The 144,179-nt window shown below is 35.4% G+C and overlaps 2 protein-coding genes, 1 non-coding gene and 1 pseudogene across 7 annotated transcripts; 2 read left to right on the plus strand and 2 right to left on the minus strand.

Moving 5' to 3' along the window:
- The first annotated feature begins 721 nt into the window (after nucleotides 1–721).
- UFL1 (UFM1 specific ligase 1) lies at nucleotides 722–33,732 on the plus strand. Of its 2 annotated transcripts, none has more exons than XM_050789619.1 (19): nucleotides 722–869; nucleotides 2,062–2,207; nucleotides 3,298–3,326; nucleotides 4,224–4,321; nucleotides 5,238–5,352; nucleotides 7,434–7,564; nucleotides 12,860–12,918; nucleotides 14,820–14,966; nucleotides 15,937–16,112; nucleotides 17,193–17,372; nucleotides 19,087–19,207; nucleotides 21,389–21,511; nucleotides 26,643–26,760; nucleotides 27,895–28,061; nucleotides 28,152–28,282; nucleotides 29,902–29,982; nucleotides 30,305–30,390; nucleotides 30,955–31,135; nucleotides 31,748–33,732. In XM_050789619.1, the coding sequence occupies exons 1-19, from the start codon at nucleotides 793–795 to the stop codon at nucleotides 31,961–31,963; spliced, it is 2,382 nt and encodes a 793-aa protein (XP_050645576.1). In that variant the 5' UTR covers nucleotides 722–792; the 3' UTR covers nucleotides 31,964–33,732. The 2 variants fall into 2 exon arrangements, with proteins under 2 accessions (XP_050645576.1, XP_050645577.1); XM_050789620.1 differs by lacking the exon at nucleotides 722–869 and adding an exon at nucleotides 1,432–1,658.
- Nucleotides 33,733–40,318: 6,586 nt separating this feature from the next.
- On the plus strand, nucleotides 40,319–95,527 carry FHL5 (four and a half LIM domains 5). 4 transcript variants are annotated; one of them, XM_050789622.1, is made up of 7 exons: nucleotides 40,319–40,514; nucleotides 40,891–41,121; nucleotides 79,774–79,944; nucleotides 80,962–81,136; nucleotides 82,110–82,279; nucleotides 86,775–86,961; nucleotides 91,733–95,527. In XM_050789622.1, exons 3-7 carry the CDS (start codon nucleotides 79,786–79,788, stop codon nucleotides 91,894–91,896), a joined length of 855 nt encoding a protein of 284 aa, XP_050645579.1. In that variant the 5' UTR covers nucleotides 40,319–40,514; nucleotides 40,891–41,121; nucleotides 79,774–79,785; the 3' UTR covers nucleotides 91,897–95,527. The 4 variants fall into 4 exon arrangements, with proteins under 4 accessions (XP_050645579.1, XP_050645581.1, XP_050645582.1 ...); XM_050789624.1 differs by having other exon boundaries at nucleotides 40,339–40,514; nucleotides 40,963–41,121; XM_050789625.1 differs by having other exon boundaries at nucleotides 40,339–40,514; nucleotides 41,100–41,121.
- Nucleotides 95,528–119,660: 24,133 nt separating this feature from the next.
- On the minus strand, nucleotides 119,661–120,497 carry LOC126953897 (40S ribosomal protein S7-like; annotated as a pseudogene).
- A 307-nt stretch (nucleotides 120,498–120,804) lies between these two features.
- LOC126954143 (U4 spliceosomal RNA) lies at nucleotides 120,805–120,943 on the minus strand. Its single transcript, XR_007725567.1, has one exon. It is a non-coding gene; the product is annotated as a U4 spliceosomal RNA (small nuclear RNA).
- Nucleotides 120,944–144,179: the final 23,236 nt, after the last annotated feature.

Here is a 144,179-nt window from a genome sequence, read left to right on the forward strand (position 1 = left end):
ATATAAAAGAGAAAGGTACACCTGAGTAAATATCTACTCAACAAGGAAGCAGGATACATGTTCTCTTTGCTTCCCCTGTTTCCTTGATAGCCATGCGCGCTTATGTTTATATTCCTCATTGTTTGATGAAGCTAATCATCAAAATAAGAACTAGGAAAGACTCTAGAACTCCACAGGAAAGCAATTATACAGCCTTTATGACATGCGAATTTATTCACTCTGCAAAAAAAAAAAAAGTAATTACTTTCTGTAGTGTCTCCCATGTATCTCCCAAAAGGCACACGTCTGGGTGCATGTAAAAATTAACACGAAAGCCTATACAAAAAGGAATTCTTAAGAGTTAACAGCTAGAGAAGAGAGGTGCCAGTCTTTGCCCAGGCTTATCCCTCCGCACCCTCCCCCAAAACAAATGGCGGACAGAAGAAAAAAAACATAGTAGTTACTACAACTATTACTCTACGGAAATATTAGGGGTAGTGAAAACAAACTTCTGACACTGAACTTTACTGAGCCCTGCATCCTGCCCACGACCCCCTCAGCCACCCACCGAGCTGCGCACCACCCACCTAACCGCGGCGGCCCCACCAGCCGGGAAGAATCCCCAGCGCCGCGACAGCACCAAGGCACTTCGGCGCGCCTCCGCACCTCGGGCGGCGCAAACGTTTGGTGTGTCTGCGTCTGGGGCGGAGCCTCTTGTCCCTCTGCGCGGCCCGTTCCGCCTTTCTTTTCCTCCCACCGCCTGTCGGCTGACGTGTCTGCAGTTCCTCCGCGTCTACTGCGAGTCAGGCCGTGATGGCGGACGCCTGGGAAGAGATTAGGCGGTTGGCGGCCGACTTCCAGCGGGCGCAGTTCGCCGAGGCCACGCAGAGGTGCCTGACCCTCCCTCTCTTTTGTGGAGCCCAAATTAGGCCGTGGGCTGACACGCCTGTATCTGGGACTTTAGACCCGCGGCCCTGCATCCCGGATCTTCTCACTGCTTGTCACCATTCCCTCCTCCTCCCTCCGCCCCGAGCCTGGATCGCAGTTCTAAGTCCAACGCTCGGCGGGCAAGTCCGCAGCCTAGGACGCCCTGGAGCCCCCCAGCCTCAGCGAGACGCTGGCGCGCCCCGCCCCACCATGGACGGGGCAGGTGATTTCGAGCTGCCTTTATTGAGAGTTCCTCTGACCCTCCCTCACCCACCAGCCATCAAATCACTGTGACATCTTGGCTGTTACACACTTCCTGATCTAGAATGAGCTCCAAAGAAGAGGCTAATTCCTCCCCTCCCCGCCCCGCCCCCCGACCCCAGTACAGTAGTTGGCAAATAGTATGTTGACCCTTAAAACTTTTTGCCTTTTTATCTCTCGTAACAGACCTAGGGCTAGACCCATGACCCCATCTGTCATTCAGGTCACTGACATTTTCTACCAGCCCACTAACCTTTGGAGGATGTGTCCAGAGCAGCCTAACTCTGCTTTTTTAAAATAACGCTAATAGAAGCCTTTCTATTCTTTGACCACTTCCTACCTGCGATGTTTTATTTTGAGCCGGAAGACAGCAATCGCCTTATGCTGTATTTTCTACCACTGATAGCAAACTCGTAACTGCATGGGTAACTTACCAGTAGCAGTTATGATTTCATTAGGCCACATCCCCTGCCTGCTTGTAGACCATGTGTGTAAGTGAGGCAATTATGCACTTAATTTAAAAGAAAATTCTGATTAAACTGGAAATTAAAGTAGGGCATTCTTTTTGTTTGTTTTTTCTTTTTTCTTTTTTCCTACCTCAGCAAATGTCTTCAATTTTCTATTCAGATTTGAAGATTGGAAGCAGGCCTGTAAGAGACAACAGACTTGAAATTTGTGATAGGAGGATGTGTACCAATTAAATAAATGATTTAAGCATATGTAAACCTACTTACTCTGAAAGTTTTTTTTTTAACATTGAATCAGTTAGTGAAAAACATAGATTTTGTGATGTAGAAATTAGTGACTACACAAACTTTTTAAAAGCCTGTGTTAGTTTTGAGCACCAGTGTATCAAGTGGACTTTTGAAACTTAACTGTTTTTCTTTCCCTCAGGTTGTCCGAGCGAAACTGCATTGAGATTGTTAATAAGTTGATTGCTCAGAAACAGCTAGAAGTAGTTCATACACTCGATGGAAAGGAATATATTACTCCAGCCCAAATTAGTAAGGAAATGAGAGATGAGCTACATCTCCGAGGTGGTAGGTAATTCTTTAGTGGTTTTTTTTTCTTGAATTTTTGGAAGGGGCAAAACAAAAACCTGTAAACATGTCATTGCATACTAAATTATAGATTATAAGATATCCTTTTCAATTGTTGATAATCAGGCTTAATATTTTGGGGGTTCATGTAAACATGGTCATATAATTTAAATGAACTCAAATGTTATCACTTAACAAAATAGTTTATCATTTTGAGTTATGTGTACTATATGTGAATTGTTTCTTTTTACAATTCCTTAATTTATTGCATGACTCAGGGAAGGGTATTCAGCTGCCTGTTATTAGGTGGTAATTGTGAAGGGGGACAGTATCTTACAGGATTATAGGTTTTTGAAAATCAAGGCTGTATTTCTTTTTAAGGCTTACTTATACTTACAAATTAGATAACTCAATCCAGTGTGGTACTACACCAATCATATTGTATGAAATACTATTAAAAGCACACACAAAGTTAGTTTCCTTTGTCTTCTTAAAATTTGAACAGAGTACCAGGCATATTTGAATACTATTTGATTAAAATAGAATTAACTATGAAAGCATCTCTTCATATTATCAGAGGGTAACATTGGTCTTTGTTTTTTGTTTTTTTTTTTTTTTATCAATTTTCTTTCACAGTCCCTTTAAAATATGAGTTATAATTTGAAATTCTTAACAGATATTCTTATGCTGATATGTAGAAACCTAACGTTTAGTATCAAATAATTGAAAAACGTTCATCTTAATTTAGCTGTCAATATCTCTTTGATCACAGTAGATAAATTCTGAGTTGTGAAGAGAAATGAATATATCCATAGATATAGCCAATTTGTGTGCCAGTTGGTGCTCATAATTGGCCTGATGTTATTTTAAAAAAAAAAAAAATTTTGGAAAGTAAATTATTGCTTGTGGCTTCAGCCATGAAGACTTACTCAGCCATCAGCTAATGGTGTGTGTTTGAAGACATTAATTATTCTGGCTTTCTGTTCTATGCAGAAGGACTTTGACAAAAACTTAAATGTTAGAATTTATAGCTTTGGGTTGGTGTGTACTCATATGTCATTTAAAATAAATGGATGTCTTTTCTTCAAAGGTCGAGTAAACATTGTTGATCTACAACAGGTAAGTTTTAAATTTATAAAATTTTTGCTTTAATTTCTCAATTTTTTGATACTGTGAATTTGTTCAAGTATTCACTAATGCTGGTATCATATTTTGTATAGTGTTTGTAAAGAAATAGTTATGTAAGTCTCACTGATACACTGAATTGATTTAATAAGTTCTGATACATTGAAATGATTTAATAAATTTTGATTTATTGAAATTATTTAATAAGTTGGCCTTATTAAAGAGTTGGCCAACTCTTCCCCAGTTGGCTTTCTTATTATTAATTTTTTACCAAATGAAGTCATAGTTATCATCTTATGTAAGTTTATGTAATTTTGGGAGAAAAATCACCAGTTTCAGGTTTATATGTTTTTAGTATATGAAACTAATAGAGAAATATTTTTAAAAGCAGAAGCTACTTTCAAAAAATACAAATATATATGTCATTACCAAGGTACACTATAAACAAGAAGCCAGAAAATTTTCTGTAAAATGCTGTCTGTTATATAAATATGTAATTTACTGCTTTATATAAACTTACTAGCAAGTGACAGTGTAATTCTTTAGAACTAAAAATAAATAAGCAATGCACCTCTAATTTTTTATTTGGCCAATGCTTTTTGTATTATTTCAGATTGATTCAAAATTTAAGAATAAGCAATTTCTTTCTTTTTCTTTCTTTTTTTTTTTTTTTTTTTTTTGAGATGGGGGTCTCCCTGTGTTGCCCAGGCTGGTCTCAAACTCTTGAACTGAAGGGATCCTCCCGCCTCATCCTCCCAAAGTGCTGGGATCTAGGCATGAGTCACCATGCCTGGCCAGCAATTTCTTTAAAAATATAGTTCTAAGTGTATATTGTCAAACTTAAGAAACAATGCAAACTTATCACTAATAGAATTTGTGTTTATTTTCCAGGTAATTAATGTGGACCTGATTCATATTGAAAATAGAATTGGTGACATTATTAAATCAGAAAAACATGTTCAGTTAGTGTTGGGACAACTGATAGATGAGTAAGTATAATAAAGTACAAATTTAGGAGCACTTCGTTGATTTTCTTTCTTTTTTTTTAAATAGTGTTTAAATTTAGGCCAATTATGGCCAGTTAGACATTTCATTTAGAACTCTTACAGTGCTAATTTTCATGGTAAGGTTTATTTCACTTTAAGAGTAAGTGCTTAAGCCACATGTGGTGGCATGTACCTGTAATCCCAGCTACTCAGAAGGCGGAGGCTGGAGGATTACTTGACCAGGAATTTGAGACCAGCCTACGTAACAGCAAAGATCCTGTCTCAAATTAAAAAAAAAAAAAAAAAAATTAGTGTTATTGTATGGAATACTTAGAAATAATATAGACTTCTATGTTTTTCTTAAGAAGAAAATGTAAAACATAACTTTTACATTCTTTCCCATGTAATCTTAACTCTGAAAGCAAATTTGTTCCAAAAATGTTAATGGAAATCGAATACAAATCTCCACTTAAAAAAATCCCAGCATGCCAACCTGGCAACATGGCAAAACCCCATTTCACTAATTAAGTTTACTAATTAAAAAATTAGCCAGATGTGATGACTCGCACCTATAGTCCCAGCTACTCAGGAGGCCGAGGTAGGAAGATTGCTTGAGCCCAGGAGGTCAAGGCCGCTGTAAGCCATAATCATGCCATAGCACTCCAACCTGGGTGACAGAGTGAGACCTTGATGCCAAAAAAAAAAGAAAAAAAATTTATTGTTTGATTAACCTTACATTTAGCTACACTAATGAGAAAAAAATATTTTTTAAAATATGAGTGATGAGTGGTGTTCATGTACACACACATTTCATTACTTTTGGGGCATACTTCATTTCAACGGAAATTAAACATAAAACGAGTCAACAGAAAAAAATTCCTAATTCTTTTTTCTATTCTTTTCTTTTTTTCACTATTAGGAATTACTTGGATCGGTTGGCAGAAGAGGTAAATGATAAATTGCAAGAAAGTGGTCAGGTCACCATATCAGAACTGTGTAAAACCTATGATCTTCCTGGAAACTTTCTGACACAGGTATGTATTTTTTTTCCTAATAATACAATATGTCTTTTTACCAAAGGATTTTAAACAAAGACTTTGAATGGAAGGGGAAAAAAAACGAGACTTCCTTACCATCAGTTGATTTATTGCAGGTGTCTGACTTGATATATGTTGTAGCAGTATATTTGTGGGGTGCTTCTTGTACATTAATGGTTCTGAGGAGACACTTTAAAAATGATTGTAATCTTCCTGAACTGAGAGACATCCTAAAACTAATTTATAGACTAAGCTCTAGGGCTGCTTTGATGCAATTAGCAATTGTATAATAAGTGCATGGATTTATTTAATGCTTTTGATACCAGCTATATAGAAACTGTAACCAGACAATTAAATTTCTGATTGCCCAGTTAAATTTCAAGAAATAATTGATAGAGATAATAATTTATAGGGGGTACTACTGGCATCTTGTGAGTAAAGGTCAGGGATGCTGCTAAACATCCTACAATGTACAGGACATCCCCCCAACAAAGAGTTTTTTTGTTCCAAATGTCAGTAGTGCCAACATCTTTTGATTTCACCATTTATCCTCTTCTAAACTGTCAGAATGATGGGAAGAAGAACCAAGGAATCTGACATTCTCTTAACTTTAGGTATTTGTGTCAGTACTCAAATATCTTATGTGTAATAACAATGCTGCCTGAAAACATAGGCTATTTTCTTGTTTACTTTTTTTCTGTTTTTTTTTGTTTGTTTTTTTAGAATCATAGAAATTCATTTGGTAGAGCGGAAAGGACATAAGCTTTTGAGATTTTTAAAAGACCTTGATTTGAATACTGTCTGTACCACTTCTTATTTGACATTAGGAAAATCATTTCATCTCTTTTATGCTTCACATTACGTATCTGTAAAACAGGAAATACTGTCTTTTTTATAGGCTTCATTGAAATCTAGTGAAATATCTAACACAATGGAGAAACTAAATAATGCTAGTCCTGTTTTATATTTACTGAAACAAGGGAAAATCCAAATCTCTCTTTAGGTATCTATCACTTTGAGAAATTCTAACTTGCAAAATTTGCCAAGCCATAATTGCATGAGATTAATTTATAATACAAGCAGATTTACTTGCTCATATTAAGAAAATGAGCTTCCCTAACTCCATTTAAAATACCATTTATAGTATAGATCTGTTTTATAGTGTATTTCAGGAGCTGAAGTTCTATTTTACATGAGCAAACATACGTTAATCACAGGACAAAAAATGTATTTTTAAAATACTTCTTTAAAGTATCCAGCTCAAATCCAAATGATTTCTTATAAAACTGTTTCTGAATACATTTTAGTAACGTATCTAGTTTTTAATATTTTTCAGTTCCATTCTGAATATAGCAGTATTCTAAAAGCTCATTAAGTTGTTTGAAAAACATTTTTCTATATCATAAAAATTTGAACTGAGCTGACTTGAGTAGATTTAACTTAGAATGTGAAATATGTCCAAACTTATTTCTGATGTACCTGATGCCAGTCGTAGTATAGCTGTGGAGAAAATTCTGCTGAACTTGAAAGAAGGTTACCAAGAAATCAGATCATCTGCCATAGATCTTCTGGACAGGCATAAATTTGCATTAGAGAGAATAACTTTTGAGGTCTTACATTTCCCTATGCTGCAGAATCTGGAATAACACTTATACTTCTGTTAGTATTAGAAGCTCCAGAAAGGGTCTTCTCCAAGACCCATTTGTATGTCTTGGCTCTCTGTATATTGGAGGCTGCCCATATCTAGAAACCATCATATCAAATCATCATCATATTGATAGTCATTTTTATTTTATATTAGAAATAGCCCTCATTAACAAGAGCTAATACGACAGCTCAACCTTTTAACATGTAAGCAAGCAATTTGACTCATTTCTTGGCTCTGCTATGAGATAGTGAACTTTTCTAGATACTGAATCTTTACTTTAGTTGATATATCTTATAATTTATGCTTGTTGAAATTTCTCGGTCACATGATTGATACCTCAGCATGCAGCATGACTTGAGTATAACTATGCAAATGCATATGTGTAATTATTTTCTTTTAAATTAATAAAAATTTACATCTTTACCCACAGGCACTAACTCAGCGACTTGGTAGAATTATCAGTGGACATATTGATCTTGATAATAGAGGAGTAATTTTTACAGAAGCTTTTGTAGCTCGACATAAAGCACGTATCCGTGGACTATTCAGTGCTATTACCCGGTAAGTATATTTTAAAGAATATATATTTTCACATTTCTTTGATCATAGTTTGCATTTTTTTCCCAGCAGCTGAATCTTTTTCTTTGTTTTAATAAAGTCTCATTTAGGACCCCAGTTTATTAAACAGATTAAAGGGCAGTTTTTGTAAAATAGAAATTGAGATTCCAGAGTTCTAGAATGCAGCCTCTCTCTCCAGTCCGCATCTCCTTCCTCTCCCTACCTTCACCACCCTTGTGACCCCATATACACTTCTGCAGAATGCAGTTTAAAAACTGCTGCCCAGATCAGTATATAAGTGTCACCCTTGAATCATGGAAAGAACATGCAATTTAAAGTCAGAAGAATTTGGTTCATAGCTTTATCACAGAATAGGCACATGACCTTGAGCAGATAAGTCAGTCACCTAACTTCTTTGGGCATCATATGGGGCTAGAGAATTTTATAACATTTTTTACTTTATAGCATTCTATAATTGTAATGAATAACAATGTTACTTTCAAAGTTACTGACTTTTCTAAAATAAAAATTTCTGAAATATTTGAATCTGTGTAACAGACTCCAGCATAGAATTCAGAAAATCTATATTCTTAATTATCTCCTCTGTCCTGTGTCATCAACTTCATCTCAGTGGCTATATGCCCTACCAGCATTTAAGTATGTCCAAAAGTCTCCCATTTTAAAACAAATCTCTCTGAACCCCTTTATTCTATATCATCTATCATGCTGTTTGTTCCCTCCCTTAAAGTGAACCTTCTGGATAGTTGAAATCTACATTCAGTGTCTCAGTTACCTTCTGTCACTTCTTAACCCACCTATCTAGCTTCTACTACATATATAGCACTCATGTCTCAATATCTGTAAGTCTAATGGATACTTTCTGTTTATTTGGCTTTACAGCAGCATTTAAGTCCAGTTACAACTTCCTTCTTGAAATATTCTCTTTTTTTTAAACATAACACTTTAAATTTCTTCTTATCTCTTTTGGCTGCATCTTCTAAGTTACCTTCTCTAGCTCTTTCTTTCACAATCCTTTAAAGTGTTGTTTCACGCCATCTTTTCTTCCCAGTTCTGTGCTGTCATCTTAGGTGATTTCACATGGCAGCCACAGTGATTTCTCTTTTTGTCATTCAACCAATCAACAAGCATTTGTTGAGCACCTAATGCATGTAAGGCACTAGGGTACAAAAGGGAGAAGGTTAGAAGGAGAGGTTGTATTCTAATGAAATGATTTCCTCCCTCCCTTCCTCTGTGCAGGAGAACTATTTTTTCTGACCAGTTTGAGAGGGAGTTGCTGACATGATGTTCTGTCACCACAGATACTACAATCTGTATTTCCTATGGAAAGGGGCATCATGCTATATAGCTATAATATAGTCATCAAAAACAGCAAACTAACATTGATTGATTACTACCATCTAGTCCTTGGATCCCCTTTATATTTTACTCATTATTGTAATAGTGTTCTTTGTAGAAAAAGGATCCAATTCAGGATCACAGATTGCATTTAATTGATATGAGTCCTTAGTCACTTTCAATCTGGAATACTTACTTGATTTTTCCTTGACATTCATGACCTTGACACTTTTGAAGATCACAGGCCGATTATTTTATAGAATGTTCATTGTTGCTTGTCTGCTATTTATTGGATTATAATCTGCTATCATTATTTACATGTTCATACTGGCCCTGATGTAGCTAGTGGTAGCGCCTGCAGGTTGGCTTTTTACATGCCCCCATCATTCTTGAAACTTTCTTTTCTTTCTGGCTTAAGATGTTCCAGGCTTAGTTCACACTTTCCCTGTCCCAAGCCTCCAATCAGCCATTTCTCCAGAGATCTCTGCTTTCTTTTAGTAGAGTATGGGATTTAGAAACCAAGATCCGGATACTACATTACTTACCACTATTGGGTTCTCACTGCTCCCAGGCCCTCTCAGAGTAGACAAGCTAGCACAGGGCCCCCAGTCCCCAGGCTGCCAACCAGTACCAGTCTGTAGCCTATTAGGAACCAGGCTGTGCAACAGGCGAGAGTGGGCAAGCCAGCATTACCGCCTGAGCTGCTCTTCCTGTCAGATCAGTGGCGGCATTAGATTCTCATAGAAGCGTGAACCCTATTGTAAACTGTGCGTGCAAGGGATGTTGGGTGCATGCTCCTTATGAGAACCGAATGCCTGATGATCTGAGGTGGAACAGTTTTATCCTGAAACCATCCCCCACAACCTGGGTCCATGCAAAATTTGTCTTCCATGAAACCAGTCCTTGGTGCCAAAAAGGTTGGGGACCACTGAACTAGAAGTTACACATACACATGTACATACACCTCTCTATACATCTGTATTTCTATATCTTTATCTATGTGTATTGGAAACTGTGAGTTTGTGCTGATACTTCCAATTCTAGTCCAATACTGTAAGTTTCATTTCATTCTAGTTTCCTTATTTTCCATGTTTGTAGCTTTCTTCACTGACTAGGAAAAATCTAACTCCTATTATCCTTAATGTATTTAGTTACTTGATTAATTCCCCTTATGTGACTGGTTTCCCATTGCTACTGCAGCTCCCTTTCTCATGTGGGTGTTCTCTTTACTCCATGTAGGCTCTGACAGCCTGCACCAGATCACCCTCCTAACACAAGAAATGGATGGTTGTTTCTGGGGAGAGAAACTGGGTAGCTGGGTGATAGGAATGGAGAGGGATTCTTCAGTTTTATAACTTTTTTGTACCCTGTTCATTACGTTGTCAAAAACTAAAAACTAGAAATATCTTTGTTCCTATTTATAAAAATTTACCTTTTTTCTTTGACTAATTATTGTGGTGATGGTAATTTTCATCAAAATCAGCTGTTTTTCTCATTCATAGTAGTCCTGAGTTTCACTATATGGAGGTACCATCAAATAATGAGAGGAAAATAAGTTTTGAGCCTCAAAAGATGTTGCTAGGTTGTGTGGCTTCTAGATAGTACCATTTAAGGCACCATATCTTCATATTTGTCTCTTAAAAATAAGGAACCATCCCACTTCTCTAGTCTAACTTCAGAGGAGACACCTGCATCTCAGACTTTTAAAAAGTTTATATTTCTTGTTTTTATGGATATTTCTTGTTATTATGGATAGCCAGAGGGAAGCACAGGAAGCAGTTAGTGAGAAGAACGATATATGTAGGTATACTAAATACGTTGTATTCCAAATTGAAATAAAAACTCAGCTAGAGTTTCATCATACAAAAAAGCTAGAAATTTTGCACAACTCAATTCATTGTTTATTGAACACCCACAATAAGTTAGGTACCTAGACATTTTAAGATGAAGTCCTTCAAGGAGCTTTCTACATTTTTGTAAGGATGTGTTTGGGTTGAAGGGAACAAAAGATAAAAAAACATGAGAGGTTGTAACAATTATAAGGTAAACAGAGGAGAGCAAAATTCACAGAGGACCTAGACTTTGTTGGTTTGGAGGTTTGCTATGGTTTGGATGTGGTTTGTACCCACTAAACCTTATGTTGCAGTTTGATCACCAATGTGGCAGAATTGGGAGGTAGGGCCTAGTAAGTGTTTGGGTCACAGGAGTGGATCTCTCATGAATAGATTAATGCCCTCCCACCAGGTGAGTGAATTCTTGTTCTCAGGGGAATGCATTAGTTCTCTAGAGAGTATATTGTTTAAAGGAGTATGGCTTCCTTGGTTTTTCCCCTTTGTTTTCTCTTTCACTATGTAAATTGGAACAGCTTGAAACCCTCAAAAAATGTAGCTGCTCAATCTTGAACTTTCTAGCCACCAGAATCATGAGCCAAATAAACCTTTTCTCTTTGTAAATTACCCAGCCTCAAGGCTTTTGTTATAGCAATACTAAACTGACTAAAGCCCCTGCCGTGCTTCCAGATACTATAGCTAAAAATTTTGAGTAAAACAATTTAATAAAAAGCAAATTGATCCTAAGAATTGGGTAAAAATAATAATTTACTCAAAAACACAGTTTTAAATAGTTAATTCATTTTCATACAACTGTTTCTGCTTTCACAAGTTTGAAGTAGAAAATATTTACATTATCCTAAATCATCAACAATGGAGGATTGAAATGTTAGAATTACTTAAGTCGTTTTGTTATATGCATTAAAAATGAAAACAGATCAACCTTAACTAGAAAGAACAGGCATACTGGCTTAAAATGAATAGAAAAAAAAAATTGTAATCAGAATAAAAAGTCTAGATTATTTTCTTGTATCCTTTACTTTAAAAAAAAAAAAAACTATAGGTATTATAAATGAGATACAGTCATAGGGGTCCACCCCAAAGAAATGAAAGCATTCATCCATACAAAGTCAAAAACATAAATGTTCATAGGAGCATTATCCACAATAGCCACAAACTGGAAATAGTTCACCCGTCTGTCAACTGATGAGTATATAAACAAAATGTGGTATATTCATACAAGGGAATGCTGTTCATCAATAAGAAGGAATGAACTACTGATGTATGCTTCATCATGGATGAATCTCAAAAACACAGAAAGGAGAGCACATATTAATTCCATTTATGTTAATGGCTAGAAAGGCAAATTTATAGAGGCAGAAAACAGATAATTGTCTAGATTTAGTAGTGGCAGCAGGAATTAACTGCAGATAGCTATCAGATAACTTTTTGGCTGATGAAAACATTATAAACTGGATTGTAGCGATGGTTGCACAACTCTGTAAATGTGTTAAGATCATTGAATTGTACATTTACTGTGGGGTAGATTTCATGTAATTTAAATTATACCTTATTGCAATAAAACTGGTTAACAAAAGAAATGCATAGTCATTGCAGAAAATAGAAAATACTCAAAAGCAAAAAAAAAAAAAAAAAATTTAAAATGGATCCCTCTCAGTCAGTCACCCTAATCTAGCCTCATATCATTCCAAACATTTTCAGTGCACATGTGATCTCATTTTTCTTCGAAAATAGAACCATATGACATCCACTTGAATATTCCCAAGTAAGGAACGAGCCTCCCAGACAGAAAAAACATTGAAGAAAAACCTAAAGACTAAGGCAAATAGTTACGTATCATGGAAATCTGAGAATTTAGAGGAATGGGAATGTAAACTGATCCTTGATTGCAAGTACAAGTTGATGTCCCTGATATTTCAGTAACAACATTCCAATTAAGGATTTAAAATTTGGTGTAATTTTTGACTTTATTTTTAATTTTAAGTATTTAAGTATTTTTCTTAAATTCTAATTATCCTATTTTTTAAGTTCGTTAATCTATAACACTATAATGAGTAAGAAGTTTTTTTTTTTTTTTTAACTTTCCATAAAGACCTACAGCTGTGAATTCTTTGATTTCAAAATATGGATTTCAGGAGCAGCTTCTTTACTGTGAGTTTGGTTTAAATTATATTTACTTAATTAGCTGCTGAATAGGCTATTAATGTAAAACTAACTTTAATGCTTTTTCCTCTTTGTTAATGTAACTAAAATATTTCCTGGTTTAAAAAAGTTTCTGTATCGAGTTTTATATATGTAACTATCTGTGATACTCACCACACATTTAATATTGGTTAGCCCTAGAGCACTATAATGAAAAAAAGTAAGCATTTATAATGAAAATATATGTCTCACACACTCTATTATACATGTACATATAGATATTTAAAATTGTAAGATTAAGAATAGTTTTTACTTTGTTTCTTATGATTTTGCTACATTATCTAATATGAAAGTAAATCGTGTTTCACTAACAATTGTTACCAAGAGTTGATAGCAATAAAAGTACATTCTTATCATTGAAACAACATATTATCTCGAAAATAATCTTTGTTCATTATCTTTGTTGTTTGTGAAGCTCTTGTGAGGTTTTGAGGGTTTTTTAATGCTTTGCTGAAATAATTTTTAAAAGCAATGATTTTGTCTTTCAACTCAGATTATCTGTGCAAATGTAAGAACTAAAATGAAAAATGGAAAAGAAATATCAAGTATTGAACCAAAAATTAATTTTCACTGTCTATTCAGAATATGAACTTAAAAATTTTTGTTTGACTGATTTAAAATTAAACTGAATTTTTTGGAATCTATGTAATTAGGGGTTGGTGTAATTTCATTACAATGTAAAGTTCTTCAAATAACAGTGACTTCACAACTTTGGTCAGAATTTAGAATGGATTTACATTGTACAGTCATGAAATTGAGGATTGTATGTTGTAGTCTATTGAGAAATCTGGACTTTTTTGATGTATTCTAATTTACTCAGCATTGCAATTTTAAAATTCATGCACAAACTAATTTTTATTTCTGTTACAGACTAATTTTCATTAGCCTTTCTTTTTGCCAATCATCTTTTGAATGTGCTTGCTGATTCACTTAGAAATAGCTCCCTTCCATCTGCTTTTTCCTTTTTAGAGGATTTTAGTTTCTAAAACAAAATGTTAAATGTTATGGTTTAAATAAAAATATAAATTTGGTATTAATGGCAGCACCTTCCACTTCGTGGTGGTGGTGATGGTAGTGATACTTAGTTAATAATTATTATTGAGTCTTTATTACCTGCCAGCTACCGTTCCAAGCAATTTACTTGAATACAACAATTCTGTAAGATGATACTGTTATTATCCCCATTTCACAGATACGAAAATGGAGAAATAAGGACAGTGACTTGTCTAGTGTTTCATAGCTAGTGGGTGGCAGAGTTGAGGTTTAGACTTAGTCTGATTCCAGAATTGATCCTCTTAACCAAGGCATTATACTGTTCTTTTAGGTGGGGCTGAAATGTCTTACTTCAATGTAAACAGTGGAAATGTAATAACTCTTTAAAATGCTCATAGTTTTATTTCACACTGCTGGTGCTAATATAGTCTAGGTGTCTTGATTTTTTTAATATTAAAAAATGGAACTTGTTAACACTAATAATTGTGTATTACCTGTTCTTCAAGTGTTTTATCATCTGTTTTTAGTGAATCATGAAATAGATAATGGCATGCTATGTTTTTCCCAAAATTACTCAAACTAAAAATTTCAGGTTAATATTAACTAGTTTGAGTTACAAGTTCAACACCTTTAGCTAGTTGCCAAAATGCAAAATTTCCCTGAATTTATAATCTGAATATTCTCATAAATGGCAGGAAAATTTTGTCTAAAATATACTACCTTTATTTTTGCTATTTAAACTTCAGGTTGGTTTTTTAAAGGTTAAGAATAAGTAAATTATGACATAATAAAGTATTTTACTTTTTAAGATTTATACCTGCTCTGATTTATTTGTATTCATGTGGTTTTGTTTTAAGCTGTGCTTGAGGAACTTGTTAATAGCGGACGCTTACGAGGCACTGTGGTTGGTGGGAGACAGGATAAAGCTGTGTTTGTCCCTGACATCTACTCCAGGACACAGAGTACTTGGGTGGATTCCTTTTTCAGGCAGAATGGCTATCTAGGTAACTTTCTTATTTCTTTAAAACTAAAATTTCTTTTTAACACTAAACTCATTCTTCAAAAGTATTATACTAACCCTAGAGTTCTCCTTTGATCTGTGGGTTATATTAAAAATAATAATAAATAAAAATTTTAAAATGGGAACCCTAGAGTCTACATATACTGTCCTGTATTATCAGAAAATTATAATGGTTCCCTTCGAGTATAAAGTAATCACACTGTGAGTTTCTATGGGTCTTGGAACTGAGTTTAGTTCTATAGTTACTGAACAATTATAAGGTAAAAAGGCTAAAAGCTGGTACTAATTCCTGCCAATCTTCCAGTTACATTTATTAAGATGGCACCATAAACTTAAAAGTATTTTTTAATTCATATAAGTAATTATATCTTACATTTTGTGAAGTTGCCCGGTTTTTCAGATATATCATCTTAGAAATATTTTGTTGACTATCAGATTTACAATGGGTATTTTTATTGGTTACCTAATACTTTGGAAACATTGAAATTATTCTAAATTCTGTGTCTGAAGTTCTACTGTCATTTGGATAAATTGGACTGAATTTAGTTATTTAAACAATTAGCATATATATAAGATATATATACATATATATATAGCTTAGTTTAATCAATTTTATAATCCAAGTCAAACTGCATAACAGATTCCTTCCTCAGTAATAAACCTGTATGTCCTTAGTATATAAACAATTTAAACGTATGGTATAAAATACTGGGTTTTTCTTATGTTTTCTTGACTTCCTAAAATGTACTTTTCAGTTTCTTCAATTATAATCATGGATTAGAACTTTATTATAACTAGTTTTCTTAACCATGATTATTTGGGGTGGAGTTAGAGGAGTTAAGAAGGTAGATATCTCTAATAACTTTATTGGCTGTAACTTTTAAGTCTTTATTTTTCACTTTTGTCTTACATGTAATTGACAGTTCTAATCCAACTTTGTGATGTATTTGTAGAATTTGATGCTTTATCCAGACTTGGAATCCCAGATGCTGTAAGCTACATAAAGAAAAGATACAAGACTACACAACTCTTGTTTTTGAAAGCAGCTTGTGTTGGTCAGGGACTTGTGGATCAAGTGGAAGCATCAGTAGAAGAAGCCATCAGCTCTGGAACATGGGTTGATATTGCGGTATGTTTTATCTTTTCCTCACTTTTCTTTAACAATGACAACTGATATTTTACTAATATTTGACCATTTAGAAATTAGGATACATAAAGATGGTCTTGGCTTTGGAGGCAAATTCTAATCATTGTTATAACAAAAATAATCTTTAGGCTTAAAGTCTTTCGGGTGACCTACTACGTGTGGACAGTCAACATCCAGAATTCTATAAATCTCAAAACAAACAAGCAAACAGTATAACATTCCTGTTAATCGTGATAAAGAATTGATGAGACTTCTCACATCTTTTCCAAGCATTTACAGCTGTACTGGCATCAGGCATTGTGTAGCATTTGTTTATTCCTTATCCATTAATCTCTTCTAACGTATTAACACAAGCTGCCTTGGCATTGATAGTGTTTACTTCAGTGTTCAATGTTGACTTGCCTTTCAGTATGCCAAAAAGATAAGTGTAGATAAAGATAAATAAATGAGGCCAATCCATTATTTTCTAGTCGGGCCCAGACCCTCTTTATAAAGCAGAAATTCTTTGTTTTGGATATGAAAGTCCCAAAGATTCCAGATTTAAGTGTTCTTTTATTCATCTAACAAAACTACCTTCTGTGTGCCAGGCACCATTCTATTAATACTTGTTGGGGATATGGTAGCCAGACAAGCTTGCTGTCTTTAGGAGGGATACTTTCATTAGGGAGAGATAGTTAAGGAAAACAGTAAGATAATTTCAGATAGGAGGAAGAGTTATGACAAAATACATTTTGAAGGTTATCAGGATATTCTGGTGGACTGCTTGTGACATCGTGAGAAAGACGAACTATGTGTGCCTTGTAGGTTTTGGTGTTGTTTTGAACAATTGGAGATGTCTGTTAGGCATACAAGTGGGGAAGGTAGGCAATAGGATATATGATTTCAGAGCTCAGAGTGGTGATGAAACCAGAAATATAATTTGGAGGTAATCGGCATAAATATGGTTCCAAAAGCCACTGGACTTAATGAGATCACCTAGAGAGAGCATATATGTATATAGCAAATGGTTTCACTGCATTATATTGCATTTATACTTTATTTTTATTTTGTTTGTAATTCTAGCCTCTGCTGCCCACTTCTTTATCAGTTGAAGATGCTGCCATATTGCTTCAGCAGGTGATGAGGGCATTCAGCAAACAGGCCTCAGCTGTAGTCTTTAGCGACACTGTTGTAGTCAGTGAAAAATTTATAAATGACTGTACAGAACTGTTCCGTGAGCTGATGCACCAGAAGGCTGAAAAGGTATGCCAGATTTCCTTTTATCTGCTAATCTTAATGATATTTTCAATGTAGAATCATCTGATGTCTTTTGAAAAATGGGATAAGCAAAAGTGAACACTTGGTATCATTTATTATTTCCCTTTAATGTATCATTCCTTTTTATTTTCTCTCCCAGATTTGTTTTTTCTCTTATTCCCATCAAAACATATGACTTAAAAGTTGGTGAACTGACTTTATAAATTAAAATAACATAAATGAAATTACACACTTTTCAGTTAAGTTTCCTGAGGTTGGTCCAACTTTAAAACATCAAAATGCACAAAAAACAGTATCTGTAGATATGTACAAATATACAGTGTATTTGTCAATCAATACACAATATATTAATCTAGCAGAGTCTCAATAGTTTTTCCTATTTGGGGTACACAGACAGGGTAAATTACTGAAGAAAGAAATTTTGTTACCATTTATTAGTTCCTCAGAGCAACTACTGTCAAAGTATTTTGAAATAGAGGTCCTGCCAGGTCTGTGTTAATGACTCTTTAGTTCATGTTTCTAGTTGGCAGTGTCACCTCCTTAAGCCTGCTCTCAAATAGGTAAAATAGGCCTATTTATTTTAAACTGTTAATAAATTTATGAGGGCTTATTAAATATGTAAATTGTTTAGCTGTTCTCCTTTTAAGCTCTTTAATAGTCTAAAAATGAGATAAATTTCTGCATTTAACCTGATAAGCAGCAGAGAAGATTAAAAAGTATACATGTTTGATGTCAGCAAACCTGAATTTAAAATGTGTATTCTCTATATGACTTTGGACAAATAGAACTCTAGTTTCCTTATCTTTAAAGAAACAATTATGATGCCTACTATGGAAAGAATAAATATAAATAAGGGATATATGTAAAACATCTGTTCCATGTGAACTACCAGTTATTAAATGACTCTTATTTTTATTTGGGATTTTTTACTCAAGTAAAAATTTAACATGGTCATCACTTTTCTTCTTTCCTTGGGCTCCTCCCTCTAACCACAAAAATAAATTCAGAAAAAGATGATTATCTCGTGTGAACTGTCAACATTTTAAGCATTTTCCTTTAGAAAAACAAAAAGGAAATAATATTGTTTTTATCATAAATGTATACTTCTGTCACTAGAGATTATAGGACCCTATCCCATCAGAAAGAATCAGTATTCAAACTTGGAAATACTTCATCGTTGTTATAAACTTTTGGAAAGCAGAGATTATTAAGAATGAGTCCAGAGGGGGGAAAAAAAAGATTATATGACTTACTATGCAACTCACATATGGTAATTTGGGTGGAGTAGGGGATGGAGGGTTCATTATCTTTAATAATCTCAAGTATCCAGGTGGCATTGGAATTGGGAGTCTCAAAAAGCAAAGGAGCATGGGGCATCGATTAAGCTGTGGTAAAACCAGCCAGTAACAGTTGGAGAGGATTGCATCTGATTGCCACTGTGTAATCAGTTGTTAAGTGACAGGATAGGATTTCTCATTAGTTAATAATGGGTACAAAAAAAGTCAAGAGCAGCAAGGGAAGAGACCTATTTTGGGCAAGGAGAAACATTTCCCTTAGAGTGACAGCTCTGAAACAAAGCTCTAGAGTTCTTCTAAGCAACAAAACCAAACAAGAATAATCAGTGAGTATATAAACAACTTTTATGCTTTTGGAAATGCTATATGTTTTTCCTACCAAAAAAAAACATGTTTTATTTTAGGAAATGAAAAATAATCCTGTGCATTTAATCACCGAAGAAGATCTGAAACAAATCTCCACTTTAGAAAGCGTTAGTACAAGTAAAAAGGATAAAAAAGATGAGCGAAGAAGGAAAGCAACAGGTAATAAATTGTTAACAAGGAATATTCAAAGATAAGTTTTATATTTGCTGCAGTGAACTTTGCATTTATCCCATTTATTATGCCCTTTGAAAGGCCTTTTATTTTATTGATTTACCTTTAAACAGCTAATACCAACCAAATATTTTGCCAATGTGTTAAATTTTATATATTAAAATGGAAATATTGGTGATTATGTTTTCTGTTTTTTTGTGTGTATGTGTGAAAACTTAATTTTGTCATCATGCTTATCTCTTGTTTTTCCCCATCGTTCCAGCCCAGTAGCCCTTTTATTTTTTTTGATTCTCAAACTTGCCAGGGTCATATTCACCTCAAAGCTTTTACACTGTTCTTTTTACCTAGAATGCCCTCTCCCAAACTTTAGTAACTGGTTTATTCTTTCATTCAGAGCTCGACTTTAAATGCCACTTCCTTAGGGAGGCCTCCTAACCCTTCTGAGTAGTAGCCACAGTCACTCTCTGCTACCTCATTTTGTCAATTTATTTGCATCACTTTATCACCATGTTGTGTTTTATTGTTTGGGAACTGTGTTGATTTCATTTATTGTTGTACTCTTGCTACATACCCAAAGCACCACTTGATATATTTTAGGTGTCCTATAAACATACTTATTAAATGAAAGAATTTCTCAATGAAATATTTTTATATTTCTTTTTCTAAAGTCACTAGAAATTATTCTAGGTATCACTGGTATGCTTGTAATTTGTGTTGGAAAAGTAACATATTTCCATAGTTTTTATAGTAGGAATAGTGTTATTAGTGCTTTATCGGAACTGAAGAAATTCAGTATTCAGCATTTTTCATTAATAAATACACTCCTAATTCTTTGAGTTAGTTTATTTACTCATCCAAAATCTTTTTCTGTAAAACCTTTCAATAGCATTATGAAATTTCTCTATTCTTCCAGGAAAATTAATAAATTACTTAAATAAATCACAATAATATTCGTAGCTATGGATATTTAATCATATTATTTGAAGATACAGTTATAAATTTGCCTTACGTCAGTATAACTAGTCTATTTAATATTTTATTTCTTATTAAAAGTTAAGGGTCATTTGTTGTTTTATTTTCAGTGATAATGCTATTGTATTATAATTGTTTAATTACAGTGTGTGGAATCATGTCAATCATGAATGTCCCCCGCCATAGGAAACTTATTGCCAAATGTAAAAAGCATGTTCACTTTAGACTTATGCTTTTGAAAATAGAATTTTTTTTATTTTCAAAGCATGGGAAAATAAATTAATAGAAGTTTAATTCTAGGATATGATGAAATCTAAGGCAAATCTATTTAGAATTTAGAAAAAGATCTTTAGTGATTATTTTAAAGACTAATCTTTTACTTATTTTATAGTAATATAATATAGTTGTAATATGTTCAATGGTTTAAACCCATTATCAGTATTCCATTTTGTAGAGTAGATATTTTACATGTAAATATCAAAGAGCAGGGAAATGCTGAAGTAGTATTTTTTATTTTTATTTACAGTGTTTGCAATGTTTCATTTTTTTTAAGTCTATAGTCAATAGGTAATGATACTTTTATACTTAACCAATTAATATTCATTGTCAACATTTATGGAGCACGTGTTATGTTTCAAGCATTTCTGTAAAGAATATATACATTAATGACACATGATCCTTACTCTTCAGAAGTTTATAATCTGGTTGAGTGGCAGATGAGTCAGGATGTCTCCTCTAAAAACAGGTAATAATCTTTCAACCAAGAAGGCAAAATAAGAATAATTAAATTTGTGAAGTCTTGTAATAGAAGGTTATTGATGAGGCTGTGGTAACACAGATGAGCAAAGGAGGACACATTTCTTTTGGGGAAGGTAGAAGAGGAAGTGAAGGAATGGATTTTTGTTAAAATATTGAGAGTTACAGAAAAGAGGTGACATTAGAGAAGGAGAAAGAGAATGCATTTAGAGCAGTCAGTCTATCTAAGTGGATTGCTCAAAAGATTTCATATTTTATTATTTTTTATTTATTAGATTTACTAAACTTTTAATAAGGGAACTCCAAATTTAAAAAGAGTCTAAAAGTTTCTTTTACCTTTATTTTTTCTGCTGTAAAGTTAAATACAACAATATAGCATCATTATTTTCTAAAAATGATGATTTAGTTAAGTAATGCTAACTAATGTCATTTTCCCACCAGAGGGCAGTGGAAGCGTGAGAGGAGGAGGTGGGGGCAATGCCAGAGAGTACAAAATTAGAAAAGTCAAGAAGAAAGGAAGAAAAGATGATGACAGTGATGATGAAACTCAATCATCCCACACTGGTAGGTAGCTTTTCTTTACTTTTCCTTGGTGTATGTGTGATGTTTTTAACATATTTTCTTAAGAAGTATATAATTAGGTATATATGCTAATACAGGAAGTCCTTGTTTTGCAGTTTCAGTGGCACAAATTTCAGTTACCACACTTTAGTTAAATAATATCAGTCCAGTAACAACACTGTTTATCTTAAATACTAGATACAAAGATACTTTGATACTGAGTATTGTATAAAGTACAGATTTCACTGCTAGCTCTTCAGTCCACAAATCAGTACATAAATAACAGATGCATATCATGATCTGTGACAGTCACACCACTCATTATATAGTTTGTCAATGATTGGTCACTACACATTGGTTATTCTTTATGCACAGACAACAAAGCATGTAGCTGTATTGCCTAATTGTCTCCCAGTTATAAACGCTGTGATATTTTACAGAAATGGATAATCATAAAGAGAATTGGCCAACAGAGATAAAAGTGCAGCAAAGAAATGAAAAGTGGTAACGCTGAAAATAAAATTGGAATCAAACATAAATGGAGTTATAGAGGGACTGTGGGAATGTTGACACTGCCATTGTTCAAGAAAATGAGGAAAGTGGTTATGGCAAAAAGGATGAAAACATCTTAGAAGATGTGAAAATGGGCAAAAACTTTACAATTCTTGGAGATATTCCAAGACATTGAAAAGGCAAGGGATAAAACATTGGAAGCTGATTCAGAGTTAGAAAGTAGTATAACAATTTATAAGGCATAGGAAAACTACTTGCTCCATACTGCAAGTTAATTGATAATAAGAAGAAGGCAAACACTGTTCAAACTATTCCTGATAAGTATTTTACACAGAAATAAAACACTTTCATTCTCCATGTTCTAATGTATTAAAATACAGCGTATTAAATTATAAACATTAGTTTTACTTTTCATTTTCCTATACATTTATAACCAACAGTAAAAGCTTTTAATGTTTACCAGAAATTTTTAAATGCCACGGACCAATTGTAATTTTTCCCATTGATTATTAAGAAAGCTTTGCATGGTTTCACCTTACCTTGATCATTTTTATGGTCTTCTACTGCCATGCAAAACAAGTATTAGGGTATTTTTGAAAAGTAGACTTTTGCAAATTTAAATAGGAAACATTAATTTTATGTACCTTTTACTTTCATAGTAACACCTAACAGGTTGGTTGCTTAAATCTAAGAGAGAGAATTAATTATATGCATCTTTCTTTTCCTAGACTTGTTAGTGCTTGGCAAAGAAAGTCTGCAAGAGACATCTTTTGTTTTTCTAATTAAAATTAAGATATTTTTAATTTTTCTGTTTAGAAAAGGTAAACTTAATGAAACCATGATACCACCCTCTTCCTTATCCCCACCTAAATGAAAATTTAAAAAAAAAAAAAAATTTAAATGATAATAGGTTGAGATTTGTGTTTTCCCTCTTTCACAGAATTCATTACATACGGGCTATAGCTGGAAGATGCAGATATCAAGTGATGTGCCTGCAGCTATTAATGTTCTACTTGTTGTTTGTAATAGCACAGTTGTTTAAGATTTGTCTTTAAAGTATTCTGCGATAGGTAGAAATAACTACTGTTCCTCATGTATGTAAAACAGTGTTAATTAAAGGAAAAGTATCTTTATAGGAACTACTAGCTTTATCCTTATTTTAAATAGGATTAAGACTATCCATTGTGAATTTTAATTTTTCACTGGTAAATGAATATTCCTGTTGCCCAGGTGTACTAGGCATGTGGGTGAAGAGGCATTACAAAAAAACACTTCTCTAATATCTGTAATCTTAAATAATTGTTAAATGAGGCATGTGATACTCCTTTTGTGAATAGATTATTATTGAAAGGCGCTATAAATGTAGTAAAACCATCTTACCTTTAAAAATGTAATTTCAGTGCTTTTGAAAAAAAATTTGTGTTGTAATCTCTGAAATGGAGGATGAAATTGGGTTCTCAGCTAAAATATAGGATCAACTCAGTATGAAAGATTACTAGAAGAAAATGTAATTTAATAACCTGTAAAATGCATAAAGGAATTAAACAGGGAAATCATAGATCATTTAATGTGAACATCAGGAATGGACAGCAGATCTCAGAAAATAATAGTACTGTCTGTCTACTCCGAAGCTAAGATGTTAACTCCTTAGATTTTTATTTATAGTGAAAATTGATTTTTGAGCCATTTTATTTTTATTTCTAAGGTTTTTGCTTGTAGAATCAATAACTTAATTAAGCTAGAAATAATCATTTTTATACCTTTACAATTTCTAATGGAAATATTGTTAGCTTGCTTTTGTCTACAACCCATGCTTTCCTAAGTAAATGGGTAGGCATGACATTTGCACAGTTAACAATTATTTTCATTACAGTAGCTGCATACAAATTTTCCATACTATAGACTTATTTTTGTGAGAGCAAAAATATAGAATTTTGAGATTTTTTTTATCTATGCCTTTTCCAAAAGATAAATTTTAGCTTAAACAATTATTGGAATTGTGATTCACATGATTATAAAGACTTTCCAAAGATCTTATTTAAATTATAAGGATTATTTAATATCTAATAAATTTATATTTTTATAAAGGAGGAAAAACTGCCCAATATTCCTTGTTCAACAAAGATAAATTATTCTTTCCTTAAAAATTTGTTTTGAAATACTTGTTTTGATTTCTGGCTATTTGTATCATCCAGGTTTAACAAAGGGGAAAACCCTTTATTATTTTCTGATTGACTTGTAGAAAATAATCATTTTTAAATGAAGTTAGAAAATGATCACATAAGAAATTTTACCACTTCATGATAAAAACCTTCAATAAACTAGGCATCAAAGGAACATACCTCAAAATAATAAGAACTACTTACGACAAACCCACAACCAGCATCATACTGACTGGAGAAAAATTGATAGAGCCATTAAGAACTGGAACAAGGCAAAGGATGTCCGCTCTCACCACTCCTATTCAACATAGTACTAGAAATCCTAGCCAGAGCAGTCAGGCAAGAGAAAGAAATAAAAGCATCCATACTGGAAAAGAGGAAGTAAGATTATCTCTGTTCTGATGACATGATCATATACCTAGAAAGCCATAAAGACTCCTCCAAAGACTCCTGGTCTTGATAAACGACTTCAGTAAAATATCAGGATACCAAATCAGTGTACAAAAATTAGTAGCATTTCTATAAATCAGTGCCTTTCAAGCTGAGAACCAAATATTATTTTTTTTAATAGCTACCAAAAAAAAAAATACCTAAGAATACATTTTACCAAAGAAATGGAAGATCTCTACAAGAGTAACTACAAAACACTGATGAAAGAAATCATAGATGACACAAACAAATAGACATCCCAGGCTCATGGAGTAGAAGAATCAATATTGTTAAAATGACCATACTCCCCAAAGCAATCTACAGATTCAGTGCAATCTTTATCAAAAATGAACATCATTTTTCACAGAATTAGAAAGATATACTCCTGTAGTTCATATGGAACCAAAAGAGAGCCTGAAGAGCCAAAGCATCCTAAGCAAAAAGAACAAATATGGAGGCATCATATTGTCTGACTTCAAATTATACTACAAGGCTATAGTAACCAAAACAACATGGTACTGCTAGAAAATTGGACACATAGATCATTGGAACAGAATACACAATCCAGAAATAAAGCCACATACCTACAACCAACTGATCTTGGACAGGGTCAACAAAAATAAACAATGAGTAAAGGATACCCTATTCGATAAAAGGTGCTGGGAAGAACGAAACTGGATCCCATCTCATCATATACAAAAATCAACTCAAGATGGAGTAAATATTTAGAATGGAGTAAATATTTAGAATGTAACACATGAAACTATAAAAATCCTAGAAGAAAACCTGGGAAAAAATATTCTGGACATTGGCCTAGGCAAAGAATTTATGATAAAAATCCCAAAAGCAAATGCAACAAAACCAAAAATTGACACGTAGGACTTAATTAAACTAAAAAGTTTCTGCACAGCAAAATAAATAATTACAACAGAGTAAATAGCCTTCAGAATGAGAGAAAATATTTGCAAATTATATTTCTGACAAAGGACTAATATCTAGAGTCTACAAAGAACTCAAGAAAAAACCCATTGAAAACTGAACAGAGGACAGGAACAGCTATTTCTCAAAAGAAGAAATACCAGCAGCCAACAAACACATTAATAAATGCTCAACATCACTAATCAGAGAAACGCAAACTAAAACCGCAATATATCATCGTACACCAGTCAGATACACCAGGCTATTATTGAAAAGTCAAAAAACAACAGATGTTAGTGTTGATATGGGGAAAAGGGAATGGTTATACACAGTTGGTGAGAATGTAAATTAGTTCAACCTCTATGGAAAACAGTATGAAGATTTCTCAAAGAACTAAAATTAGAACTACTATTTGACCCAGCAATCCCACTGCTGGGTTTCTACCCAAAGGAAATGAAATTATTATATTGAAAAGACACGTATACTCATATATTCATTGAGGCACTATTCACGATAGCAAAGTCATAGAACCAGCCTAAGTGTCCACCAATGATTGACTGGGTTAAGAAAATGTGGTATATACCATGGAATACAATGTAGCCATTAAAAACAATGAAATCATGTCCTTTGCAGCAACATGGATGTTAGTTCATTACTCTTAAGTGAACTAACTCGGAAACAAAACAAAATACCACATGTTCTCACTTACAAATGGGAGCTAAACAATGGGCACACATGGAAAATAATAGAAGGAACTCCAAAACGAGGGAAGTTGTGGAGGGTGTGTAGGCAGGGCAAGGGTTAAAAAAATTACCTAATAGGTACAATGTTCAGTTTGGTTAATGGGTACAGTGGAAGCCCAGTGCCTACCAGTATGTCTTATATTCATGTAACAAACATGCATACGAAACCCCTGAATATAAAATAAAATATTTTTTAAAAGTTTTATTATATATCCTAATTTCAAAATTGTTTTTACTAAGTTGTTGCTATTTGACATTAACAGTTGAGTAATGAATGAATTGTTGTCTTACTAAATATATTAATGGAGTCCTATTTGCCATTTGGTTGCATGTTATTTATTTATTTGCCATTGCTCATGTCTGTTATAGGAAAGAAGAAGCCGGAGATCAGTTTTATGTTCCAGGATGAGATTGAAGATTTTTTGAGAAAACACATACAAGATGCCCCCGAGGAGTTTATTTCGGAACTTGCTGAGTACTTAATAAAGCAAGTATAAAATGTATTTTTTCTGTTTTATGATAGAAATTCAGTGGGTTAAGTAAGATTTTTTCCAAGATCATAAAAAGCAAATGTATTAGATATTTTTGTTTCAAACTTGGACTTTAACCTAGCCACCAAATTTCAGATTTTGTTTGCCTACAGCAGCAGTTTAATTCAGCAAATATTTGTTAAGTGCTTTGGGCAAAGCAGTATGGGAAATAAAAGACAGGAGCTGGAAAGTGTCCTCATTCACTGATCTTACAGTCATAGTCTTGGTTAGGGAGAAAAACACCGGCATTAACCACTGGCTGGTCTCTTCTATAGCATGAAAAATAACATTCAAAAGGAAGAAAAGATAATTTTCTATTTTAATTTGGCAGAAAGTAAACTGTTTAAGGATAATATAGAGTAACAAATTCACTTCAAAAAGAACAAATTTAGGCACTCCTACCTTGTGAATGGCTAAGGGTATTTTTATATAAAAATGAGGAAGATTATGTATAACTTGACCATTAGTAACTAACTAACCTGGTCATCCCTCAACTTAGTTTCACTGTGTACGCTTCCATAAATACAATCCAGGAGAGCAGTGTATCTAACTTTAATTTTAGAAATATAACTTCTGTGGTGATCATTTTTTTAATATAAGTATTTTTTGTGCATAAATGTATTATAGAACTATATTTTTCACATGTAAAAAATGAAATAGTTACTAATCATTTTGCACTGCTTTTTAAAATAATTATTTTGTTAGGCATAAAAAGATTTTCTTTAAATATATTTTAATATTTTAGAAATTGAGAATTTTAAGTTGGAATTCCTGAAGATGAAGAACAGATTTATAGTCTACTATTCTCCAAATTAATTTTAAAAAGCAATTTTGAATTATGGGGGTTTTGTTCTTGGTGTCTTAATTGCAATAACGTTGAATACTTTATAATAGAGAAAATTAATCTATTTCTGTTTTAATTCCTAGGGTTGGGGAACAAATTGTTAGTGAACTTGTGTCTAAATTAATTTTATTTGTATAAAAAATAGAGATCTCTATTCTTAAGCATTATTTCCATAGAAACAAAATTCCTTATCTACATAAATACTTAGTACATTTTAGTGAACTAAATATATTTGTCTTGTGCACAGACCTCTTAATAAAACTTATCTCGAGGTGGTACGTTCAGTATTCATGTCTTCAACAACTTCTGCTTCTGGGACGGGCAGAAAACGCACAATCAAGGACTTGCAAGAAGAAGTTTCAAACCTGTACAATAACATTAGGTTATTTGAAAAAGGGATGAAGTTTTTTGCAGGTATACTTAATCTTTGTTAATCTTATTTTTTCATTGATTTTCATAATTTGGGGAATAAATTAGTCTTAATAAAGCTCCTTTATTTTCCAGATGACACACAGGCTGCTCTTACCAAACACTTGCTGAAGTCAGTGTGTACTGATATCACTAACCTCATTTTCAACTTCTTAGCTTCGGATTTAATGATGGCCGTAGATGATCCTGCAGCCATTACAAGTGAAGTATGTTAATGATTGCTTACCGCTCTTCATGTGTTCTGTTTTGCATCTATACACATTTTATCTTATCTTATTTGGAGTAAAGAGGAGAATAAAATACAGTAAAAGAGGTTTGAGGAAAAAAATCTAAGTTTTTTTATTCAACTTTTGTACAATAATATATACAGTTGCTAGCAGGATTGGCAGTATAACTAGTCTGTTAAAAATAATGATGCTTTATTACTTTAGAATAAACAGTTTTTTCCTAATTATTATGTCACATTCCCTCTTCCTAATGACTGGCAAATCCCATAACATTCTGACCCGTTTCCATATCTTTGAAGTTATTTTTCCTTTAAGGACATCTCATTTCAATGTTTAGACTAATTCCAATTTAATTTTTTAAAATTCTAATCTCAAACTAAATTCAAAAGCTCATCTATTCCCTTCCTGCGATGTAATGTAGAGCAACGGCTCCCAATTGCATAGAGAAAGAAAGGTGCGGTCTATCCCAAGATGACAACCCCTCCTTCTCGTCCTCTTTCTTCTCTATCCTCCTCCCACCTCCTCTACCTCCTCTTCCTCTTTCCTATTCTTCCTCCTCCTTCCTCACCTCTCTAGGTCCACTTCAAGTTGGAGATTTAGGAAAAATGAGGGAAGAAGAAGTGTCTTGATGTGACTGACTACATATCACTGCTTTGATCACAGTCAAACCAAATCAGTCTGATGTTTGTGGTCTTTGGTGATGTAGTTAGTCGTTGCCTCATAGGCAATATAAGTTGTTTCCTTGGAATGTTGTTTAGTTTCATGTGACTTCTCACAGTAAGGACCATCCCTCAAACAGAGGAACAGTTATTCCTCCTACCCCAGCAAGGTGCTGGCCCCCTTCCCTTCTTCTTGAGCAGCAAATTCCCAATTGTCTGGACAGTTTAATGTCTCTGGCCCTTGTACCAACCTCTGCTGTGGAAAATACAGGAGATCCTGTTCCATGCCCTTTAAGGGCCACAGAAGGATTGGTGTGTGATTGGGGCAGGGAGGCTAGACAGGAGCAACTCGTCCCTAATCTTCCCAGACATTATACACTTCAGAGCCTGTTGTCAAGCCGTTCCAGCAAGTCTGCTCCAAAATTTTATGCCAGAAGAAACTAAAAGACTCTGATCAAGAATACCGTAAAACTTCAGTGGACACTTACATGTAGAGAGAGGTGCTGAAAAGATTCCTCACACCATAGAGCATAACAAGCATCCAGCCTCGAACAAGAGCTCAGTCTCCCATCTTCTAGGCATCCTTGGTCTTTATGAGTGGGGCCCTTCACAGCTGTCACTGGGGAGAGAAAAACACTCTCTTCCTGCTCCAATGGAAGAATTAGCCTCTTAACCCAAATATTCTGTTTCTCACAAGGTCAGTGACTCTAGTCTTTCTCTTACATTGATGAAGCAGGTGGGAGCAGCAGGGCTGTATCTAGCCTGTTTGGCTGATTGGCTATTGACTCTAATAATGTTTTTGTCTCTAATTTGAGATCTAAAATTCAAGAATATGATAAATTCCACTCAGCAACTTGTTACAGTATTTTTTTCACTTTATCTTGTATCCACTGCATGTCAAAAGCACAGTACTGAAAGAATTTTTATTTACCCCTACAGATAAGAAAAAAAATTTTAAGTAAATTATCAGAAGAAACCAAAGTAGCTCTTACAAAACTCCATAATTCTCTGAATGAAAAGGTAAGTAAAGTTTTATTCTGTTTACATGTCAGGGCTAGCAGTTTGTTGCAAAGATCTTGGAGTAGATTTTTTATCAGAGTAATTGTAAATCCAATCTAAAACTAGTATTTTGCGCTCAGCTGCCTCTTTGAAAGGTGAAGAGAAGACCAAGCTACTGGCATTTTACCATTTTTAGTTCTATATCACAATTTCTAATTTATTGAGAAGTGACCCTTTTAAAAATTGTATTTAGGTTGTAAAATTACAACATAGTTATTAAATGGCTCTACTTCTTTAGGCAGTTATATATAGAAGTAAATTATGGTATTCAATGCCTTTTCAGAGCATAGAAGACTTTATTTCTTGTCTGGATTCTGCAGCAGAAGCTTGTGATATTATGGTGAAAAGGGGAGACAAAAAAAGGGAAAGGTAACATTAAATTAGTATATATTTGGTAGTGTTCTTAAATGTGGGACTTTTCATATCTGAAATTTGAATTTGTCTGACTGTTACATAGAGAATATGTATCTAATGTGTCTAATATATCTAAATGGCTGTAGACCTTCCAGATATTCGAAGTCTTAAAATAGTTAGATATTTCTCTCTGACCCTCTGGATCAAGTAGCAGAGTTTCTTTATCCTATAGTTCATCAAGCCCAGGAACTTTTTATTAGCTTGGGGACTTTCCTTACAGCAAACCTCATCTAAATCAGTGCGAATTTGTTTGACCTCCAGCAACTCAAAACAAAAAACATACTTTGAGTATTCCCACTCTATAACTTTTTCTTTAATTTTGTAGCATACTAATCTATCCATGCCATTTAGGTTTTATGTGTATATATCTCTATTGAAAAGTTAACTTAAAATATTTATGGAATTAGATAAACTAGAGAAGCTAAAAATTAACAGAAAGGGATGAATTGAAATTGGTGAGAACTTCTTAAATTATGATAATGAATTTGTGTGCCTTTTTTTTTTTTTTTTTTTTTTTAGACAGATACTGTTCCAGCATCGACAAGCACTGGCTGAACAGCTGAAGGTCACGGAAGACCCTGCTCTTATTCTGCACCTCACATCAGTCCTGTTGTTTCAGTTTTCAACCCACACCATGCTCCATGCACCTGGAAGATGTGTCCCACAGATCATTGCTTTTCTTAATAGTAAAATCCCAGAGGTATTACATTTTCAATACACTTGAAACTTTCAAAACTTTCAAAGTTTTAGATTCTGAATATTTTGAGTGGATTGAGACGAATTATTGTCAGCACTCAGGTATAAAACATATTAACATCAAAGTCCATTTCCAAAAATGTGAACAGAGGATTAGGAGATTAATTTTTAAAAATTCCACATAGCTCAAGAATCTTTCAAGAATGTTCTGAATTTGGAAATTAAGCTTTCAGAAAAGATACAATTATGTCAAATCTCCCATTTCAGCTTCTTAAGTTTAACTTATCCATCAACGACCCATTCAAAAGTCTTTTCCTGTCCCTTTTACCTATAAAACCCCTCAACTAAAAGGGAACTTCCCTATCCCTTTGACTGTATCTTTGGTGATAGAACCAGGCAGGGTCAACTTATGGTAAAGTGATTTGCATTCATGTTTTATCTCTTCTAAATTGTACACTCCTTGAGAGCAGAAACTGCTAGATGAGACTTGCTACTTACATGGCCAGTTTTTTGTAAAGATGAGGACCTTCAATGTGTATTAGTTAAAGAAATTCTACTTTATCTGTTCCACAGAGAGTTAAATTGTGTTGGTTAACTTTTCTTTCCTTTTTCACAGGATCAGCATGCTCTTTTGGTAAAGTATCAAGGTTTGGTTGTAAAGCAGCTAGTCAATCAAAATAAGAAGACTGGGCAGGGAGATTATCCCTTGAATAATGAATTAGGCAAAGAACAAGAAGATGTTGCCAATACTCGTAAAGAGCTTCAAGAACTTTCTTCATCCATTAAAGACCTTGTTCTCAAATCTAGGAAATCATCTGTGACAGAAGAGTAATGATCTTAATTTACATTTGTCATATAGTAAACATTTTCCCCCAAGATTGGAGGTGAGTGGTCACACAAAAGTAGTCACTATACAGCTCCCCTCTCCTCGCAAAAACCACCTCATACACACACAATTCAGTTAAAACAGTAGTGTTGTGTTAAATGTAAATCTTAAAAAGATGTGAATTTTTGTAATTGGGTTCTTCATGGAAGTTTTTTTCCACCTTATTTTCACACAAATACTATATGAAATTTTTCACATAAACATTATTTTCACATAATTTTAAAAATTACATATTTCAGGTTTGTTTTCTTTCCAAATGTTGAATGAAAAACAAATTTTCTGATCCATTTATCCCTGGGGAAGGATTCATTTGTTGTGAGTGCCAGTATACTTAAATGTATACTTTAAATACATTTAAGTAGAAATTTAAAATGTGGTCTTTTTTTTAAAAAAAAAAAAAAAAAACACTTCTGTGTCAGAAATGAAAATAAATCACGTATTTTATTTTTAAATAGAAAACACTACTTCAAAACTAAAATACAGAAATTTACAAAAAAAGAAAAATTATTACTAAGCCCTTGCTTTATTTTTGGCAGAATAAACATTGATTTTGGTTGGGGCCACAAGGATGCCTTTACAGGTGCACAAGAAACGCTAGAGTGGCCCATGCATTGTTGTGTTCTATTCTAAAACAAGCTACTAACAAGAGAGAGAACACATGCAATTTATTACCAGTAAGCATAAGTCATATTTAACATTGGATAAGCATTTTATACAAAGATTTTTCTTTGATCCAGTTTGCATTTGTACATTTTATTTTTTTAGTTCCGTAGCTGCTCTATCACATAATACTTTGTAAATACTAGTGTGAAAAACAGATAGGATGACTTTTCCAGTGGTAGGAACATCTGTACGTGCATTTAAATCATTACAAGCTTTTTTCCAAAACTAGAAACCCTTATTAAAAAATAAGTATTTTTGTTTTCTGAAGATTATTAGTTAAAAATAACTTAAAAAGGTCCTTAGAGTAATAATTTCAACCAAATGAATTTCAGGCAACAATTTACTATTTATCAAAAAGGAATTTAATTATTTTTAATGTAATTACAAATTAAATTTCAAATATTTAAAAATACTATTTTATATAATTCCTTATGACATTTTAAACTTTATATTTTAAAATATTTGAATACAAAAAGATCAGTCTACCTCTACTCCATTCTAGACAAAGTATTAATCCTTAGTGAAAGTAATTAAATTGCTGACTTGGCATTATTATTAAAGTTGATAGGAATGCAACATTAAATTTAAAAATGTTTCCCGTGGGTAATTTTCTATTATATATTTTCATATGGAAAGGGAAAAATGATAAATCCTCTGTAATCACAAACCCCAATTTCGTTTTGTTTATTCAGCTTCTAAAATATTGAACGCCCAGACTTTTAATTCAACCTTTAAGAACCTTATCATTTATGTTTCAGTAGATATGAAAGTAATCCATGTTTGTGTCAAACGATCATAGAAAATAAATAGAGACAGTCAAGCAAGTAAAAAGAAAAGCATTGTTTTAATTTGTTTGCATTTTTTTCATTTGTCAAAATGCTGCTTTTGTTGCCACAGTAAAGAACGGTTTTTATTGTTTTGTAAGTAAAATTACATAGCTGATTTTGTGTGTAAAGATTAATTTCCTTAATAAAAATTATTATATGTTTACTGTGATCTTAATAGGCAGGATTAAGAAAGTTATTTAAAATAAAGTTACCTATTCTACTAAATTTTATAGTACTTTGAAGCTTCTATTAACACAAAGATTAATTGGTGCATATATTTTATGTATATATATTTTGAATTCTCATTTTGAACATTATTAAAGGATTTTATTTTTCTTACACAAAAATAGTTCCATAGCTCTCAGTGTCTTTCATTCCTTGAGAGTTTGCCATTCTAGAACCATTTTATCTTAGTAAATGATTTCTCAGTTAACTAGATTTCAGCAAATGTGTAGCTGTATTCTTGCATATGCTAATTCCTGCTATTGCAGTTGGGGTAGAAATATTGGAAAATGTGCTTAGGTATTCATGTTCATGTGTTCCAGCTCTAGACTTACATGTTTTTCAGGAGTCAAAGGAAACTCTTGGCCATCAGAAAGATCCAATGAAGAGTGGCATATAGTATCAAAACCGCAGTGTATTTTGTGAAAAGACCTTAATGCTAAATTAGGACAATAAGTGTAATAGTTGCTTAACCTGAATGTAGAGCCATCTTGAACTTACTAGAGAATATGCTTTAGTCAGACCAAAAAGCACCAAGGATAAGGTCAGGGTGCAATGGTGATCTGAAGCTGGAATCAGATTGAAAAGGAACAGTTCATTCCTTCCTCAGAAACGACACTAGACCCAGAGTGTATTAGTCCACTTTCACACTGCTAATAAAGACATACCTGAGACTGGGCAATTTACAAAAGACAGAGGTTTATTGGACTTAAATTTCCACGTGGCTGGAGAGGCCTCACAATCATGGCAGAAGGTGAAAGGCAATGTCTCACATGATGCCAGACAAGGGAAGAGGAGCTTGTACAGGGAAACTCCCCCTTTTAAATTCATCAGATCTCATGAGACTCATTGACTATCACGAGAACAGAGCAGAAAAGACCTGCTCCCATAATTAAATCACCTCCCACCCTGTTCTTCCCATGACACGTAGGAATTGTGGGAGTCAGAATTCAAGATGAGATTTGAGTGGGGACACAGCCAAAACATATTCCATCCCTGGCCCCTCCCAAATCTCATGTCCTCACATTTCAAAATCAATCAGTCATGCCTTCCCAACAGTCCCCCAAAATCTTAACTCATTTTAGCATTAACTCGTAAGTCCACAGTCCAGTGTGTCATCTGAAATAAGGCAAGTCCCTTCCTCCCATGAATCTATATAATCAAAAGCAAGTTAGTTACTTCCTAAACACAATGGGAGTACAGGCATTGGGAAAATACAGCCGTTCCAAATGGGAGAAATTGGCCAAAACAAAGGGTCTACAATCCCTATGCAAGTCAAAAGTCCAGCAGGCAGTCAAATCTTAATGCTCCCTTTGACTCCATGTTTTGCATCTGAGTCACACTGATGCAAGAGGTGAGTTCCCATGGTCTTGGGCAGCTTCCCCTCTGTGGCTTTGCAGGGTACAGCCTCCCGGCTGCCTTCAGAGGCTGGCATTGAGTGTGGCATTTCCAGGCACATGGTGCAAGCTGTCAGTGGATCTACTATTCTGGGGTCTGGAGGATAGAGGCCCTCTTCTCAGAGCTCCACTAGGCAGTGCCCCAGTAGGGACTCTGTGTGGGGGCTGCCATCCCACATTTCCCTTCTGCACTGCCCCAGCAGAGGTTCTCCATGAGGACCCCGCCCCTGCAGCAAACATCTGCAAGGACATCCAGGCGTTACCATACATCTGAAATATAGGCGGAGATTTCCAAACCTCAATTCTTGACTTCGTGCACTCACAGACTTAACACGTGGAAGCTGCCAAGGCTTGGGCTTGCACCCCCTAAAGCCACTGTTGGAGTGGTTGGGATGCAGGGCACCAAGTCCCTAGGCTGCACACACCATGTTGACCCAGCCCATGAAACCATTTTCTCCTAGGCCTCCCGGCCTGTGATGGGAGAGGCTGCTGTGAAGATCTCTGACATGCTATGGAGACATTTTCCCCATTGTCTTGGTGATTTAACATTAGGTTCCCTGTTACTTATGCAAATTTCTGCAGCTGGCTTGAATTTCTCCTCCGAAAATGGGTTTTTCTTTTCTATCACATTGTCAGGCTGCAAATTTTCCAAACCTTTATGCTCTGCTTCCCTTATAAAACTGAATGTCTTAAATGGCACCCAACTCACCTCTTGAATGCTTTGCTGCTTAGAAATTTCACCCACCAGATACCCTAAATCATTTCTCTCAAGTTCAAAGTTCCACAGATCTCTAGGGCAGGGGAGAAATGCTGCCAGTTTCTTTGCTAAAACATAACAAGAGTCACCTTTGCTCCAGTTCCCAACAAGTTCCTCATCTCCATCTGAGATCACCTGAGCCTGGACTTTGTTGTCCATATTGCTCTCAGCATTTTGGGCAAAGCCATTCAAGTCTCTAGGAAGTTTCAAACTTTCCCACATTTTCCTGTCGTCTTCTGAGCCCTCCACACTGTTCCAACCTCTGCTTGCTACCCAGTTCCAAAGTCACTTCCACATTTCAGGTGCACCAACTCTACTGGTACTAAATTACTGTATTAGTCCATTTTCATGCTGCTGATAAAGACATACGCAAGACTGGGCAATTTACAAAAGAAAGAAGTTTATTGGACTTACAATTCCACATGGCTTGGGAAGCCTCACAATCACGGCAGAAGGTGAAAGGCGCATCTCACATGGCGGCAGACAAGAGAATTTGTGCAGGGAAACCCCTTTTTAAAACTATTAGATCTCGTGAGACTCATTCACTATCTCGGGAACAGCACAGGAAAGACCTGCTCCCATATTTCAATCACCTCCCACCAGATTCCTCCCATGACACATGGGAAATGTGGGAGTTACAATTCAAGATGAGATTTGGGTGAAGGCACAGCCAAACCATTTCACAGAACCAAATGGAATTTTTTTCTATCAAGAACTAACTGATGTGAGTTGGGAGGGAGTATGAGGATGGAAGATTTACTTTCTTTCACTAAGACGAATGAATAATTTTCCCCAATACATGGGAGATGCAATAAAAGCACACAAAAAAACTCCCCTGGGATGTACATTTTCCACACACATCTGGGAGCACTGTTCAAGTGGCTATTTAGATGACCTACAAATTCACACAAGTTGCTCTATCTTGAGGACCCTACTAAGCATACAACAGAATAAATACAGCCAGGAGAGACTTCTTTCAAACCATCTAAGAATGAAACTCTGACTTTCAGGCTTTCAGAAAAACAATTTGTATTCCACTTACATCATAGAAAAGAAGGAATAACCACTGTAAACACGTATTCAATGTTTGTAAGTTCCCAGTGTTGTATTATTTGTTTTATCAAACTTGCCCCTAGTTGCATCTTTATTTCTCTTAAGTGATTACTAGTAAGACAACGTGGGTGTTTGTTTTAAGGAGCAGGAAAAACAGGATTACACTGATGGTGAGATAGAAGAAAGGGAGGACATAGTGAATTTATGGACTTGGCCTAATTTACTGGATCTTGTATGACAGGTAAATACTAGGAAGACACATATAAACTTTAAAAGTATGCTTTACTTTCAAGGAGATAACAAGAGTCAACAATTACAGTTAAATATAGTGTCTTGGTAGAAGTACACAGAGGGTGTTGTGACAAGAAATGAAATTCAGACTGTGTTGCATAATGGGGAGGCTAGAAATGACACCTGAACCAAGAGTCCAGAGAGAAAAAAAGAAGGATTAGCCTTGGTGAAAATGAAAGAAGAGAGAAGAGCACATTGGGACAGAGAAAAGGAGGAACAGAAGTACTATGACGCTAATTAGAATGAAAGAATGAGATGTGGGGGGCCCAGAAGTCTGAGAAATATGATAACTGATCTGGGGAAGTAGTGTAAGATAAAGTAGAGAGAATGGGGGGTTGTGAAATGCCTTAAACACTAAGCTACAAAGTTTAACCACTATCTCAAAAACACAGAAGCCTTTAAAAGGTTCAACTAACCAGGGAAATTAAATTATTAGATTTGTCTTCTAAAAAAATTACATTCTGGAAAGCAATTTGGCAATTTACCAAAATTCTTTAAAATGTACATATTATTCATGAAATTAATGTCTTCCTTTTCTGAGAAGTAAAATGACTAAAAACTGTATACGCATTTTTTTCCCAGCCTCTAGTAGAGAGGAACATGGACACCAAGTCTTGCACAGAAACGGGTCAATCTTGGCTCTGAAATAGTCTATTCAGATACTAGTCTGCCAAAGAAAACTTTTATCTGATTAGTCCACCTAAGACAAAAGTCTCAAAGGTTGTCTCATGTTTTGTGTTATTCAGTGTAAAGAAGTAAAAGTGCTTTGTCAAACTGTTTTACTACTGAGCCTGTCTTTACTCATCTAAAAATGCAGTCTTTAACCTAATTCTATCATACAGACTTCAGAGTTGGATAAGAACTTGAAGATATGACACGTAGAAAATATAGTCGTTTAAATACAACCTAATAAATGTAAATGTACTTAAAGTCAATGTTCTAGATTTTTCTCCTTTCCTCTTTTCAATCTTAATCTCAGTCCTGTGATTCGTATGTTATAAATGCTGAGTGTATCTTTTAGTGTTGAAAAAAGAGAGAAAGAAAAGAGAGAGCTATTCCTTTATATATTTTATTATATCACAACTATTTTTTATAGCCACTTTAAAAATATTTTATTGACTTGCCCATCAGTGATAAACTGGATAAAGAAAATGTGGCACATCTACACCATGGAATACTATGCAGCCATAAAAAAGGATAAGTTTGTGTCCTTTGCAGGAACATGGATGAAGCTGGAATCCGTCATTCTCAGCAAAGTAACACAAGAAGAGAAAACACCACATGTTCTCCCTGATAAAGGGGAGTCGAACAATGAAAACACATGGACACAGGGAGGGGAACATCACACACCGGGGCCTGTTGCAGAATGGGGGTCTGGGGGAGGGATAGTATTAGGAGAAATATCTAATGTAAATAAATTTACAAAATACATTTTGTAAATATATTTACAAAAAATGTAAGTATTTCTCTTTATCATTAATATATGAATAATATAAAGTATAAAGAGGTACGCCAAGATTTCATCTGGGCTGTCTTGGATTGCAAGTCATTTTACATTTTACATTTTCGGTATATGTTTTTCAGTTTCTGTTCCAGATTATCTATAAGAAGCATGTATTTTATAATTTGACAAACTTTTAAAAAAATAATATTGTTCTATAGAGAAGGATAGAAAGGGACCAGGCTGAGTCAGATGCCAGTTATTTTATGGCTGATAGAATAATCTGAATGAGAAACGTGAGACATGGAATGCAGGGATGAGGATAAATTTGAGAAAGATCATTTAACAAACTAGAACCTACAGAAGGTGGACAATGATGGGGATGGTGGAGAATAGATGAGGAAAGGGAATACTCTAACATAAGGAGTGGATGATTGTGCCATTCCCTGAAGTAGGATATACAGCAAACAAACAAGTTTGGAATGGGGAGAAGACAAAGAGGATTATTTGGGACTGTTGAGTTTGAGATGTCTGGGGACTTCTAGACACGGTTGTCTAATAGATAGTGGGATACAGGTCTGGAACCTTGAAGAGTGATATCAGATGAAAGTACACATTTGGGAATCATGTTGTATAATTGTTCACTGTTTCGATGAAGAACACGATGGAGAACCTTCAGAGAAGCATAATGAACAGAGGATAAAGCTCTAGGGAAGACTGAGGTGAATAGAGAGAAGGCTAAAGATGCTAAGAGCAAACAGAAAATCAGAAGAGTGTAACATAGCAAAATCAAGGAAAGATAATTTCAAAAAGAAATAGACATGGCCAGAGATGAGAATTTTTCGGTAAGACTGAAGACCATGCTCTTTGGGTTGCTAATCAAGGTTGTATATGATCTTAATGAAGCTTTTTTGGAGTGGTTCAAGTGAAAGACAGATTGTAATAAGTTGGGAGGGAGAAGGAAACTCAGAATGTTGTAGATTTGGAATGACTTGGTGAATGTAGATTACCCTCTCAGGAAGCAGGGGAACAAATAAAGAGGGTGATGGTCCCAGGCACTTTTACATCTCAAAGACTGCTTTCCTTGCCCATAAAACAAGGAAAATACAGCTAGTACCTGCTTAGCAATGGTGTCCTAAGGATTAAAATCTATTACTAATGAAATATATTTATATCCTTTTGCTGAATCCAAATTTATTGTTGTTAATCACCATATGTTCATTTTCATAATGTCTTAATCAGTAAAGTCAAGTGAATAACAAAACATACAGTTAACTGGCTCTGCGTTTCCCTAGCTCAAGTTCTTTGACTGTATATACCCGAGTTTGACCTTAGAAGATATTAACATTTCACTCCTTTAGCACTTAGAACAAGGACAGTTTAAGTTTGGTCTGGAATTAAGGCAGAATTTCTTCTCTCATCCTGCCTTCCAAACTGAAGAAATGGCCTCAAATGGAGATTCTAAGAGAAAATGTCACTTGCTTTATGAATCAGTGTGCCCCTCTGAGAATACTTATTGTGGATTGGTTTAATATCCAAAACTTTCTTCAGATCCAACTCTTGACATCGCTGTCTACTTTTTGTGTTTCGAAGATTTCAAAAAACCCAATGAGTTTATGCTTTATGAAGTCATACAGCCATGGATGTGATGTCACAATTGTGGCCAGCTCACCAGGAAGCAGGCAGAGCAGGAAAGGCTGGGTCTACACTGCAAGTCCAGAGAGCAGGGAACTACCTTGAGTACTCTACTCAAACTTATGTCTCAGAGTTCCCCAATTTCCCAAGAAGGCAGTGATAGAGGCCACAACCCAGGGGGTCATCTCTCAAGGTACCAATAGCTTTGCAGGTAAGAGCATGGGGCCTCATCTCTTTCCAGACAGTCCAAAAGAAAAGCTCAGCAGTTCAGACATTTCCAACCTAAAAGAAAGGTTCTGATCACCACCAGAAAACAAAGAAAACAAAGCCAAAAACAGATTGAGGAAACAGAAAATACATCATGCTTTTAGAGCATTATTTTTATAAATATGCCCTTAATTTAGCCTAGTTAGTGGAAATTTCTCAAGTGTGTATGTGTCTGTGTGAACGTTGTGTATTTTAAACTTTTTGGAGCTTAGCCAGATACTTCGAATGCTAATCCTGGCAGAATTTCCCTTTAAGGATGTCCTGCAGAGAATTTGTTACTCATAGTTTCAAGTAAAAATTGACAAGTAGTGCTTTTTCAGCCCAGTAGGAGTAATGCACATGGTGTAAGACTTGGAGGAAATGCAGGGACCCTTCTGTTTTCTCCTGCAAAGTTGAAAAAGCTACATGCAGTTGGAAAGGATCTTCAGATGGTGCTGGTGACTTTCTGTTCCTTTGGGAGTTAACATGCATATGGATTGGAGGAAAAATAATCAACATATATTCTCCTTTTGTATTGTTTAAATTACAGGAAGAAGCGGCTTTAAGACCAAGTGAGTTCTTTCCCCCAAATGTTTCCTTTGTTTTGTTTTGTGGTATTTCGACTTCTCTAATTTTTTTTTTTTAAGGATGAGAAATTTTTATAAACTTTCCAGTAACTCCTTAAGAGAAAAATTTTGCTTGGCAAAAGTGTATGCCTTTTGAAGTTTCTTGGCCATTTTAGCTAAAGATTATCAAATTTTATATGCTGAGCTTTTCAGATTTATCATTCTCATAACTTGCGTGTGGAGGTTACATAGTGCCAGATAACTCCTTGGAATTGTCTCTTGAGTTTTTCTAATGGTTTTAATGCAGGGTACAGCTTTATTGTTGTAAAAAGAGGAAGAAGAGGAGGGCTCTTGAGATTTTATTTGCCTTCGTTTATTTGAATGAATAATATTATCACTTAGCATATTTTATGACTAGATTTATATTTCAAGAGCACATTTTGAAGTCACTTACAGGTTTTAAGTAAAAGGAGTTAATGAGATTCCTGCTATTTTCAAGAAAAATCTGCCTACTTTCCAGAAGTGGGCATACAAAAATTCATAATCTTAGGTTTCCTAAGGTTAAATTAAAATATCTGTGTTTCCAGCCCACAGAAATATATAATAGACTCTATCAATTTAAAGTGCTACTTCTTGAAACAGAGGTAGTGTTATTCAGGCAAAAAGCATACACGCCATATGTGTTAATGCTTTCTCTCTCACTATTTTAGTCCTATCCTCTTTGGTACCTATCATTCATTTGAAAACCAAATGTAGCTCCTCGGCTGTCATTTCAGACTTCAGAAAATTGGAAATTAAAAAGAATTATTAACAAAATGCATAGCTCTTATACATAAAATGTAAGGAAATCCTTGAGCTCTTTTAGCCCTCATTTCGTATCCACAATACCATCATGTGTAAATACTAGCATTTTTATTAGCAAAGCATATGGATTAAAATTTAACATAAGTATTGCAAACATATGTATCATACAAGATATTTCTTAACATATGTGTTATGATATATGCTTAAAGCCATAATCCAAATTGCTTTAAGGGGAAGGTAAACTGTGGTGTCTGTTTTCTACACTTGTTCTATTTTTTCTCACATTATCATTAGTTGCCAAATCTGGGACTGTTCTACCTAAGCAAGAGTAGCAGATTTGTGTTTTAATATAACACCACCTCACTGACAAATTTACCTCTTATTTTCATTACACTTGCCAACATTTTGAGTAAAGCTGAATTAATTTGTATTTATTACACAAGACTGGGTACTTTTCTACTAAAATATTACAAATAAGAGTTTAGAATATTTAGAGACGCTTTAATTTGTTTTTATTTTTATGTTTTCAATTGAGGGGATATGATCTCTTTAGAAATGAAAGCTGAATACTTGGGTCCGCATGGGAAGCTCTGAATCAGATATTAGTTAAACCAGCTTGCATTTCCCTGTTCTCGTAATTATCTTTTTCCTCTCCAATTACCATCATTATTCTTGGTTGCTTTTTGGTACCCTTGAAAGCTCACTGAAGAAGAGGAAGAGAAGAAAGAGGTAGAGGAAGAGGAGGAGAAGGAGGACTCCTTTTTGCCCAACATGCCTCAAATCCCTGCAAAATAATCAGCTTGAGGCCAGGCATGGTGGCTCACTTCTGTAATCTTAGCTTTGGGAGGCCAAAGTCGTGGGGATCACTAGAGCCCAGGGGTTCAAGACCAGTTGGGGCAACATAGGGAGACTCTATTTAAAATAAAAATAAATAATAAGCTTATTGATGATATACCCTAGTATTTTATATGAACTAGTAAAGCATTCTTATGGGTTTGGATTTACCTTATCTTTTCTATATGTCTAAACTTTCACACGGGCTAATTACCCTGATTAGAACATACTAGGGTATGTCAACAGCAAGGTTTACATTCATTAAATAAATAAAGATAGAGAGTCTGTTTGAAAGCAATAGTGTGATGTGGAGAAGACAGTCAAGGTTTTGAAGTGTCATTCATACTGAGTTTTCTATGAATGAGGGCAGGTGAGTTTGCCTCCCTACCTTAAAGATATAATTAAAACAGCTGTATTACAGAATTTTATATTAGAATAATAATAACAGTAGTCATTTTTATTTTTTTTCTTCTCAAATTCTTCGGTTGCATTTCCAGCACCAATGGACCTTAAATTTATCTCACTTGATTTTTAGCAAAGCTTTGAGCTATTCCTTTGCATATTCATTTTGTCAAAGGAGTATTTACCAAATGGATCCTGAGTAGATTATTTTGATAAATTCAGGTTGTCTCCTCACATTTAAAAATATACCTTTTTGTATTTTTACAATTTCATTGCAATTGTAATCCTCTAAAGATGGTGGTGTGGAAGTGGAGTGGAGAAATATGCTTCTGGGGCTTGTTTTCCAGTTTGATTCTGTTTAATTATTTCTTACAATTGTTCATAAAACAATTTAAGTAACATGTCATAAGTCACATGACTTCTAAGAATTTTCTTCTTTTTTCTTTTTTGCTTTTATTATTACTATAGACATATAACTGTACATATCTATGGGGTACAATGTGAGGTTTGTATACATGTATACAACAAATTATCGCATCAGGGTATTAGCAAATTTATAACTTTATTTTTCATTTCTTTGTGTTGGAAATATTTAAAATCTACTCTTATAGCTATTTGAAAATATACAATAAATTGCTAATTATAGTTACCCTATAGTGCTATAGAACACTCAAACTTATTCCTCCTATCTAGCTGTATTTTGTATTTCTTAGCTTACCTTTGGCTATCTCTTTCTTCCCCCTACCCTTTTTTGCTTCTAGTAAGAACTATTCTGCTCTCTCCTTCTATGAGATTGACTTTTTTTAGCTTCTGCATATTCATGAGGACATGCAGTATTTATCTTTCTGTTTCTAGCTTATTTCACTTAAAATAATGTCCTCTAAGCTCATTCATGTTGCCGTGAATGGCAGAAATTTGTTCTTTTTTACAACCAAATAATATTCCATTGGGATATATAGCACTTTTTTTAATCCATTCACCTATTGATGGAAACTTAGGTAATTTCATATCTTGGCTATGTCTTGTGAGTAGTACTGCAATAAACATGGAAGTATGGATATCTCTTTAACATACTGATTTCCTTTCCTTTGGATATATACCCAGTAATGGGATTGTTGGATCATATGGTAGTTCTATTTTAATTTTTTGAGGAACCTCCATACTGTTTTCCATAATGGATATATATATATATATACGCACACATATATATGTATATTCCAAATAGCATATAAGAGTTTGCTTTTCACCACATCCTTGTTAGCCCTTTTTTTTTTTTTTTTTTTTTTTTTTTTTTTTTTTTTGTCTCTTTGGTGATAGCCATTCTAACCGGGGTGAGATAATATCTTCTTGTGGTTTTTATTTGCATTACCCTGATGATTAATGACATTGACCATTTTTTGTACATGCCTCTTGGCCATTTGTATGTCTTCTTTAGAGAGATGTCTATTCAGCTTATTTGCCTACTTTTTAATGTGAATTTTTTTTTTGCTATTGAGTTCATTTTATATTATGAATACTAAACTCTTGGCAGATGAATAGTTTGCAAATACCTTCTCCTATCCTGCAGGTTGTCTTTTCACTCTGTTAACTGTTTCCTTTGCTGCGCAGAAGCTTTTCAGTTTGACATAATTTCATTTGTTTATTTTTGCTTTGGTTGTTTGTGCTGTTGAGATCTTATCCATGAAATCTTTGCTCACACCAACATCCTGAAGTATTTCCCCTATGTTTGCTTCTAGTTGCTTCATAGATTCAGGTCTTATATTTAAGTTTTTAATCCATTTTGAGTTGATTTTTACATGTTATGTGAGGTAGAAATCCAGTTTCATTTTTCTGCATATGAATATTCAGTTTTCCCAGCATCATTTTTCAAAAAGATTGTTCCTTCTCCATTAAATATTCTTGGCAGCTTTGTTGAAAATCATTTGGCTGTAACTATGTGAATTTATTTCTGGGTTCTCTATTCTGTTCCATTGTTCTATGTGTCTATTTATATGCCAATATCATGCTATCTGGGTTACTATAGTTTTGAAATATATTTTGAAGTTCAACAATGTGATTTCTCCAGCTTGATCATTTTGCTCAGGATTGCTTTGGCTATTCAGGGTCTTTTGCGGTTTCATATACATTGTACGAAATTTTTTTTGTTTATGTGAAGAATGTCATTGGTATTTTGATAGCATTGCATTGAATTGGTAGATCACTTTTAGTAGTATTGTCATTTTTACAATATTAATGTCTACAATTCATGAACATGAGATTTTTTTGTGTGTGTCCTCTTCAATTTTTTTCATCAGTGTTTTGTAGTTTTTATTGTAGAAATCTTTCACCTCCTTGGTTAAATTTATTCCTACATGGCTTTTTATGTAGCTATTATAAATGCAATTTGTTTCTTGATTTTTTTTTCTACTAGTTTGTTTTTGGTGTATAGAAAAGCTACTGGTTTTTGTATTTTTATTTTGTATCCTCCAACTTTACTGAATCTGCTTATCAGTTCTGAGATTTTTGGTGGAGCTTTTATGGTTTTCTGTATAGAAGCTCTTGTTATCTGCAAATGAGGACAATTTGACCTCCTTTTCAATTTAGATGCTCCTTATGTCTTTCTCTAGCCTAAGTGCTCTCTCTAGGGCTTCCAGTACTATTTTGAATAAAAGTGATGGAAGTGAGATCATTGTCTTGTTCCAGATCTTAGAAGAAAAGCTTTAAACTTTTCTCCATTCAGTGTGATATTGGCTGTGGATTTGTCATACATGGCTTTAATTATGTGGAAGTACATTCCTTCTATACCTAACTTGTTGAGAATTTGTTAGGGATGCTGGATTTTTCTCAAATATGTTTTCTGTATCTCTTGAGATGATCAAATGGTTTTTGTCCTTCATTTTGTTGACGCAAGGTGTCACATTTATTCGTTTCTGTATTACATCCCTGGGGTAAATCTGACCTATATGGTGAATAACCTCTTTAATGTGCTGCCAGATTGGTTCACAAGTATTTTGCTGAGGATTTTTGCACTATGCTCATCATGTTTATTGGCTTATAGTTTCCTTTTTTTGTTGTTGCATTCTTGACTAGTTTTGGTATCAAGGTAGCACTGGCCTCATAGAATGAGTTTGAAAGAATTCCCTTATCTTCAATTTCTGGAAGAATTTGAGGAGAATTGGTATTAGTTCTTCTATAAATCTTTGGTAGAATTCCAGAGTGAAGCCATCATATTCTGAGCTTTTTTTGGATAAGAGACTTTATTACAGACTTAATGCCATTACTTGTAATTGATCTGTTCAGGTATTCTCTTTCTTGTTGGTTCACTTTTGATAGGTTGTTTGTGTCCAGAAATTTACCCATTTCTGCCAGGTCTTCTAAAGTTTTTGGTATATAGCTGTTTATAATAGTCTCTGATAATTTTTTGTATTTCTATGGTATTGGTTGTAATGTCTCCTTTTCATTCCTGATTTTATTGGAAGCTTTACGGTTTTCTTGGGTAGTCAAACCAATGGAATGTTGATATTGTTTATCTTTTCAAAAAAAACTAAACTTTCCATTTTGTTGATATTTTGTATTTTTTAGTCTTAATTTTATTTATGTATGCTTTTATTTCTTTCTATCTATTAATTTTGGCCTTGGTTTACTCTTGCTTTTCCAGTTTCTTGAAGTGCATTATGAGCTTCTTTATTTGATATCTTTCTACTTTTTTGATATAGGTGTTTGTTGCTACACACTTGCCTTCTAATACTGCTTTTGCTATATCCCAGATGTTTTGGTAATTTGTGTTTCTATTTTCATTTGTTTGAAGATATTTTAAAATCTACCTCTTAATTTCTTCATTGACCAATTTGTTATTCAGGAACATGTTGTATAATTTCTATGTATTTGTACAATTTTTAAAGTTCCTCTTGTTATTTTGATTTCTAGTTTTATTATATTGTCATCAAAAAATAACTGATATGACTTCTATTAAATTTGTTAAGATTTGTTTTGTGGCCTAACATGTGTTCTATCCTAAAGAATGTTCCATTTTCTAATGAAAAGAATATGTATTTTGCAGCTGTTGAATGAAATTTTCTGTAAATGGCTGGTAGGTCCATTTGGTCTAAAGTGAAGTTTGAATTAAATGTTTCTTTGTTAATTTTCTGCCTGAATGATCTGTCCAATGCTGAGGGGTGTTGAAGTACCCAACTATTATTGTACTGAAATCTATTTCTCCTTTGTGTTAAATTGTATTTGCTTTATAAATCTAGGTGTTTTGCTATTGGGTGTGTATATGTTTACAATTGTTACATCTTCTTGCTGAAGTGACAATAACCTTGTCTCTTTTTATGGCTTTTTGTTTAAAGTCTGCTTTATCTGATATAAGTATAGCTATTCTCCTTTGCTTTTGGTTTCCATTTGTGTGGATTTTTTTTCCATCCCTTGTTTTTATTCTATATGTGTCTTTCGAGGTGAAATGAGTTTCTTTTAGGCAGTATATAGTTGGGTCTCTTTTATTTTTAATTCATTCGGCTAGTCTATATCTTTTCAGTTGGGAATTTAGTCTGTTTACAGTCAAGGTTATTATTCATGTGAGGACTTACACCCACTATTTTGTTGTTTTCCTGTTTTCTTGTATATCTTTTTTTCCTTTCTTTTTATCTTATTTTAATCATTGTGGTTTGGTGGTTTTCTGCAGTGACAGGGTTTAACTCTTTTCTCTTTCTCCTCATATATTTGCTCTACAAATGAGCTTTATACTCTTTGTGTGTTTTCATGGCAGTGATTTTCACTTCCAGATGTAAGTGGAAATCACTTAGGCATTTCTGGTAAGGCAAAGCAAGTGAGGATGAATTCCTTCACTTTTTTCTTACATCAAGAAGGCTTTATTTCTTCCTAATTTCTGAAGGGTAACTTTGCTGGGTATAGTATTCTTAGCTAGCAATTTTTTTTTCTTCTTTCACCACTTTGAGTTTACAACTTTATAATCTCCTCGCCTGTGAGGTTTCTGTAGCAAAATTTATTATTAGTCTAATGGCAGTTCTCTTATGTGACTTGACAATTTTCTCTTGCTGTTTTCAGAACTCTGTCTTTGACTTATGACAATTTGCCTATAATGCACCTCTAAGAGGACCTTTTTGGGGTTGAATCTATTTGGGAAATTTTGAGTTTCCTGGAGCTGGATGTTCAAATATCCCTCCTCCACAACCCCCACCACTAAATTGGGAAGTTTTCAGTTATTATTTTATTAAACAGGCTTTCTATACCTTTTTCCTTATCTTCTCCTTCTGGAAATCCCATAATATGAATATTTGTTTGTGTAATGTTTTCCAGTAAATCTTATAGGATTTCTTCACTCATTTTCATTCTTATTTCTTTTTGCTTTTCTCTGACGGGGTAACTTCAAAAGACCCAACTTTAAGTTCAGAGATTCTTTTTCCTGCTTGATCAAGTCTGCTTCTGAAACTTTCTATTGTATTTTATATTTTATTCATTGAATTCTTCAACTGAAGGATTCTTGTTTTGTTCTTTTTATGATTTTTATCTCTTCATTGAATTTTTCATTTATATTGTGAATTGTTTTTCTGATTGTATTTAATTGTCTATCTTTATTTTCTTGTATCTCATTGAGTTTCCTTGTGATCATTATTTTACATTTCTTTTTTTTTTTGGCAATTAATTGATTTCCTTTTCGTTGGAGTCTATTACTAGAGAGTTTTTATGTTCCTTTGTTGGTCTCTTATTTCCTTGCTTTTTCATGTTTCTTGTGTCCCTGCATTGATGTCTGTGTATCTAGTGAAATAATCACCTTTTTCAAACTTTCTAGAGTGATTTTCATGAAGAAAGTTTCATCCTGCAGTTGAGTTTTACTGTGCAGCTAGAAAACGTATAGTGACTCTGTTTCATGACAGGTATAGAGATATAGTCTCTGTGCGGCTTCTTCCGTTGTATTCAAGGTCAGAAATAACTGTGGGTGCCTCATAGCCTATGCTTAGAGGTTTGTGGCAATGGCATTGGCAACATAGGTTTTTAATGTTCTTTGTGTTAAGGGCTTCTGGAGTCCTCCTATTCTGGTTTTCTCTAAAATAAGGAGACTTAGCTGAGGGGATCCCATTTGATGTCAAGTCTGACATGACCTACAAGCACCTGCTGTGGCACGGGTTCTAGTGCAGTGATCAGGGTTCTACGTGCAGTAGGAGTTTTCAGCTCAGTATCTCATAAAAGCTATTGAGACAACTTGGCCTTGGGGTACAGCTTCACCCCTTGTGGCAGGGTTTGATGTAGGTTACCTACAGAACCAGGATCTATGATTTTGAGGCACCCCCTAGCAGCTCAGGCTCAGGGTGCCAGGTTGTAGCTGTGATTCTACCCCTGGGGGCAGGACACAGCACTGACCTCAATACTCCAGGGAATAAGGAGCGCTCTGGAACTTTGGCCTGGGGAGCAGGGTATGGCTGCAATTCAGGAACCTGAGTCAATAGGGCAGAGTGTCAACTCAGGATCCAAGGGATGAGGCACTGGGTAGTAGTGATTGTAGACCCTGGGATGGTGGTGCTTAGCAGTATCCCAGAATGTGCGGGGCCAAGTGCATTTGCTTTCAGTACTCCAAAATGGTGGAGGACAGCTGTTGCTTGCTCCCTGGGTGACAGGTGGGTAGGAAAAAACACAGCAATGACTCCACTCCCTAGATAGAGGGGTACTTCAGCATCTGAGACTCTAGAGAGCTAGGCCAGCTCCAGGGAATCAAGGTCTAAAGTTGTTCAGTTTATAGAGCAGGGTGTCTCAGCTCAGTTTCTGCTCAGCTCAGCCAGAGCAACAATTCCCCAAGCGACAATGTGCCACTTCAGCTCAGGTTTGAAGGATGTGACTGTTCTTGGCTACACAAGCACTGCTTTCTTGGTATGCAGGGCATCAATTCAGATTAAGTAATGGAGTGCATGACTGTTCTGGGTGGCCAAGGCACCATTTCCTAGGATGCAGGGCACCACTTCAACTTAGACACCAGGAAGACGTGACTGGTCTGAATAGCCAAGGTATTGCTTTCCCAAGAGACAGAGTGCTGCTTCAGCAGGGGCAGGGGGAGGAGTTGGTAGAGCAATTCCACCTCCTCTTGACCTCACAGGAAACAGTGTTAACACTGCTAACAGCACATACTGGGGACGTGGGGCTCTTGGGATGGGGTGGTTCAGGGGTGGTTTAGTCTCAGGGATGAAGGGGAGCCATGACTACTTACTCCTTGAGTAAGGCTCACTCTATCTGTAGTTCCTGTTCCAAGATGCCATAGCACAGTAGTCACATGGGCCACAGCAGGTGGGGCACAGTGTCAACTCCTTCTCTGGCTGAGCACAGCTATATGGACTCCAGGCAGGCTTCACCAGGTGGGCTTGGTGCCTGAGAAGACTCCAAAAAACACCAGTGGGGAGATCTGTATGTGTCCAAGGTATTGATGGAGGTTGTTGGAGTCATCCTGCTTACCTCCTCACCATAAGAAGTTCCTCCTGGCTCCCAGCTGATCCCACTTCGGGGATGGGATGGTGAAGGCCTGGCATTTCCTTATTCTCTATGTAGCTATCCTGAGTTTTGTGCTCACCCAATGGAAATGCAGCTGCTTTTCCATTGTTCTGGCTGTCTTTGAGAGGGGCGTAAGCACTAGGGGCTTCTAGTTGGCTATCTTGCTGCTATCTCCCTGACCCTTAATACTTTTGAAAAGAAGATTAACAGTTCTCCTGATCAAGGTATCAAACTATGTATTATTTTTGACAGTAACAAAAAGTCATACATACATGTAATTCATTCATTCATATTTTCATTCATTTATTCATCAGTTAGATCAAGCCAGTATAAACCTACTGAAAAAGAGTCAAGGTGTTCAATGTTCTTTATATCATGAAACTCTCTATTGTGCTAATGAACACGAAAGAGAGGCTCCTATTGACAAGGAGCTGTCTATCATCAATTTTGACCAAATGCCTCCTAGTATAGAACTAAAATGCTTCCAATTTTGTTTAAGCTTTTTTGTCACATAAACATCAACACTTCTTTAGTAGATTCATGGTATAATTTGCATTTGAAAAAAATCTGACACCAAGCTGTCATGCTATCTAAATTAAGATTTCATTTATAAAAATGATTTCTGGTCTTGTAATTATATTTAGTTTATTCACTTGTTTCCTTGAACATGTTGATAGTTATACTATCACAAAATATTCTAATTTTTGACCTTTAATTTTTTAAAAAAATTAAACAATTATATTCCCATTTTTTCAATATTTTTCTTATGTTTCCTTATTACCGAAGTGATAGATTGGAGTATACAATTTGAAAAATACTGAAAAGTAAAATTTTAAATACTCCTTAGCTTCAATTAAGAAGCTTAACATTTGTGCATATTTTCTTCTAAACTTGTTTCTACTTTTTAAAAAATGTATATAATTGAGGTCATACTGATTATTCTATTCACACTTTTTTCCCACTTAGAGAATTATAAGCATTTCACCATGCCATTAAATTCCCTTCCAAACACCATGTTAATGACTTCTAGTATTATTTTTAAAACCATTTAGTAAATATATATTCTTTTAAGTAGTGTATAGAAAGTTCTTTTCAAATTCTAATTAAACTTAAGCATACTTTAACAAACACCCAGCAAAATACAATTTAAAGCACAAAATGTACTTTGAAACTTGAGATTAGGGATCAGCAAAATGTTTTCTGCAAAGAGCCAGATAATATTTTAGTCTTCAAAATTACTCAGCCTACTGTTGTACCTGGAAAGGAGCCATAGATAGTATGTTAATGAATGAGTGTGGCTGTGTTCCAATAAAACTTCACTTATGAACACCGATATTTAAATTTCATATGTCAAAAATATTCCTCTTTTGGTATTTATTTATCATTAAAAAATGTAAAAGCGATGCTTAGGTTTCAGACCATACAAAAACAGGCAGTGGCTAGATTTGGCCCTTGAGCTCTATATAGTACAGATCTCTACTGTAGAGCCTGATTCCGAGAACCCTGCCTTCCCAGGGTTTGAGAAATTTCTGTGAACGTATGCATTTGTATATATTTTTAAGGAGAGGTAAATAGCTTTTATTATATGCTAAATAATTATTAAATATAAAATGATTAAGAATCGCTATTCTAAATAATATATATAAAGTCACTTTATAAACCATAATTTCTTATTAAAATACATACTGGTACTTCACTTATAATATTCTTCACTTAGATACCAAATGATCTGGAAAACATTGATTAGTAGAAATAAATTTATGCTATTATCAGAATTCCACCTGGGAAAATAATATTCAGAATCCAAAAAGCTAATAAACTTTAAAGAGAAAATAGGTCACAAGTTAAATTTTCAAAAACATTTAAAATAACAATTAAAATAACAATTAATGGTTATTTCAGTGAAGGTAGTTGGAATATTTACTGCTTTTGATTTTTTAACTGAGCCAAGAGATTATTTTCATTTAAACTATAATAACTAGCATCATCAGAGAATAGGTCCTGCTGCCTAATTTAACATCTGGTTAACAAAAGTTAATATATGTATGTCTCTCTCATTCCCCTCCTCTCCCCGTCTCTCAATACGCATACACATACATACAACAAACAGAACAAGAATAAAACTAGCTTTACTGTAACATTTGTTTAGACTGGAAAGTTCCACTTAATCATGTATGTCTCCTTTCAGAGTTCTAAAGCAATTGAGAAATAGATACAGAAATCACGTACGGATCAATTTATTATTAACATCATTATTGTTAATGCGGGAGTAGAAAACAAAACGTGCGTAAGAGACCAAGCCCTTCCCTTCCCAGCCTGAATTCAGCTTCCTCCCAGAAGGAGTAGAGAGCCTGGATCTTACAGAGCTCCCTCATGAGCTGGGACTGAGCAGTTGGAGTTAATTCACTGCAGAGAGGGAACATAGGCCCATGCACTGGCAACTTCCAGCGGAGTAAGGGAAAGAATGTGGCTCCACATGAAGTGCCCCTTTGCCCAATTATTTATCAGTTAAGTCACTCCTCAAGTGACACAGAATGAGTGAATCCTTTAAAAGAGAGAAACTCCTTTAAAGGGCAAGCACAGAAACCAGGGGGAATGAGAAGTTCTCTGTTACGATCTTCAACTCAAAAAAAAATTCTTGATCTGTTTTAAATTTAGTATGTCAGTGAAAATTGTTGAAATGCCAAGACTTTTAGTTAATAGAATATGTCATAGATCTACCTTTTCAGTATGGTCTTTAGTTGGCCAAAAAGAAAACAGTGGGCCAAATAAATCCATAGCAATGTGTAGTTAAGTTTTTAAAGCTCTGACATGTAAAAAGAACTAGTTTTTATATGTGACCTTTTTGTTATCCAAGTATGGATAACACCCTCCAGTTCTAGTGGTGATTGTGAGCTTGCAGACCACTCCCCTGATCATGCTCCGTCATCACCTCCACAACTGTGCGGACGGCCCTCAGCTTAGGAACCTCCTCCTACTTTGTCTTAGAGACTGCCTTTAACTCAACCTTCAAGGCACAGCTCTAAAAGAAGCTTTACCTGAAGTTTTCCAGAAACTTCCTAAAATACCCAGACTACTCTGTGCATACCTTCACACTTTCCCACAGGTCCTCTCTCATTCTTCTTTCAGTCTCTTCCATCTGCAAATATTTACTGAGCCTTCAGCATATGCTGGTAATAAACTAGACACCAGGAGTCTGCTGGCAAGCATAGTATCTTCCCTGTCTTTTCTGTCGAACAGGAAACACAATTAGCCAGAGATAAAGCATACTGCGGGTGGTAAAGTATCAAGAACCATACGAACATGCAGCCAGGTCCTTATCTTGTACAATGATGGAGTAAAGAGATGTCTTCACTGGAGTAGAGATGGAGTAAAGAGATAGAGTAAAAGAATGTCTCTCTCCCAGGCCATCGCATAGGCTTTTCATAGGTAAAGACCTTTACTTTACTGCCAAGCACCATGGATGGCCCAGAGTTGGCCCTCAAGAGCTTTTTATGAAACCTACAGAACTAAAGTATATATATTCAGGGAGCTGTTTGATACCATAGGGTTTAAAGTGAAAAAGACAGACAGGATTCTAGAACCAAACATCTGACTTCTTCCTTTCTGCATTCATTCAGCACATATTTGTGCCAGGCTTTCTTGTAGGTGCCACGGGCACAACTCTAAACAGGACAGGAAAGGTCTCTGCTTTGTGTGATGCACTGGCATGCCTTAAGAATTCACATATTACGTGTGATGTTTGGGATGAAAATTAACATTAAATTGTAACCAATATTTAGCTACTAATACTGTGAACAGTTTGGTTTCCAAGGAAATGGTAACAGATTTTTCCCCTTTCCTTATATAAAGAATTAGCATAAAAACCTGAGATCAACATGTTGTGCTTCCAAAGCCTCAAACATACAACTGCTAAGTGAAAGCTCCGAGTATTTTGGCTATAATCATTTTCCTTTGATGGATGCTGAGAATCAACTTTGCCTAAATCTCTGAGAGGGAGAACAGATAAAAATTAAATTAAATTAAAGCTGGCTTTAAACATCAAATGGCCAACCCCCACCACCAACATCATCAACACATTTTAAACTGTCAAAAGAATAGCTTGTAATTATTGATTAGTGTTATCACCAAAGCACAGGATACAGCTTTACCTTGTACCTTTTAAAATCACATTCTGGCAAGAGGCAGATTATTTTGCTTCATTTATAGATACTGGAAAAACTAGTTAACATCAACCTCCACCCCTCAACCCCGTCTCAAACATCCCCCCACACACATATACACACAGTACAAATTCTCACAAATACATACACACACACACCCATCCCCACAGCACACCTTCTCACAAATACTCACATACACATACACCACACATGTACACACATCACTAATCTCATTTTATCAGATGAGAATGCAGAAAATAAAGCCAAATATGATTTTGGGCTTATCTTTCCAACTTTTACAGTAATCCAATAATAACTTGAGTTGCCCTGAATGTTACAGGGGATTTGTACTGCCTTTGAAGATAGCTGTTTCATTTTGTACAGCTAGCAGCAGCTTGGTTTTAGGCATGGAATGAACCTCTCTATTCATGCTTATGAGGCTATGATCTGGTCAACAATTAAAACTTAGAAGGATAGATGCAAATAAGGAGAGAAAGTTTTCATCTTTTTCTATGTTTTGAAAAATTACAGCCTATCTAAAGCTATCATTTTAAACAAGCTTTTTACCAACTTCTATATGGAAAAGCAAAACAAATGGCTCTGTGAGAAGCTTGGAAACCTGAATTCTTGTTGAGGTTTTTTTACTAAGTAGTTTGGCAGCTTTTTCTTTAAAAAAAAAAAGAAAAAAGTCAATTCGCCTCTGTGAATTCAGTTTTTCTCATTTGTTAGATTAGAATAGTAAATGAAACTAGAGAATTTCAAAAATCCCTCCCAGCTGTTAGTGGTTCTGTGAAAATGGACGTGGATCAGAAGTATGCTTTTATAGGGAGGAAGTATAGCAAAATGACTACAGCATTAAGAGGCTTTTTCTGTAAATACCTTACACCATACCAATGAGGGATTTCTTTTTTCTGAGTTTTCCTACAATTCTCCTCTCTGCTCTTCCCCTCCTTTCCTCTTCCTCCTTACTTCTCGTTATTCTTATTCCAATGATTGAGATTTGATTTTTAGTAAACTATTACAGAAAAGACTCATTGGTTGCACAATTAATTTATTGCAAGGTAGAAGTTAATTTTTTTTCTTCTTAAAAAAACAAGGACATAAAGAGCAAAGCTGAGAGACAAATTGTACAAAATAACCAAAATGATAAATGTAAGTTGTCTTTAAATGAGTCACTAAACTGACATCTAATTTTAGCTGATCTTCTCTTTTACTTCTGTTAACAACGTGGTCCTAATTAAGTCAATCATTGCAAACCGGCAATCTAGTCTAAAAAGCAGCTTGTTAAAACTGATTTGGCACCGGGCTCAGTGGCTCACGCCTGTAATCCCAGCACTTTGGGAGGCCGAGGTGGGAGAATTACTTGAGGTCAGGAGTTTGAGACTAGCCTGGCCAACATGTCGAAACCCCATCTCTATAAAAAATACAAAATTAAGCCAGGTATAGTGGCGTGCACCTGTAATCCCAGCTACTCTGGAGGCTGAGACACAAGAATCGCTTGAACCTGGGAGACGGAGGTTGCAGTCAGCCGAGATTGCGCCACTGCACTCCCGCCTCAGCCACAGAGTGAGACCCTGTCTCAAAAAAAAAAAAAAAAAAAAAAAAAAAAAAAAAAAAAAAAATTGATTTGGATTAGTTATGTGAGTATTTTCTACTATTTACAAAATTTCATTTTGTAGATATATTTCATTTTTTCTATTTTTTCTGAAAAGAGAGACTGAATGTATTAGTACTTTCTTTGGAACTTAGTTTTCAAATCTGTAAAATGAGGACTTGAAACTAACATATTTCTTCTAGTTCTTGCATTCTATGATAAAGAACAGGAGACTCAAGTGGAATAAGTTCAGTCTTCTTATGAAGATTTTATTTAGTATTTGAAATAGGCAACTCATGCATTTGGTACAAAATTCCAAAGGTACAAATTCTGTATGATGAAAAAAGAAATCTTGCTACCTTCCTTAATTGTCTCTTTATCATACTGTTTCATAGACTTTCTTCAAGAATGACTCTTGGTATTTTTACTTTCAGTATCAGGTGATGGGAAGCCACATTTGGTATTGATCAGTACCAAATGTTACAGTGCCATTATGATAACAAATTATACACACAACAATTTTAATAATATATTTTTGTATATTCTAGTTATCATTATTTCCTATACATTTTGTCAATAATGTTGACATTTGTATAATTCACAATAGTTTTAAAAACATTTCAATATGTACTATCTAATTTTCTCTAAGGTACCATCTGTGGATATAATTTCCAACATTTGACCTTGCAAGGTAGATTATAAATGTCATGATTTTGCCGTGTACCATGTGTGTATTTTGATATTGTCATAATGCCTAATATAATGCTAATAATGGAGTGGTTTTATAAACTGTTACTGTGACCCATCCCCAAAAAGTCATTTTTGACTACCAGAAAATTGTCAACTGGTAGTTAAGAATTGGCAGGTAAGTTTGAAACTTCATGTATATGACAAGGGATACATTATGCTTTATAACAAACTCTTAGTGACAGGCTGCAGGGCTCTACAGAAGTTTCTGGGGATGAGGCCTTCCCAGGTCTGTGAAAGGACAGAGAGGGCTCCTGTTATCAAAGTCTAACCCTTCCCTCCCCAGCCTTCTGCAGACTCACTAAGAGTCTGAAGTCTCCAGGGACCACTATTTCTGAAAACAGAATAAAAAGGTTTAAAGAGGCACCCACCAGTAAAACTGCTGGTAGACTTGCAAAGAGATAGGATACTTGTATCCTTCAACCTCGCTCACCAGTTCAGAGGAAAAGAAACTGAATGTATCTGGAGACTTCTCCTTATAAATCAAGGAAAGGATGCTTACCACACCCTTACCTAGACTGCTTGTATTTACTATGAAGTCATAATGATGTCTCCAAAAAGAAAGTTCTACCTCGTGCTGCAGCATGTTTTCTTGGCCTTGAGCCATCATCACTTTCACTTAAGTAGAAATCCTTTACAAATTATCATCAGTTTTATGCAAGACCTTTTCAGAGATCACCCAGTATATGATGGCTACTGCTTGGCTCTAATTGAAGTATAGAAATGAGTAAGACATAATGGTTGCTCTCAATGAGTTTCCATTTCAGTTAGAAGGGATACAACAAGCTCCAGAACATTTATATTAGAAGGTAGAATATTAAAAGTATCTAAAGAAACACAAAGGGCTTTCATTAACCATGTCATAATAATACAACTTATAAATGTGCCCTTATGAACCTCAGACTTGAAAAAGGTTTAAGCCAGAAGTGGAACAGAACATGTTGACAGGCTGTTCTTTTAAAAGACCCAGAAATGAACTCTCCTTTTATCACTATGTTTTATGCATTTTAAGGAGGTCATAAACCAACAGAATCTATAATACACATTAATGCCAGGATAAATGAAAACCAATATATTATATGGTTAGTCTTGACATAATCTCAGAAAAGAATTATGTGATTGATTTTGAAATCTTATTTATTGCTCTTAGTTGAATAGCTGAAAGCTCTTCCTAACTAATTTGTTTAACTGGAGTTGCTATCTAGGTAAATCACAGATTTTTTTAAACTGCTTTATAGGCTCTATTAGATAAGGAATATATAACCCCATCTATCATTTTGTATTGGCCACCTTCCAAATAAAGTATACTCTTCATTTTATTGGACAGTTTCCAACACTATCCATGTACTACTAGAAGAGACACTGTTTATTGCTTATATTTGAAAACATATTTGTTTTAAAGAAAATCATAGAAAATAATTTTTTGATTCTCCTATATTATAGGGAGTGTATACTCTTAGTTTTTCAAGATTATATAGGGTCAAGATGAACTGACTAGCTGTGGTGATTGGAGCACTCTGCAGAGTTCCTCTAAATTCCTGGACCCAGGTTATTAACTGAACCTTCCCTGAAGCCATTGAATTAAATTCAATATATGTGTCCTCCATTTAAGGCGACTTAATTGAGTAAGGATTTATTTTTCTCATCACTCATTGACAGAAATTAAAATTTGTAATTTCTAGGAAAATAAAATAGCCATCTTGGCTTCATGGTAACCAATTTACAATCTTTTCGTAAATCATGATATTAAACACATGAATGGAAAATGAAAGATGCAAAAGCCATTGTTCTTTCTTTCTGATAAAACACACTCTTTCAGACCATGGCAAAATGTTTATGTTATCTTCTGCTACCTAAATACCTGACCCTGTGGGAGTTATTCAGCTCAGCAATGTTTGTTACAGATGGTGCCGGTGTTACAGCTTTGGTCCTTCCTCAGGAGACATAGTTTCTGCAATGGCAGATTATACTTCTTACTAGATAAGCTTGCACTTGCCATCTGATGCAAGGGGAAGCACTTCCCCATCAAATGGCAAGTGAAAGCTGGTAGAAACAATGTTAAGTAGGTGAATCAATGAGGGGCCCACTCTGCACTGCTGAAAACAGCTACCAGAATTCAGAGGATAATGAAGGTGATCTCCAAAAAAGCAAATGAAAATAAAACATTTTTTTAAAACCCTGGCACAATTAATCATCTTAAAAAATATTATAAAATACTTGTCGAATTTTCCAAGGAGCATAAAGAGGTGGAGGGGAATACTTGCTCATTTATATTAGATCTATAGCATCCATCTACAGACTCAATCTCCAGGAAACAGTGTTGATTTGAGGATTCATGTACAAGAAATACGCTGTCCCAACCATGTGCTGAGCCTATGCTAAATACTTTTAGATAAATCATCTTTTTAGCTTTTCTCCTTATCTATCCCAAGCTTTGTCACTAAATCAGATCCTAGAACAAGCCTTTGAGGAGACTCTGCGGCAACCTAGAAACTATATCTGCTCTTCCAGAACACCTTTAAAATGCATAACAGAGCAAGTTTGAAGGGAGTAGAAGGGAAGACTTATGTCTGCTGAAATGGTTGCAGTTTCTTTGGAATTAACATTGCAGAAGCAAGACTAATGATAGATTTAAAAGCAGCAGGTTAGGCTCTGGATAGACAGAGTCCTAGATAATCTAAGTTTGTCTTCAAAGGCAATACTCTTATAGTCTTGAAAATTTTCTTATATCCCAGAGAGAACAAAAAGGGTGATACTAAACCTGTGTAGTTTTAAAAAACCCTTCTTTTTTATTTCTTAAAGAATGTTTGATAAAATATTATTATATGCTATTATGAACTGTATTTTAGTTCTATTTCAGTAACAGCTGCCATAATTACATGATTCTAAATGTAAACTCTCCAAGAAAACCATATGAAGCACTTTTTTTTCTTGGTTAATATCCACAGAACAAATTAGCCAAATGGAAAGCTCTAGTCAGCTGTTTTGTTTCATGGGAGAGTAACTCATCAGCTCTCTGGAGAATTTGTGTTCAACCATTCCACACAAGACATTCAGCTTCCAACAAACTGTGCTTGCAAATATGTCCCTAGAGACTAATATCAAACATTCCACCACAATTCTATGATGCTTGTTTTAGGTTATTTTTGATTGATGGCCTGAAGTTATGGCTTAAGTTATTTTTAAGATTGTTTGTTGAGTTTTTTTAAAGTAGCATTTGGGAGGGGGAATGGAAACATCCTCCTTCTTCAAAATGCAAATTACAGTTATAATTTAATTGCACATTTTCCATCAAGCCAAGTATACCTACAACCGACTTACCCATGACTTTTCCATTCTTACATCTTACTTGATCCTTGAATGGGATCATAAGCAGCTAATATAGTTCTCATTTCAGAGTTAAAGAAAGGGCCAGAAAAGTTACATGGCTTTCTTAACTGTGGACAAACTATATGCTAGGGCTAAAACCACCAGCACAAGAATCTGTAGCTTTTGATTTTTAACCCAATGCTCTTCTTAGTATGTATGTCTTTGGTTTCAAGCAAAAACCAAATAAGGAAGTACACACAGATCTGTTCAACTTGATCCTCAGAACCAAGGGAAGAAAAGAAAAAGAAATCCAAAAAGTAGAGTTTATTTACTAATTATTCTAACTTTTTCATAGTTTTAAAATATGTGAATTTAAAATTTTTCTACTATAGAATGTGCACGTATCCCATCTGGCCTAGTTTACACAGACTAATAATAAATGTGGAGGATTTATTTTTCTCATATAACTCCTTTAACTCCCCTAAATTTTGTCAGATTTATTCCCTCATTGCACCAACATTTCATTTGACATCATAAATATCAATGGACAATGACTTTGCAGTCCTGACACAATATGGCAGTCTCCAAAGTTTTACGCATAGACCCAGAAAGGCTCATGCGGCTCCCAACAGAGAATTGAAGTATCTGATCAAACAGTTTAAACTGTTAGTGGAAGCTCATTGGTGCCCCGAGTTTAGAGAAAAACCCTTTAATCTTGTCAACAGATTAACCACCTACTTTTGCTGTTTCTTTGATATCTTCCTTGGCTGATATTCAAAGGGCAATTGAATATCAAAGGCTGCCTTCTTCAGTCACCCCCACAGAAAAAGTAAAAACTCTCCCTGCCGTGGCAGGCCCTTAGGGCTTTAACTTTTGTTCCCTAGCCATTATGCTCAGTCCTTTGACATACTTGCCATACATATAACATATATGAATTAATTCACAATTCAAGTGAATATATAACATGCAAATTCTTAACTGTTTTATACTTAAGTTTTTATCCTTTCTTCTATTGATAGAATTCTCTTTGCATATGTGTTTTCATTAGTGCTTGTTTTGGATTCCAAGTTCTTAGAGAACAAGAAGTTTCCATTTGTTCAATTATTCAGTCCTAAAACATTTACTGAGATCGTGCTATGCCTCCTGAGATACAGAGATAAAGTAAGCAGCATCCTTAGCCTTGAGGAGCTAATAGTGGTGTGAGAAAGACACACATAGGACAAAACAACTGTTACAAAATGTGGCAAAAGAAAGATAGACATAAATATGAACTAATGAGAACAACCACTCTTCCCTGAAATATCTGAAAATGCTATAGAGAGAAGGATTTTTCACTGGACCTTGACCGATGAGGATAATCATCAGGTTGGGTGGATCAGGTAGATGGGGAGCAAAGAGAAGAGAATTAGAAATAGAAGAAAAGTCATGTGTGACAACTGAAAGGCATAACGGAACAGAGTGTATCTGAAGAATAGGGAGTCACTGGAAGTGGCTGAAGCACAGGTGGGATGTGTGTGTGTGTGTGTGTGTGTGTGTGTGTGTGTGTGTTTGGAAAGTCTGGGGCTGGGAAAGGGCTGGAGATAGTGAGACAAGTAGAAATGAGAAGATCGTCAAAGATCTCTATGCTAAGTAGTTGAGTTTAGATTTAATTATCGTTAGAGAACAAAGTCACGTAATGGACATGTGCTTAGTTCCTCTACATAAAGAAATATGTAATATTTTCAGTTCAATGTAAGCCAATATGGTCCACCAGATATGTGAGGAAAGCCTAAACTAATATTTAAATAATGCTTCTGAGGTAGAATCAATAGAATGTGGTAACCCATAAATGTGTGGGGTGTATAAGGAGGAAAAGAGAATGAAACATTGAAACATTTGCCTTAGGAGACTAGGTGTATTGTATAACTATGCACTGCAGATGGTTTCTACAATCCTTTATAGAGAATAGAGCAGTATACCTTGCTCAATCAGCCTTCAAAAATCCTGCTGACTGCCCATCAGTCATCTCTTGCCCTTAAGAGCAATGATTCAAATGATTAAAATCCTGAACAAGAAAATGACCACAGGTAAATCCAGTTAATTGTAGATTAAACTTAGATTCTTCATCCAGTTTCTGTCTCTGTTCAAGTTTTTCATGTCAATCACACAAGTTTCAAAGACTTCAACAGTTTGCATTAGCCCTTCCCAAGAGCATTTTAATATTCTTTACACCATTTAAATTTAAATTATTCCAAGTTCTTCCCTAAAGGAAAATCTACTTTACAGAATCAAATAAAGACCTGAATGGGCAACTGGGATAGCCATGCAGCAATCCCAGATGAGCATAGATATATTTATACAGGTAAAACTACTTTGAATAACCAGATGAAAATTAAACCACAAAGCCCACCAGACTTTACATTAAAGGGCAGTGCACTTTTGCTTATATGCAAAAGTAATAATTATGGTGTTATTTGCATTTATTTAGTAAAATTTACAGATCATATATTAGAGAAAAAAGTAATCTTAAAAATCCCCTACTGTATATCCTCATTTTAAGACACATGTCAATGTGATTATTTTATATGGTGTTACCTATCTCCACGGGGAACAAAAAGCTGCAATCAAATCAATGTAGTAACTTATAATTGGTATTTAGAATAAGAATATATGATAATTCAACTCCCTCAAATTATAGCACAAAAAATAAAATTCCTCAAAAACACATCAACAGAAGACTGTAATTATATCCTAGTGCACTTCAACTTTACCATAAGAAAGTAAAAGTCCTCTTCAAAAACATGTAATCTGTAGCAGGAAAGTAATAAGGCACATATAAGTAATATATTTATTTGCACAATGCTGTGTTAACTGAAACTTGTGCTTATTGGAAACATATTCTTGTTTTGCACAGTTCCGTGGTAGCTGAGTATTGAGAAAGGGAAGAGAAATGAGAGGGGAGAGGGAAGAAGGGAAAAAAAGAGAGAAATTTACTGTCTTTCTCTTCCCTCTCTTGCATGTACAATGGTCTTCCTCACAATTCACTCGTCTGCTCAGTCCACAAGCATTCCACCTCTCTGTGAGCACAACTTCCATGACCACTATCAGCATACAAAGCCCTTTCCTTTTTTATTAAAAATAATCAAAACAGATGTAGAAATATAAAGGCTGGCTTAATACATACTATTACTTATTCATGATCCACTCATTTTTTAAAAAACATTGAATCTATGAGAGGACTTCAAACAGTTCATGGAAAATACATATTATTTAAAAACTAAGCATGTGTTTAAAAATTTTTTACACCAAAATAAACTCATACTAATTTGTTATAACATGTCTGAAAAGGATCTAATTTGAGGCATCAAGAAGGATAAGACATCAGTTTGAGGAGTCTCTATCAGAGCAACATAAATTCTCCTAAAATTGAAGCATGAGCAAACATCAAATTTACAGTGAAGCTTGGGAGGAAGAAAGGTGGAATAATGTATACTTTATGGAAAGATAATAGGGACAATGCCCCCAAAGAAATTAGCAGTTTATAAATGGATAAATTGCCTTAAGAAGGGATGAGATAATGTTAAAGATGAAGCCTGCAGCAGCAGACCATTCACATAAATTTGCAAGGAAAAAATTAATCCTTTGTGCCCTAATTGGAGAGGACTGATAATTAACAGCAGAAACAATAGCCAACACCATAAACATCTCAATTGGGTCAGCTTACACAATTCTGACTAAAAAACATAAGATGAGCAAACTTTCCACTTGGGTGCCAAAACTATTGCACAGACCAGCTGCAGACAAGAGTAGAGCTTTCAATGCAAATTTTAGACAAGTGAGATCAAGATCTTGAAGCATTTATTTGAAGAATTGTAACAAGAGATGAAACATGGTTTTGCCAGTCTGATCCTGAAGACAAAGCACAATCAAAGGAATGGCCTCCAAGAGACAGAAGTGGTCCAGTCAAAGCAAAAGGAGAACATTCATGAGCAAAGGTCATGGCAACAGCTTTTTGGGATGCTCAGGGCATTTTGCTTGTTGGCTTTCTGGAGGGCCAAAGAACAATAACATCTGCTTATTATCAGAGTGTTTGGAGAAATTTAGCCAAAGCTTTAGCTGAAAAACGCATAAGAAAGCTTCACCGGAGAATTCTTCACAATGCCCCTGCTCATTTCTCTCACCAAACAAGAGCAATTTTGTGAGAGTTTCTATGGAAAATTATTAGGCATCCATCTTATGGTCCTGACTTGGCTCCTTCTGACTTCTTTTTGTTTCCTAATCTTAAAAAAGACTTTCAAGGGCACCTATTTTTCTTCAGTTAATGATGTAAAAAGACATTGACATGGTTAAATTCCCAGGACCCTCAGTTCTTTAGGAATGGATTATATGGCTGATATCATCACTTACAAAAGTGTCAAACTTGATGGAGCTTATGTTGAGAAATAAAATTTATATTTTTACTTTTTATCTCTTAATTCCATTTCTATTAACTTTTTGAAGTCTCCTTATATAGAAAAAAGTATTCATAATATATACACAAACTGTAAGAAATAACAAATTTGCTTAACAAAACATCTCCTTTATATTTGAAACCCCCTGTGTAACATCCCAATCCATTTTTATAACTATGAAAATTAGATAATCTTATATTGCATCCTGAATTTTGTGTTAATCATCACTATGCTTTTTAAAAATAACTTTAACAGCACATATTTATAATTCCTAATAATAAATTTTGGCTGTTCTAAACTTTATATAAATGTCATTCTGGTATATTTACTCTCTACAATTTGCTTGTTTACTCAATGTTGTAAAGTTCTTCTGTGTTGAGGAAGATACCTGTAAGTCATCTGTTTTTGTGGCCATATGACAATGTGTTGTGTGACCATATATCTATTTGTTTATCCATTTTTCCCTTGATGGACATTCAGACTTTTTTGGATGGCTAGTATAAACTATGTCACTGTGAGCATTGTTCCACATCATCCCTGAACGTTTCTCTCAAATTTACACACTTAGGGGTGAAATTGATGAGTTACGTGACAGGTATATGTTCAATTTTACAACAAAATGAAAAATTGTTTTTCAAAGTGATTTTATCTATTCATTTTGCATTCTTATTTTCACCGTGTAAGAGCTCCCGTTACTTTTTTTTTTTCCTGAGACAGAGTGTCCCTCTATTGCCCAGGCTAGAGTTTGATGACACAATCTCGGCGCACTGCAACCTCCGCCTCCCAGGTTCAAGAGATTCTCCCGCCTCAGCCTCCCAAGTAGCTGGGATTACAGGCATGTGCCACCACACCCGGCTAATTTTGAATTTTTAGTAGATATGGTGTTTCACCATGTTGGTCAGGCTGGTCCTGACCTCAGGTGGTCCACCTGCCTCAGCCTCCTAAGTGCTGGGATTACAGGCATCAGTCCACCGCACCTGGCCTCCCGTTACTTCTTTATCCTCGCCAACATTTGATATTGTCAGCATTTTTTTCATATTTTGTGAGTATAAATGCATTTTATTTTGGTTTGCTGAACAGATCAATTTAAATTTCACTGATTAAAAGTAGGTTGTGCTTTCTTTAAAATAAATATTTTCCATTTACAAAAGAACATATTTGCTCACAATAAGTGAATTTAAAACAAGCTAATGGAAAAATGATCTCCATTAGCTTGTTTTTAATTTACTTACTGATTCATAGGAATGTTTTATGTATTTTGTATTCTAACTCTCTCTCAGTTACTTGTGTAGCAAATATCATCTGTCATATTGTGGCTTGTCTTTTCAGTCTTTAAAAAGTGTCTCTTAATGAGCAATTTTGAAAAAATTATCAACCTTTTCATTTACGGTTTGTCTTTTTCATGGTTTAAAAAATTTTTTTCCTAACATATGATCATAAGATCATAGAAATTTACTTCCATATTTTAAAGGTTGCCTTTCATATTCATGATGGAACTGTTTTGAGTATGGTATGAGGTATGGACTCAATTTATTTTTTCCCATGTAAATAACCAATACCATTTTTGATATATCACATTTTCATATATGCATAGATCTGATTTGATTCTCTATTCTCCTCCATTGGTCTTTGGTTTATCCTGTTTCAATACTAGACTGCCTTAATGATGACAAGTTCTTATATCATTTACAACAAATTATTCCACTATATTAAGGTTTTAGACACATCTTGTTATATTTAAGACAAGTACAATTTCCATTGTTTTTGAACGTTATATGTTTTTAACATTGTATTTCTGATGTGTAGGAATTTTGCTGATATTTTTATATTGATTTTGTATCAAGGAACTTGCTAAATTATCTTTCAGTGGTTGTTAATGAGGTTGAGAATATTGTCATGTTTATTAGTCAGCTGGTTATCATCCTCTGTGTATCTGTTCAAGTCTTTTGTACTTTTATTGGGTGGTCCATTTTTCTTCTTATTGATTTGTTGGACTTCTTCACATGTTTTGGATATGACTTCTTTGTTAATTAATGAATTGCAATACCTTCTTTGACTCTGGCTCTCTCTTTACTCTTATTTATATTTTTTGAGAAACAGAAGTTCTTAAGTTTAATTTAGCCTGGTGTATTACATTTTCTCTACATGGCCAGCACATTTTCTGGCTTCTTTCTGAAACCTTTCAGATTACAAGTTTATAATGACATTCTCTTATATTCTCAAAGGATTATTGCTTTGTCCTAACAGATCTATGGTTCACCTGGAAAAAATCTTTATATGTCATGTGAAGTAGTAATCTAGTTTCACTCTTTTTCATATGGAAACAAATACAATTGACCCAACAGCATTTACTAAAAAGACCATTCCTATTATTTGTTATCCCTCACTGTTCCTTAGGTCGTGTGTTATATATGTATAGATTCGCTTTTGAGCTCTCTATTCTGTTCTGGTGATCTAAGCATTTAATCCTGTGTTTATACAATACCATCCACTATAGTAGCTTTATAATGTCTTCATATCTGACTTAGCAAGTCTTCCAATCTTGTTCTTGTTCAAATGTGATTACACTATTCCTGGCCCTCTGCATTTCTTTATAAGTTATGGAATTAGCTTGTAACAAAAATAACCTGATAGAATTTTATTTTGCATCTATAGGGCAATTGAAGGGGAAATAATACCTTCACAATAGTAAGTCTTCAAGTCTAAAAGCATGGTATTATTCTTCCATGTATTTATTTTGGTTTTCTGTCTATTCCTTCAAAGTTTTATAGTTTTCTATGTAGAGATCTCATACATTCTTATTAGGTTTATAGCAAGGTGTTTCAGGGAATTTAAATGATATCACAAATGACTTTTTTCATTTCACTTTGTTACTGCTAGGAATAAAATTGATTTTTATATATAGACATTTTATTGAGCAACTCTAATAACTAACTTGTAAATTCTAATCAGGTATTATAGAATTTTTTGGATTTTCTCCACAATTAGATCATCAGCAAATAGTGAGTTTGTTTCCTTTTAACTCTTGCACTTTTTTTCCCTCACCTTACTGCAAAATCTGTGGCTTCCAGTATAAAGCTGAATAGAAGTGGTGATTGTGGATATTCTTTTCCTATTCATAATCTGAGTAAAAGTTATCAACATGTACCATTAAGTATAATGTTTGCTATAGGTTTTTTTAAACCACATGGAAGAAGTTTCTTTTATTTTTAGTTTGCTAAGAGTTTTTAATCATAAATTGAAGATTTTATCAAATGCCTTTTCTGCAGCTGCTGAGGTAATTTTACAGCTGTCCCTTTTCTTGGTAAAATTATTGAAACACAGTGATTCTCTTGAATTTTAAACTGAACTTGGCATTCCTAAAATGAAATCAACTTGATCACAATATACTAATCTCATCATATATCACTGGATTTCATTGCTTGTTATTTGGGGTTGGGTTTTGTATTTATTGCCAGAAGTATTATGGACCTAAAATTTTCCTTTCTCATACTGATTTTAGATTTTGATACCAAAGTGTTAATGAGTTCAAAATTAACCACAGCATGTTCTCTGTTTGTACTTATTTGATTTAGTTTGTATGAGATGGCTGTTATTTCTTCTTTAAAGCTTGGAAAATTCACTGGTGAAGCCACTTTGGCTTTATTTCACTCTGTATGTAGGCTTTTAATTACAAATTCATTTTATCTAATAGTTGTCATAATTTTTTATTTCTTCTTGTATCAATTTTAATAGTTTTATTTATTTTAGATTTTTCCATTTTACCTAAATTTTCTAATTCTTTGACATAGGGTAGTTCTACATAGTCAGTTTTACATAGATTCGTCTACATGTTTACAATTTTCATTTTTTTCCCTACTCTTTTCTGCACCTGTGAGCTCCAATGTGTACTTTTGCCCAAAGAACACTCTTTGGTATTTATTTTAACGTGGCTGGATGATCAATAAATTTAGTTTCTGATGGCCTGAAAATGCTTTTACCTGAATTGTCAAAAGACCTTTTACCTGGGCATAGACTTCTAGGTTGGTTGCTAATTTTTTTCAGCAATTTGCATATATCTCTCCATTGTCTAGAAGAAGTAGGTATCTTCTCAATTTGTTGTTAATCTGAAAGTAATACTTTATCATCTATTTTTGATATGTTATTTGTCTTTGATTTTTAGTAGTTGTACACTGATGTGTCCAAGTGTGTTTTTCAGGTCAGTTAAGGTTCATGGTTTCTTGGTTTTTAAAATTTGGGACATGTATTTTATCAGTTTTGGAAGACTGGCCATTATTTCTCCAAATACAACTTGTATATTTTTCTCTTTTATCATTCTCATTCTATCACCTATGTTTCTTACTTTTTAAATTATACTTTTCATACCTTTTATCATCATGCTTAATTTTATTTTCTATTTTATCTTTTTCATTTCACCCAATCTTTTCTAAAATTTCCTGTTATGTCCCTAATTTCAATCATTGTATATTTCTGTACTATAATTTACACTTCATTCTTTTTCATTGTTTTTAATTCTCTGTACATTTTTGCTCCTTATTTTATTTACCTCCTTGAACATATTAAGAATAGTTTTATGTTCTGTCTTATAACTCCAAAATCTATGGTTTCCTGCGTGTATGTTTCTATTTTTTATGTTCCCTTGTCTTCTTTTGAACATGGTCATTTTTGTTTAGTGCTAGACATTGGTGTAGAAGTAATTGAGGCCTAGTATAATGTTTTCTTCCTTCAGACAGGATGTGTGTTTACTCTGGTGTTCACCTAGGGATATCAGAATTCCAAGGTTTTCTTAATATAATTTTAGAAACTGAGGTAATTCAAAGCTGGGCTTCAGTCTCTGAAATACTAGTTTACTTCTAATTTGCCTTACTCCAAGGGCATAGAAATCTCACCTACACAATGATAAGCTTACCAGGCCTGCTACATTGAAGGTCCACAGACCTCAATCTATGTCCCCTTATCCTTTCAAGGCTGTGAGAAGTGCCGTACAGCTTCTCATACTATTCATTTTATCTTCCTGAATGTACATGTTCTTCTGTGGAAAGCCAATTATCAAGCTCATCTATGTTTTTCTCTTTCTTTTGGACATTGCCTATTAATTCTTCACTGTGATATTAATTATATGATGCCTCCAAGGTACATTTTTTAAGTATATATTTTTTCTAGCTTCTCTGGTGGTTCACAGCTGCCTCATGGTTTGAATTATACAGAGTACCATTATTGGAATGGAAGTCTTTCACCAATTTTATTTGGGGAAAAATTATTTCTACTATCTTCATTTAGTGAATTTTCTCTTTATGCATTAGTTTGTTTCATTTCAAATTTGCTGATTTTTACTTTTGCTTTTTTTGATCTGCTGATAATTTTATCCATTGAATTCTCTACTACAAATATTTTTAAACATAAGACCCCATAGGGACTTTATTATACTTATGTTAAATATTTGGAAGGAAATGAACATAATGAGTGAATGTATAAATGATTTCAGCAGAAAAATGAAAGAACTGGAAAAGGATCAAATAAATATTAGAATTTAAAAAATGTATATATTTACTTCTTGAGATATCTTATAATTTTTTGCCTACCAAACATTGGAACAAAATACACATGTACAATTTTTGTTTTGTTTTGTTTTGTTTTGCCCCCAGAGGATGCACTCCTTTCTTGTCACATGGCTAGGTCAAGGGGAAGAACTTTTAGTTTCTGTCAAGTGTTGTGCTGAGTTGCAGTTAACAAAAATATTAAATTAGGCTGACCTCTGTTTCAAATGGTATTAAAGAAAACTGTATTTCCCTTTCATCAAATCTTTGACTGAAGCTGACAAGAATTTGTTGGGATTTGAACTCAGATTGGTTGCAGATGTAGGTAGTTACTTTTGGATCATCTTTGGAATATTTTGGTTTTCAACCAAGAAAGTTTAACCACTCCATTTGGTTTGATTCGGGTTTAAAATGTATCATGTATCTTCTTCTGTTGTGATGTCTCAGTTTTCTATTTTTCTTTTTCCTATCTACTTTCTATGAAACAATTTTGTTTTACTTATTTCTATTTCTATGTTTAGAGTTTTCCATTAAAATTTAACAAATATAAGGGCTTATGATTAAAATTTTAACATGAGAAATACTTAATCTTAATGTAACTCAGTTAATGTATTCTTTTCCAACAATACAAGGGTTAACAATCAACTCTTTCCTCACTTAAATTCTATTTTCCCCAGTACATTGATACTATTATGTGTTTTTGAACCCCACAAATTATTATTGTTGTTTCATACAGTCAATGTTTATTTTTAGGTAACTGCATGTTAGTCAAGGTCTTTGCTCCTTATTCTTTCTCTTGGTCTTCCATTTTCCTAAACCTTCCTTTAGAGAGTTGCCTTTCTTCTTTCTTTTTTTCAAACCACGTTCTTCAGAATTACCTTCAGTGAGGGTTTTTTTGGTAGTAAACATAGCTTTTGTCAACTTAAATATGTTTTTATGTCATCCTATTCTTTAAATTCAGCTTCACTGAGTATACAGGTATAGGGTTTACTTATTTTCTCTTAGTATTATTTCAGTTCCTTCTGGTTTCTATTGTTGCTGTTTAGAAGCTGTTTTCATATCTAATTGTTGGTGTTTTAGATTTTTTTTTCTCTTTGAATGTCTTTAAGATCATCTTTGTTTCTAGAGTATGGCATCTTTATTATGATGTGTTTGTTTTTATGATGCCTGAAATTTGTTTTACTTTCTGCATCTATACATTTATGTCATTAATTCTTGGAAAGTCAATTCTATCTGCAACCTTTGCGTATTTCTCATTTTCTCTATTATCTTCTTTTGAAATTCTGTAAAGACTTAGGTCAAATCCTTTTACTCTATCTTCTACTTTTTTTTTAACTGATATATTTTCTATCTCTTTTTCTTTCTTCATTATATAGTATATCTTTACTTCTATCTCCAAGTTTATTAATTTTCCCTTCAACTGATTTTTTTTTTTTTTTTTTGAGACGGAGTCTCACTCTGTTGCCCAGGCTGGAGTGCAGTGGCCGGATCTCAGCTCACTGCAAGCTCCGCCTCCCGGGTTCCCGCCATTCTCCTGCCTCAGCCTCCCGAGTAGCTGGGACTACAGGCGCCCGCCGCCTCGCCCGGCTAGTTTTTTGTATTTTTTAGTAGAGACGGGGTTTCACCGGGTTAGCCAGGATGGTCTCGATCTCCTGACCTCGTGATCCGCCCGTCTCGGCCTCCCAAAGTGCTGGGATTACAGGCTTGAGCCACCGCGCCCGGCCCTTCAACTGATTTTAATCCACATCTTAATCGAAGTTTTAATTTTAATGATACATTTTTATCGCTATTATTTCTATCAGTTCTCTTGGAAGTCTGCCTAGCCATTTTTATTCTCCTGAATTTTTCTATATAATGCCCTCTGTTATGTCTTTAAATATGTTAAACATAATTTTTTTCCATTTTGTGTCTGTTATTTCTCATGTTAAATTGTTTTGTTGGAGATCCAATTATTTTCTTTGCTGGATTTTTACTTATACTGCTTGTTTTCATTGCTTATTCTTATTTTAAATACTTTAACTGTGAATTCATGTTTAATGAAAATTTATATGTATGAATTTTTTTAGACCTAGGATGATGTGACATTCTTTCATAGAGGATTTTCTTGTGTTCCATTTTAAACTAAGCCTTTTAAACTAAAAGCTACGAGTTTTAGACCTTACGGTTAGTATAAGTTCAGGCTGTAAATACTTGGATAACAAGGTCATCATGGCTCAGAAGACATCCTCAGGACAGATGGCTCCTTTAGAGAGTGTTAACCTTTCTAGTTTCCTGCTTTCTTCTTATTTTTAGCCTCTGAGATTTTCCCTTACTTTCTTGCCAATTCAGCAACACATTTTATTTTGTTTGTTTTTTATTCCTTAGGCGTGTGTTTTTGAACATGCAGTTTTCTAAGCTGTCAGCAATAAGCATCTCCTCACTCACGTTTTAACTCTGAAATCTGACATCAGACAATTTAGTGTCTCCAAACTATTCTCTTGAAGGCATCATTTACCTCCTTGTTGACACTTTCCTTAATTGTTATTAACATATATTCTCTTCTTGAAGTTCTCATTTCTTTTGTCTTTCAAAACACTGTGACCTTCACTACATCTGCTTCATCTCTTTCCCATCACATAACATGCATTTATCCATGAGTTTGTATTTTATCTGTTTTCGCTTTTCTATACTAGGGTTTATTTGATGGTCTCATTCAGTCTCATAACTTCAGTTATCATTGCAGTTCCTCAACTACTAATTAGCTCACCCAGGAAAATAGTCTAAACTTCTTAATCTAACACATTTTGATGCCTAATATTTTGGACATACAGCTTGATGGCTATCTAGTTTAGTTCCTCAAATTCAATATAACTAAACCTGAGTTCATCTTGTCTTCCAACTAGTTTCTCTTTGTGTACCCCCATGTGGCATACTAATTCTACCAGGAACTGTATATGAAATTTCAGAACTGCTCTCTCTGCCTCCCAAATGCATTCACTTTTTAAGTCCTACTGCATCTTGCACATGATCTCAATACTCTTTTCTAAATCAGGCCATCATTACCTCCAACATGGATACCCCAAATGCTTCCATCCCTTCCTCATTTCCAACGTCATTCTCACCCTTTAAACAAGACTCAGTCTTTGGCTTCTCAGAATTCCAAGACTTCATACATGGTTGTATTCTTCTATCACTTGATCTCACAGTCTCTGCAACTCTCTCTTTATATATATAATATATGCCAATATATAATTTAATATGTACATGCATGTTTAACATTATATATTATATATAATTATTTGTTCATGTAAATTGATTAATAATTTTATTCTTATGATTTGTTTATTTAATGAATTTTCCCTTAAGGGAAATAGCTCATTGATTCTCCATATCCCCTGCCCCCAACACAAAAAACAGCACATTTTGTACAGAAGGCATAATATTTGTTGATTAGACCACATATTGAAAAATGAGTTTCGAATTAGTTTAACTGTTTATGGTATATCTACCTTTAATCCCTTCTATCACTGTTTCTAAATTAATTCTCATAAGTCTCAGCTCAAAACATGGCACTTACCTGTTCTAAATCATCAATTATTATATTTTTTCTATGGAAAAAAGTTCAAAACTAGCATGAAACTTAAGCCATTGATGATCTTGCTCTAGTCTTCCTTTTCAAATTTGTCTTCCAATATTTACCCTCTCATGCTCTGCAAGCCATTTAGAATACGGTACTTACTGTTTTCCATGCATGCCTCACATATACAAGTGTCAGTGCCCTTCCCAATTCTGTTGCTGCATCTAAATGCCCTTCTCCACATCTCAAGGAAAGGACAGGTTTACACTGGCTAAGATCCTCGGCTTCAGTTTCTAAAAGTTGTAGACTTGCACCCTAGACCTAGCATTTTTATCAGCCAAGTGATCTTGACCTCCTAAGTTTTGGTTTGCTCATCCATCAAATGAGCATAATAATAATAGACCTCCTCAGGGGATCATTGCAAAGATTTAAAAAGATCCACATAGAGTAGTTGACAGAGGACTCAGCCTATATGTTCAGGAAACATATAGGAGTATTAAGTATTATGGTTAGTATTTCTGAAATTACTCCAAGGGTGGTAGAGACTGCCCTTTGCCCACTTCCACATCCATTCTGCTGGTGATCTAGAGGTCATAAACTTGCTGCTGCTGCCACGAGTACCACCACAACTGTCTCTCCCAGCAAAAACACCAGTTAGGAAACCTGAATCCTGGAATTCTGAATGGATAGAAGCTGTTCACCTCTCAGCCAGCCGATTTGCCACCATCAACAGCAGCAGGAACACGTCTTTCATTTCATATCCACCTGTGATTTTCCCATGTGTTTGTAGCAGAGACAAATTTGCATCCTGAACACACACTGTAAGAAGATCCAGGAAATGCTTTTAATTCCTTGATCTCTCCAACTTGAAAGAGGATAAAACCAAGTTTGGGAAGGCCAATCCATAATATCTGCTACAAAAGTCATTGAGTTGCCACTGCTTCAAGTTGTTCCTGAATTTTTCCTAGCTGAAAGTAATTGTCCTTCCTCCTTCTTTAAGGGGGTGGTTTTCAACCGCGCTGGATATTAGAGCTACTTGAGAACGGAAAAATACTTATTTTTAGTGCACTCCCAAAAAGTCTAATTTATCTGAGACAGGGATGCACCTTGGACATTTTTTAAATTCTAATGTGTACCCAATGTTTAGAACTACTGCTATAAAACTTGTAACCTTTCATTTATTCTCATCACTTCCTAACTTTTGTTTAGTGATATATGAAATGTCCTTACTCTTCCTGCTAGATCATAAGCTCTCTGCAGACAGTATGTGAGTCTAATCTATTTTTATATCCTTTACAACTTGCAGCAGATTACTTTGCAAATGACATGTACTTTACATGTTTTTCAAATGCATTAATAAATAGATGGTGTGTGATGCCTTGCAAACAATAGTATATTAAAGATACCAGGCATGGCACCTAGTCCTTGCCTCTCTCCCACGTGAAATGTTCTCAACTACACTTCTTGTGAATCTATTCATTCTGCATAGCATAGTAAAAATGTTAAGTGGATATATTACTCATAGTATTAGGCTTTTTATCAATAACTCAACCATAAAATATAACTTGACGCAAAATTGTTCTGGTTTTAAAAATAGCACCTAAGAAATAACATTCTCAGCTACAGAAACTATTACCAATGAACTTACATCTTTTTTTTTTTTTTGAGACGGAGTTTTTGCTCTTGTTGCCCAGGCTGGAGTGCAATGGTGCTATCCGGGCTCACCGCAACCTTCACCTCCTGAGTTCAAGTGATTTTCCTGCCTCAGCCTCCCAAGTAGCTGAAATTACAGGCTTGCGCCACCACACCCGGCTGATTTTATATTTTTAGTAGAGCAGGGGTTTCTCCATGTTGGTCAGGCTGGTCTTAAACTCCCAACCTCAGGTGATCCACCCACCTCGGACTGCCAAAGTGCTGGGATTACAGGCGAGACACAGCACAGCCGAACTTACATCTTTTTAAGGGAGAAATCTAAAATCTAAAGGAGGGAACTAGAAAAACAAAGCCAAGTCCATTGATGCCATTGAATTTCTGAACTACTCATCTGTCTTCTACTCATCTGTCTTCATTATGTTCTTCGATGTATCAGTGTACCACTAAATAAACCTTCTAAAATCCCAATATGCAAAGATAAAACTTCTGGGCTTAAATGTTGTGTTAGTTGCTGAATAACTTTGAAAGAAGTTTGAGAAGAATGTCTAAGTGACACATTCCAAGTGAATGACTAGCACTGCTGAGTTCACACCTAGAAAAGTTGAATGCTAACCAATTGGGGGTACATTGTTTATATTAATAGTTCTTACAGCTCATAATGAAGAACAGCTTTGTTCAAGACTTTTTAATCTTTGAAAGCAAAAATTTTCCAATGTCTTTGACAAATTATTCCTCAGGTGGTGATTCCTGAGACAAAAATCACATAGTTCTCATCCTCTTTCCTACAGCTCTACCTGTTAGGGCATGATTAAAACAAGCTAATTGGCTTGCTCTTCTGGACACAGAATTATTCCCTGAGAATTTTAAACTATTAATGTTAGTGATAAAGAGGAAAAAGTAAAGAATAATGTTTAGAAAAGCATAAGATAGTAAAAAGTGGTCAGATTGGAAAAATTCATTCTCTTACCTGTTCTGCCTGCTTCATTCCAGTTAGAACTACTTGCATTCGAAGTTCAAATCACTTTAAAAAGCTTTCAAGTTTCAAGATCCTTCTTCATCCTTAATGTACCCAGGTGAAAATTTGTTCTCAAGACTAAACATTTCCCAACTTCAAATGAGCTCCTATGCCATTCTCTCACTTGTCTTTTCCCTTCCTCAATAAAGTTTGATCTTTCCTTCCTTTCTTCTTTCTTTCCTTCCTTCTTTTCTTCCTTCCTTTCTTCCAATCTTCCTTCCTAACAGATTTCCAACAGCTTAACTTCCTTAAGGTCTTCCTAGAAAGGTCTCTCCTCACTCTCCTTTCTATTATAATGGTTCTCTAAGAATTATATATCGTTCTAATAGAATGTGTATCTTTTATATAGTTATAATACCTCTATTTTTAAGAAACACTATTTGGATATATTCAAAGATCAATAGTTAAACGATAGACTTCATGAAAATGAGGAATTAATTTCTTAGTGTATTTTTTCTAACCAAGAAGAAAAGAATAAACATTCAGTTTGTTCTCTTACTTCAAATTACATTCACTATTACTAAGACAGGGGCTAAGCTAAGAGAATCCAGACTCCTTGAGGGGGCAGGGAGTTCAAATCACTGAGTAAATATTTAAGAAGTGTTGACCTGGACCAAATGCCTCCTCCCACTGTATAGTCCTACAAGTGTAAAATCACAAGGTTTTGAGATATTAGACCAATTCTGTCCTCACCCTACCCAACTTCCTGATGTTGCTTTTACAAAACAGAATTGAATAAGAAGTGAATTTCTTTTAAGAGGCCGGGTGCGGTGGCTCACGCCTGTAATCCCAGCACTTTGGGAGGCCTAGGCGGACGGATCACAAGGTCAGGAGATGGAGACCATCCTGGCTATCACGGTGAAACCCCGACTCTATTAAAAATACAAGAAGAAACAAAAACAAAAACAAACAAACAAACAAACAAAAAACTAGCCAGGCGCGGTGGCGGGCGCCTGTAATCCCAGCTACTCAGGATGCTGAGGCAGGAGAATGGCGTGAACCCGGGAGGCGGAGCTTGCAGTGAGCAGAGATCGCACCACTGCACTCCAGTCTGGGTGACAGAGCGAGACTCCATCTCAAAAAATAAATAAATAAATAAAAATAAATTAAGACATATGGTCTATGTTGTAAGGAATTTTCTGTGGATCCAGGCCTATTATCCTATTAGGACTTGGATGGGAGAAGGACCATCTTGTCTTATATTTAGGCATCTGATCTGATCACTAAATAAGTTACAGGTATTTTGATGTTGTCATGTTTCAAGTGTCATTTAAAATAAGCAATTGAAATATTATCAATTTGGTGTAATCCCTTTTGTGGTTTTATATATTCATTTTATAATACACTAAAAGCCTCACAAAATGGCAGTAGACTGCCAGTTCCTAACCACTGAGGGGCTATGTTTCATGATGCTATTATATACATCTAAAACGAAAATAAATATTAATGAAAGTGACGTTTTCCATATTAAGTGAAGAGAGTTAAAGGTACATACTTTATTTCTATGAAGTGATAAATACTTGATTGCTGTAAATGTGAATAAAACTTTTATTTTTAAACCTTTCAAGGGAATTAGATCTATTTTCCTGCTGTTTTCAAGCCTTCAGTAACCTCGTGTTTGTACTCACTAGGAAGGAACATTTCTGTGGAATTAATCAAATGGAGAATTCAATGTTCCTTGTAGATGATTTTGGCCATGTTCCATTGCGAACTTTCTAGTCTGCATTTCATCTTTCCTGGGAAAAGACCCACATATTCCAAATCCTCTGCCTTTTCTCTACTTGTTAGTGAAGAACAATATAGCAAAACTGCTATGTACAGAATTAATAATCACGTGCATTTAGCAAGGCTCTCTGCTGGGAACTTCATCACTAGAATAAGGCAAAACGCATGAGAATAACAGTTCAAATGTAGTCAGTACAAACTAGTATCAAAAACGCTGTTGTATCATCATCGTTAATTGCTCCTCTGATTTTGCCAAAATTAAAAAAAAATTCTGTTGGGAGAGAATTAGAAAATATTCAAAGCTCCTAATATATTCCAGTAAATCCTGAGATGACAAATCTCATTTTCCGAGGAAAAGCAGTACTACTTTTTTTTTTTTTTTTTGTAACAACAAAGAATTCATGTTCAACGCCTAATTAAAACTTTTGGAAATCTATATGCGTTGTTTCTTAATGGCTTTCCAAATTTACAAGACAATCAGAATCCTTATCTACCACTGGCTTTAGGTTTCATATCAGCTTTTTTATTCACCTTACAGAATGATTTTCACCTTGCAGATGAATTCTAGCTATTTTATCCATAGCTATAATGGAATAGCTGCTGCTGTTATTCATGCTCTATACATGTTACTTTGGCCCTAAAGCCTGAAGGAACCTATTATTGTTTTCTACCATTGATGATTTTATATGCACTTCTGCATTTGGGCAATTGTTCAACAATAGTCACAAAGACCTAGCACTTGTTCAGAATCCTACCTGCTGAGGAGTTTTATTTGGCCAGCTTGGTAAAAGATATTTAAATGAAGATATCTAAAGCTAGTAGAAAACAGAGATTTTGGAGTCATCAGCACATTTGGGATGGTGGAAATCACAGCTAAGGAGGGGATGTGGTACAGGAAGACCTTGGGGTAAATGTGCAGAGCCCTTATTCAGTGAAGACTCGAATGACAATGTATTGATTATTAATTTATATTTCAGTGAAAAAGACTGTTTTTCCATCAAAATCTGCCTCTAGAATTTTCCAGCAAGAAGTAAGTGATGAGAGTTATTAAAAGCCCTAGCAACAGTTTATATTTATATCCTTGAGGTAAAACCATCCTGTTTCAACAGATACCATATTCTCATTGAATTCCACATTAGCTTATGATAAACACAAGATGTTTTTCATAATCTAGCTGCAGGTTTTATGCATTTTTTTAGCAAAACACACAAGAACTGCCAAGATGGGAAAGTAACCTTTCCTAAATCACTCCAAATGTCACCATGACTAGAAGCATATTTTCCTAAATTGGTGGATTTTTGCTTAAGAAAATATAAATTCATCCGAATGCTTCACTCACATTATATTAAGGTTTCATCATTTATCCTATAAACAAAATTCTGCTTTTATATACATGAATCACTTTGTCATTCACAGGATCAAACCAAAATGACAACTGCTCAATTTTACTGTCAATACTGCACAGCATCACTTCTTGGGAAGAAATATGTACTAAAGGATGACAGTCTGTTCTGTGTTACATGTTATGATCGTGTATTTTCTAACTATTGCGAGGAGTGCAAAAAACCAATTGAATCTGATTCTAAGGTAAGTCTCAACACAATTTACAGAATTACTGCATATGAACGCAAACAAGTGGGTTGGAGTGCCTCTTTTCCTTTAGTGTTGACTTTCAACACCATTTCTCTGCTACTGGATATACAAGGATCTTAAAAGTTACCAGCAGTCAAACTCTAGCCACTACACTTAGCACTATGAAATACAACATATGCTTAATCCTCACATGATCTTATAAGGTAGCTGAGAATGCTAAAGATTAATGATGTTAAGCTATTTGTCCAAAGTTACACAGCTAGAATTTTCCTGCTGTTTCCAAGCCCTTGGTAACCCTCTGGGTGTATTTGTTATTTCTGGAATGACAAGGGTATAAATAAATGCATAAAGAATTGAGGTTGTAAGGATTCAAAATCTGTTTTCTGACGTAAAATCAGCTTTATTTCTACTAAGCCCTACTGATAGCTCTCACTCCTACCACCCATTCCTCCGACATGCTTATTTTCTTTCTTTCTTTCTTTCTTTCTTTCTTTCTTTCTTTCTTTCTTTCTTTCTTTCTTTCTTTCTTTCTTTTTTCTTTCTTTCTTCTTTCCTTCCTTCCATCCTCCAAATGTCTTTCTCTCTCTCTCTGTCTTTCTTCCTTTCTTTCTGCGTTTGCATTACTTAGGTGATATTATTTTTTTGTTTGCTTTTTAGATAAGTCTCAAAAAGTAATAGAACATTGTACCCCAAAATTTTAAAAAATCATTCCACGAAAAACCTCTATCATAGTTTATAAAAAGAATATAGGCAAATTTTGAAGACACAGCAGAGAATTCATTTGTTTTTTCCCAGCTGCCTTAAGTGACCCACCAAGAAAGCCCTGGGCTCTAGCTCTTAATTACCCCAGAGAGTCTCCTCTCTATGGGTAACAGTTTCAGTAACAACTTTCCCTCAAGCTACTAGCACAACCTACTGACATGAGAGTCCCAGGAGTGTTCAGTTTTGTCTTATAAAATGTCCTGTTTTGTCACAACCACATTTAATTAACTTTTATTTACTGTCTCAAAGGATCTTTGTTACAAAGACCGGCACTGGCACGAAGGATGCTTCAAGTGCACCAAATGCAATCACTCTTTGGTGGAAAAGCCTTTTGCTGCCAAGGATGAGCGCCTGCTGTGCACGGAGTGCTATTCTAATGAATGCTCCTCCAAGTGCTTCCACTGCAAGAGGACCATCATGCCTGGTAGGATCTCAAGGGGGCTCCTGTCTCTAACTGAAGCTGCCATGCTTTTCATTAAGTCCCAGCACATGAGGAGTGCTGCAGCTCCCAAAACCCTGGTTTTGAGAAAGACATCTTTCTTACTCTCTCAATCTCCTTCCGTGTACCTTAGAAATAAAAAGATTGTTCATTCATTATCCTTGAATAGGTAAATTACAGTGTTCTGTGTATTTTCATAAAGTCTAATTCATTGAAACATTTCAAACCAGAACCTCACCCATAAAATAAAGAAAAATTTATAGCAATAATACTACATTAAACGCAGTGCCCTAGGCATAATGAATGGCATCAGAAAGAGTGATTCATCATAGGCGACTGGGGCCAACTGTCATTTTGTAGCTTGACACAAACTGTTTTGGGGATCAGTCATTGTTATTCTCTCTTAGGGAAGACAGGGTTCATGCATATCATTCCACTTTTGGCAAGGACTAATTCTTTATATTTTGATCTTCTTCTCAATCTCTATGGACAGCAGCATAAGAACATAATTCAATCTTACTGTCTCACTCTTGCTCTCTCATTTTCTTATTATGGATTCAGAGAATTTCTAGAAGGCCATAACTGCACAGCGTAGTCTCAGCAGTTGTGCTCAGGGCATTTTTAATACCCCTGTAATGATTTTGATGGCCCAATTTATCCAAACCATGTAAAACGATTAGGAGTCTTCATTCGAAGTACTTTTACATCTCCAGATTATAGGTTATGAAGGGCTTGAAAGACTTTTCAGTGTAAGAGTGATTCTCCATCACCATGGCTGAACTTTACCAACCTTTTCTTTTTTTTTTTTTTCTCAGATGAATGGGTTTTTTTGAACCTGAAAAAATGCTATTTTTCTAAAAGGACAATTCATTTATCATCTTAACTTAAAACGTCTTAAAGTAATTTGATCTGTATTATGCTTGACTTATACTAACAGGTCCTTAATTTTGGAGTACAGGTTCCCGCAAAATGGAATTTAAAGGAAACTACTGGCATGAAACCTGTTTTGTGTGTGAGAATTGCCGACAACCTATAGGGACAAAGCCTTTGATCTCCAAAGAGAGTGGCAATTTTTGTGTGCCGTGTTTTGAGAAGGAGTTTGCTCACTACTGCAACTTTTGTAAGAAGGTAATTTTCTAAAGAGGGTGAAGCTTATGGAAACTCAGACCATTTCTTTTTAGCTGTATCGTATATTTGGAATGAACTGATATTGTTACGCTATATCTGCAATCACACACCCATAGTAGTTTGGACTTTCAACATGTCCAAACCACTAATTGTCATGATGACGATAACCATCTTTTTTTTGTTAACCATAAAATTCCAGCCACAGTAAGAATTTAATATTCCAAACAGCTCAAGTGATTTGGTATTCCAGTTCATTGCACTGTTTTTTGTTGTTGTTGCTGTTTTGTTTTGTTTTTTTTCCTGAGATGGATTCTCACTCTGTCGCCCATGCTGGAGTGCAGTGGTACAATCTCAGTTCACTACAACCGCTGCCTCCCGGGTTCAAGAGATTCTCGTGCCTCAGTCTTCTGAGTATCTGGGATTACAGGTGCTTGCCACTGCATCCAGCTAATTTTTGTATTTTTAGTGGACACAGGGTTTCACCATGTTGGTCAGGCTGGTCTCAAACTCCTGACCTCAGGTGATCCACCTGCCTCAGCCTTTCAAAGTGCTGGGATTACAGGCATGAGCCACCACACCTGGCCCATTCACTGCTTTTATACAAGATCTCACATATTCTGAGAGAAAGCACAGGTCTCTCTTTGAATACAGATGTTTCTTAAAAAATAATTTTTGATCCATTCAGTATTAACTGTTTCAGAGAAATATGGATTTGCCTCACAAAGTGACTAAGGGAACCAAGTTAAACAGGGTGTTTAACTCTTCACATTCTTTCTCAGCAATGCAAATGTCTTCTTGATTTGAAGCTTTTGTATTTCCTAAGAGTAGAGCAATCAGCTCAAGAGAGTGCCAAGATCATGGGGGACTTTCAGCAGACAAAAGACAGAAAGAAGACTAAGGGCAGCAAGTTCCTTCACTCCAGCTCCAGGATCATGTACAGCCTTCTGACTTGGCTTCCCACTCAAAAAACATTTTCTAAGAGAAAAAAAAAGTGATTTTTTTGAAGTAAACTTCATCCAATTCTTTTTTTATCCTCTAAGCTTTTATGTGAAAAAGTAGCTCTAACACCTTGATGAAGCCTGTCTGCATTCCATATAATATATATGGGATGTTCTCAAAGAAATCCTTGATCTCTGAGGCATCATAAGTTTAAAATGACACCATAAATTGTCATAAGAAAGCTGAATCATGAAAATACATTGAATTAGTATAGTGGTTTCAAAGTACTTTTTATCTATGGGCCACTTTGGGAGAACTCTTAAGCCCGTTTGTATATCTGGACAGCTGGAAGTCACACTACCACTTTCTACACACGCATATGTGAACACACATGCACATACACACACACATGCAGTGATTGTTTAACATGCATAACCAATACCAGTACTTCATTTAAAGAGGTAGCAATATACTATACTAAGTTATAATTATTAAATTATACAATGTTGATGGCTGAGAATTGCAATTGATGACAACATGATATAAAATAATCTTATGACTGAGACCTTCATTACTCTACCAAAACACTAGCTTAGAAAATGACTTTACAAGCAGCAATCAAGCCATATGACCATGTGACATATGAATTCCAAAGAATTACCAATGACAGCATTTAAAAACATGCTGGAGGTTGGGCATGGTGGCTCATGTCTGTAATCCCAACACTTTGGAAAGCCAAGGTGGGAAGATTGCCTGAGATCAGGAGTTCAAGACCAGCCTGGGCAACATAGTGAGACCCTGTCTCTATTTAAAAAAAAAAAAAAGTTTAAACATTAGCCAAGTATGGTGACATGTGCCTGTAGTCCCAGCTACTTGGGAGGCTGAGGCAGGAGGATCACTTGAGTCCAGAAATTCAAGGCTGCAGTGAGCTATGATTGAGCCACTGTACTCCAGCCTGGGTGACAACGAGATCCTATCCCTAAAAAATATACAAAACTTAAAAATTAAAGAAATTAAAATCATGCTGGAAACAAAATGAATAGATTCATCTCACTGTTTTGAGAGACAACTGAGTTAGCCAATTTTAGACTTCATTTCTTAAAGACTTAGACTAAAACAGTAATGAGATTTGTGAGAATTATCTTAAAATCATTTATTGGATACAATATAAAGTCTCTTTCAATGCTATAATAATTCAAGAGTGAAGCTTCTTTAGTACATCCATGCTGAGCACTGTCTGGGCCAAGTGCTAATGTTTCCCAGGTTATTGGAGGCTGTAACTATATTTAGGATATGATTTGAAGGCACCAAACATTTACAAAATATTTATATTGGGTAGTAGACAGATTATGACATACCGGATTATTTTTTATTTAGTTTTTAAAACCACAAGTCCTTTTCTAAAAAGCTGGATATGTTTTTGATCAAGATGATCCAATCTAAACAATTTTTTTCAACCCAAACCAAAACCCAAATATTTTCTTAAAAAAAAGAAAAAACGACCTGACAATCAGGCTCTTAGAACTTTTAAGCTCTAAAATCCATAGATTTTATTTTGTTACACTAAGATTTATTTTCCACCAGAAAGCAAATGATTTTAAACTACAAGCCCTTCAAATTCAAACTCCTCAAGGTTCAAAAGGAGTTAAACGTCTTCTTCAATTCTTCATCTGTCACCTACTGAGTGCAAAATCATTATTGCCTCCACTTTTTCAGAGAAGAAACTTGTTCTAAATCCTGGGATCAATCAGTGGTGAAAACCAAACTTAGATATTAGACTTCATCTTAACCTTCCTACCTCTTCAAAAGGAATGTAATCACAAGCAAACTATTTCTAATGTTCCAGAGTTTCTTGTCTCTAATTAAACAGTCTTTGGTGTATATATCAAGTTTTATTTTGCTGTGAATACATTTTTCAAGTTTCAGATCTTTTAAGCATTGCCTGCTAATCATTAGACCAAACAAATCAAAGGAATCATGAATTCTGCTGTGTCTGCTGTAGGGCATTGGAAGTCAGTAGGGGGTATTTTAAATTGCTTTACTTCCATCACACCATTATGCTTCTCATTTACTTATTCAGAATAGTATGCTTTTTTCCTCTAGGAAAATATCTTTCATATCAAATATCTTTAATTTCTAAGATATTTGTTATATGATTAAAAATATATTTAGAATAATTTTTTCACAAGTGTATGTCACAGACAAATAACATTTTTGAGTTTGTAAACAAGGAGGTGGCTTAAAATAGGCTCTATGTTTTACTATCTAGTTAATTTGATACAAAGGTTGTGGGAACCACCTCAGATATCCCATTGCTTCAGTCATTACAAAAATTTACAAAAACACATTCCAATATCTGCAGCAACTCTAAGAGCTCATTAGCTGTAAATTCAAAAGGTGATATGGCTTAAAAATAGTTACACGAGAAAAATTGCCCAATATTTATCCATCTGATTCTAAACAAAGATTTCTCAGCCTTTTAAAAAGTAGAATTCATGGATTAAATTCATTTAGGAAAAAAATTATCTTATGCAGAACTAATTACATCTCTGGCAAAACACTTCACATAACACCTTAAGGCTCAATGTACAACCACGGCTCAATCCATTGAGTTCTGATTCCCACAACGCCCCATTGCTAGATACAATATTGGAATCGCTTTCCAACTATTTTTTTCTTTGGTATTTATTCATTCATTCAGCAAGGATTTTCAACTGCTTATCTGTGCAAGGTAACCTTGACTCAGTATGGTATTAATGGTGATGCACACAGGCTGTGGAGTCAGACCATGCAGGTTTGAATCCTAGCTCACTGTGGCGATGGCAAGTAACTTAATGACTGTAACCCTCAGTAGCTGCTCATAGGAAAAGAGGGAAAGATAATAGTCTCTACTATGTAGAGGTGTTGAGAATATTCAGAAGAGGTCATCCTTAGCACGATGCTGAGGACTGAAAAAACACTTAAGAAATGGTAGTTGTTATCAACAAATAATGGTGCTTACCAATTCCCTTCAGAGTTACTGCTGTTGGATATTCTTGTACCTGGTGTAAAAAGTTCAGGAAAAAGAAAAATTCTTTTAAGCATCCCTAAAGTTAGACAGGTAGTTATAAGAACATAGTATAGAAAATAGCTCTAACAGCAGATCTTTAAAAACCAAAATTAAGAAAATTCAGACAAGTATGAGGAAGTAAATAAAGAACATGTGTGGTTTTCTCCCCGATCTTCCTGAGTCCAATAGGGCCCTGCCTCTGTTCTATTTCATTGTAGCAGACAAATATACAATAATTTTTATTTCTTTCTACTTCTAATTAATTCCTATAACCTTTGGTTTCTCATATTATTAATTTTTTAATGACTTTTTGAGGAAAAGAACATCCTAAGATGAAAATAGAGTAGCCGAAAGCACCAGTTGTGGACATAGAAGGCATGAAATGATCTTTTTTTTTTCTTTTTGCTTCCTTTAATCCCCAGAGATACTAGGATCTCAAGAGAATCATGAAATGATCTGAATTGTAATGGCTCCCATGGTCATTGCCTTTTCTGTGGTCTTTGGCAGGTGATAACTTCAGGTGGAATAACATTTTGTGACCAGCTATGGCATAAAGAGTGTTTTCTGTGTAGTGGCTGTAGGAAAGATCTCTGTGAAGAACAGTTTATGTCCAGAGACGACTATCCATTCTGCGTGGACTGCTACAACCATCTTTATGCCAACAAGTGTGTAGCCTGTTCCAAACCCATTAGTGGTGAGTTCTTCAGTTCAATATGATCTTGCCATGAGACAGTTATGACTATATGAAACGCTGTCTAGTTAATTTAGGAAATACGATTAAAGGATGGGAAGCTTTCATTTATGTTTCCTTTTGAGATAAACACAAGTGGGTGCAAATATATGAGCATAAATATTACATGGATTATTCAAGGAAAGTATAATTTGGGTGCCTATACTCGGTAAAGGTAACTACCTACTAAACCTAATGGTACTGACTCTAAGTAAAAGACCTTCACAAGGAGGTCTGCTTGCAGCCTCATTAAGATTTGAGTGGGAGGAAAGAGTACTCATAAATCAGAATCCTGCTTAATTCCAAAATAGGACCAAGCATCCTTTAGTTAGGAAGGCTTTAATTAAATTCCACTATTGTATAGAACATCTGAAGCTGTAATAATTAAGGTAACATAGGTCAGTAATTAATTAAACTTCATTTTAAGATGCTTCTAACAAATGTATTACTCTCTTTTCTCTATTCACATGCAATTATGAAGTGCATTTATGAGTAGATGAAAGAAAACAAGATAGCATTTTACTGAAAAAAAAGTGACATGATTTGAAAATAACATAATGATAAATCGATCCAGGTTAAAGAGGTTTTCAAGGTAAAAAGAAATATATCTTTTCCCCAGAGACACCTTTAAAATGCTAATCCTATAATAAAGGAACTGAAACTAGCATGACACTTGAGAAATCCAGCAGGTATTCTTTCTGGCAATTTATAGTCACCTAATAATGTGTCAGAACTGTATATCTACTTTCTATTCCTAGTATTCTTAGATCATATTTCAATTTTTAATTCAGTTTACATACCATAGAATTAAAGATTTTATCCCTTTCCTCCTTCTTCATCTTCAAATATGTAACAAAATAAAAGTTGAGTCTTCATGCACTTTCCAACCGAAAGAAAAAGTTTCACAGCAAGCCCCACCTTGGCAGGTTTTCACTGACTTGCAAGGGAAGGGAGGGCGTCACCAGAAAAAAACAGCATGGTCTTATTTCTCTAAACGGAGCACCATGTGTGTCAGGATCTCACACTGGCCCACAGGCTACATCTGGCCAGCAGGCAGGTGATGTTTGGCCTGAACATGTTTGGAAATGTAAAATCCATCTCTGCAGCTAAAAGTAGAGGAAGAACCTACCATTGGGTGAGCAAACTGTCTCCACATTAACCAGCAGGGTCACCATCATATGGAACTAGTGGCTGTTCAATTGCATTGGGCATGCCCTCTCTGTTCCTTGCACCCTGTCTGCATCACTCAGCTAGATCACCTCCCTGGCCCTTGCAAGAACTTGCCTTAGCAGTCTCACACCACTGGGCTCCAGGGTCCATGCTTTTAACCACCCTGCTCTCCTGCCTTCTACAAATTTGGCAATTCCTATAGCCAAGAGAACAAGCCACTATCTCCACTGATTTTAGTTAGAAAATGGGACTTTCAGATATCCAACAGTACCTGGAGCTCCAGAATCTCCCTAGTAAAATCTGCAATCACAGTCCATTTATTTTATAACAATACTTTTCTTGAATCGGGACAGAAGAAAAGGAGAACTTCAATGAGAAAATAAGGAAATTAACAACTCAAAATAGGTTTCAAAATTCTCTGGGCATCCAGATGGCTAATACTGATCTGCAAAAAGCCTATACAAGCCCTGAACTTGAGTTTCAATTCTGATATATCACAGATTCATGTGCCTAAGTGATTTTTCTCATAGATTGTTCCAGATCACTGAGCCCAGGCTTTTAAAGTTGAGATGGAAAAACAACGTTGTTCTGCACAAAAATATGAGGATGATCAAGAGCAAACAATCTGACCCAAAAGTAATCTAAATGCAATATTATATATTTTATTCAGACTCATCAGTCCACAGGAAATGTCTAATAACTATTTTAATCTCTTTTCTAAACTTTTTGATTGAGACACCAGAGACTGAAATGCCTGCAAAAACTTACAACTCACTTTAATATTTCTTGATCTAATTGTTAAATATCTATAGACCCTGTAGTACCGCTTCTTTAAAATTGAGCTATTTGAACTGATGTACCATTGGAAATCTGATACTGTCACATGTCTTCAGAAAATTGGCATTCATCTGATTATTATATCACTTTAAGAAGCTAGGTATTCTTGGTCAAAGGATACAAAATTTCAGTTAAACAGGGGAAATAATTTCAAGAGATCTATTGTACAACATAGTGACTATAGTTAACAACTATGTATTATATACTTGAAAATTGCTAAGAGAATAGATTTTAAATGTTCTCACCACACGCAAAAAAAGTATATGATAAGGTAATAGATATGTTAATTGCCTTGATTTAGCCATTCCACAATGTATACATATACAAAAACAACACATTATATATGTACAATTTGTATTTGTCAATTAAGATTAATTAATCCATTAATTTTTTTAAAAAGCTCTGAGAAATCTACCTATAAATCACCAAGTATAATTTTTAAAACCCAGCACATTGAACTGCTTCATTTGAACAAACTCCAGGTATAGCTGCCATATTTTCTCCTCCTTTAAGATAGGATTAACCCCTTAAATTATCAGGGATAAATGAAGCAGCTTCATGCAGTGAAAAGTGCTCTGGACTGAGGAGCAAAAGACTTGGTCCTCCTGCCCCCACTGCTGTGTCACCATGGGTGACTAACTCACTTCCAGGGTGGGGGGCCTTCATTTGCCTTATTTATAAAACAAGCAATTGAGCAGCTTTGCTTTCTTCCATCTCTGTTTATTTCAAGGAAAAGGAATTTCAAATGTTGTGGTTTCTTCAGAGAGCGATGCTAATGTTCCTGACCATGTTCTTTACCAAAGAGAAACTCAAACTTAGTTTCATGAGGTTAAAAGCAGAGACTCTAAAGACAACTGGCCTGTGCTTAAATAGTAGGTCTGCTGCTTACTAGCTGGGTGACCTGGGGCAAGTGGTTAAACTTCTCATTTTTCAGTTTTTGTCTGCAAAGTGGAACTGATGCTAATATCTACCCCCATGAAGGTAAGGTGAGGGCTGTATAAGGTAACACACATAAAGACTTAGAATAGTGATTGGCACACATTCAAGCACTCAACAAATGCCAGCTTTTATTCTACTGACTTGTCAGAAACCTATGAAACCAGATAAAACAGGTGCCAGAGACCCACTTCAGGGATGACTTTCTTACTGCAAATAACCCTCATGACTTAAGGGAGTAAACATATCCTTTTTGGAACAGTTTGCAAACGTCTCACATGTTGGTTCAGCCCTTTCTTAAAGTCATCAGATGCTTCTAGTTTTTCTTCTTCATAAAATCTGGAAGATTTGCTTTTATATTTGCCACTTGTACAAGGCTTACTAATAAAATTAAGAAAAACTCATGAGTATCAAAATGCTAGACATGTAATAGTTTTATGAATAGCATAATTTATGTATATACAGAACATTACTCTTGCAGTCAGCTTATTAACGTTTTGAATAACATTAAGGGAATTAAGTAGTACATAATTAATTTACATTTATTAGGAAGTAATGTTGATAGCATCATAGATAAGCGAGCTATAAATTTAATCAAGGAAAGCAGAGGAATTTGATGTAAATTTCTCTATAAACTACTAAATTATATATGAAGACATCAAATAAGTTTGTTACGATGGAAACAAAAGTTCACTATCCTATTTAAGAAGAACGTATCTGAAATAGAATGCTATTCACCCTTTCACATCACCATTCCAAATGGAGTATTTGGAATTACATATGAATTATATAACTCTTTTAGCCTCACTCCATGGATGATAAGCAAATAATAGCACTAAGATTACTGGGAGAAAACACGAAATAAATATAGACCCAAGCCTAGGGCATCTCAACCTCTTCCCAAACCCTAAACATTTTCTCCCTTTATGGAACTTCTCAAAATCAATTTCTTGAACTATACCCTGGAATCACATTAGGGAGAGAGAGATCAGACCCTCACTGACGATTCAAATTCTACTACTTTTAAAAGAAACTGTGTGGCTCAAGGGAGGCCCAGGTTAAAGTGGAGGAGGCTGACAAAGCCCTTAGAAACCAATCACTGGATAACGTGGCTTCATTGGTCAGATTCAACAAAAGCTGAAGTTGTCTCTGAGCGAGGTAATAAGGCCACCACGTTAGGAGAGCTGAATGATTAGACAAAATTCTCTATTTTGGGCTTTCTAGAAATAGTGTCCCAAACCATATGACCCCAGGATGTATTCTAAGTACAACTAAGCACAGAAAAATGAGGGGAAAGAAAACTAAAAGTCGTTACAACATCGGACGTCAGGCTAGAAAGTGCACATTCATTTCATTTTGTCTTAATTTTGCAGCTAAGAAAACTTAAAGTCATATAGAGAAAAAGAGGAAATGTATTCATACTTAGATATCTATCTCTGGCTTTACAACCTATACCTTCTTTCCACTACGCTACACTGTATTTTCTTATCCGGCTTAGACAGTCCTTATCTGTTTCCAAAAATACGTGACTTGCATATCAGCATTCTGCCTTCTTCTGTAGATTATGGCAGAATTTGGCTGCGATTCTGGTTGGGTGGCATAGGTGGAACTTTCCTACAGCGGATAGGTCCGGATGGACACAGGCCCAGGAAGCAGCATTCTCTTTTGGGTTACTTGCCTCTATGTTGTCTTGCTCACAGCTATATCTCCATTTCCTAGAGGAGTATATGATAGAATGCTCAAGCTGTTCCTTGAAAGGATAGATTAATCTTTTTCTCCAATTCCTTTACAGGTCTCACAGGTGCCAAGTTTATCTGCTTTCAAGACAGCCAGTGGCATAGCGAATGCTTTAACTGCGGGAAGTGCTCTGTCTCCTTGGTGGGTAAAGGCTTCCTGACCCAGAACAAGGAAATCTTCTGCCAAAAATGTGGCTCCGGGATGGACAGTGACATCTAGGAGACAGTCCTTTCCCACCTAAAATCCACTTTGCCTTTGTTGTCACTAAAGCCAGAATTCAGTTGCAGTCTTATTTTTGACTTAAGTTTTAGAAAATATTAATGTAGTTTAGAATGGAAAAGTTTTTGCACACAGTTTGATCGAACTGTATTCTAAGGGCACAAAAAGCACAGTAGAACAGAAATGAATATATGCTAAATCACAAAGACAACTCTCCTTGCAAAATACTGCACTCTGCTGTTAGAAACATAGGAAAATATCTCTTCATAATCAAATATATGACATATACCTGAAGAATGAGGTTTTTCATACCTGAAGAGTAAAAGAAAAACTAAGAGCTCAAACTGAGAGGTATGCATGAGACTAGTGTTTGCATTCCTGGTTATATGTAATGTGATAAATTAGCTATGAATGGTAAAAGAACAAAAGTGATCAAAGTAAATTCATCAGCAATTATCACATTTAAGAATTGTTATGATTTAAAAATCATTCTTTTTTTGGTCACACATACTGACTTTAGAATTAAAAAACAAAGCTACAATTTGTCCTCATACACAGTTTCCACAGCTTGCTAGCTCCGTGTTTACTCAATGGAATATGAGAATTGAAGACTTTATGGCTCTCATAATCTGCATAGGTATAAAGGGGATCATTTCTACCTAGGGATAGTCAAACCATGGGTTTCAACACATTTTGTATTAAATGTGTTTTCAAAGTCCACAGTGATTTTTCTAAATGCTTACAGATTCCATGAAATAACAGTCATTCTTTCAAGTGGAGTTAACCAGGATAATCTTTGTCCCTAAAGGCAAACCTTTAAAATAAATAGATCATTAAATCATCACTTGTGGAAATGAGTTTTAGGGAAGGGATTGAGTGTTGGAACATGACTTTCATCCAGATATCTAAAGACATAATAGAATGCATAATTAGCTCTGTGCCTCATGCATTTTGCCTTCTAAAATTACATAGATGATTAATGGGCAGACATAAAAGTGGGCTTTAAAGAAATCTAGTAATAATAAAAACTGAAAAAGAATAATTCACTGCTGATAATTCCGAACCTGCAAAGCAGCACAATAATGTGCATTGTAGGGGAGCCCTCCCCACTCTTCCCCCACACCTGTGCCACCCACCTTACCCCAAGTCAATCGTGCCCCCAGCTTCAATCTGCTGCATAACCAGGAGGTGCACTCCTAACCCTAAGCAAACGTCCTACAAGTCAGTCAGTGTTTATTGATCACACAGGAAATAAACAGCCTTAGTTGGAAGTCCAGCACCAGGTTTATCTTTATACCAGACTTTAACTGATCGTGACCCTACCTTGCTGCCCCTGGATATTTTCCACATTACTTGGGACAAATGGAGAGCAACCTCTGCTCTCCATGATCAGTTATCACATTGGTTATAGCATCTCTTGGGTGGAGTAGAGGGAGGTCAGGAGAAGAAGCCCACATAGATATATAAGTGTCTTCTCTCAGATTATAGATTAGAGCATTAAAGGTTTTGATTAAAATCTAATTATAAGATACTGCTGATCACAATTACCAAAATAGCATCACAGGAGATTCAATTAAAATTGTCATGGAAACAATATTTGAAATAGTTTAAAATGCAAGAACATTCAGGGATGTTAACAATTTAGAGATACTAATAAATGTTCTGCTAGATAGACTATTTGAACACTAAAAATGTATTTTGGGGTTAACAATGCCAAGATACGTTTTCATATTCTCATTGCAAAATACAGGCAAAACTAGCAATATTTTTTCTGCATTAGATGAAATTTCACAGGTAAAACTAAATCTATGATATAGAAAATAATAGTACATTACACATAGTGAAAACTAAGCCACTTAGGTTTAGATAGATATATAACATGTAACATCTTCTCTGTTAACCAATTATAGATAAGTATACAACATGTAATGTTTTCTTAGTTAAATAATTGGAAATGTTTAGGCATTTTACTGTGTGTGGGAGGGGGCGTGAGTATGCACATGATGAGACTTGTATTCTAGCCTTACAATTAAAATTCACAGAATCATTTCCTAAATATTTTATTATCCTTTCATAAGTATAAATATATGTACTTTTACATATGAATAGTTCTGCATTTAGAAGGTATCCTACACATCAAACATCCATTAAACATGTACTATACTATGCCAAAAGTTAGAGCTTACACTGTTGTGGTTCTGGAGTGATAGGAGGATGGATCAGGGTATGGAAACGCAGAAGTGCGTGATGCAGAGATCCTTGCCTACAGGTTAAACAAAGCACCACTGTAGACACAGGACACATATACAAAACAACTAAGAAAAAAGACTTCGTTAGGTCTTTGTGTAATACACACAAAGATAAATGTAAAAATTATATAGTTGATTTATACGGTTTATGTGACAAAGAGAAAAACTCTCTTAATGGACTTATCCAAAGATGAAATGGACTGCCTCAGGAAACAGTGGGTTCCCAGTAATTCAAAGGTGACATCTGCATAGGCAGGAAAGAAGTTAAAAGCAAATCCCACGTGCCAATAACAACCAGATGGCTTGGAAGTAGCAGAGACTGTGCCGAAGAGCAGGAGAGAATAAGACTGCTAAAAGAGAAAGAGTCAGAGGAAGGGAGATATTAACTCTTAGGATAAAAAGTGTATATAACAGGCCATAGAAAGTTACCAACTGTTCTTAAGTAAAGGAAGAAAGTAATTATTGCAATGTTTGAGGGAAATTATGCTATTGATTCTTTGTGGAATAGAACCAAAGAAAGCAAGGTTCCAAGGATTAACTTTCTTACTGCAGTAATAAGTTTGGTTAATGGCTACAAAAGTGAAAAGAAAGAGGAAAAAGGCATTGAAGGCCAAGAGTTGTATTTGTTGGCAAAGTCAACAAGTCAAAATATTTTGTTTTGTCATGTTGGGGATTAAAGATGACAAAAGAAGCAAAAATATATTTCTGCTTCAATAATAATGACTAGGATGCCCAAGGGTTCAATTTTAACTTGGCATTTTATATAAGTGTTAAATTGGGACAAACTAGCTCCACTGGTTAAGTAAAATGTGGTTATGTTACAATTCAGGCTTCAAAGCTCACATCGTTGCTATAACTTAAAAAAAAAGGAACACTAGATTGTTTATTGGAGTAAAATATTGGCCTACCATTATGAAAAATGCATAACACTAATCACAAATGGTTAAAAAAAATCACTGCCAAATTTAATATCACAAATGAAAAGTCAATCCAAAAACACATTTGATGTTAGCAATACCATTTTTGAATTTAAGAAAAAAATTTTTAATCTACTTGGCATATTGTTAATTGTTTTTTAAATAAGAAAATGGTTGTTTGGCCGGGCGCGGTGGCTCAAGCCTGTAATCCCAGCAGTTTGGGAGGCCAAGGCGGGCGGATCACGAGGTCAGGAGATCTAGACCAGCCTGGCTAACACGGTGAAACCCCGTCTCTACTAAAAATACAAAAAAAACTAGCCGGGCGAGGTGGCGGGCGCCTGTAGTCCCAGCTACTGGGGAGCCTGAGGCAGGAGAATGGCGTGAACCCGGGAGGCGGAGCTTGCAGTGAGCCGAGATCGCGCCACTGCACTCCAGCCTGGGCCACAGAGCGAGACTTCGTCTCAAGAGAAAAACCATTATGGAAAACAGTATGGCGATTCCTCAAGGATCTAGAACTAGATGTACCATATGACCCAGCTATCCCATTACTGGGTATATACCCAAAGGATTATAAATTATGCTGCTATAAAGACACATGCACACGTATGTTTATTGCAGCACTATTCACAATAGCAAAGACTTGGAATCAACCCAAATGTCCATCAGTGACAGATTGGATTAAGAAAATGTGGCACATATACACCATGGAATACTATGCAGCCATCAAAAAGGATGAGTTTGCGTCCTTTGTAGGGACTTGGATGCAGCTGGAATCCATCATTCTTAGCAAACTATCACAAGAACAGAAAACCAAACACCGCATGTTCTCACTCATAGGTGGGAACTGAACAATGAGATCACTCGGACTCAGGAAGGGGAACATCACACACCGGGGGCTATCATGGGGAGGGGGGAGGGGGGAGGGATTGCATTGGGAGTTATACCTGATGTAAATGACGAGTTGATGGGTGCAGCACAGCAACATGGCACAAGTATACATATGTAACAAACCTGCACGTTATGCACATGTACCCTACAACTTAAAGTATAATAATAATAAATAAATTAAAAAAAAAAAAAAAAAAAAAAAAAAAAAAAAAAAAAAAAAAACCACAATGAGATACCATCTCATGCCAGTTAGAATGGCGATTATTAAAAAAAAAAAAAAAAAAAAAAAAAAAAAAAAAGAGAAAAAGAAAATGATTGTTACAGTGTGTTCTACATATATTTAATCAAGCACATAACCTGTAATACATCTATAGATAGATATTTATTATGATAATGATACAGTTTTTGCTAATTTTATACATTGGTTTTTAGAAGTCTCTTATACTGAATAAATTTACATTTTACATAGTCTATATTACTCATATTATTTTTAAAGATTTATTTTTTACATTAACTGTTTAGTAAACAAAATAGGTGTGGAATAAATTCTGTATTGTTTCTACTTCTATTACATAAAGGAACATGATGACTTTTACCTTCTATTACCCATCTGTTTTTACAACATTCAAGTTGTAACTATATATTCAGATACCATTTCAGGCATAAAACAGAATTGTCTGGCCCAAACAAAATCTCTCTTCTGTTAAACTAGGAGATCTATGGCTATGCTCCGACAGTAATAAAATGTTAAAATATTCTAAACTAAAAAACAAAACAAAACAAAAAAACCTCTATTACTTCTGTGATTCTGAAAATATTTTATGAAAAAAAAAATCCCACTTCAATTGAATTTTTCTACTTTGATGCAGGTAGTCTTTTGCTAATTTCTTATTTTTATATGTAAGGAATTGCTAAAACTCTTGGTGGCTTTAAACCCTTATTTATTCTATCTAAAGCTAAATTTATGTCTATTACACAAATCTTCATGAAACTTTAATCCATATTATTAGTATCAGTTAGTTACTCTCCAGAATTAATCTTGGATGCTGAATTCTTTTAACGTCCAAACCTGTTCCACAAAGAATATTTGGAAGAACACCCTCATCAAATGTTTCTAGTTCACTTTTTAAATCACATGGTTTTGAAAAGTAAAGATCTTATGGGGACCCACAATATAAACCTTATGTCTTGGAGTAGTGTCTCTTCAATGAAAGAGTCAGAATATCACTAGAAATTACAGTTGTTAGGTATTAATTTTATCCTAAACCTCTTCTTCCAGGAGTATTAAGTCTTTAGATCTTCATTATCCTACCAGAAACATTGCAGGACTGACTGAAATGGGATCACCATTAAAAAATGTATGGGAACTTTGAGGTCCTCTTTTCAGGGAAAGGTAAAGGAGAACTGTCAAGACTTGGGAAAATACATCACCAGGATAGATATGGCCTTATGACTTCTCAGAATTTACTGAATCTGTATTGTGTTATGTCAACATTTAAAAAAGGATATCAAGGAGAGAGGATATCAAGTCTTCATTTGAACCATCCATCTCAAAAGAATTTAGAAATGAGTCCATCCACTCAAGTCATCCACGTGGCTTCTTAGATGGTACCAAAAATGTATCATCCAGAGAGAATTAGAGAAGTTTTGTATGATAATTAAAATCATTCTGAATTTTTTTGGCTGATAAGCTTTAGACCAAATACTCTATTCAATATGGAGGAAATCAAAAAGGAGAGAAAAGAAACAAGAGATTCAGACTCAAAGTTGGAGTCTATAAAAGAAATAACAGAGTTTACATGTATTTGAAATGACTGGATTTTATATCACTGTGGTTGAGAAAGGGAACAGCTCGCTGTGATAGAATTATGATCTGTGTCACCGAGGAGCAAAGAGTATTTGGGTCAAATATTTTCCCACGAATGTTAACAAACTTATGGAGTGGATGTCCGTAAACGGTTCTCTAAATGAGGAACGTTAATGAGCTCAGCAGACATTCATCCAATGACTCAAACAGTGACATTAAATGCTATTCCTGCTACACATAAAAACAAAAAGTTTTATATTTATGGAATTCCACACACTGAATCCTTAAGGCTTACTCCTTCTTTAACAAATGACATCGTATCCCTTGTTTGCCTCTGTAGCATCACTGATAAGTCTGTTTATTTGAGAGCTTCAACCCAACCTCTCAAACAGGAAATGAATGAAGGAGTATGGATAGAAGAAAAATGGAGAAAAAGAGTGTGGTGATAAAAATTTTGACATTTCTGAAATAAAATAAAAAATTAAATTTTTAAAACTTTCGTTTTCCCTATGTAATAAAAACTTTCCAAAACTACAAGATAGTTACAAGAGGCAAAATATATGAACAAAAAAGGAAAAGTTTGATAAAATTTTGGGCTTAAGGACTACAGTTAGTCTTCTCCCCTCCATGGAAATTACTCTCTTAGACACCACCAACTAATATGTAGCCACAAAAGTCAATGATTGCTTCTTCAACTTTCTGTCTGCTATGAGATAGGCACTTGCTATTGCTGGCTTCCTCAAGCTTCTTCAAAATCTTTCTGCCAGTGGCATCCATGACACCATTCTCTCCTATGTCTCCTAAATCTCTGCCTCTTTCACTGGCACACCATCTATCAATTTCTTAAAAACAAATATTCCTAAATATTCTTGACCTCCTTGCTCTATATTTTCTCTATTGGTGAATTTGAATTTATCTAATTCCATGATTTCAATTGCTTTCTCTGGATAGCTGAGTTCCAAATATACATCTTCTGCCTTGAATTCTCTTCTGAGTTCCAGACCCAAGTTTCTCATTGCCTTTTGGACATCTCAAACCAATGTCATGCAGACACCTAAAAATAACTTTATTATCCTTCCTCCAAATTCTACTTATTGTCCTCTGTTCCTCATCTTAGTTAATGCATCATCCAAACAGAGCTTTTTGAATTCTAGTCTTGGGCACATGAAAAGTAGTCATTAGGGAAATGCAACTTAAAATCGCAATGAGATACCATTTCACGCAGACTAGCATGGCTATAATAAGTAAGACAGTAACAAGTATTGTTAAGGATGTAGAGGAACAGGAACTTTCATATATTGCTGGTAGTAATGAAAATGTTAGGAAATGATACAGCTACTTTGGAAAACAGTTTGATAGTTTCTCAAAAAGCTAAACATAAAACTACCATAAAGCCCAGAAATTTCACCCATATCTACCCAAGAGAAATGAAAATATATGTCCACACAAATGTTCACAGCAGCATTATTCATAACAGCCCAAACTTGAAAAAACCCAAGAATTCAACTGATAAAGAGATGAAGGAAGTATGATACAGCATATCATATAATATTATTCTACCATAAAAAGGAATGAAGTATTGATGCATGCTACCACATGAATGAACGTTGGAAATATTATGCTAAGTGAAAGGAGTCAGACAAAAAGGCCACATACTATATGATTCCATGTATACAAGATGCTCAGAACAGGCAAATTTACAGAGACAAAGTCGATTAGTAGTTTCCTGGGGTTAGGGGCATGAATGGTAATTAACTGCAAATGCTCATGAGGAAACTTTTTGGAGAGAATGAAAATATTCTAAAACTAATTTATCGTAATGATTGTACCCCTTGATAAAATTACTAAAACTCATTGAATTATAGACTTGAAATGAGTGAATTGTATGATATGTAAACTATAGCTCAATAAAGCGGGGTATTTTTTAATCTTGGCTTTTCCCTCTCACCAATTCCTTACATCTGAGTCCTGTAAGAAAAGCCACAATTTTTTCATTTTCCCTTGCAGACTTATTTTGTTTCCCCAAAATACCATTCACTTTAATTTTTATGTGCTCCTGCCCATGCTGTTTCCTCTGCTTAGGATTCTCTTCCTCTCGCCTGCCTGTCAAAATTTTAATCAACCTCTAAAGCCCAGATCAAAGTTGCCTCTTATGTGAAATCTTTACTAATATCCCTTAGCAAAATTTAATCATTTCCTGCAACTTATTTTTTATAATTCTGTGAGAAATTTAAACAACTTGGTTTATATTGCAGTCAGGAGTGATAGACAACCTGGTTAAAAAAGATGGTTTTTGGAGTCAGAAAAGCTGGGTTCAGATCCCAGCTCTGTCACTAGCTTATTATATGACATTGGTTAAGTTACCGAACTCTCAACTTTGGTTTCTCAATTTTCCAGTATAAACCTCAAAAAGTTTGATGTGAATATGAAATGAAATATATGCAAACTGCTTTACATCTACCTGGAACATATTCAACATATTATAAAGTTATTAAAGTGCCAATTATCTTCACCTTCCTTCTCACCCCCACTCCACCCTAGATCATGTGTTTATTCATCTTTGATAAACTCTGTGCTTAGTGAAGTGTCTGGCACTTGGTAGACAGCCAATAAATACTTTCTGAATTAAATTCTAGTTGTGAAAATATTATTGCTATAATATTCTTCCAGTGTCAGTTATCAACAATCATCATTAATATGTAAATCCCTTTTGCCATTGGCCTCAATCATGTTGTATAGAGTTGCCCATGGAAGAAGCAGCTGGATGGCAAATTAATGCCTGTAGTTTCAAGTATCTTCATTGACGTTTTTATTTTGATACCACTGTTTCCTCTGTCCATATACTATTAATCTATAGAATATGCCTTTCTCAACCAACAGTCACAGGGTATCTGGAGACACTTAATTTTCAGGTGCTTTGGAAAATAACTGCCTGTATTTGAAGTTTCCTCTAGGGCCCTCACAGTAGATGTTTTAGGCATTGCATAGCTTTTTGTTAAGCCAGACCATCCTAAATATGTCTGCCAAATTTGGAGTCAATCTGTCCAAGTTTTGTGTCATTTGCGTACAGACAGCTAGAAATGCAGTTGTACTTACTTTGCTTAAATTGCAAAATGCATTCTCTGTGTTTCTCAAAAAGGCAGCCAATTTTACTTTAACCTATGCTGAGTATGTGTAGCTTTGGACATATTAAATTATTTTATCATACCACAACAGCATTTATAGGCTGCCTCAATCCTCCCATGGTACAGCATTTCATTTCTCTTGTTCTTCCTTATTAAGCATTTTTTCTTTTTTTTTTTTTTTTTGACACTTTCACCTCTCCTGTTCCAGTGTTCTCCTTTTCTTAATGTGCACTAATTCCTAGTGGATATAAGTTTAAGATATTAACATAATTACTTTGGATGGAATTCTAGAAAATAAACATCTAGGCATTTCTTTATCCATTTACCTGGTCCTTAACTAACACCCACATTTTTCTTGCCTTATGCCCCAATATTAAACTCAATAAATAGCTTCTAAGAACAGAAATACAAGTCCACAGCTAGAAAATGTTCAGAGACAGATATTAAAACTGTGAGAAATAAAAACACTCTGGGTATTGAAACTTTAATTCTCATTCTTGGGTTTTTCATAAAATCTTCTATTATCTCTCATAAGGAATATGTTTCTAGCTGCCAATATGAGACTTTTGTCAGTTTGTGAGGAGAGTAATATCAAAACCCACAACTACTTTGATTCTCAAAAGAAATATTAAGGACCTTTAGTTTGTAATCATAATGTACAATAATTGTTGAAAATCTTCAACTAGTTATCTTCTTTGTGAATAATTGTTACCTTAAAGTGACAACAATCTCCCCTTCAAATACATCTGAAGCAAATGCAGGCAGGTATAGGTGGCTTTGTCTTAGCTTTCTTTACCTCCTCCAGTAAGAACCTCCAGCACTCACCGTGTCCCTAGGAATGTGACATGGACTTGCCTTCATTTTCTACAATAATCTAATAAACTGGTATTTTAAATTATTCTCATTGCACCGATGAGGAATTTGAGGTTAAAAGAGGGAAAATAATTGGCTCCAGTCATTACAATACGTGTAGATCTGATTCCAGAGTCTATGATATCTGTGACGCTAATAACACATGGTGCCTCCACTCTCTGCAGAAAGCCTAGTGTTACCATTTCCCCTTTCCCACATACCCACTTCCTGCTGGTCCCAGGTCCTGTTTCACTTGTTAAATGTCTGTTAACACTGTTTTCTCCTTTTCACTTCCATGGTTCAAGCTTCATTAGTTCTCATCTATATGCTTTAAATTATCTCCTATCAAAATATGCTTTTGTGTCTCCATGGTCTCATCCTTTTATCTGTCCTACACCTTTCCTCCACCAGATCAATAGATCAATACTTCTTAATTAGCATCTGATTATTGCTTCATCTTGCTCAGCAGCCTTTACTGGCTCTCCATTAGGTCCCCTCCAAAATCTGGCCTCATCGTTCTTCCTAGGCTACTCTATCAGTATTTTTCCCCACTAGAATAGGTACCTTTGAGGATGGAATCTTTGTCTACTCTATTCACCATCAAATATTCATTGCCTAGAACAAAACCTAGTACAGAGAAGGTGCTGAAATAAGTGTTCGGTGAAAGAATGAAGAAACATTCTGCTTTAGCCATATCTTATTATTTATTGCTCCCAAAATAAATACTGCATTTTCTTCAACTTTGTTCTTTTGCTCAAAATAGTCTCCTACCTGGGTAGCCCTCCCTATCATTGCCATTTATGCAATTAATTCCCTATTAAAATTTAGCCATTTATCACTCGTAAGTCAACCTTTCCAAGGGGAAATATTCACTCCCCTCATATGTATTTTGTTTATGACAATTCTTGTCTCATATTCATTATATTTGCTTTGAATTATATAGTTAATTATCCTATAGTCATCTGAAACTATTGATTCAAAAATAGGGCACTGTCTCATTCAGCTTTGTATTTTCCATAATGTTGAGTATAAAATAAACTTAAATAAATGTTGAGTTTTAAAATTGAATTGAGTCACAGGACAAGTCACTTCTGAATTTCTTCCTCAAAACTGGTAAATATTGATACACATGTAAACAATCACGATAAAAGCATTAATAACACTGAACACCAAGGACCTCATGAATTTCATCCCTCCAGTAGCCTTATGCAGTAGATACTATCATTACCAGATAGGAAAACTGGAGCACAAAGAAGTTAAGTTCTCCAAGATACCACAGTTATTACAAGAAGGCCAGAGTTTTAAGTAAGAGCTTTGGCTTTAGGGCCCAGGCTCTTAACCTTGGACATTACGACCTCCAAAATTAGAAAGGAGAAACTTTAGAAACAGCCAAATATAAGCACATTGATCTGTATTACAGGCCTTTAAGTAGGCAAACATTTAGAAATGGAGCATGCTGGATTTATATTTTGTGTGTCCACATTTTTTAGCAACTTTTTTTTTTTTTTTTTTTTTGAGACAGGATCTGGCTCCGTCACCCAGGCTGGAGTGAAGTGGTGCTATCTCAGCTCACTGCAACCTCTGCCTCCCGGGTTCAAGCGATCCTCCCACCTCAGCCTCCTGAGTAGCCAGGACCACAGGTGCATGCCACCATGGCTGGCTAATTTTTGTGTTTTTTGTAGAGATGGGGTTTCACCATGTTGACCAATCTTTTCTCCAACTCCTGGGCTCAAGCAACCCATCTTCCTTGGCCTCCCAAAATGCTGGAATTACAGGCTTGAGCCACTGTGCCCCACCATTTTAGCAACATTTTAAAAGGAGGCGTAATATCTTTTTACATTAAAAGAATCAATCAATAAAATCAATGAAAGGATAAATTGCAGGAACTGTTTCTGGAAAAGTAGTTGTTTTACTAACAAAAAAAAAAAGTGGCAGGATGCTTAGAAGTCATAGTTTTGTGAAAATGCTGACTTTTTTTTTTTTTTTTTTTTAAAGGAAAGGTATGGTTTATTCTTCGAATTATCCACTAGATGGCAGAAAATTGTTACTGTCCAAAGCACTATTACTGGGTTGGTCCGGGCTCCTTTCTAAGCTCCAGAAGTTATGCAAATTGCTTTCACCTCTACCCCTGCAATGCTGGCCTTTTCACAAGTGGCATGTTAAAACACACCAGTATTTTTAAGCTGGGAAAGAAAAATCAGAGGTTTTCACAGTTATAAATATTAGGTATGAACATACTAATTATATGTTTGTATTATTCTGCTGTAACATAGAAGGAGCAGATGCACAGACATGTTGGGAGAAGGGCTGAGAGCCCACATAGAATGACCTATCCAGATGCCAGATACTAGAGTGAAGCTGAAAAGCCTCCAGTAGGACAGTTTCCTGTAACTTGTAAGTCATGGTTTTCTTCCCTTTGAGAATATTAGATTTGCCTGGGGACCCTACCCCAGGCCCAATTCTCTGGTGGTGGAACCTGGACATTGGCATTTTTTTTTCAAGCTTTTTCAACTATAAAATAAGAGAATTAGACTACACAATCATAGTCTTTTCTTCAAGCTCTAACATTCTAGGATTGAAGTCTAACATCATGTTTATTACTATCAGCTTCATAAGCACAAGAACTAATTCTGTTCTGGATCCTTTATGAAGATAAATTTAGTTAATTTACACACAATGAAAGACCTTAGGGAAAAACTAGATGCAGAAAGGTTTCATAACTTGCCCAAGGCTATGCTGTAAGAGAGAACGTCAAGACTTGAGATTTGACCCAGCACAGCCTGAATATATAACATTATGCCAAAATTCCCATAAATAGTTGAACAACTTATGAACAGTATCCATCTCTCCATCTATAACTAAAATTATACCTATACGTACCATAATGGTCTCTACCTTATTATTTAATCTTGTAGCTGCTGAGCTGGTTGAAAAATTGGCATAACATATCTGTGAACAGTGATGTAACAAAGACCAACTCTAAAACAATCAGTACATTTGGGAGTACTATTGTTTTTCTGGGTGAAATTGTACTTGAACTCAGAAACTCTGGTACTTTGCAAAAAAAGAGAGTACTGAAAATGTACTTAATAGAATTTTCAAGAGAATTCTAATTGAGTAAATCTTATAAACATCTTTTGACATATATTTTGACTCCAGGGCTCATAGAGACTAATAAAACCAAGTTCTGTCCATAATCTCTCCGCTCTTTTTAGAGCCCCACCTTGTTTCTGCCATATGAATATATAGGTCCCTTGATTCAGCAGGAAGGGCTTCTGCAGAAACATATACAAGTTTCGTATAAATTCTTCTACACTCATCCTGTCAAACTGAATTCCCTGAAGCTTTTACTTGGAAAGTTAAAACTTTTTGCCAACACTGCTTGCTAAATGAAGAGCTAGGGGACCAGAAGTGAGTAGTGAGTATAATGTACAGTTGCCACGTAGTTCTGAGTGATTTGCCTTTCAGGAAAGTAATAATGTTCAGAGAACTGACTGACTCTAAGGGTGACCATTATATTATTTTTGAGCTTTTTATGATGGAAAATTTCAAACATATTCAAAAGTAGAGTGAGTGGTATAATACACACTCAAGTAGCCATCACCCAGATTCAAACATTATTATCTCCCACTCAATCTTTTTGCTATACTTCCACATATTCCCTCCTACTCACACAAGCATTATTTTGAAGCAAATACAAGACATATTATTTAATCTATAAATATTTTGGTATGAATCTCTTAAAGTAAAAGACTCTTTTAAAGATGAGATAATCATTATCATTATATGATACTTAAAGTAATAATTATATTTGAAGAATGCATTTTATCCAGATCGCATTTATTATTGAATGCCCTGACCCTGGGGAGTGTGAGTGGCACTGAGGAATTAAATTTTATTTCCAGAAAGTGATTTACCAGGCAAATTTTAATCAAAAAGAGTATAAAGGGCCTCGTGACTGCATCAAAATTTACCCCATTTTCCTTTAGCACTTTTTCCAAACTTTAGACTATGTTTTGTTCTTGTCAAATAGTTGTAATTTCCTTAGTAACAATTTAGTTTCAGAAAAATGTTGTTTCTTCTGATTAAATATCAGCAGCATATACTGTGTGAAATACTGAAATATAGTGGTTTAACAAGCCACGGAAGTTTCCTCTATGTCCCAAAGGCTGTAGATTGAGTGGTAATTTTTAACCTGTAGAGAAACTTTCATCATAACTGGGGACAATACAATGGAGGGAGACTGACTTTGGAGAAGGGCACAAAAAAAGGAGGTAACCACGACAACAGATACAACAGATATTTGGACTCGGACTTTCCCTCTCGAAGAAAATTGGATCAGCATTAAGTCTGTCTCCCCAAAGTTTTTAAATCTGTAGCCAATTGGTCCATGAAGTCCTGGAGGTAAGGGCCACAGCAAGTAATATTTCTTCTGTGGTATGTGTAGACTTTCTGAAATCAATAAGAGGCTTTTTCTAAACCATTGTCTTAACTAGCGCTGGCAGCCACCCAGTAATTATCTGGGAAAGCCAGGCATAAATACTGGCCTCACCATGCATAGGGGTATAGAAGGGAAAGGAGATAATTTAAAATTGAAGACTATCTTGGAGATTCCTAAAGAGCCGTAATGGTTAATTTTATTATTGGAATGGGGCTTGGCACTTGGTTATAGCTCTGGTCCCTGGAGTGCACTTTCAGTAGCAGAAATCCAAACATGAGGAGAAGTCAGATACAGCAGACCACATGAAAGTGATATTTCCATCAGTCAAAAATTAACTGAAAATTATGCGCTGATCTAATTTAGCACAGTGAAAAGTTCTATCCTAAACAGTTGCACAATTTGATAGTAAACATCTGATGTTTTCTTTCAAAGGCCTATTTCAAATCCATCAATCTATCATTGTACTGATTCATGGTCAACTTTCTCTTTACTTCTTTAATTTAGAGTCTGGTTTTCTGATCTTTGTCTGGCACTGTCCTTCTCTTTCCAAGTATGCTGTCAAAGCATTCTTAGCCATTCTAATTGTCTTGAGTAATGATTTCCATATATACTTCACACCAACATCTTCTCTTCTTTTGTCCAATAGCCACTCCCCTTCCTTGTTTTATGTCTGGATAACAGCCTAACACATCTTGCAGAGCCAATGATAGAAGTATTGCTTTCTTTCTTTTCTTTTTCTTTTTCTTTTTCTTTTTTTTTTTTCTTTTTCTTTTTCTGAGATAGAGTCCCGCTCTGTCACCAAGGCTGGAGTGCAATGGCGCCATCTCGGCTTACTGCAACCTCCGCCTCCCAGGTTCAAGCAATTCTCTGCCTCAGCCTCCTGAGTAGCTGGGATTACAGGTGCCCACCACCAAGCCCAGCTAGTTTTTGTATTTTTTTTTTAGTAGAGATGGGGTTTCACCATGTTGGCCAGGCTGGTCTTGAACTCCAGACCTCGTGCTACACGCACCTCGGACTACCAAAGTGCTGGGATTACAGCCATGAGCCACCGCGCCAGGGCACTTATTTTTTTTAACCAAGATAGCTCTACTACCATTTCCCCTATGAATAGGTACAACCATATTCTTTTCCCCAGTACAAAACATCAAATCCTTTGTTCATTCTTTTCTCCCACGTTAAATTTTTTGACAAAATGACTTCATTTTGTGAGATGGGTCCTTTAACATACTTTTCATCCCAGAAATTCCCATGCAGATATTGCCTCATTCTTACATATTTTTTGTTTTAATTGACATCTAAAATTGTATCTATTTATAGCATAGGGCATGATGTTTACAAATATATATACATTCTGGCATTGCTAAATAAAGCTAATTAACATATGCATTATCTCACATACTTATCATTTATTTGTGGTGAGAACACTTAAAATATACAATTTTCAAGTATATAATACATTTTTTAACTACAGTCACAAAGTTGTACAATAGATTTCTTGAATGTATGCGTCCTTCTAACTGATATTTTGTGACCTTTGACCAACATCTCCTCCATCCCTCATTCTTCCTGCAAAGCATGTATTTTCTTCAAGATGACCTAAGCACTTATGAGCTCTCAGCATTTCATATATAGACCACTATAATCTGGCCAATTTATGACCCATTTCTTACCTCTTTCCTTACTAACGCCTCTGGAAGTATGTTCTATGTGGTTCGCAGCATCCACATCTGCTCTCCTAAAGTTCATACTACAACTCCTTACTCAAATAAGGAGAGCAGTAAAGAGCATTGACTTTGGCGTCAGACAGAATTTGAATCTTGATTCTATCCCTTAGTAGCTATGTGACCTCGGGAAAGTTTTTCACCTCACTCAGCTTTATTTTCCTTATCCACATCACAGGTATGATAGTAATACAACTTTCCTCCTAGCATTGTTACGAATATTAATGCATAAAGCACTTACATAGTTCCTGGCATGTAAATGTTTAAATGTGGGGGCCCTTTGGGATAGAAAGTGAATTGAAAAATGAATAGAAGCCCAAAGACAAAAATGTCATTTTTCCTTCTTCTTTACTGCCCATCCACCTAACACACAGACACACCCACACACACAGTTATATATTAGATAAAAGTAGAGTCAACAAAGCAGACAGAGAAAATGGACATTGATTCAAGAGTTAAGAACTATAGTTACCCAGCAGCTGGAGCTGACAGAAGAGGTCATTTCCAAACTGATAAAAGTTAATCAAATGAATCAAATGAGAGTGAAAAAATAATAATTAAATTTGTTAAGAGGTCACAAGTATGTTTCTTTCTTATATTTCTTACTGTCTTCTATATCACCACCCAACTGCCAGTTTTATTTATTTCATTAATGTGTTTATTTTTGTGTGTGCATAGTAGGTGTATATATTTACAGGGTACATGAGATGTTTTGATACTGGCATGTGATGAATACTAAACACATCGTGGCAAATGGGGTATCCATTTAATCCATTCTTCATGCTCCATATTTCTATCCAATTAGATTTGCCTTCCGGAAAATCACCTAATCATCATATGAAAATCTTCATATTTATAGACTAGTTATCAAGCATTAAACAAATTACTAAATAATTCCATAGGGCACTGTGCAGGTATGGTCGAAATAACACACATACTTGATCCATGGGAGTTTACAATCTAAAATGGAAACAAACACAAATTGGAAAGTTAAAAGAGTGTACAGTGATCTCCTTTCTATTCTTGTCTTCATTTTTCTCCATCCCTTCTTCCATAGGTGACCACATTTTTAAGTTTTAAACTTCTTATGTATCTTTCCAGCATTCCATTATTCATTTAGAATAAAACAATTACAGATTTTTTCTCACAATTTCACACATAAAGTAGTGTAAGTTTTGCTGTTCTGCACATCAACTTTAAAAAATTAAATCTATTTTGAGATAATTGTAGAGTCACATGTAGTTGTAAGAAATAATACAGAGAGATCCCATGTATCTTTTACCCAGTTTCTTCCAATGGCAATAGCTTACAGAACTATAGTACAATATCGCAACCAGGATAATAACATTGATAACATTCTGGCTTCACTGCAAAAATACTTCAAGCTGTTCATTTTATAGCCACACCCCCTTTCTAGCCACTCCCACTCCCTCCAAACCCCTGGCAACCAAAATTGTATTCCTATTTCTAAATTTCTGTCATTTCAAGAACATTATATAAATTAAATTCTGTACTATATAATCTTTTGAGACAGACTTTCATCACTCAACATGATTCTGTGAAGGTTATTTCAAGTCGATGCATATGTCAGTAGTTCCTTACTTTTTATTGCTGAGTAGTATTCTATGATAGTAAGGTAGTAATGTACCACGGTTAAGTTTTCACCCAGTGGGTGGTTTCTAATTTTTGTCTGTTATAAATGAAGCCACCACAAACTTTCAGGTACAAGTTTCTGGGTGAACATAAGTTTTCATTTCCCTGGGATAAATGCCCAGGGATGTAATTGTTTGGTCATAAGATAGTGATGTTTACTTTTATGAGAAAATATCAAACTATTTTCCACAGTGGCTTTACCATTTAACATTCCCATAAGCAATGCTTGAGGAATTCAGTTTCTCTATATCTTTACCAGCATTTGGTGTTTTCATTAGTTTTGATTTTATCTTTTATGTTGATAGTTGTACAGTGATATCTTATAGTGGTTTTTATTTGCATTTCTCTAATGGCTAATGATGTTGAACAAATTTTCAAGCATTATTTACCACCTGTATATCCTTTTTGGTAAAATGTCTCCGTGTCTTTTTCCTATTTTATATTTGGATTGCTTATTTTTGTTATTTTTTGTTTGTTTGTTTGTTACTGTTGACTTTTAAGAGTTCTTTATATATTTTAGATACTAGTCCTTGTGAGATATGTGGCTTACAAACATTTTCTTTCAGTTTGTAGCTTATCTTTTCATCCACTGACATCGTCTTTCAAAAAGAGAATTTTAAAATTTTGACTGAGTCCAATTTATCCCCAAATGTGGATCAAAGTTTAGGATTCCTACTTAGTATATGTTCTCTGACACCAGAGCTCCGGGAGGGGCGAGTGGAGGGATGGAAGTCTAGTTTCACGCTCAGCCTTTGCTCATAGGGTTGGGAGTAAGGCCATCATTTTTTTCTGTGGTGTTTTGCTGGAGCAGTTACTGTCTAAAAGTTTTCTGTCATGCTAGCCTGCCCATTTTCTGGCCCGTTCGCTAGAGAGAGCAGGCTTTTGTTGAGGGTTTTGTTTGTTTTGTTTTGTTTTGTCTGCTCTCATCGGTGTTTCCAGGACGCCAGCTTTTTTAGCAACAAGTTTTGGGTATATAAGGCAGAAAGAAAACCCACGGCACTTACCGCCTTGTTTTTCTTGGGTCCTGAGATTTGTAGCTGGTCTGCTACCTTCTCTCTACCTTTCAGAGTCTTCTTACATTTTCTTTGTTTTGTTTTTAACACATATATAATGTCCAAGATTTTTATTTGTAATTAGAGAGAGGAATAGAGGAAATTACTTCTACTCTACCTTCCTGGAAACTGTGCCTTATTTTTTCACTTAATTAAGAGAGTTATCTATGTCACCATATAGAGACTTTCCCATTTTTACAGCTACACAGTATTCCATTACATGGATGTACCATAATTCATTTAGCCAGTCCCCGATTTTTGGACACTTAAAGAATCATATGCAATTACTAACAATTCTACAAGTAATAAGATTATACAAATGTCATTTTGCCCACATGTAGTATATCTGTTGGACGAATTCCCCAAAAGCAGGATTAGTGGATCAACAGAGATACATGCATTTGTTTTTGTTAATTGTTGCTGAACTGCCTTCCCTAGGAATGGTAGCAATTTATACTTCAACAAGGCAAATATGAGGGTATCTATTTTCCCATACAATGTGTTTGTTATCAATCATTTCCCCAAATTTATAGATGAAAAATGTATCTTAAGTTATTTTAATTTGCTTTATTTTGAGAGGAATCTAGCATCTATACATATATATTTTTTCAGAGCCATCTGTGTTTCCTTTTCTCTGAATTGATTGCACACATCCTTTGAACAATATTCTATCAGTTAGTTGGGCTTTATATTCATTTCTAGGATAGCTTTTTAAATTAAAGATAAAGTATTATTTAAATATATTAAAATACATGCATTTTAAATAGCAGTTTGATGGGTTTTGACAAATATATTCACTTGTATAGCCACCAACACGGCCAACACATAGGATACTTCCATCGCCCAAATGTTCCCTTGTGCCCACTTGTAATCAACTGCCCCTTCCCAAAACATTCTCAAATATAACCTACCTAACAAAAAGCTGACTTCATTCAGAAGGACTAGGCAATGAATTGTTTTTTTGCAGCCTAATTACCCCTCTCCTTTGGGTCTAATTTGTAAGTAAGGCAGAAGGGTGAATATATGACTACCTTGCCATCTTAAATTATGAGCTGTTAGAGGACAGGAAATGTGGCTTTAATGTCTTTTATACTGCATTTAGCATTTGCAAGTGTTTAACGGACTTTATTGTGAATTAGCATTTGCTTCTAACTTGAAACTAGTGATCATTAAAAATGAAGAAATAATTGACTCATAGTTTATAATACAAAACAGCCTCTTCTCATCTGATGTTTTATTCCTGACTAAACAATTGTGAGTAAATACACATATTCTTCTGAAGAAAAAAGGATGACAGCAATAGTATACAGACCTTTTCAGCAAAATTACAGTGAGCAATACGTCCTCATATTGAAGTGCTCTACTGCAGAACTGTCGTGTTATCACTGAGCCCCAGCCAGCTTCGCAGGGCTGAAGAGGAAAGCCATTTCAATTACTGCAATTTGACTTATTTTTTCCTTGCTTTTATCAGTGTGGGAAGAATGAAAGTCATAGAATCTGGAGATAGATGGAGGTCATCTGATTTAATTTTCAATTTATTACTCTAGGTAGCATGGAGATCTTTAACCTTTTGTATCAGCCATTCCAGCAAATAAATGTGAATCCACTATAAAATGTCAAGTTCCCAACACCAACATTTTAGACAGGTTGAATGGGGCTGTTGCTAAATAAGTAGCATTCCTCTAAAATTAAAATCAAACAGAAAATCCTTTTTCATTGGACGTATCTAAATATGATTAAGAGTAGGTGCTACCTAAGACCATATTTATGGTGAAGTTCTACATAAATGTGGCTTTCACCATTCAAAATAACAATTTGCATATTCAAGTAAATCCCCTTGTAATGAACTTGACAAACATGTTCACTCATGCAGCCACCAACAAAATAAGGTCTTAGAATATTTTAGAGAAAACGCTTCCCCAAGCAGCAGAATGCTTTACTTGTGCTAGCCACAAAACTAACATAAGCCCTAAATAACCTAATAAATGGATACCTTAATCCCATTTCAATGCCTCTCACCCTCACCCAGTAGACTCTTTCAGAGAGTTTTCCTAAATGCAAAAAGAGGCCTAGTCAAAAAACTGCTGCATTCGTATTTTCTGTACTTATAAACTATAAACTAATAAACTGAAGTCCTTCCAAACTCTAATTTTGCTCCAGGTCAGGTAATTTTTCTCTAGAAAGTTTCACAATTATTAAATTTCTTGTTTAGTCTCTAAACAATTTTACATATAGTTTTTGGGTACAATATCAATGAAACCTTTCCAAGCCATTCTTGTTCAATGACAATATGGGAAGCAATGGTAAGCAATAGGTTCACATTTAAGTTTATGGTCACAGTTCCACTTTGGGGCATAAGTTCATTGATGTGCAAATATGATCCAATCTTGAAAATACTACAGTTTGTGGGGGGGATTTGAAGAAAGATATCCCAAACAAAACAGACTTATGAAGAACTAAAATGAATAATACCTATTGAATTAAACTACACAGAAAAATATTAATCAATAATTAATAATTAGGAGTAACTTATATATATTTTATATTTTAATCCAGTCCTGACCCCTCAGGCTTGTTCTTCATTTGGGTCGAAAGAGTGTCTAAACAGAGAAAACAGAAAAATCTTACAGAAAATGCAACAAATGTGAATATGCCAAAACCTAAAATCTAAGAGGCAGCATCATCCTATGAATGTAGTGAACTTTATAAAACACTAACAATGAAAAAATAGTATTTGTAGATTGTTTTTTAGAAGTTGTATACTGATTACAACAAAGTTCTCTTCAAAATTATTAATTTTTCATTATTCATTTCGTCTGTATTAAATAGAATGAAATTCCTTGTCAGGAGAATATATTTATTTTTTGAAATCAGCCAGAAGTTATCAAATGCAGGTCACGTGACTAAAGTACATGACAAAACTGGTTAATGCTATTTTTAAAAATTCAAATACAAAGGGGGCAATTTGGCATCAAAATAAATAATGATGGTAAAATATTACAACCTATGGAATAAAATAAAAAATCATGAGTCTAAACTGATATAAACACATAATACATACAAACACGCACAATGAGAGAGAAAAGGAAGTCCTTCCTTGCAATGGAATATCAATTAATAGCTGCAGAAACTATGAGAGAAAATTGTCATTTTGCAACATCATAGTAATAATTCATCAAGGCAAGAGTCAACAGTGAATGTCCCACAGATTGTTTTTTAATTACAAAGACAAAAATGGTAACTTTCCAGAAGAAAAATTTGGTAGACAGCACCTTCAATGAGTGATGAAGGTTGAAATCATCAGTAATGGAGCCAACTGAATCTCAAACCACCTGCTATAAACCACCAAGAAGGACACAGCATCATTTGTTTGGCATTCTTGGTAAAAAGGCATAATCTAATTTCTAATTATGAGTTAACATCAGACAAACCCAAACTGAGGAGCACTCTACCAAATAACTAGCCTGCACTTTTTAAAATGTCAAGATATGACTCACAAAGGAAGACTGAGGAACAGTCCCAGATTTTAAAAATATAACTAAATTCAATACACGATCCTGGAATGGATCCTGGACTGGGAAAAAAATTAGCTATACAGAATATCATTGGGACAATTGATAAAATCTGAATATGGACCATGGATAATAGTAATGTTTCAATGTTAACTTTTCTGATTTTATCATTGCATCGTGGTTATGCAGGAGAATATCCTTGTTCCTGGAAAAAACATGTTGATGTCTTTAGTACAAACGAGCATGATGTCTAAAATTTACTCTCAAGTGTTTCAGAGAAAAATACAAACACATACTTAGAAAGCATAAGTTAAAATAAGAGAGTAAATGGGGTCAATATTTAAGCAATTTGTGTATCTGGGTAAAAGTACATATAACAGAAATTTTGTGTGCTGTTCTCACTTTTTTGTGAGTTTGAAATAATGCGAAAATAACACGTAAGAAATAAAAGAGAATATAGTCATTAAACTTTCTTAGGACACCATAGGAAGTATATAAAAATATTTTTTAAAAGGTTTGGAATCATGGAAACATAGCAGGAATCATACAACGCTGTGCTAAATAATCCTTAGCAAGAAGAGCTCAAGAGATTGCATGCCTTTAGGCTGTGAACAACCTAGGCACATGCTGGCTCCATCCTCTTGCCAGAGAGTGGTCCCATCTCTAGTGGTACCATGTGCCATAGTACTCTCTTTAGTTTGTATCTTAGTCACATGGTTTGGAGCACTCAGTTCCCTATTTGTACAGCTAGTTAAACGTAAGTGTGTTTATTTGGGAAATAATCATTTGTCCTCTTGATAATATAAAACAATTATTTACCCAGTGTTCACAGCTAGGGCCCTTTTCAAATAGAGCTATAAACAGCTAGCAAAAAATAAATAAATAAATAGCCTGCAACTCTTGAGGAATACATCAATTTCATAAAATGAGAGACATTGCAAAAAATACTAATAGAGTTAGTCAAACATCTATATAGATATATATATGCGGTATAGATATGCAGTATATGTATATATGCAGTATATATATATGCATGTATGTGGCTGCAAATACAGTCAGAATAGCAGTACTTTGCTGAGTATTTTAGTCAAGATGAAAATTTCTTAGACATAAGAATTCCCTTTTAATAAGTGGTTATTGCCTCTAAGTATTTTCTTCATATCTTACTTGTTTTGCCCCCAAAATATCATTCAATTCTCAAACTAGAGGAAGACTGCTCTCTCCAGTAGTAGCTTTAAATCTCACATACCAAATCTCAAAACATAAGAAGTAATTTAACTGAGTCTAAAATTATTCCCCTGCTAAATGGGGTAATACTAGTATTTATGGCATAGGATCATAAATATTTAAAATGTTAAATACTTTTTAAAGGGCATAGCATAGTATTTGGAGCATAATCAGAACTCATACAAGAAACACAGATCACAAATGATGATCATTTTTTAATTGATACATAATAGTTGTATCTATGAGGTACATGAGGGTTTTCTTTAGATATGTGCACACAATACATAAAGATCAAATTAGGGTAACTGGGATATCCACCACCTCAACCAATTATTTTGTGTGTGTATTGGGAACATTCCTGATTGTCTCTTCTATCTATTTTCAAATATACAAAAAATTATTGTTAACTATAGTTTCTCTACAGTGCTATTGAACACTAGAACTTATTCCTTGTAGCTTACTGTATTTTTGTACCTCTTAACCAAGTGTTCTTCATCCGTGCTACCCTTCCCAGCCTCTGTAACCACCATTCTACTCTCTACCTTTATGTAATTCATTTCTTTTAGTTCCTACATATGAGTGAGAACATGCAAATAAACTGAGCTTGGCTTATTTTACTTAACATAATGACCTCCACTTCGATCCACGTTGCAGCAAATTTCTTATTGAGCTTTTCTTCAGTTTTCTCGAAGTGATACATGCAAACAACCATTCCCTTACATGTCGAGCAGTTTCTTATTGAGCTTTTCTTCAGTTTTCTCAAAGTGATACATGTAAACAACCATTCCCTTACATGTCGAGCAGTATATGCATTGAAAATAATTTAAGAATAATTATTCAGTTCTTATGCTCAGCTACAATGGCCATTCATTGCCTGGGAGCAGTCTGATGTTGATGTGGAAAAGTGCATCTGTTCTCCTATGTGCACTGTTTCTATTTATAGTGGCTACTAAACAAGGCTGTGGGAACAGAGACCACAGCACAGCAGCCACCTTCCAGTGGCTGTACGCCTTTACTTCTTGCTATAAGAAATGACTTTGTCACACCTGAGATCAAAAAACATATTTTATTCCATTATTTGTGATTATTTTCTATTGAAAGGTCACAAAATTTCTAATTATATAAAGACTTATTTTGACCTCCGGGACTTTTTAAACACACACATACACACACATGTAGTTTTGTAGACAGATGAAATTACTCATTACCTTTTTGAAGGAGTTAAAATAGAAAGCATTTTCTGACTGTGAAGCTCGGCACTTTCCTATTCTTCCTTAAAGTGGCATGTTAATGGGAAAAGCTATCAAAAAGAGTTATTTCTGTTTGAGCATAGAAAATAATCTCTAGACATGCAATGTCATTTCAGATTGATTTCTCTCTCGGTGTTTCTTTGCATATGTTGTTATCACTTTTTAGGAAAGCATACAGAAAAAGAATACGTAACAGGACAAAACACTCTCCCATGAGGCTTTGAAACAGATCTTACATAATTAAGTACCAACAATCATAATTCGTCTTTTTGTTGTCACACATTCTACTTATCTGAGAAGGCAAAATGGAAAATCAGAAGAGAACAGATCTCAGGGACCCTGCTTTTTCATGTGTGCTATTTGTTTTGTGGTGTGTTTTGTTTTGTTTTGTTTTGTTTCCGTCCTCTCTGAAGTCTTATTTATTTACATGTGCAAACACTCTCAAATCTCTTCCAGTTTTCTCATTCCCAGACAAGCTTCTAGAAAGAAGACTCTGCCCCCAGTGGCTCAGTTTGCTTTCGTCATGTTTGGCAGCACCTCTGCTTTCTGCCCTCTGACTCCTGAGCTCCTCGGACCACCAACGTGGTGATCACCCACTTAGTTGCTAAAGTCAAAGGACCTGTCTACATCCCGTTCCAGTTTGGGCATGTGAAACACTCCTGGAAATTGTTACTTCCCAATGTTCTCCACTGGCCCTTCTCCCAAATCTCTGATTTGTTATTCTTAATTTCCTTGGAAGCCTCCCTTTTCCTTAAATATTGGTGTTTCTATTTTTTTCTTCTCTCTCCTCACTCTACATACTCCTCTTAGATGTAGAATGAATTCATTCCCATAGCTTCAAATTCCGCCTGGGTCCCAATGAATCCTATTTGTAGCAGAACTTCTGTCCTGTCAATCTTCTTTATCAGACAAATCCACTTAGATAGCCAGTACCTCAAATGCCACATTCCAGAATAGAGCTTAGTATCTTACCACCGCCCAGGCTGTGCCTTCTCCTGCGCTTCCTCCAATGGATGAAGCAACCTATAGTAATAATAGTAGCTCACATTTATTCAGTATTTATTCTGCACCAGGTAGTTTGTTACTTTTCCTTTTTTTCCAACTTTTGTTTTAGGTTCAGGGGGTACATGTGCAGGTTTGTTACATGGTAAGTTGTGTGCCACTGGGGTTTGGTGTATGAGTAATCCCATTACTGAGGTAGTGAATCTAGTACACGGCAGCTAGTCTTTCAACCCTTGCCTCCCCACTGCCCTCCCTCCTGTAGTAGTCCCTGGTGTCTCTTGTTCTCATCTTTATGTCCATGTGTACTCAAGAATCATCTATGACAAGCTCACAGCCAGCATCATACTGAATGGGAGAAGCTGGAAGCATTCCCCTTGAGAAGCGGAAAAAGACAAGAACGTGTACTCTCACCACTTCTGTATGGTTTTCATATGTGCTCTTGCATGTAATGTTCACCACAACTCTAAAAAGGAGGTACAATTGTTATCCCCATTCTGTAAATGAGAACGGGAAGCACAGCGTGATTACAGAACCTTGCCAAAGCCACACATAGGGTAACAGACAGTCCAAGGGACTTCAGATCCAGATTCTTAACCACTTTCCCAGACTGTCTCTCTTCCATCTCCTGCTCTTTCTCTGATTGATAACCTGTTTCTTAACCTGATCCTCTCTGCAACAGCCTTAGTTTAGTTTTCATTATTTGTTGTCTTGATTGATTTATAAAGGCACCTTTTAAAATTATTTACAATAGCTATTAAATAATGGAGCTATACTATAAAGTATATTCTCCATTTTACTGTGGGAATGATCTTCAAAACACCAATCTGATCACATTAAACCACAGACCCTCACTATGACACAGCAGGTCTTTCAAGATTAGATTCCTGTCTACTTACCCAGTCTCCTCTTTCTTTCTTTTGTATTCAAAGATTTTTTAATCATACCAATACATGCACCTGGTTTAATATATATATTAGATTGAAGCATAGTAAATTGCTGATATTCAACCAATTTCAGTCTACTAAACAGCAATTTCATATTTGGCTTATTATTGCTGAAGTTTATAATGGAAAACAGTAGCTCTTTCCTTTGTCCCTCTTTAGCACCAAATATACTCTCCAGAGACAACCATTTTTTATTATTTCAGTTGGTTCTGGATATTTCCTCCATATTTCTCATACTATGCTAAAAGAGTTTAGGTTTGGCTCTGACAAGTTCAATGCCATGCCTCAAATAAGAGAAACAGGGTTGTTGTTGTTGTTGTTGTTGTTTCTTTTTTTGTCTTACATAAAATACTTGCAGTATAAAGAGCCAGACTTCTCCCTGTTCATATTTCACTGCCACTAGAATGTGGCCTCTGTCCTCACGGTCTGAGGTAGAATCTATGTTTTAGACATCAAGATGGAGAAAAGGGCAAAGGCACATGGGCATGCTGTTCTTTGAAGGATTCTAGTTGCTGTCATTTGAAACGTGTACATACAACTCATGAGCCAAAACATCATCCCAGCCGGGAGGGTAGAGAAGTATTGCTTGCACTGGCCAGCCATGTGCCAAAGCCTCCTGTTGGACAAGGGGAGACAGCCTCTAGGAGACCTGTAGAAGTCTCTGCTACATAGATTTATACTTCTCTATCTAGATTTATCAATACTTCAGACTTTATCTTTAAATTTACATATATGACACACATGCATTTAACTCCTATACTCCCACCTCCTCTCTCTTATTTCTTAAATATAGTTAAAAGCTACTTTCAGTTGAATCAATATAATCTGATTCAGAAAATATAACTCGCTGCAAAGAAAAAGTTATCAAAACATTATTATTTTTTCTTTTTTTTTAAACTGTGAAAATATTTTATTTAGTCATTTTTGTTTACAATTCAAACTCTGGTAATTCAAAATTAACATCTTTGCCCATGAGTTTCTAATAGACACCAGATTTTTTTTTCTTTCTTTCTTTCTTTTTTTTTTTTTTTTTTTTTTTTGAGACAGAGTCTGGCTCTGTAGCCCAGGCTGGAGTGCGGTGGTGCAATCTCAGCTCACTACAAGCTCCGCCTCCCAGGTTCACACCATTCTCCTGCCTCAGCCTCCTCAGTAGCTGGGACTACAGGTGCTCGCCACCATGTCCGGCTAATTTTTTGTATTTTTAGTAGAGACGGTTTCACTGTGTTAGCCAGGATGGTCTCCATGTCCTGACCTCATGATCTGCCCACCTCAGCCTCCCAAAGTGCTGGGACTACAGGCGTCCGCCACCACTCCTGGCTAATGTTTTGTATTTTTAGTAGAGACAGGGTTTCTCTATGCCAGCCAAGATGCAGAAAAAATTTTAACCTTGTGTTCCACATTGTTCTGCTGTGCTTTGTCCAAATGAACCTTTACGAGCAGGCTACCATCCAGTTTCACACGGATTCTCTTGCCCACAATTTCCTTGGGAAGACCAAGTCCTCAAGGATTGCGTCGTGCTCAGCTGTCACAGCACGGCTCCTGGGATGCTTTTGCTTATTTTTTGTATGACTTTTTCGAGTTGGCTTAGGCAGAATTCTCCCCTGAGCAATAAAGACAACATGCTTCCCACTGAAATTTTTCTCCAATTTGCTACTAGCTGGACTTGGATTTTCTGGAAAGATTTCAGTTGAGGAGCGGGAACAAAGATTATGATAGCTTTCCGACCATCTCCAACTTCAATTTCCTTGGCTGCCATAATATTAAGCTCCCTGAGCTGAACCTTGAAGTCTGAGTTCATCTCCAGCTCCAGAAGAGCCTGGGAGATGCTGGACTTGAACTAGTCCAGCTTCTCGTCATTGAGCTTCACGATCTTGGCGCCCGAAATGAACATGGCCTTCTCCTTGCTGAGCACCGGTTTAGGAAGAGGATCAAGACATTATTTTCTATAGAGCTTTTTGTTTACTATTGTGTCAATTTAAAAAAAAATCTTTTTTTTTTTGCTTGCATAATTTTCATTTAAATATCGTTAATACTTTCCTTCATCTCTAAGTTACCACTGACAATTTCATCCATTCCCTTGAGTCTACTTTTTTTCTGGATGGAGTTCTGCATCATGGGGACCTTCACTCTCCTGCTCTGAACAAGGATGGTTGCTCTGCAGGCCCTCTGAACGGTTTTCGGCCAGGTACTTCTTTTGCTATTCTCCTTTGTTAGAGACATGGTTCCCTAGATACTATGTTTGCCTCCTTTTCTTTTTTTAAATCTTGGTCACTAGAGACTGTCAAAAATTGCCAATACCGACTATGTTTCAAGTTGTCATGGTGGGGTATTGGGAAATGTTATCAATTAGCAATAATCGCACCTGGGATAAACCTCACTGGCTACCATACTCCCCCTGTGCAAAGCTTATGCTTTCCTCTTACTTGATTTATTCCCGTATTTTGCTGGAACATATCCTCCATTAATTGCTTAACAAAGGTTCCATGAGGAGGTCTTCATCTGCCCTTTTCACTGTTAAGTATAAAGTTCTCAGTAAGAAACATAGAGATAGACAGATGATAGATGATAGACCAATAGACAGACGGAGGGTGGCTGGCTGGTTGGCTGGCTGGCTGGTTGGCTGGCTGGCTGGCTGGCTGGCTGGATGGATGGATAGATAGATAGATAGATAGATAGATACATAGATACATAGATACATAGATACATAGAGTGAGTTTTTCCTCATAATTTTGAAAACCATCTTCTACTCTCTCGTTGTTCTTAGACTTTTTTTGAGATGTTTGGCGCTATTCTGATTCCTAGTCCTTTACATGTGTCTTTTTTTCTGACACTCAGAAGGTATTTATATCTGTGTTCTGAAATTGTCTTTACGTCTGTGCTCTGCAGTTTCACTATGAAGTGCCCTCGTGTGGGTCGTTTCCATTCTTGGCACTGGCAACTTGGTAAGGCTTCTATATCTGGATATTAATACACTTCGATTGTAAAATATTTTATTGTATTTTATTTTTATCATTTCCTTCCTTCCATTTTCATTATTTTTTCTTTCTTTTTGGAGCTTAGTCAGATGTGGAACTTTCTATATTTATCTTCTAAGTATCTTCTTTTTTCTAATATTTTCCACCTCTGTTTTATTTATTTATTTTTTTCTTTTTTGAGACAGAGTCTTGCTCTACTGCCAGGCTGGCATGCAGTAGCGTGATCTCAGTTCACTGAAACCTCTGCCTCCAGGTTCAAGTGATTCTCCTGCCTCAGCTTCTCGAGTAGCTGGGACTACAGGCACCTGCCACCACACCTGGATAATTTTTTGTATTTTTAGCAGAATCGGGTTTCACCATGTTAGCCAGAATGGTCTTGATCTCTTGACCTCGTGATCCGCCAGCCTCAGCCTCCCAAAGTGCTGGGATTACAGACGTGAGCCACAGCACCTGGCCTTCTACCTCTGTTTTTCTGTCTCCCAGGCTGGAGTGCAGTGGTGTGATCTTGGCTCACAGCAACCTCCACCTCCACCTCCATGATCTCATGCCTCAGCCTCCCAAGTAGCTGGGACTGCAGGCATGCACCACCACACCACACCCGACTAATTTTTTTTTTTTTTTTTTTAGTAGAGATGGGGTTTCGTCATGTTGGAGAGGCTAGTTTCAAACTCCTGACCTCAGGTGATCCACCCACCTTAGCCTCCCAAAGTGCTGGGATTATAGGTGTGAGCTGCCATGCCTGGCCTTCACCTCTGTTTTTATTATATTTTGAGAAATTTTCTTGACTTTATGTTCCAAATCTTCCCTTTTTTATTCTAGCCACCTGATTTTTTAACTTACCTGCATGTTAATTTTTAAAGTTGCTTTCTGGGACTTTTTAACAGTTACAACATGTTCTCACAAACCTTAAAGTTTTAGTTGGAGCTGTGAAATTCTTATTTGGGAGAGATTAATTCTGATTTACACATTTTTTTGGTCTGGGCACTTTCTCTGTATGTTTATTTTACTTGTTTGTTTTTAATTTATGAGGCTTACTTTTATGCCAAGAGATCTTTGGTTTGAGTACATATTAAAAATGAAAGCTTAAAAAGCTAACAGGCAGCTTTCTAATATAGATGAAGTATGTCAACTCACATGTTTCACTTTGGATTGACAGGTGGGGAGAGCCACATTTTCACTGGTGATTTCTAAACATCAATATATGAAGAACTTTTCCCTGAAGCCATTCTATTTTCCAGAAGAGTTCTCCAGTCTCCTGACTGGAATATGTGCAACAAAGGCTTGATGGGATTATAGGAATAGAGAACAAACATCCTTGAGTGCAGCTTTTCAGTCAATATTCCTAAATTTTCCCTTAATCTCAAGTATTCACTATTTAATTCCTATACAGAAAGAACCTACAATCTTTTGTCTGAAAGCTACACATCTAGTTATTGGTTCAACAGTTATTGGATAGAAATAAGAGCTGAGATTCCAGTTCCATATTCAGACATGTAAGGCATTCCTTTGTTGGTACCATTTTTAGTTCTGTACTTTACTTCTATATTCTGAAATATATGCCATCCTGACCCTTTGTGCATTTGAGGCAACAAAAACAAAGCCCTTCATATTCTGTGTAAGCTTCTATTCCGATAAGTACATAGTTTGTATCCTATCCAGAACTGATACCTAACTGACATTCACCAGGTTAGCCATGACAGTTCATGAAACAGAAATCCTATTGTCCTTCTTGGTTATTAGCTACCTCTCCAGAATCCCTTGCACACCCCCTGCCACCTCATTCTCTCCCTGGGAAACCCCCTTTCCACATGCACCCACACGAACTCTTTACAGGAAGCAGATGGTGCACAGAAAATGGGATCATTGAAAGATTTAATGAAGAGACCATTTACAGCGGCATGAAGAGGGTTAAGGGAAACCAACCAACAAGGGATGGGACAAGACACCAGAATCATCAAGATTAGAAAGCTATTACCTCCTCTAAGCCTGAAGAGGCAAGAAAGGAAACTGTTGGTGCAACCAAGCAGAGCTATAGCTATAGAATAGATTACCCTACAGAAACTGTGGTCCTAGGTAGAGGATAGCAGGCACACAAAACCATGGCTCAGCAGGGAAAGAACCAGTAGAATAATGATCCTGATACCCCTGATGCCTCCTTTAGCTGAACCATCAGGTAGTCAAAAAGCAAGGGAGTCCTCTCAGCTCTAAAAGTTTAGTGGAGAGTACATCTAGAGAAGCCAAGGGTGACAGAGACTGTGCAGCCCACCACTAGCTAAGCAGAGGGTCCCCAGGAAACTCTTCTGCACGACAACAGGCAGTTCTTTCTGATTGCTTGGGCCCCACATCGTACTTGTTTTTAAATATTTTAAATAACATTTCTGCTTCTATGAACTTCCTAAATTCACAAACTGTAACAATCTTTCATCTACTAACATCCCCTCTCTCTTTCCCTTTTTCTCTGTGGATTTACACCGACTGTACATGGGAGTAGGACAGAAGGGGAAATGATTTATTTCATTTTAATGGAGTCTCAGGAGGGAGAAGCAATAATTGCCTATGAACAACCTGGCATCTTATTGAACTTTACCAGGGGTCAGGAAATATGGGGCCCTGGTGCCTTTTGGCATCACATGATCCCATGCATCACAGACCTGAAGCCAAGCGACTGTACGTATTTTGGACAATGCTCATATATACCTAAATCTCACTGAGCCACTGAAAATTAATTAGACCTTTCTCCAAGTTCAGAACATTCAAAAAGTTAAGATAATTAGTGATGTTAAAGCTGAAGATATTCAGATTGAAAGCTATAGCATTCATCTAAGTATTAAAGTTAGAAATGTTTGTCTGAAATGCCTTTGCATATTTTCGGGGTTTGATCAGTCTTTTGGAGATAGTCTGCCCCGGTGAGTTTTTTGTTTGTGCTTCAAATGAAAAAAAAACTAGGTCAAAATCCCATTAGTATAATGGAGTTAGACTCTGGACTCAAATAACTACAAAAACAAATCTTTCATCTATTGTCTCTAGACACATTTTAACCTTTTTGAAATTACAAAATTCATCTTACAGTCAATGGCTTCTTACAGTCTCTTTCAATCAGGTTGCAGCCAAGATGAGGAAACTTGATCAGAGTTGTTCGTATTCTCATCACTTCAATTGGGTTATCTGCTTTGCAGGTATTGCATGTGTTGAGTTTAATTGCTATATAAAATGTCATTTAAAGACATTATACTATGAATCAACATCAATACAAATAATTATTCACAAGCATGGAAGCAGGACAGTGGACATCATTTTGAAACTACAAAGCATTCGTCACTGGAAGAACAACAATCATTCAATATTTTTCCCAGAGGAACTTCGAACGGCTAGAGAAATTTTTTTTTTTTTTTTTTTTTTTTTTTTTTTTTTTTGAGACAGAGTCTCGCTCTGTCACCCAAGCTGGAGTACAGTGGTACAATCTTGGCTCACTGCAAGCTCTGCCTCCCGAGTTCACGCCATTCTCCTCCCTCAGCCTCCCGAGTAGCTGGGACTACAGGCACCCGCCACCACGCCTGGCTAATATTTTTTGTACTTTTAGTAGAGATGGGGTTTCACCGTGTTAGCCAGGATGGTCTCGATCACCTGACCTCGTGATCTGCCCACCTCGGCCTCCCAAAGTGCTGGGATTACAGGCACGAGCCACCGCGCCCGGCCAAGCACATTTTTTTTAATTAAAAAAAGAAGACACCATGAATAAATGTCGTCTTACATTTTCATCATGAAATATATACAAAGATTAACTATCATATGCCATTCAGTGCAACAGAAGGCAGAAGAATTTGTAGATCCATCTGAGTAACAAAAAGGAGGAGAATTTGTAGATCGCTCAGAGTAGTTAAAAGAAATTTCAGAAGAGCAAGAGCTATTGAGACTGACACGTGTGTTGTGCAGAACTGTACTGAAGGAATTGTGTCATAGTATAATTTGCGGTGTTCTTCCTTCTCAGTTATATATATAATTATAGTACATCTTAAAATCAATGGTATCTTAGATTGAGTGAAATATGGCACTTAAATATCTTGCAAAATATTTCAAAATCCTGTGGAACCTGGAACAATTCTTCATTGTGAAGGACTATCCCACAAATTGTAAGATATCTAGAATGCTTGGCTCCTGGCCACCAAATATCATGATAGCAAAAGAAAAATCAAATAAATTGCAAAACACAACTGGGGATGGAAGTGGGAGTTGGGTACTGCTTCTGTTAGAAATTAGTAGCGTAAAGCTTTTCCCAGGAACTAGTACATAATAGGTGTTCAATAAGTGCCTTTTGAAGGATGATTAACTAATTACTAAACTTTAAAATTTCCCAATAGGTTTAATATTGTTTGCTCAGTCATTGACCATTGTTTGAAAAGTAGATCACTTGATTATTTATATTGTGGGCTTTAGTTTTCTAGTGTAAAATTTTTGCCCTCTATTTAATTGTGCATTATTTTAGCAACTGAGATCATGGTATGATTCATTTTATTATTCATTCACACACACATTCAATAACTACTTATTAACAGTTTACCATGAACCAGACATTGTACTAAGTACTGTGAAAACAATGTAAAATAATGTATATATAGACTGTTCCCTTGCTTAGCTTACAATGTCAAAGGCAGGAAATTTATAAAGCAATTACAATAAAATAAGATAAGTATTCTGAAAGAGAGGAGGGGGTAGAAATGAGATTCATTTGAGTTTTAGTCATACTAATTCATTTTGCCAGTGGTACATACATTCTTATTTTGGATGCAGATAGCACTGTCACTTCAGTGTCTCTGGAGGCTACTATAAAAATCCCATTTCTGTGAGTCTTTAGCTCCGTAGAGAAAATGATTGGCAGCACGACTGTGGGTATGGCATTTTCACTTTATATTGATAATAATGAGGGATGCTTTAAATGACAAATATTGAAATGAGAATGTCTATTCAAGCTTTTAGCCCGCATTTGTTTTCTCAAAAGCTCTACAATTTCAGTCTCAAAATGGGCCCAGTAGAAGTGCTCAGCAGTGTGCTTTGAAGAGCTGTCCAGCAAAACATGTCCTAAACATTCTTCAAATTGAACACAAAGTGACCAACTAGATGCAGTCCCAAAAATGCCATTCCTACTGAGACAGACTGAATTATCGAGTAAACCACCATAATTTGGGCAGATCTTCAGAGAGAAAATGCTGAGAGTGGATGGAGAAGTGATGCAGGAACCAAGGCGGAAGAGGGATGAAGCTGGGAATCCTGTGTAGGATACCCTAATGCCAGGGCTAGTTCCAGCTCCAATTGGCTTCTGAGAAAGGGGTGAGTGGGGGAACTGAGGGACAGCCCACTCTTGCTGCAGACCTGTGGAATCCTAGCTACAGAGGACTCTGTATCCCCCATGGACATGGACTTCTAGCGGGGGATCTCCCTAGGGAGCAGTCAGAGACAGGCCATTGGACGGATGGAGCCTGGGAGCTTTTGCACACTGGACTCTCCTGCAGAGAGTGAGGACAGAGGCCCATCCCCCAGGGCTCGCCATTCCCTTCCAGGAGGTGCAGGCCCCAGCTGACCTCTAAGCCAGCAGAGGCGGGGCCAGCTTCACCACAGGACTGGAGGCATCTGCTCTGCAAGCTCTTCTGCCTGCTGTTCCCTCATAGGGTCTATGCCTAGCTTCCCTGCAGGAGTGGGTGCACAGTGCAGCCCCTGCAGCACACCCTTAGTGAGTCACTGCACCTAAGTACTTTCCTGAGGACCCTGGAACACACTGGATCTCTCACCACTACCAGAACCCAGACCCAAGCCAACATCCCGTTGCCCCCAGGGCTGTAGCGGGCAGCTCAAGAGTACAAAGCCAAGATCTGTGGCTGGCACTTAAGTGGAGAAGGAGACCCCATCCTCAGAACACTGAGAAGGGTGAGATGCATGGGTTCCTGGGACAGAGAGGGAACAGAGTGTGCCTTCCTCCTCAAGGCCATTTCAGAGACTGTGTTCACATCTCCCTACCACAGCCTCTGCCCAAGGGGGGCCCCACCACATGGAACACCTAACAAAAAATGTGGGTGTAGCAGCAGCCATCAGAGGGGCTCCCCCAAGGCCCAGGAGTGGACTGGTGAGGGGGCTGTCTCTCTCCCCTGCCACCACAGAGCATGCCTGTGAATACAAGGTAGTACAAAAGAGTCACGTGACTGGGTATTAGCTTAGCTACTGGCCATTATTCTTAAGTGTGATCTACTGGATTCCAACTCAACCCACAACACCAAAAATTTGTCCCACTAAATATATACACCTGTGAAACCAAGAGCAAGAATTGACCCAAATATAAAGTTCCTTTACAGAGCCCTGGGCATCTAGAAGCATCCAGAAATGAAGCCAACTGAATATACTCAACTTAAACCACAGTTACAGGAACACCAATTCTCCCAGATGAGAAAGAATCAGCACAAGAAACTTCAGGCAATCTAAAAAGCCAGAGTGTCCCCTTTCCTCTAAATGAGCCCACTAGCTCCCCAGCAATGGTTCTTAACCATTATAAAATGGCTGAAATGACAGGCATAAAATTCAAAAGCTGGATGGCAAGGAAAGTCATCAAGATTCAGGAGAAAGTTGAAACCCAATCAAAAGAATCCACAGAATCCAGTAAGGTGACCCAAGGGCTGAAAGACAAGGTAGTCATCATTTTTTATTTTTTCTTTGAGACAGGGTCTCACTCTGTCACCAAGGCTGGAGTGTGGTCACACAATCAGGGCTTACTGCATCCTCAACCTGCCAGGTTCAGGTACACGTGACCATACCCAGTTGGTTTTTTGTATTTTTTTGTAGAGAAAGGATTTTGCCATGTTACCCAGGCTGCAAAATAACAATCTTAAGAAGGAACCAAACTGAATTTCTAGAGCTGAAAAACTCACTATAATAATTTTGTAATACAATTGGAAGTATTAACAATGGAATAGACCATGCTGAAGAAAGAATCTAGAGCTTGAAGACTGGTTCTTTGAGTCAACTCAGTCAGACAAAAATAATGAGAAAGGAATTAAGAAAAATGATCAAAACCTCTGAGAAATGTAAGATTATGTAAAGAGACCAAATCTATGACCCTTTAGCATTCCTGAGCAAGAAGGAGAGAGAATAAGCAACTTGGAAAATATACTTGAGGATACAGTTTGTGAAAATTTCCCTCATCTCACTAAGAGATTGACAGGCAAATTCAAGAAATACAGAGAACCCCACCTAGATATTATACAAGAGGACCAATCCCCAAGGCACATAGTCATCAGATTCACTGAAGTCAACACAAAAGAAAAAAATCTTAAAGGCAACTAGAGAGAAAGGTTAAGTTATGTACAGGTAGACCCATTAGGCTAGTACCAGACCTCTCAGCAGAAACGTTACAAGCCAAAACATATTGGGGGCCTATTTTCTGTGTCCTTAGAGAAAAGAAATTCCAACCAAGAATTTCATATCTGGCTAAACTAAACTTCATAAGTGAAAGAGAAATGAAATCCTTCCCAAATAAGCAAATGCTGAGGGAATATGTTTCAACTAGACCAGCCTTATAAGAGGTTCTAAAGGGAGTACCAAACATGAAATCAAAAGAACACCTGCTACCACAAAAATACACTTATGCACATAGCCCACAGGCACTATAAAGCAACTAGACAATTAAGTCTACATAACAGCCAGTTAACAACACGGTGACAGGATCAAAATCACATATATCAATAGTAACCTTGAATGTAAATTGGCTAAACATCCCATTTAGAAGACGCAGAGTGGCAATCTTGGTAAACAGAAATGACTCAGCCATCTGTTGTTCAAGAGACTCATCTCACATGTAATCGCACCCACATGCTCAAAATCAAAGGATAGAAAAAGGTCTACCATGCAAATGGAAAACAAAAGAGAGCCGCAGTCACTATTCTTACATTGGAAAAAAAAGGAAAAAGAAAAACAAGCTTTAAACCAATAAAAATTAAGGACAATGAAGGGCATTACATAATTATAACGGGTCCAATCCAACAAGAAGCCTTAACTATCCTAAATATATATGCACCTAACAATTGAATACCCAGATTCATAAAACAAGTTCTTCTTGACGTAAAAAAGAAGGCTTAGCCAAAAATACAATAATAGCGGGAGACTTCAACACCCCATTGACAGCATTAGACAGATCATCAAGGCAGAAAACTAACAAAGAAATTCTGGAGTTAAATCCTAACTTTTGACTAACTGAACCTAATAGACATCTATAGAACACTCCACCCAACAACCACAGAACATACATCCTCATCTGCACACAGAATGTATTCTAAAATCAACCACCTGTCTGATCATGAAGAAAATCTCAATAAATTAAAAAACTTGAAATCATAGCAAGCATACTTGTGGACCACAGTAAAATAAAAATAGAATTCAATATCAAGATTTCTCAAAACTACACAAATACATAGAAATTGAACAATTTGATTTTAAATAGCTTGTGTATGAGCATTAAAATTAAGTCAGAAATCAAAAAATTCTTTGAAATTAATGAAAATAGGGATGCAATTTAATAAAATCCCTAGGATGCACCCAAAGCAATGGTAAGAGGAAAATTTACACCCCTGAAGACTTTCAGCAAGAAGTTAGAAAGATCTCAAATTAACAAACTAACTTTGAGCCTAAACAAACTAGAAAAAAAAAAAAGGAGAGAGAAAACAAAAGAGAAAACCAACCCCAAAGCACAAGAAAATAAATAACTAAAATTAGAGAAAAACATAACAAAGTTAAGATGGGAAAATGCATACAAAAGATCTATAAGGTTGAGTACGGTGGCTCATGCCTGTAAACCCAGGACTTTGGGTGGCTGAGGTAGGAGGATGGCTTAAAACTAGGAGTTTGACACCAGCTTGGGCAACATAGCAAGACTCCAACACTATGAAAAGAAAAAATAAATTTAAATTAAAAAGATCAGTAAAGTCATAAATAGGTTCTTCAGAAATATAAACAGGACTGACAGACTGCTAGCTGGATTAACGGAGACAAAAAAAAAAAAAAAAAGAGAGAGAAGATCCAAATAAGTATGATCAGAAATGACAAAAATGGCATTACAGTTGACCCCTCAGAAATACAAAAGATCCTCAGAGAATACTATTCAACTTTTTGCACACAAATTAGAAAACCTAGAGAAAATGGATAAATTCCTGGAAACACAAAACCTTGTAAGATTGAATGAGGAAGAGATTGAAACTCTGAATAGACCAATATCAAGCTCTGAAATTGAATCGGTAATAAAGAACCTACCAACCAAAAAAAGCCTTGGACCAGATGGATTCACAGCCTAATTCTACCAGATTTACAAAGAATAACTGTTATTGATCCTACTCAATCTGTTCCAAAAAAAAATGCGGAGGAGAAACTCCTCCCTAACTCCTTCTTTGAAGCCAGCATCAGCTAAATACCAACATCTGGCAGAGACACAACACAGTAAGAAAACTTCAGGAAAATATACCTGAGGAACATAGATTAAAAATTACCTCAACAAAAGACTAGCAAAGCAAATCCAGCCGTACATCAAAAAGTTAGTTCACCATGATCAAGTAAGCTTTATTCCTGGGATGCAAGGTTTGTTCGATATACACAAATCAATAAATGTGATTCACCACATAAACAGAATTAAAAGCAAAAATCATGTGATCATCTCGATAGATGCAGAAAAAGCTTTCAGTAAAATCCAATATCTCTTTCTAGAAAAAAAACTCTCAACAAACGAGGCATCGAAGGAACATACCTCAAAATAATAAGAGCTGTCTACGACAAACTCACAGCCAAAGTCATACTGAAAAGGCAAAACCTAGAACCATTCCCCTTGAGAACTAAAAGAAACCAAGAATACCCACTTTGACCACTCCTATTCATCACAATACTGGAAGTCCTAGAGAGAACATTTAGACAAGAGAAAGAAATAAAAAGTATCCAAATAGGAAAAGGATAAGTCAAACGATCTCTCTTTGCTGATGATATTATTCTATACTTAGAAAACCCCAAAGACTCTGCCAAAAGGTTACCAGAACTGATAAACGATTTTAGCAAGGTTTCAAGATACAAACTCAATGTGCAAAAATCAGTAGCATCTCTGTAGAATGATAAAATCCAGGCTGAGAGTCAAATCCAGAACACGGTCTCTCTCTCTCTTTTTTTTTTTTTTTTTTTTTTTTTGAGACGGAGTCTCCCTCTGTAGCCCAGGCTGGAGGGCAGTGGCCTGATCTCGTCTCACTGCAGGCTCTGCCTCCCAGGTTCACGCCATGCTCCTGCTTTAGCCTCCCGAATAGCTGGGACTACAGGAGCCCGCCACCATGCCGGTTAATTTTTTTGTATTTTTTAGTGGAGATGGGGTTTCACCATGTTAGCCAAGATAGTCTCGATCTCCTGACTTTGTGATCCACCCGCCTTGGCCTCCCAAAGTTCTGGGACTACAGGCGTGAGCCACAGGCCCAGAACACTGTCTCTTTTACAATAGCCACAAACAAAATGAAATGCCTAGGAATACAGCTAACCAAGGAGGTGAAAGATCCATATAGGGAGAACTACAAAACACTACTAAAAAAATGGCATGTGACACAAATAAATGGGAAAACGTGCAATGCTCATGGATTGAAAAAATAAATACCATTAAAATAGTCATACTGCCCAAAGCATTTCACAGACTCAGTGCTCTTCCTATCAAACTACCAATGAAATTCTTCACAGAATTAGAAAAACTTTTAAAATTAATGTGGAACCAAAAAGAGCTCAAATAGGCAAGGCAATCCTAAGCAAACAGAGCAAAGCTGGAGGCATCACATTACCCAACTTCAAACTATACTACAAAGCTACAGTAACCAAAAGAGCAAGGTACTATTACAAAAACAGACACAGACCAATGAAACAAAATAGAGAGCCTAGAAATAATGTCACACATCTACAACCATCTGATCTTCAACACAGTCAACAAAAACAAGCAATGGGGAAAGGATTCCCTATTAAATAAACGGTGCTGTGATAGCTGCCTAGCCATATGAAGAAGAATGAAACTAGACCCTTACATTTCACCATATACAAAAATTAAAGCAAGATAGATTAAATACTTAAATGTAAGACCTTGAACTACAAAAATCTTAGGTGAAAACAGAAATACTACTCTTGACATTGGTCTTGGCAAAGGATTTTTGGCTAATTCTCCAAAAGCAATTGCAACAACAGCAAAAAAAATGCAGTTGACAAATACTACCTAATTAAACTCAAGAACTGAAATTTGAGAAACTAGTTCATGAGAAACTAACTAGTTCATGAGAAATTTCAGTTCTTTAATTTAATTAGGTCCCATTTGCCAATTTCATTTTTTTTTTTTTTTTTTTTTTTTTTTTGCAATTGCTTTTGGGGAATTAGTTCCTCAAATTTCGGTTCTTTAATTAGGTCCCATTTGTCAATTTCATTTTTTGTTGTAAAGAACCTAATTAAACTAAAGAACTTAAATTTAACATTTATTCTGCATGGCAAAATAAACCATCAACAGAATAAACAGACAACCTACAGAATGGGAGAAAATATTTACAAACTATGCAAAGGTCTAATAATATCCAGAATCTATAAGGAACTTAAACAAATCAACAAGAAAAAAAATCACTAAAAAAATGTGTAGAGAACATGAACAGACACTTCTCAGAGAAGACATACAATAGCCAAAAAACACATTACAAAATGCTCATCATCACTAATCATCAGAGAAATGCAAATCAAAACCACAATGAAATACCATCTCATACCAGTCAAAATAGCTATATTAAAAAGCTGAAAAACAACGAATGCTTATACACTGTTGTTGGGAATGTAAATTCAACTGCTGTGAAAAGAAATTTGGAAGTTTCTCAAAGAACTTAAAACACAGGCAGTAATCCCATTACTGGACATGTACCTAAAGGAAAATAGGTCATTATACCAAAAAGAACCATGCACTCATATGTTCATCATCACACTATTCACAGTAGAAAGACATAGAATCAACCTAGGTGACCAACAATGGTGGATTGAATAAAGAAAATGTGCATATATACTATGAAACACTGTGCAACCATAGAAATAATGAAATCATGTCCTTTGCAGCAATATGAATGGAACTGGAGGCCATAATCTTAAGTGAATTAACTCAGGAACAGAAAACCAAATACCACATGTTCTTTCTTATAAGTGGGAGCCAAACATTGAGCACACACGGTCATAAACATGGGAATAATAAACACCATGGACTACTAGAGAAGGGAGGGTTGGGGGCATGGGTTGAAAAACTACCTATTGGGTACCATACTTATGAATTGGGTCCAATATACCTATGTAACAATCCTACATGTGTACCCCTGTATCTAAAATAAAAGCTGAAATTTAAAACTATATATATGTGTATATATATATACACACACACATATATATATATATAAAATTTACCATTTTAACAATTTTTAAGTGTAGAGTTCAGTAACATTAATTACATTCACATTGTTGCGCCCATCACCACCATTCATCTTGAGAACTTTCTCATCTTCCCAAACAGAAAACTCCATTAACCAATAACTCCCTATTCCTCCTTCCCCCAGCCCCTGAGAACCACTATACTACTTTCTGTTTCCATGAATTTGACTACTTTAGGTACTTCATACAAGTGGAACTACACAATATTTGTCTTTTTTTGGCTGGCTTATTTCAGTTAGCATGTTTTCAAGGGTCATCCATGGTATACTATGTGTCAGAACTTTATTCTTTTTGATGACTGGATATATCATTGTATGTATAGACCACATTTTGTCATTTATTTATCGGTTGGTGGTCATTTGGACTGTCCCACCTTTTGGTTATTATGAATAATGCTGCTATTGCTGCCGAATGCCAGGTATTTGGCCTAGGTCCTGTTACTACCTGCACAGAAAGCCAATAACTGAAACAAGGAGAATTATAAGAGAAGAAAGGCATAATGATGTGTGATGTCAGCCAGAGATATGGAAGAGCAGTCTCAAATCTGTCTCTCTCCCCTGACTAAAGTTGGAGCTTTATTAATATATAGCATGGAAAGAAAACAGTAGGGTTAAGGAACAGGAGTTGGTCAACAGGCATCAGGTGGTCAAATGAGGGGGTCTAGTATCTCTCTTTAATCACATGTGGAAAATGAAAATTAGGGAGAGGTAAGAAAGACAAGCCAATCAACAGGTATATCTCTTTCTGTGTTTAATTCTTTTAAGAAGAAAAGTGAATTTTTACTTCAGATATACCAAGCAGCAGGTATATCTCACTGTCTGGTGTGGTGATCTGGAAAGCCTCAGTTCCCCAATACCACCCAGGAGGCCTGGCCATCAAAGGAACTCAGATAAGACAAATTTAAGTTTCTCAAATTTCAGTTCTGTGGAAAAATTGGACCAGTTTCACGATGAACATTGGTGTAATAACTGTTTCTTAATCATTTTAAAAATTCACTTTTCTTCTTAAAAAAATTAAACACAGAAAGAGTTTACACATGCCATCTATTCTGTTAAGTGTAATATAAAATGGAAGAATAATCCAAACTTCTCACTTCCCCAATTTAATGAACAAATTGGTGATATAACTGTTAACTGATATTGTTACTTTTAGACATATTTGAATGTACTTTTTAAAATGTTACTAATGTTATTGAATTGCAAAAAGAAAGTATTTTACAGATTATGATCACTTTTAAACATTAGATAGATTCTTTCTTCCTTTTCTTTCACATACACAAACATTTATCCCAAATGTCAGCATTTTGAAAAGAAAAAGCTGAAAAAACGGTGACATGAGAAATAGAAATTAAATTAATAAGTGGAGTAGGTTTGTTCATGCCCTTTTGTTGATTGAATTGAGTTGTGCCTAAAGAGATTGCCCTAAAAGTCACCAAAATCTAGTTTCCATGTTTTAATATTTTTATCATTCTATCATAATGTTCTTTTTTCACAGAAATGAGAGAAAATAAACTAATCAAAACCAAAGTCCTAGGTCAAAAGGCATGATTATTAATCTTTCAGTGATCTCAGACACATCCATTTCTTTAAATAAAGAGGCAAATGCACCCTTTTAAGGTATAATCTTTGAGAAACATATCTCAATTTTTGAGAAACATCTCAATCAATCTTTGAGAAATACATTTCTAATACAGTTGGAAATTTTCTTCTTCTTTGAAATAACTGGGTAATTTAACACAGTGAATTAAATATTTTGTGCCCCAATCACTAGTGTATTTTGTGATTTTTATTTCCCCAAATTTCTGATTCATTTCTGACCACTGAAATCTTTTCCTGTTGATATGTGAACATTAATATCTGACCTTTACCCTCAGTATCATTTTTTTTCTTGCCTTATCCCCATCCCCACACCAAATCTTTTGTTCCATATTACTGAAAAGATGACTTTACAAGTTCAGTGCTTGTAAGGGTGTTACCAAGAGCATCCAAAATAAACCTAGTGGGTAGCATTTACAGATAAACCACATCATCATGAATATGGATGTGAAAATAATTGAGTTTGAAAACTTAGAAATTCACAAGTGCTACAGTTAAATCTTTTAAAAAAATATTTAGTATTTTACTGTTTCTGCCTTTTAATGAGCTAAATACTGTCCAATTCTTCTATGCCTTTCAATAAGCTAAATACTCTCCAATTCTTCTACAGTGACATTTCTCGTACATTTAAAAAATGACAGTTGAAAAATCTCTACACAGGATAACCTGGTCCATTACTATAAAACTCACAAACACTAGTGCATCTATATAGTCTCAGAATTAAAAGTTTGTGACAAGGGTTACTTAAAAGACAATTTTGTTCTTCTCTTCTTTACCACTTGACTGATAAAACAGGTAACTGGAAATGTAGTTCTGATTATATTACTATTCTACTTTCTGTTTCCATGAATTTGACTACTTTAGGTACTTCATACAAGTGGAACTACACAATATTTGTCTTTTTTTGGCTGGCTTATTTCAGTTAGCATGTTTTCAAGGGTCATCCATGGTATACTCTTCTATACCTGACGGATACCTCTTCTATTTCCAGTACAAAGTGAGGACAATCCTAGGAGGTACTTTCATAGGTTTGAAGTTATAAAGTCACTAGACTTTAAAACTTTTGTTGATAAGACAACCAAGAGCTCAAGGAGTCAGTACACTTGCCCTATAAAAACCCAGCAAGCTTGTGGCTAAATATTCTTTCAAAATTGACTTTGCTTAATTAACCTCTCTTTAAGTCCTTATTCTACTCTCATGTAAGCACATTATCCCAAAATAAAGGATTTTGGCTTGAATTCAGTGGACTAATATAAATATTCTGTAATCCAGACACACCAAAAGTAACAGGGACTAGAAAACAAACAAAAAAACATTTTTCATCTCTGAAATTGCATAAATTAGTGGTGATCTACATTTATCACTATTTTAAGGTTATGATTTTTATACTTAGAAACATGATTACAAAGCTAAGTAGTTAAATCATAAATTTCTTTTTACCCCTTTCTACACAAATGTCAAAGTTCTTATTATGAATCACACAGCAATCTATGATGTTTTTCCATGTAAAATTGTATTTACTTCTTTCAATTTCAAGCTGGTTATCTGTTCCAGCTATAGGGTTGCTTCAAGCCCATATTTTATTGCCTCTCAGAGTTGAACCCACTTGCCTTTTCCTTACTTTGTGGTGCTAGATCTAAATTCTTTTTTTTTTTTTTTTTTTTTTTTGAGATGGAGTCTCGCTCTGTCGCCCAGGCTGGAGTGCAGTGGCCGGATCTCAGCTCACTGCAAGCTCCGCCTCCTGGGTTTACGCCATTCTCCTGCCTCAGCCTCCCGAGTAGCTGGGACTCCAGGCGCCCGCCACCTCGCCCGGCTAGCTTTTTGTATTTTTTTTAGTAGAGACGGGGTTTCACCGTGTTAGCCAGGATGGTCTCGATCTCCTGACCTCTTGATCCGCCCGTCTCGGCCTCCCAAAGTGCTGGGATTACAGGCTTGAGCCACCGCGCCCGGCCGCTAGATCTAAATTCTATAAACTCCTTTATTTCTTTGCCAGCTGATTTGATACTAGGCTCTGCCAATAGAAGGTGTCTGAGGGAAAAGCCTCAATTTGAGGAGAAAGAGATCATTTTTCAGTAGTATCTGCCCTGTAACTTCAAGAAATTAGGAATCTTTTAGGAATGCTGTGGAATTCTCTGGCTCTCAAACTGTGATTTGAGCCAAGCTTATTATCTTTCTCTAAGTACTCAAGTGCACTCTAATAGAGTCTATCACACACTGCGGTCAATGTTGTTTGTCATCATTGCTACTATAATATTAATCTCCTAACTGGACTCTTACAAGTACTTTATCTCCAAGTCAATGTTTTATCAAACATTTCTGTAGCCTTCAGTCTACATCAAATAAAAACGATATAAAAGGACTGGGCTCAGGCAGTGGTGGATCAATCTCCTTTTACACTGACTACTTCATTGCCTCCTGTCCTTCAATCTAGTCCTGTAACCTCATGTGTAGTTTCTTATTACCAGTTGACTGAGGAAGAAAAACTTAATCCTGGTTTTAAAATGGGAAAGATAACTACAGAATTGGACCTAATGGGCAGTGGCAAAAGAAGAAAATTATAGAATTTCAATGGGACATTTGATTGTCCATTGAATTGAAAGAAAGCCAAAAGTAAAGATCTGCACTGGTGCATAAGTTGTTGCTAATTGTTTAAATGGATGAATTAGAGACTTTGAAAGAACAGGGTTGGAATATCAGTAACAAAAAGTCTGGGAAAATGTTATGTGAATAGACCACTCAGAATGGCCTCAAAGAGAAAAAATGGCTGTGTCTCATTTAAAAAAATATTCACCAAAGGGCATCCACTGCAAAAGAAGCAATCACTAACTAAGTGAACAAAATAACACATTCTGTGACTGTCAGTCACTCCTTTCCCCAGATACCCCAGAGCATGCTTAATAGGCCTAAGAAAAAAGTAGCCACACTGCAAGAAATAGACACTATACGTGGTCTTAACAACAGAGACGTATTTTTGCCAAAGGTGACCTGGCTACAATTGCTGTTGAATGTTGAATCCAACAACAGAGATCAACACTGAGCCCTCAATATGTCACCTTTCCTTGGGAGGAACAGCCAGCCATTTGGTGGCATGTTGATTACATTGGGCCCCTTTTATTATGAAGAGATAGAGATTCATCCTCACTGGAATAGACAAACATTTTGGAGATGGATTTTCTTTCCCTGTCCACAATGTTTCTGCCAACACCACCACCTGTGAATTCACAGAATGCCTTATTCACCATCATGTTATTTGGCAAAGCATTGCTTCAAATTATTATACGGTAAAGAACTGCAGCAATGGGTTTATGCTCAAGGACTTAACTGGTCATACAACATACTTCATCTTCCAGAAGTGATTGGACTGAAAGAAAGATGGATTGACTTATTAAAAATAGCTTCAGTTGGAAGGCCACACCCTCTTTGTCTTACAGGAGGAAATTACATGGTGTTTTCCACCCTACATTCAAAATATGTGGAGAATCAAGGAGGAAAAGTAGAATGAACCTTCTCACTAATATGCCACAGAACATCAGCACTGCAGGTTTTGGGGGAATGGTTCCACTGGGAACACAAAAATGAATCCACTGATATCAAAGCTGAGACTTTTACCTGGCGATTTGGCATGTCTTATGCCACAGAAGCAATAAACAAAAAGGGGAATTACCCTAATGACTGAAGTGGATGAACTGAACTACCAGGAAGAAATTGAGTTTCTCTTGGACTTCACCCCTTCTACTTTTTCCCTTTGCTAATTTTAACCTGTATCCTTTGTCTGTAGTACAATGTAACTGTAAACACTACAGTTTTTTTGAGTTCTGTGATTCCTTCTAGTGAATTATCAAGCTTGAGAGTGATCTCAGGGTCCTTTGACTCAGTCCTGTCGTTCAATGTTGATTAGATGTGGTGTAGTGAGCATCTGTCCCTGTGCTATCTATTATCATACAAAAGATTCTTACAACTTTTCTCCCTTAAGTATCTTATATGCTATAGTTTTATTTTTATTATTTTGTAGATGTTCTTTGTACCCCTTATACAACTATAGAAAGTTCCCTTCTATTCCTAGTTTGCTAAGAATCACATTATAATTGTTAAATTTTAGAAATTTTTTTCTCCATCTGCCAAAAGGAGCATGCTTTCTTTTGCCTTAATCTGAGAGTCTAGCCCTTTGGTTTCAGTTAGCTATTATAGTAATAATGCTCCAAAAAGATCCTAACTCAATGTCTTCAAACAACCATCTTTTATATCGTTCACACATTTGTAGGGCTGCTTGAATGGCTCTTCCAAACTCATCTAGACTTGGCTCCCAACTGTGGGATTGATTTAAGTGTGTTCCACGTTGCTGTAATGTTTCTGGGACCAACAGCCTGCACAGGGCATAATTTTCTCCTGGCAATGATAGAAACACAAGAAGGTAAGAGGAAACACACAGTGCCTCTTAAGATTTGGCATAGGAACTGGGCATATTTTATTCTTGTTCATATTCTATTGGCCAAAGTCACACATCCAACGGGCCATGGAAATATATTCCACTTCTATTTTGAGAAACCACAAAATCCCATATCAAAAGGTATGGATATAGGGAAGGATGAGAAATCTGGAACAATAATTCCATGAATCAAAAGATTCTTAGCTGTATGTAACAGTAACATTTTCAACTCACTCCTATTCCTTGCATCTTATTCCAGCAATCCATTAAGCCCAAGCTCATTAATAAACACATTGTATTCAGGTACCTATTTCATATAAGAAAAGTTGCTCTCTAGTTGTCACTATTTGTATATAAGCTATCTTTTCTCTCTCGTTGATTTTAAGATATTTTTCTGTCATTCATATTTTCTAGTTTAATAATGACTAATAATTTTCTGAAATTTATGGCAGGCAAAAAACTAAAGATCCAGAAATCTCAGAGAACACTAAGCAGGATAAATACAAAAATATCTACATCTAAGCATATTACATTCAAATTCGACAACCAAAGATCAAGAAACAAGATAGAAAAGAACCCAAACAAGAAAATTACCTAATCTATAAAGGAATAAACATAAGAATTACATTCAGATTAATCTTCAGAAATCATGCAGCAAAAAAAGAGTGAAATGAAATATTTAATGTGTTGAAAGAAAAAATCATTTACCTAGAATACTGAATCTATAAAATTACTCTTCAAAAGTAAAGAAAAAATAACTTTCTCAGAGAAGCAAAAATTGAGAAAATTTGTCAACAGTATACCTGCCTTGCAGTAAATCTTATAAGTTCTTCAGAGAGAAGAAAAATTATATAGGTCAAATTTGTATCTACATAAAGAAAGGAAGAGTGTCAGATAAAAATAATTGAAAATAAAATATTTTTATTCTTAATTGATCTAAAATAAAAATTTTCTCAAAATAACAATAACAACAATATATTCAGTGATTATAGCTTGAAGATACATGAAATTAATGACAATTATATTATAAGGGATGGAGGGAAGTACATGCATTACTCGTAATGTTATAGTTTTATTTCAAAGTGGACTTAGATTTGTTGTAAATTTATAACTTATATGCTAAGACAGGAGAAAAAATAGAATCATAAAATGTTAAATTAAAACTGGAGATTAAAGGAAAAGACGGGAAGATGAAAAAACAAAGAGTAGATCACTTAATAGAAAACAGTAACAAATAAGATAATATTAAACCAACTATATCAATACTCACTTTAAATGTGAATGATGTAAATATACCAATTAAAAGACAAAGGCTATGTAAAAATAGATTTTAAAAGAACAAGATCCAACTGTATGTTGTCTATAAGAAAACCACTTAAAATACAAAGGCATGGATTAAAAAGTAAGGGATGGAGAAAGACATACCTTACTATACATTTATCAAGAGAAATCTGGAATAGTTACATCAATTTCAGATAAAGTAAACTTCCAGAGTGAAGAAAATTAAGAGGGATAAGAAGGGAGATTGCATAATGATAAAATACCAGTTATTCAGAACACATAATCATCCTTAATGTGTAGCATCTAACAACATTGCATCAAAATATATAAGGCAAAAAATAATAGAACTTGAAGGAGAAATAGATGAATCACTATTATAACTGGATTTCCACATCTGTCTATCAATAATTGACAAATACAGTAGGTAAAAAATCAGTGAGGATTCAGCTGAACTGAATCCATCAACTGGATATAATTAACATTTATAGAATGTTTCATCAAATAACAGCAAAATACACATTCTTCTCAAAGTCACATAGAATAGTCATCAAGATAGACCACATGTTGGACCATAAAACACACTTTAATGAACTTTAAAGAATAAAAGTACATTTAACATGGTTTTTGTAGGATGTATGTATCTTTTGATACATACAAATCTAGTATTAAGCATCCACAAACTAGGGAAAAAGGAGTTTTAAATTAATAATGAGTTACGCTGAATTGAAAGATGAACGAAAACCAATTATATGCTTACCTCTTGGAGAGTACAGCTGTCATTTTTCAGAAAATAAAGTTGTATGCAAATAGAATAGAGAATTTGATTTGATAAGAAATGCTATACTTGAGAACAGAGAAAATCTTTTATTTGCATGTTATAACCAGTAACTGCCATTTATCAAATGAAAAATGTGGAAAGGAGCACAAAAAAAAACCTAGTATACATCAGTTTTTAAAATGAAAGTTACACATTTTGTATAAAAGTCCCAACTGAGCAGTGTTAAATTGGCCTTTTTATTTATCACTTGTGGTTTGATTATACCATTTGGTGGTATTATGAAACTACTGAAATTTGGCTTTATTTTTCCTGAAACTTAAAAAATACATAAAAAATAGAAACAAGCATTTCTTTCACATTTATCATGGCACCTGAATTATCAAATTCCCCACAATAGTTTGGCGAAATTCATAACCATCTTTAATCAACTGAAAAGCTTCCTGTGTAAGTTCAAATCTTTTGTACAGAAATATTTTGCAACTAGTTCTTAGCTAAATAGAAAAGATATTCCTCATCATTTTCACCCTAGACTCAGACATCTTTCTAGGAACAGTTCACAAAATATCACAAAAAAGAGTTTGCTTTGATATATAAGTTGGTCTTACAATTTGTTGAAGCTGCTCCATAGATATTTAAAGATTTGGGGATTATAAATTTCATGATAGCAGAATTTCTTATCTATGATACCTATACTTACAAAAAGTTACTCTGGAAATTTTTCATAATTGAATAGTTTGTCTTCTTTTATATTCATCATAAAATCCATAAGCTACTGATATTCATAATTTCCTTTCTGAAGAAAAAACTACCTGAATAGTTGGATTTTTTAGGCCAGCAGTACACTGATAGTCTCTAGTAAATGAAACATGTATTTCTCCATCTTCTATTCCTCAAGAAACAGTAGCTGTTTTTCAAGGCAAACCATCATACTCAAAAAAGGTCAAAAATTTTTTAAAAAATAAAAATTTAAGATATATAATAGATAGACCACAAATATCACCAAATATTTTGAATAGCATTCAAGCTATCTTGACTGACAGATTTCTTCAGACTTCAAGCATAGGCCTCTGATTTTTGTTTTAATTCTCACGGGGCTCTGGCCCCTTCACTTCCAGCAGCCAAGATTGCTGAGTTTACCCTGATCTGCTATCACTCAACTGCCACCCCTATCAAGGTGCTGCCACTCATCTCCATGACTCGCTCCTCTATATCTCCCCATTCCAGCTCAGAGCGTCAGCAAAGCAGCAGTGACACAGCATGGTAGGGGCCCCCAACCCCTGCTTTCTCCTTAGCTCCCTCTTCCTTGCTGGAGTCACAGGAAGCCCTTTATTTCTATAATCCACTTAAATATACTGATAGGGTTTGGCTGTGTCTTCATCAAAATCTCATCTTGAATTGTAGCTCCCATAATTCACACATATTGTGGAAGGGACAAGGTGGGAGGTAATTGAATCATGGGGACGGGTCTTTCTCATGCTATTATGATAGTGAATAAGTCTCCTGAGACCTGATGATATTAAAAAGGGCAGTTCCCCTGCACACGCTCTCTTGCCTGCGGCCATGTAAGACATGTCTTGCTTCCCTTTCACCCCTCACCATGATTGTGACACCTCCCCAGCCATGTGGAACTGTGAGTCCATTAAACCTCTCTTCTTTATAAATTACCCAGTCTCAGGAATGTCTTTTTAGCAGCATGAGAACAGACTAATACATATATTTATTTTATAGCTTCATTCATATTATTCAATAATTTCAAAACTCTCTGTTTCTTTCTTTGGTTCATTTCCTCATGCAATTTGCTGTTTTATATCGGGAGCTCATCTTTCATGGAGGTAAAACATTCCTGAGTCTTTTTCACTCATGTAAGCACATGGTATGTGCAATATAAACGGTTCTGCAGACCGGAAACTTCATGACTGAGGGAAAGACAAGAGAAGCTGGGTATAGCTAGACAGAAGTATAGATAAAGTCAAAGACAAAGTACAGTGGCTGTCTTAGTCAGTTTTGGCTGCTATGACAAAATACTAGACCATATAAACAACAGAACTATTGTTCACAATTCTGGAGGCTAGAAAGTTTATGATCAAGGTGCCAGGAGATTC

This window comes from Macaca thibetana, chromosome 4 (genome assembly GCF_024542745.1).
Source record: "Macaca thibetana thibetana isolate TM-01 chromosome 4, ASM2454274v1, whole genome shotgun sequence".
Taxonomy (NCBI): Eukaryota; Metazoa; Chordata; class Mammalia; order Primates; family Cercopithecidae; genus Macaca; species Macaca thibetana.

Bases quoted from the DNA above. Each gene is read 5' to 3' on its own strand.
- UFL1 (XM_050789619.1), top strand. From the start codon at position 793: ATGGCGGACGCCTGGGAAGAGATTAGGCGGTTGGCGGCCGACTTCCAG. The intron at 26,761-27,894 runs GCAAGTATAAAA...TCTTGTGCACAG, and splicing joins CTTGCTGAGTACTTAATAAA to ACCTCTTAATAAAACTTATC. The intron at 28,062-28,151 runs GTATACTTAATC...TTTATTTTCCAG, and splicing joins AGGGATGAAGTTTTTTGCAG to ATGACACACAGGCTGCTCTT.
- FHL5 (XM_050789622.1), top strand. From the start codon at position 79,786: ATGACAACTGCTCAATTTTACTGTCAATACTGCACAGCATCACTTCTT. The intron at 79,945-80,961 runs GTAAGTCTCAAC...ACTGTCTCAAAG, and splicing joins CAATTGAATCTGATTCTAAG to GATCTTTGTTACAAAGACCG. The intron at 86,962-91,732 runs GTGAGTTCTTCA...ATTCCTTTACAG, and splicing joins CTGTTCCAAACCCATTAGTG to GTCTCACAGGTGCCAAGTTT.